The following is a 144,179-nucleotide window of genomic DNA, read 5'->3' as shown; positions in this document are numbered from 1 at the left end:
ATGAATGTGAGTTCTGAGAATTCCCTCTGTAGATGGCTGTTAAAGTTCCATTTCAGTAGAACACAAACTTTCAGGTCTAACAGCATGGCCCACTCCATTAAAGTGCTGGCTGACAGTTTTGTGTATTTTGAGATTTTTGATGTCTGTTCTATGTTTATTCATTCTTTGTTGAAGAGTGTTTGCAGTCTGTCCTATATACATGGTTGTGGGCATTGTTGGACATGATGGCATATATGATGTCAGTTGAGAAACAGGAGCATGTGCCCATGATTCTGTAATTAATACGGTTAGGTCCAGTGATGGCATCTTCAGAATAGATATGTGGGCAAATTTGGCAACGGGGCTTGTTTCAAGGAAAATTGCCAGGATTAATATTATTGTGGTATAGCCTGTGATTGCTCGTGAGAATCCTCATGAGGTTGGGAGGTTGTCTATAGGAAAGAACAGGCCTGTCACCTACCACCTTCTGGAGTGTGGCATCATGATTTAGGATAGGTTGTAGGTCTTTAATGATGGGTTACAGTGGTGTGAGTTGGGGGCTGTAGGTAATGACCGGTGGTGTTATATTATTGGCTTTTTTGGGCCTATTTTGGAGTAGTTGGTTTCTGGTTATTTTCTGGCCCTGTTGTTTTTTTGCTTTTTTGTTTTGTTTTTTTTTAAACTTCTCCCGGTGGGTAATTCAGGTTTCTGCTCAGAAGATCTCTTCAAGAAGAACTTCTTTTGAAGGATTGCTGTCACATAGACACAGCCTATGCAGGCTCTAAGCTTGATGCACCTGGTCCCCAACCACAGTTGCCAGACCAGATAGTCCCAGACTAGAGAGGTTCAACCTGAACTAAAGATTATAAATTTCATTTGATAAGTTCTAGAAGTAAGATTCCTCTTAAGAAATTAAGCATGCATGAAAATTTGCTTTCCCTCCCCTACAAAGCCATGCCTGCCTGGATTTACTGTATCCTCAGAGCCTTATTTTAAGAATTTGTGACTATACACACAAGCATGGGTAGCCATTCACACAAATGCTCAGTTAGATACTCAGCTAATCATATTTGCACACAAGTCATAGGACTTGAAGGGAATACAAGAGATCATCTAGTCCAGATCCCAGCAGGTATACATTGGGATGAAAATTTTTAAGAAGCTGAGCATATTAGGTTTTGCCCAAAATTTGGCATTAGGCTGAACACAGTTCCCACAACACAAAGGTTCTGAGAACCATTAGATTTCAACATAGGTGGGAAGAATAATTCTTCCAGCAAGAGTGAGGTTAGAGAGTAGTTGGCTCTGCCAAGAGATGAGAGACAAGATGAAATCACTAAGAGAAACTCTTCCCTTAAATGAAAAACAAACAATCTACAGTAGTGTACTTTGAAAGATGACCTGAGGTTTGCAAGGCTTGTTATAGCAGATTTTGATTTGAGTGGGACTATGGTGTTTTTCTAGCCTTGTTATGCTCGATAAATCAAAGAAGCAAAGTAAGACATGTTCCCGCTTGGAGGGAAGGGAGGGTAATGGGGGTGGATATGTTTTTCTTTTCCAGTCTCACTTTCTTTTGTGAGCATTCCAAGAGATTTCCTTCAAATTGTTCATACCCCTACAGATCAAATTCCCAACAAGTACCACAGGACATCAAGGGTTACTCCTCATTAGGAATTCTAGCATACCAGGACATATTGCACAAATATGCTATTTGCAAACCTACAAACAGCTGGAATTTGGAGGCAACCTCCTCCCACATTCCCTTACAAAACATTTCTATGATCTATGACTATACTGTGTTTCAGTAGTCTCACAGATTACAGACAGGGAACCTGGGCCATTGTTCAAAGTCAGAATGATCTATCAGTAGATAATGCAGTCATAACAACACACAAGAGGGACTCTTTCCACCAGATCCATTTTAATGATTCCCACTGGCAAGACTTTTCAGCTGAAATCTGTTATAAAAGCAAAAAAAAGTTCACATTTGTGATTCTACACCATCACCTGCCAAAAATTAACAGCATGTACAGAAATAAGTGTTTATAAAAAGAGTAACAGCAATGAAGGGTCCTGTGGCACCTTATAGATTAACAGAAAAGTTTTGAGCATGAGCTTTCGTGAGCACAGACTCACTTCATCAGATGCACCTGTGCTCACTAAAGCTCATGCTCAAAACTTTTCTGTTAGTCTATAAGGTGCCACAGTACCCTTCATTGCTGTTACAGATCCAGACTAACACAGCTACCCCTCCGATATAAAAAGAGTGGCATTTATAGAAACATGCATTTATAAAGAGTGTTAACAAAAAACCACCAGTCGACCAAAAACACAATGTTAGGATGCTGAACACAGATGTACCTGACTGTTCTAGCCGTTCTTTGCAATACAGTGGTTCTACTGACAATGCAATCCCAGTTTTTAAACAGGTTTTTAAGCAAAAATATAACACTTGAATGCTGACTGTTCAAATGCCGGTAATAATTAGTAACAGGATACATACAAGTACTGTAACAAGAGTTTGTTACACAAGAATACCGTGAACAAACCCCTGCTCTATTTCCATCCCTCAGTCACTTGACCTGAGAGAGGTTTCCAAAGTCATCACGAGACATGGACTCCTATGGTTAGTTACAACTTACCTTTACAGTTAAAAAAAAAAAAAGAATAAAACCCCTAATAGAATGTAAGACATAATACCAATAAAAAAGTGAAGATTGTGATATACTCTTTCTGACCTCTGAATGCCCATACTCTTCTGTTCAGATGAGCACTTCTTGTTCTCAGAATAATTCCTTTGACAATAAATTACTGAGCCACTCAAGTGGATCTGCCACCTGGAATCTGCACACACTTATTTCTTCTGGTGATTTCCATTCTCAGTAAGTGAAATTCTACTTCTCTCAAAGGGGCATTGACAATAGCATTCTACACATGATTTAAGAAACAGAGTCAGCATCCTTTGCATGTTCGTAGATGACTTCTGTTAGATTAATACTTAGAGCAGTAGGGTTTTGACCAGGGCTCTTGATCAATCACAGTTAACTTAAGCAAATAACTCAAAAATTAATTGGCATTAATCTCACAGTTACACAATAGAATATTAATCAAAAGTTATAAAATATTTGGATGTTTTCCTTACATATTCATATGTACTGTATTCTGTGCTGTAATTGAAATCTAAGTGCACATTACAGTATTTTAATTTTTACAAATACATGTGTTTTTCAATTTCTTAAAATATAGTGCTGAAATCTTTTTTCTGCAAGTGCAACTTACAAGAATAGATTTTTTGTTACATAATTGTGCTGAAACACAAAGGCTGGGTCTACACAAGTCCCTTCCTGGCGCATGTTAATGAGCAGGCTTGAAAGATGCTAATGAGGTGAGCCATGAATGTGCAACACCTCATTAGCATAATGCTGACCTCGGCAATTCAAAAGTGAGGCTTTTTGAATCGTACGCTGCCCGTGGAGACAGGGACCTTCCGAAAGAACCCCCCCTCCCCAGTTTTTGAAAGCCCCTTCTTCCTATCTGGTGTTAGGCAAAAGGGGCTGTCAAAAACTGGGGTTCCTTTCGGAAGGTCCCCATCTCCACGGGTGGCACGCTATTTGAAAAGCTGCACTTTCAAATTGCCACAGCTGCCATTATGCTAATCAGGTGCTGCATATTTATGAAAGCACCTCATTAGCATCTTTTGCACGTGCTCATTAACATACCCCTTCCAAAAGGAAGGGGCTCGTGTAGACACAGGGAAAATGTAAAACTTCAGAGCCTACAAATCCACTCAGTCCTACTCCTTATTCAGACAATCACGAACACAAACAAGAGTGTTTACCTTTACAGGAGGTAATGCTGCTTCTTATTTATGTGTAGTAGGCATCCTTCAGTCTGCATAGACTATGGATCTTGCCCCTTAAAGTTTCAATTGAGGACTTCATTTACAGCTTCTGTTGTGACTATGAAGACCCACATGAGAGTGACAGTCCTTGCTGCATCTCTTGCAGATGTAGTGGGTGTCTGGCAAGTCCTTATTGTGCTTTCTGTGCGCTCGCTTCTCCTCTGCTAGCTGTCTGATTTTCATCTCGCCCTTCTGAAGGCACTTGTGTAACCCCTGCCTCCATCTGCTGTAGTCGTCTGCTAGTTCTTCCCAGTTGTCCAGCTCGATGTCTACCTCTCTGAGGTCTCTCTTGCAGACATCTTTGTAGCGCAACTGGGGGCGTCCGGGAGGTCTTTTGCCAGAGGCTAGCTCACCATACAGGATGTCTTTTGGAATTCTTCCATTGTTCATCCTGTGGACGTGGCCAAGCCAGCGGAGTCGACGCTGCCTGAGGAGGGTGTGCATGGTTGGGATTCCAGCTTGCTCATTGTATAAGAACAAAGGAGACAGAAGCGACTGCAACAACTACCGTGGAATCTCCCTCCTAAGCGTCACTGGTAAACTGTTCGCTCGCGTCATCCTTGGCAGACTCCAGAAGATTGCTGAGAGGGTGTACCCCGAATTGAAGTGCGGATTCTGCGCAGAGAGGTTTACCGTTGACATGGTCTTCTCTCTAAGGCAGCTGCAGGAGAAGTGCGGGGAGCAGAGGAAGCCACTCTACATAGCGTTCATCGACCTGACCAAGGCCTTTGACTTGGTCAGCAGGGATGGTCTGTTCAAACTGCTCCACAAGATAGGCTGTCCTCCACAGTTACTCAAGATGATCCAGTCGTTCCACGAAGACATGAGAGGAACCATCCAATATGACGGCGCATTATCGGATGCTTTCAGAATCAGGAGCGGCGTCAAACAAGGATGCGTGCTTGCTCCGACATTGTTCGGGATCTTTTTTGCACTCCTCCTGAAGCATGACTTTGGATCTTCAACAGAGGGCTTCTTGCTGCACACAAGATCTGATGGGAAACTGTTTAATCTTGCAAGGCTGAAAGCTAAGTCTAAGGTGAGGGATTTGCTTATTTATGATTTCACAAAAAAATGAGGCATTTGCATGCCACTACTGTACCTGGCATTGTAAGGTACTTATGTGCAAGATTTGCTGAATGTAAGGGCTGCATCTATACTATATTCTTCTTTCAAAAGAGGAATGCAAATGAGGGAAACTGAAACTGCAAATGAAGTGCTGATTTACAAATGTTGCACTTCCTATGCACAATCTCATCCATTTGCTTTATTCGGAAGAGATGTGTTTGAGAAATAAAAAGCAGTGTAGAAGGAGTTCTTTCAAAAAAACACCTTTTTGGAAATAACCTTATTCCTCATTTTTTTCAAAAAATAAGGGTTCTTTCAAAAAGTTGGGGTTTTTTTTTTGGTTCTTTGTTTTGAAAGAACCCCATCTAGAGTGTTTTTTTTTGAGAAAATCTCTTCCAAAAGAGCAATTGGATGAGATTATGCATATGAAGCATAAGATGTGTAAATCACCACTTCAATTGCATTTTCAATTTCCCTCATTTGCATTCCTCTTTTGAAAGAGGAATGTAGTGTAGATGCAGCCCCACAGGCCTCTTTATGCTTTGGCCAAGATTCCAGAGGACATGCTTCAAGACTGATAATGTTAAAAATTAATCTGTTGATTAAATTTTGTGACTGAACTCTTTGGGGGGAGAGTTGTATATCCCCTTCTCTGTTTTTCCCACATTCTACAATATATTTCATGTTACAGAAATCTCAGATGACCTAGCATATGTTGCTCCTTTTAAGAACCCTTTCACTGAAGATTTCACAAAACACAAAAGAGGTACCAATGGGAGATTTTGAAAGATAACTACGGCATTTAACATTGGGGGTAAGAGTCTTCAGTGCCTTCCACAGTTAGAGTGGGACAAGGTCTGGAACATTCAGAAATTCTGAAAGAGCAAAATTCTGATGTGGAAACTACAGATCTCATATCACAAGAAATAAAAACTGTTGGTGGCATCTGACTATGACACTGAAAATAAATGTGTGTCAGTCCACACTGATTTGAATTGTTATTGAACAGAACCTGTCATCAGCATGGGCTCATGTCTTCTGGAATGGCAGCTAAAGCACGAAGGAACATTTATGAATCTTTTGTACATCTGGCATGTAAATATCTTGCAATGCCATGCACAATATTACCATGAGAATGTCTGTTCTCACTTTTGAGAGAGTGCGCACAAGAAGAGGGCAGCATTACGTCCTGCAAATGTAAACAGACTTTGTTTCAGTGATTAGCAGAACAAGTAGTAGTACTGAGGGGACTTACAGGCTCTAATATTTTACTCTCTTTTAGTTTAGAAAGCAGTTTTTTGTATCTAATTCTACATCTGTAATTTCAACTTTCAAAACAGAGAGTGCACTACAGTACCTGTATTAGGTGAACTGAAAAATACTAGGTCTGTTTTTTTACAGTGGAAATACTAATGAAAATACAAAGTTACAGTTGTATACTTTTTTATTGTGTTGTAATTGAAATTAATATATTTCAAGATGTATAAAATAACTACAATATTTAAATAAACGTCATTCTGTTTAACAGCAGGATTAAAAAATCATTATTTTTATTACACAATTAAAATCATTATTTTAATCTACTGACAGCCCTTATTCTAACATGCAAACACACTTGGACAAAGCAAACCAGACAGCAGTCATCAAGCAGTCTTTTTGCAGGCAAATGCATTTCTAGCCTTGAAAACTTAGGCTGTAAGCAATTCAAGGCAAAGGCCACATCTTCCTTCCTCTGTATTCACATAGCCACTAGTGCAATCAGGCACTGAGCTCTAGTGGGAACTCTGGGCACTACTGTAACATTATATAATATTCCTATGGACACAATCAGAACAAAAATCTATTACACAGACTACCATCTGCAATCATATTTCATGCTAATCTCTGCCACTGGGCTCATTTTCTAGACAAAGGGGCTAATCAATTATATATGGAATTACAAGGCAATTCAAGAGAGATCCATGCACATTAAGAAATCCAAACCTGCCATACTGGATCAGATCCACATTCCAACTAACCCAGCAGACACTCTGCAACACAGGCTAACATCAGGTGAAGGAACAAGAAGGCATAAAGTGGGCAGAGAGGAGACAAGCCTAATGGTTTGAATTCAGTTTAACCCTGAAGTATAAGCTTTTATATCTTTTCCAAATGCTTGTCATTATCATCACCACCTGTTATCCCAGTCCCTCTTTAAAGTGGGCCCCAACTCTACATGAAGCTTTACCAGTAACAGAGTAGACATCAAGTACAAGTGGCGATTCTCCATAACTTGAAGACCTTAAATCATGGATTTGAGGATATCAGTGACTCAGCCAGTAGTTATGGGCCTATTGCAGGATTGGGAGGGTATGTATCCTGCAACGTGAAGGTCAGATTAGCTGACCACGATAATCGCTCCTGACCTTACAATCTATGAGTGAGAGAGAGAAAACAGGAATTTACTTACTAATAAATTCATTATAACAGTTTATATCTTGAGTTTGAAAATACATCTGTAACCCTTCTGCTGGAAGGAGTAAGCAGCAGCCAGGATCGGTTCAGTATCTAGGGGTTCCTTTTCATCCATCTCACATCGAACCAGCTCAAGCCCCCACCCAGTAGCCTGGGAAATTCACACACACCCCTAGGCACTCAGAGGGTGCATCTACACTTGCATTCCTCTTTCGAAAGAGGCACGCAAATGAGGTAAACTGAAAATGCAAATAAGATAATTTTTCATATTCAGCACCTAATTTGCATATTCTAATTTCAAAGGAGCTTCTTTCAAAAGAAGAAAGCCAGTGTAGACGCTGCTATTTTGAAAGTAAACTCCACCTTCGAAAGAATCCTTCTTCCCATTAAATAAAGGGAAGAAGGATTCTTTTGAAGATGGGTTTACTTTCTAAAGAGCAGTGTCTACATGGGCTTTCTTCATTCCAAAGAAGCTCTTTTGAAATTGGCATTTTTGATTTACCTCATTTGCATACCTATTTTGAAAGAGGAATGCAAGTGTAGACACACCCCTAGAGTTCATAACCAACTCCCAAGTAATGGTCCCAGCTCAAATGTATTGAACAGTGTCCTTTGCCTTTCAGGCTCACCAGTCCAATACTGTAAGGATCCAATCCACGCACCCAAACTATCTCCGTACCCCACTTCAAATGTCTCACTTACAACTCTGTCCAGTCTGTAAAGGCCCTGACACATCACCCTGATGCATTCCCTCACTGAGCCTGAGGCAATGCCTCCTTTGTGTTGGTCTGGTGTTCCATTTGCTCCCGCCAGCTGCCCCACCAGCCACCAGCCAGTTGCTCCTGCCAGTCACCTTGCTGTCTGTCCAGTGCTTCTCCTACCAGCTGCCCACCAGTCACTCCTGCCAGCCACCATGCTGGCCATGCACTGCTTCTCCTACCAGCTGCCCATCAGTCACTTCTGTCAGCTGCCTGCTGCTTCTCTCATCAGCCACCCACTGCTTGCTCCTGCCATCCACCTGTCCACTGTACTCTGTCAGTCATTTGCCCACTGTCTTGTGGGTTTTGCAGTAGGCAAAACCCTGTGATTCCAGCTCTCTGTGGCTTCAGCTACCAGCGATTGCAGCTCACAGTGGCATTAAGCTCTGGGCCTAGCCACAGCATGTCAGTATCCACCAAGGTGGAGTCTCACAAAATAACTATAGACCCAGCTTTAGATCTTTGAACAGTGGGGAGAAGAACTAGTCAAACTAGTCAAAGTCTTATAGCTGTATGGCCAAAAGTCTCCCAGCCAGCTGGTTCAATCACTATCCCTCACCTCCTTCCATCTCACAATGATAAGATGGAGCTCTGTGCAATCCATATCTTACACAACAGTGATGACTGCCCTGTACCCCCACAACAACTTCAAGCATTGGTGAGACTCCACAATTCTTACACTGGGTGATAGCATAAATTGTGACTTTACAACAATAGAAGAAATCACATTGCTTCACCTGCTACCCATCAGGCTTTGTTTCCAAGGCATTACATGTGCACTCCTTAGCATTTTCATGTAAATGACATCTAAAGGACATATTCCCCAAATCCTTCAGCAGTATTGAGTTTTGCTGGCACATTCCTTACACGTCTTTTCCTAGATTAGTGTTGGTTAGCATGGCAACTGACAGTCACTGTGCAATGTAATGTTATAAAATGGAAGGCAGTCTTACAGTAACTTCCAGTAATAACAAAAATAAAATGCATTTTCCCCTATTAAAAACAACAAAATTGTTCTCTATTTACATTCCCAGCAGCGACTCACTGCAAACAAACGTAAGGAAAGAGAAAAAGGAGCTAACTACATTACAGCTGTAAGTGTAGTTAAATGAGACTGTTTAGCTGAAACTAATTTGTATTTTCCCCCATAACAAAAAACATTCTTGTGGAATATTAAGATTTCACTGCCACTCAGATAACCGCTGTCATTATCCAGATAGGAATTCCAGCTGCATAGGGCAAAAGAAAATGTGAGATCAGACTTTTTACTGTTGTCTCAGGCTGCGTCTACACTATGAGGTACAGTCAAATTTAATTCAGTTAGCTCAATTTTACCACATCACTATCTTAACTGTAAGGACCATTAGCTTGACTTTGGGTACACTAATCTCAAGATTACAAAATCTCACTTACCTGATGGGTATAGTGTCAAGATCGAATTCAGAAGTCCAATTAAAGGCCAGGTTGGAAGTGCCACATCTTAAAATCAAAAGTATTAGTCTCCAGAGATATCCCATACGGAAACCACAATGCCCCTTTCAGTGCTCCACTCTGGCCACCGCTCTCCAGTAATGGAAAGAGCCTGATTTTCCAAGCAGGAGCAGAGAGCCTTTAGCTGTGGGTTCATGTTAGTATGACAGCATGAGAAATGGTAAGTAAGAGAAATCTGAAGTAACAAAACCCATTGAAAACTTTGCCTGAAAAAGCTGTGTTAAGTTCCAGTGTGTTCAAATGTCCTTACCCACTGCATCTTTTTCTATGAACATTCACATCTCATATTCAAACCAAGAATATTTATCATAGAATTGCAATACATACACATATGCCAGTAACTTCTGCACAAGGCACTCTCAGTTTTACTATGCCAAGTGATGACAGGCTTTTCACTAGTGATCAATAGGGAGACCATATCCCCTTGCCTCAAATATGGACAGGGAGATATGAAGGGGGAGGGGTGGCTCCTCCTGGCTGCAGCAAGCCCCAGAGAGTGGCAGCCAAGGGCACTCTCCACTTGAGCCCCAGGGAAGCAGCAGCTGCGGATGCTCCCAGCCCCAGGGAAACGGCAGCCTTGGGCACCCCCCAGTGCTGGGGAAGCGACAGCTGCTGGCTCCCACCCCCAGCTCTGCACCCCAGGCACCCAATACGGGAAAAGTCATCCCTTTTAAAAAATAAGTTGGGACACCCTTTTGGCATCCCAAATACAGGACCATCCCACCCAATATGGGACGGTTGGTCACTTTGATAAATCTACATTGAAACATGGTCAATTTCCAGATTATCTTTAGTCTACATCCTGTATAATTCCTAGTGAGGTGACCCATTTTGAAACCTAACAGTGAGGAAATTATATCCAACGGATTTAGGCTTATGATAGAATTTGCTTTTCCTAAATAAATTTAATGGTGTCACATGCATGTATAACTTCATTGATGTTTAATATGCTGGCCCATATCAAGAGTTTTTGAACAAAAGTGTTACTAACATACATATTAACAATACTGGCCTGTGTTTCAATAGCAGTGGCTTGGTACGCATTGACAGGATATGGTTATGCATGAAAAAGATGTACACGTAACCTTTTTCCAGAGATGTCTGTTGATATATATTCCTTTCAGTACTGGGGATTCCACACTCCCCTTTAGTTAAGTAAGCATTTCTGTTCTTCTGCAAAGCTCCTGTATCATTTTTCCCCTCTTCTAGGCTGACCTGCCCATCCCTTCTGAGAATACTTCTGACTATCTAAATGTGGCATAACAAGGGACCTGGAGATATTTTTATACTGTGTTGAAATCCTTTGGTAACACATAATTGGTTTAACTGGCTTTAAAATAAGTCTTTCCACTCCAGCAGCTTTAACTGAATTTCCAGGCCTACTTAGACACTTGTCTCCACACCTCTCCATGTAGTTCTTCATTAAGATCCTATTTTATTCCTCTGCAAAACAGTTATTCCTTTATCATAGGCCCTATCGAAGACACAAGAGAGGACCAAATACGGTCCTTTAAAAACTGCCTAATTGTGAGGATGACTAACCTTTAGTTGTTTAACCAATGGACCAAGTTACTAAAGTGGTGGATTTGCCTTTTCTTGGTGTCTTCATAAGAAGACTGAATGCCTTTCAGGAAGGAAAGTTTTAATTAAAAATTCTAGGGGTCAATATGAAAGTAAATGGGTGAAACGTTATGACCCATAACACACAACAGGTCACACTGGATGAGTTAACGGTCCTTCATAGTGCTAAACTCTTCCCAGTACAGACTGCACCTCCCCTCCACAACCAAAGTTGTAAAGCATCTCAGTGTAGAAGCAGAAGCTTTACAAAGTATTCTTCAGGGCATATTTCTCAAGCATCTTCTACCACATTTCTAATCTCATCTTTACTCAGTAGTATCTGCAGCATGGCTGTGAACCTGCAAAGCCCCTCATGCAAGCTGTTCCATGCACCTGTACAGAGTCTCAGTGTCTTCTCCACAGAAGTCATCTCATTCTAAGGAGGCCAAGCACAGCCATCCTTACCTGTATGCAGAATATGCAGTTTGTGGAGGGCACCCAAAAATTTGGGGCACCACTTGGTCTTAGTATCCACCCACCTACCTCTTCCTATCCATGTTCTGTGGCTTTGCTTCCTCTGGATAGGATCTAGTTAACTTATAAGTCAAAAGCCTATTAGCCGAGAACAGCCTGTGAAAGAGCCATTCAATAGGTATTTGCAATGTGTTAGAATACAAGAGGGTCACAACCTTTTCAAGAATTCGGTGTTGAGAACTCTCACAAATGTTCAATTTCACGAATATCACTTCATGAATATCATTTTACCCTGGCTGGGGAGAGGATGTCAGTGGGCTCCTGGGAAGCTCTGGGCAGCAGCAGGGGGAGGCAGAGACTGGTGGCTGGGCCGTGGGAAGCTGGTCAGTAGCCGTGTCCTCTCCCTGGCTGGAGGCAGGATTGGGTGCTCCAGGCTATATAGGTCAGGCTGGGGCCAGCAGCTGCTGCTGAGGTGTAGGGCACGTGAGCGCAGCAGCTGCTGGAGCTGGGCCCCCTTCCCACCCAACTTCCAGCACGGGTACTGCAGTCCCTGGCCCAGACTCGCCCATGCCCTGTGCTGCTCCACCCACAGCCCCGGCAAAGCTGAGGCTGCCAGTGCTCCCCAACCTGGAGCCTTGGGGAAGTGGCAGCAGCTCACAAATAATGGAATTCACAGATGTTAAACTCGCTAATGTCGCGACCTTGCTGTATGTACCAGAGGTGTTCAACAGGCATTCAAAGATCGACACACTTGTGGTTGTTGTCTCTCTCTATTTGCCACATCTCCCCCCTACTCTAAATAAATGTCCTCCCCATTCCCCAGAGCCAGGCACTCCCACAAATATATGCCATCCCCTACCCGGAAGCAGACAACCCTAGATTCCCCCATTCTAATTCAATGCCAGCAACTCAGCAGAGCTACCAGGGCCACTGCCGCTGCTACCCTGTCTTTCTCCCACCAAACAGTGGGGCACGTGTGTGGAGTAAGCGGACAGCGCTCCCCACATGCAGCTCTCAGGAGGAGCTGCATGTAAAGGCTCCAAGAGCCACATGCAGCTCAAAAGCCATATTTGCCACAACATGGTGTCCTATTCACCACATGTGATGAGCGGAGAATGCATGGGACAATCCTGATACATACTGTCACTTTCTGAATGTACCGTGTTTGCCGATGAGACCTTAGTTTAAAATTTGCTTTAAAAATATTTCATTAGCATGTTGCTGAATAATATAAAATTACATATCTTAAACAAACCATAATTCCCTCTGCCCCAAGCTGCCATTGAGCATAAGAGCACTGGTTTAATAGTGTTGTGTAGGGCCTCATAAATCCTAAGGAGAGCTCTGAGGCTAAGGACACAGAAGACTGGGGCCTTGGATTGTCATATCTTTGGGGCCAGGACTAACTTTTTTACTATGCATATGTACTGTGCCTAGCAGCATATAACTTTTATATTTAACTGGTACCTCTTGAAGTATAAAATAAAATGTGGGACGCTGCCCGTTGACAATGTTGCTTCAGTAGACATTTACTCTCAGTGGATTACAATAGAAGACAATTTCTAAACAGAGCCAGTATTACTTCAGCGTGGGCAAATGTCACAGTGGGGAATTCCTCCTTTCTTCTTTAGGAAAAGCAAATAAGCGAGCTAAGAAGAATTTTCTTTTGATCTGACCCCAAGGAAAGGGAGACTTTTGACAAGCACATCTCAGTGTCACAGCTGTAAACCTAAATGTTTAGCAACTTTCACTAACCAGAGTATTCAAGGGGATTAATCCAGTTTTTATAAAATGGAACCAGCATTTGTTCATTCCCTGTAATTTTCAACTGTAAGCTTTTCTACACTTCATTGTAACTGTCACTTGGCTTTCAACATCTCCCTGACAAAGCCATAGTAAGACTATTGTTGTTTTTGTTTAACAATACCGATGATAGCTAAGGACTTGCTCAGGTAGGAAATGTTTTCTAAAGGGATAAAAATAGCATCTAAAGACAGATCCCCATGCTTCTCACACAAAAACTACTGGGGTAGCACACTATGGTTATCCATGGCAATAGCAATCAGCTAAAATCATAACCTAGTTCTGCTTTAAAACCCTTCAGAGAGGTTTTAGGCTTAAAAATGTAATCACTTGCAAACACACAGTTTGAAATAACAGTCACCTTGATAATCCCATGCTGCTGTTACTTGATCATTTTCCACTCCTACAACACAAACATTTCCAAACAGAAGGAGAGCAAAAATTGCATTTGGGTACATTAATGAATGCAGTAAAGGCAATCACGCTGAAAAACCATTATTGTCCGTGTTAATTTGGTTGGAAAGCAATGGTATGCCAGTCCTATTTCAGGACTAGACAAAGTGTATCCTGACACAGACACACGAAGAACCAAAGCCCAACTTGACTTGGGGACATCAGCAGCAGCTTTGCAGTCATATCTCCAGAGACATAGCCAGTGAGCAAAAACAACCCAACAATGTGACTCCAGCACATCAGGCAGCAAAACAGTAAGGGCTCTCGCCATCTGCTCAAAAACATCTCGTTATTTCCTGTCATGTCAACACAACTCTAATTATTGACTTTTAGTTACACCTTTAAGCGGGTATACTCCTGCCAATAGAAAGTGCTGTTTGGAGCTGCAGCGCTTCTCATCTTCAGTACTTTCAGAAATTAAATCTTCTCATCTGTCAAAAAATTTCTGCCCAGTCTAAAACTCCTCCGGCCACATAGTCACCTCAAACTTCCACCCCAAGGTGAGAGGGAGAGCTCACTGGTTTGAGCATTGGCCTGCTAAACCCAGGGTTGCAAGCTCAATTCTTGAGGAGGCCATTTAGGGATTGGGGGAAATGGATATCAAGGATGGTGGTTGGTCCTGCCAAGATGGCAGGGGAGTAAACTAGATCTCCCAAGGTCCCTCCCAGTTCTAGGAGATGTGTATCTCCAATTGTGTGTGTGTATATATATTATATTAAACCCTTCGCAGTGGTTTGCCTCTGCAAACAACAGTCACCCTCACCCACCAAGTCAGCCACTGAAAGATGCTCCCCTCACACCACCACAGCCTGATGCCTCCTTTTCCCTGGGGCCTTTCATCCCAGCACTATATCCCAGGGTGTTGCTGAAACAAGATATCCCCAGCCATGAATCCCACCACACCCAAACACCATCACTACAGCCTGCCCTTATGATATGACTTTTCACTTTGATAGCTCATTTCACTCCCACATATTCAGTGTCTCCCATTTTACATAGGCCTTGCCTTAGACTATAACAGTAGAGGTATGAGATAAGGCAATCCAATATCACTGAGCATCTTCAGCATGCACCTAGAAAGAGAGAGAGAGAGAGAGAGATGGACAAGATAAGGAAGAGGTAGAAGGGAGATCTGTGCACAGGATGAGAATCAATGACTTTAGGTTCGCGGATGACATAGTTATCATTGAAGAAGATGAAGAGAAGCTAGCGAGAATGGTGCAGGTGCTAAACGGGGAAAGGAAACAGTACAGACTGATTATAAACATTGATAAAGCAAAAACAATGGTATTTGGAGATAAGGAAATAGGGAGGAAGATCAGTGTGGAAGGGATGGAATTAGAGAATGTAGAGAAGTTCATGTATCTAGGGAGCACCGTAACTTATGATCTAGACTGTAAGAGGAAAATAGCAACTAGAATAGCAAAGGTAAGTGCAAGTTTGAACATGATGGGTAAGATCTGGAAAAGCAAAGTTATTAGCTTAGGAATGAAGCAGAGCATCCTGGAAAACATGTGTATTCAGCAGCATGGTGTACAGATGTGACGTGGGTGATAACAAAAGATTTGAAGAGAAGGATATTGGCTTTTCAGAAGAGTTGTTAAAGACAGATCTTGAGAATAAGACAGATGCAGAAGATCACCAATGAGGAATTACATAGGAAGATACAGCTGAAAGAGAACCTACTGCAGAAGGTAATACAATGCAAGTTACAGCTATTTGGGCATATCTGAAGAATGAACAATGAATGAAAAATCAAGACCCTGGTATCTGGCATAATGTTCAGTTCAAATAGGAGAGGCAGACCCCACAGGGTAGCTGATATAGTAGATTGGTGTGGAGCTAGTCTAAGCCACTCCACACTGGACACAGAAAGATGGAAGGACATAGTGAGGGAGGCATCAGACACCAATGGGCACTGAACCCATGGCTATTGATGATGATGATGAGGCATCACTGACAGGAGCACCTGTGTTCTGTTACTCTAGGGCAGGGATTTGCAATCTGCAGCTCTGGAGTCACACACAGCTCTTCCAGGACTTCTTTAGGTCTCCTGATGCCATAATTGCAAAATTTAAAACAAACAAAGGTGAACATCTAAAAGCCCAAAAATGAATGACTCATATCTAAATAGCAAATGATATGTGATCTCAAACCTTTGGATAACTCCCCCTAGTTTCCTCCAGAGAGAGAGAAGGATCAGTGTTAAAAGTCAAGACAACAGTGGTACAAGCACACACATAAAGTGTGAGGAAATAGAATATGTAAAAAGTTTGTAAACATCCTGCAGTAAACATGTATCGCATTACAAATCATTGTGTGTGAGCTGTTCTTAAAATAGGGGTTACAAAAAGTATAATTTGACATTATTTATTAAGGACCATCTCATATTCACATGCATTCCAGCTCTTGAATGATTGAGATTCTTACCAAACTGGACAAAAGGGCAATTCTCACTATTTTGGTTGCTGATCCCTGCTCTACGGATTGTGCTTTAATCCATACCAGGGCTTGTTGGGATGAGTTCCAATACCTCTAGGCTTGGCAGTTCATAGCCCTGGCACCTCTGGGCTCACTGCAGAAGTTCTTGCTTGTGCCTGGCACCAATTTCATTACAAATTAAGTCCTGCCAATGCCCCAGGGAGCACCCACGCCCTAGTATGCACCCGGCCCCTTTCAGGGACACCAAGCCCTCATCTGTCAACAAAAGGCCCGCCCGGAGCATCTACACAGCTTCTTTTGTTGAGAGAAGCTGTCAACAAAGGCATTTTTCTTGATCCTGGAGAGGCAGAATGCTGTGAGCAGAAGTACCAAATTTTGTCAACAGATTGTTGACAAAATGCATTTTATGTGTAGACACTCACCAGATTTTGTCGACAAAAGCAACGATTTCTCAACAAAGCCTCTTGTGTTGATGTAGCCCTGGTGTTACTGGATGTTCAAGCAGACAGGTGACAAAAATAACACTTCCTTCTGAAACTTACCAGAAGACCATTCCTCGTGCTATCTGAGTCAGACCTAACCATTGTGTTCCACCCACTTGTGACTTCCTACCTCAATGTTTGAAATTTGCTCTATCTAGAAATGAAGAAAAGACCAGCTGACACAGTAAACAGCAGCCTTAGAAACACAGTTCACTATGAGTATACTAATTTGGTGCTCTAGTCTCTGCACTCATTCTGCTTAGACTAAAACCCATTTCAAGTTCTCCAATCTGATGTTCAATGGCCTGCTTAGAATTGGCCCTGGCTACTTCAGAGATTCTTCTTTTGTAGCCATGTCCTCCCACCACAGCTTCATTCAACCAGAACAATGACACTGTTGATCAGTATGGGTGGATTATCCACTCAGAAAACAGTAATTTAACAGGAGTCAAAACTATAGGACTCCGTTTTAGGAGAAGGACAAATGGTCACAGACTTTAGCCTCTTCAGAACTACGTGCAAAAATCTCATTGGTACCCAGAAAAAAAGATGTTGCATTTTCAATTGAAGTGCATGAAATCTGCCTCAGGACAGACATTTTAAACACTTCCATTTGGGAAGAGCTGTGAGCCTGGGGAGCCATGAAGTCCAGGAGCCCTGATCAGACTCTAGACCCAGCTCTAGAACTCCTTAGCTGGCAAACTATCACAGAGGAGCTTGTAGCTGGAGAGTTGAGGAGCCAGGGGACGTCACACTGACAGGACAGCAACTGCCTACCTGATTTGCATTTATAATTTTAAGAGAATTGACACAAACCCAGGGAATGTTTCAATTCTATGATATCAGCATCATCCAATGAAAACACTGTTCCACTGAAAATGTTTTCACCAGTTTCACTCATTGATTTGACTTTGCTTTCCCCTCATCCACCAAAATATAAATGAATTGTGCTATGTACTGTATCCCTGAAATCTAGGAAGGAAAGGCCTCTCCAAGTACTTCATTGGGGTAGCTGCATAATGTGTGAGAAAGCCAAACCATGCTCAAGATACGAAAGGGCTCCTTGATCTAGTGAAGAAAAGACATATATGCTGAAGGCTGGAAATCAAAGCTAGAAAATTTCTAATTAGAAAAGGCCTTGCTTTTTTAATGGTGGGTGTGCTGCACCATTGGAACAAACTACTAAGGGAATTGGTAGGTTCTCTATTTCTTGATGTCTTCAGATCAAGGCTGAATGTCTTTGTGGAGATATGTTTTAGCAAAACTCAAGTTATGGGGCTCAATTCATAAGTAATTGGATGAAATTTAATGGCCATTGATACAAACGGAGTCAGAATAGATTATCTAAAGGTCCTTTCTGTGCTTTTTTTTTCCCCCTTTCTCTCTGCGAAGATCTAATTATTTCCAGCAGTGTATCCTCGGCAAAATGATTAGACCTCCTCCCTCCTACAACAACAAAAATTTTCTTACCAAGTTTCATTGGTAAGTTGTAGTTCTTTGATGAAATTCTAGAATGGATTTGTGCACCAGTTCACTGCTCTTTAAGTGCTATATAATAACAAACATGTTTTTCATAAGGCATCCATAATAAAGTCCTTAATCCAGAAAGTTTTTTGAGGCCCAAAACTATGAAGAAAGAATTTGGCTACCATTTAAAATATATATATCCTACACTGTAAAGTATGCATTAAATCGTGTCACGACATAGATTTTAATAGCTAAATTAAGTCAGTGCTATCACCATTTTTCACCAAATATGTCAATCAAGGAACATGCCACAACCACCTCTGCTTCTAGTTGAAACTTCAGTGAATCCTAAGACCCTTAGATGCTGTCCCCCAGGCTATAGTGCTTCAACGCACTGTGTAATCCACTTAGGTCGTCCATCTATGGAAATAATATTCCCTTTACGTTGAGCCCCAAAAGCTTTAAAAAGTCTTCCTTCCTCCATAGAGAAATGCTTTTGATATCTATGGTGTGGATCCTGACTTATTCTGGGTGAAGCCAAGAACACCACAGATTATGAACGGTCTGCTCCAGGTGGCAGTCCAACATGACTTTTGGCAAACCTTTGGGATGAGGAAGGATACAGAACAACAGTGCCCTTGTAGATTACACACAATGAAGGATGGCCTTGCTATTCACTCAGTCTCCTGACAGATGTGATGTCAAATACTGTGTTTAACAGCAAGTGGAGTAAAAGCCTCTCGCAAAGGCCTAAGGCCATTCAGATAGCCATAATCATAGAGCAGGAAAACTTCCTTCCCAAAAGGTTATTCTTGTTAATGCCCTTGGTTGATGGACAATTCTAGGTTCCTCAGTGGGAGATTTTCAAAGGCAAAAATGGACCACAGGCACCCAACTCCCATTGACTTTCAGGCTGTGTCTTGACTGCAGGGAACTGTCAGCAAAAGATATACAAATTGCACAGTTCTGTCAGGAGGGGCTTTTACAACATTTTGCTTTCCATTCTGAGCCAACTGTCAGAAAACCCACCTCTGCTGAGACATACCTTCTTACTCATGGAACAAGGTGTCCAGGGATGGCAACAGAATGCTCCCAACCGGCACATTTCTTCTGAGATATGTGCAGTATGGATATGTGCTCTGTCAACAAAACTCCTGTAAAGCTACAGAAGTTTTGTTGCCAGAAGCCTGCAATCTAAACATTGCTTCAGTGAGAACTGGGCACCTCATCTACCCTTACTGCTTCTAAAAAATCTCCCCTTGGAACTTTTTATCCTTTCAATGGCAGATGGTCCCATCAATAAGCAATGAGTAGAATGCTCTCCATCACCTGAATATCACACTTCGATAACTGTACATTAGCACAAAGGGCTTGCCTAGTTCACTCCTGCAATGTAATCACTTTACCAGCCGGGGACTGTGAACAGTACTAGTCAGCACAATAACATCTCAGAAAAGTTTTGGACAGGCAAAGAATATAGAAACTGCATGACTTTGTTTTAAAGTTGAAGGCAATTACTCATATTAGAACTGTTCCATGACTCTGGCTGGTTAACATCTGTACTCTTATTAAAAGAGCTGGGGGACCATAGGGCTCATAGCACAATGAGGTCCAGCTTCACAATATTGTGTCTACTGTAGTTGCTCCAAGATCGCAACCAATAATTTAATACCCAGCTGTGCAATCTAGATGCTGAGCATCATAAATCCTAAGCACTATTATCCTTATTTTCAAGTTTCATAACACTAAGCTTTGTAATGCAAACAGTTAAATTCCATAATACAATTTATTAAATAAAATATGAAAGGATTTTGTTCATTTGATAGCTAAATTCTGTTTGTACTTGGTCTTTTCAGTACATGACAGATTTTTTTTTTAAATCTCCATTTCCTTAATTACAAACTGCAAGTTTTCAGCAACACATGGAAACAGTTTCCAATTTCATTTTCCAGTTCATACATTGCGTTCTTCTGACAACCTCTATGCCTTCATTAATGATCATCTTAACAATTGCTCTATCTTATATTAGACGAACAGTGTTAGATACTGTAGCAGTAAACACTACCTTTATTACTGTGTAGCCTTGTTTTTAAATGGACATTGAATTCTCTTTTTCAGCATTTCTACACTGCATGAGGCCCATCTGTGAAACGGTGACAGTGAATCATCTTCTAGGATATGAAAAAAAAAAAAAAAAAAAAGTAAAGAAATTTCCATGTCTGAGTCCATTCATTTTTATTTTAGGAATCTGCATGAGAACTTGTCAGCTTTAACGCTGGTGTTTATCTATGATCAGTTCCTGCCGACATTGTCTCTAACTGACAGTATTTCATATAGTCATACCAGGAACCAGTATTTGGAGCTGCAGTAACTGACTGAAAATTTTCAGAAGAAATACATAGAAATGTTTTCACAATTTTTTTTGTTCATTCTAAGGCCATGAGCCAGCACTGACAACCTCAAGTTGAGTTCTTTTGTTTGATTTTAGGAGTGAGCTCTTGACCACTGTGGTGCCACCTTTACATATGTGGGGAAAAAGGCAGAGTTTCTTAAAGGGGCAGCCCACCTGACCCTCTGAGCAAGTACCTGTACAGTTAGCCCATGCTGCAATGACTTCACTACTCCAGTACCCAGGCAAGTTAGATTTGAGACAGCTCAGGTATGTCCACACAAGCTACTGTTATACTCCTTGACTGCAGTATAGACAGACCCCGAAAGCCCAGATTCTGCATATGGAGGATTCCCCTGACCCAGGCATCAAACAAGTTTGTTGTATGGCAGCCTCTGAGGACCCCATAACAAACTCTGTTTTGGGGTGAGGGGGTGAAGGGTAGAAAGCAAGTAGATACAGAATGCAGCACTGTGCACATGCCAGGTAATACTAGCTGCTGAGGTTCAATGGGCAGACCCCGTGGGCTCACTACATCATGCCAGGGCCTTCTCCAGCCCCAGGATCAAAGCAGGCTTGGAAGAGTGTACAGACTGCTCAGTGGTTTGCCCAGTGGCCTGCTAAACCCATGGTTATGAGCTCAAACCTTGAGGGGGGCATTTAGTGATCTGGGGCAAATAGATTAAAAAAAGGGATGGTGCTTGGTCCTGCCAAGCGGGCAAGGGACAGGACTTGATGACCTCCTGAGGTCTTTTCCAGCTCTCTGAGTTATATGTCTGTATTGATTAAATTCTCCCACTGTGCTGCATGCCTTAGGGTGTATTGTAATAATTGGACAAGTGAGTGTACCCTAACTCAAGTGTGCAAAGTGGGAGAAAGCTCACAAAATTTCACTAACATGTTTATGGGGAAGAGTGCAAAAGGGAGTCCCAAGGGCTGAATTAATCCGCATAAAAAGCTGACTGATATAACTCAAGGATTGGATTTAAAGAACAAAAAAAGTAACAACTCCAGCTCACCTCAAGTTTTAATCTTTCCATCCGAAAAGATCAGCTATTAGATTCTAAGAGACTGTCAAACCTGAAGATCTTTCCTTTTTTCCTTCTAAAGGCTCAACAGTCAAAATGAAAGGGAACAAAGTATGTTTTTACTTAATACATGATCATGTCAGGCAATAGTGCCTTTGTCACGTAGTTTTCAACATTCAGGGGATCTGGCTTTATTAATTCTACCTTCTATTCTAGGTAGCCTAGAGTCAGCTGTTTCAGCTTTTATTTTTCCTGTGTGACAAGGCTGCCCTCTTTTGGTATAAAGTGTTATTCTTTGAGCAAGTGTTTTGTTTTGTTTTTTCTTGTGATACAGTACAATGACCACATCTGCAAGGTTAGAAAGTGTGATTTGGAGGAGATCTACTTTATTGGATAAAAAAACACAAGCCAGGATGAAAAAAAGAAAGAAGATTAATTGAAACGCTTAAATACTACAGATATGACCGTCAGGCCTGGTTTTGTTCACGTTGCTAACTGGTAGAATGGACTTGCAGTAAGCTGCTGGAAACCACTGCTGATACAGGACTGCAGCGTGGCAGAGCAAATGCAAGGAGAGCAAAGACGACAAGCCATCAACTGGATAGGGCAGATTAATGACTTCTGCAGTTTAGTAGAGATAAATTTAAGGTGGAACAGAAGTTAAACAATTACAAACTCATCTTGCAAAATGGTTGCAGATGTTTTCAAGAACAAGAAATAAAATCTGTGGCAATATCTTTTCAATTAGGATGCCTGATTTTACTTACCTGGGGACAAAAAGTTAGGCATTTAGGTAAACGAGAAGAGAGAGCTTTACAAGGTTGAACCAAAACGTCTTGCTCAGGTGCGGGGGTTTAGTGCTGTGATAGAGATAAGCTGTGAATTTTTCTTCAGTAACTGGAGCATTTCTTCAATGTATGGCACAAAACTGTCTATCTTGCTGTACAGTCTTTTTACCAAAGCCTGTGGTTTCAGCTGCAAGGATATTTACTTAGCATTCCTTGCAGTTAATAACAAAACTTGTGAGATTCACAGTGAACTGGAGACACTGTCATAGGCCTTTTGTGTGGTGCTAATGATTGAACAATGGTCTCATTTGGGATGTTGAAATTTCCACAAGGAATGCCGAATGCCTCATTTGTTCCGCATACAAGCCCATGGTCTGCATCAGTCTGCAGTGTGAAAACTGAGTATGCAGATCATTCTGTAATGTTTTGTGGTGTAAAGTATCTTATGTAGCTAACATGCATGAGCTAGTCTGGTTGCAGAGAGTGGCTCTAGAGACATCAAACTTCTCTAGCTCTGCCAGTAAAGCTATTTTTCCCTAGGGCCACTGAACTCCTCTATATCGTGACACACACCTGGGCACAGTCTTCTCTGCTGGTCACCCTCTTCATCTCTGAACCATCGGTGCAAATGCCCATGTAGACAAACTGGAGTTACTGTTATGGAATTTTATTCAAATGGGTATCTGGCGTAACTCCACCTACTCAATGAATGGAGTGCTCCCTGGTTTAGCTGGTTGTACTAGCTACATGGCACCAGTAGCAAGCCTTCCATGATTGATTTAACTCTGAAGAACTTAACTGAAAAAGAAATATAGATTATGTTTTTTTCTTCAGGGAGACAGCTCAGTGGGCAGAGACTCTAGGGTCATGTCTACACTTGGTCAAAATTTTGAAAGGGCCATGCTAATGGCCTCAATCAGAGAATACTAATGAGGTGCTGCAATGAATATGCAGTGATTCATTAGCATGCCGCCAGATGCAGCACTTCAAAAGTGCTGGGTTTTGATCACTCATGGCTCGTCTACATGGGGCCCTTTTCAAAAGGAAACATCAAAATCAATGTTTGCGGAGTCCTTTGGAAAAGGGCCCTGTGTAGACAAGCCTCGTGCAATCAAAACACTTCAGTCCCCACCCCTTGGGTCATGCAGTAATTTTTGTTGTCAGTAGGGGTCCTGGTGCAATGAAGTTTGAGACCCACTGTGCTATGGTAATGTGCACACTAGAGAGGCAGAGACAGACATGATTGAAATACTTCACGCTTACAATGCAATCAGAACATTATTAAACTTCAATCAAAATATAAATCCTATGTATTTCCCACAGGCCAGCAGCATGCTAATTAGGCACTGAATATTCATTTCAGTGCCTCATTAGTATTCTCCGATTTTGACCAAGTGTAGACACGGCATATGTGTTGCTGGAAGCATGCCTCCCAATGCAGAGAGATACACACAAACTCTACTCAGGTTTTCACTAAAATATCAGTATAGCCAAGGGGTAGGTACCACAGATCCCAGCTCAGGATAGCCACCTGAGTACAGACCCACCCAGGGCCTCCGGGCATGTACTCAGATGTGTAGTCTGAAGTATCCTCATGCTACCCTCTGGCTACACTGTTGCTTTTATCAGAGCTAGAGCACATCTGCCTATTCATGCTGAGAGTCATGTTCCCAGTTTAGAGACTAAAGCTAAGGGTTAAGATTTTCAAAGATGCTGATGTACAATTTGACCCAGTTTTCAGAAGGAGTGAGCACACAAACCTGTCCCCTACACAATAAAAGGACCTGCTGGGTTCTTAGCCCTGCTGAAACTTCAAACAATTTATTTAGGGGACTAAATATGAATTTAGGAGCCTGACCTTAGCTTTTGTTTGAAAATTTTGGCCTATAAATTCAAGAGAGGTCTCTCAAACAAAATGAAGATGGTAACAGACTAAGGGCAGATAAAAACAAGACTAATTTCCTTTATGGGGAAAATAGAAACATTTTGAAGTCAAAAGAGAATGCTAAGCTATTATGGTAACAATACAGAAGAGAGTAAAGACACCTCCCACAAAATCACCATAGGAAGACAACTTAAAGAGGCATCTAAAATTCAGGAAAACTAAGGGACAGCAAAGGAAATTTGGGCAAACTGTAAAATAGGTTCCGTAAAAGCTGATGTTGGTTTCCAGTCAAAATGATGGAATCTAAGCAAAAATGCTTGTGAATGCATCCACAGAAGAAACGTAGCTGCTTTTCAAATCCCATGATTTTATCAAATCTGAACCAAGCTGACATAGCTTGAACAAGTCTAAACGTGACCTTTAAGAGGCAGATCTGTTAGGCTGTAGAAATGAAAGATGCAGCCAGACAACCATTTATGAGTTTCTCCTGATAACATATTGTTATCAGAAGGATAAAAGGTAGGTGGACTTTAAGGGCTTTAAACTTGCTCTAGTAAACAGTCTACTGACCTTTTCAGATCAAGTTTATAGAGAAAGGCTTCACTGCTGTGGGCACACTGATGTGAGGGAGATGTCAGCATGATTATTGTCTCATTAAAGTGGAATTTTGTAAATGCCTCAGAGGAATTTAGAATGTGTTCCCTCTCTCTTATCTTTTTAGAATATTACTTAAACTAGATCAGTCACAAAAAGTTGAATTCTGCAAGCTTAAACCAATCACACCAGGAAAGGAAAAAGATGATGTTGCACAAGGAGGACTTGAGTCCATTCACTTTCAGTAGCTCAAAAACAGCTTTTGTCAACTGCACAAACCTCTGATGCAAATTGGTAGCAGATAGCCTCATCTTTTTGCATTCATGACAGGCCAAACCTGTGGTAAATGAACAATTAGGAAATAAGCACTAAGTTGCCTGGTTGCTTTAATTAAGTCCCCTTGAAAATACATCTGCTAAGCATATTTGAAATACAAAAGCAGCCTGCCTACATGCCTAAAATAGATATAGGTTCTTCAGTGGACTTAGTCTGTTGAAAGAGGTTGGCAAGCAGCACTCATCCCACCCTGCCAAAAATAGCCTCCTTATTCCCCTTGAAATCAAGCCCTTCTTGAAGACTTGGGGTATGTCTACAATACAAAATTAGTTCAAATTTCCCCCATCCTCACCCTGCCCACTCATACATTTGACAAAGGTGGTCTTGCCCATGAAAGCTTATGTTCCAAAATATCTGTTAGTCACAATAGACTTTGTAAATGAAGTCCTCAATTGAAACTTTAAAGGGCGCGATCCATAGTCTATGCAGACTGAAGGATGCCTACTACTACTACTACAACTGTTAGTCTATAAGGTGCCACAGGACTTCTTGTTGTTTTCAAATGTATTGAGGTCGACTTTCAGCTTTAGATTTTATAGTCAAAGGTGCAGACCGCACTGACTACAATGGGTCAACCAAGTGGATCCCTGCTATCACAGCTACCATCTACTCTGACTGATGTAGTGTGGGAAGCACCTGGCTTGATGGCTTTGCTGCCAGGGGATTTCTTAACTGGAGCAGGGCAATGGACAAGACACATCCTGGCACCAGAACAACTTGCCAAAGAGTACATAAACCATAAAGTGTACTTCTTGATGGTGTTGCAAGCACAGGTGGATCACAAGGGATATTTCACTGACATCAGCATGGGATGGTGGGTGAAAGGTGCACGATGCAAGCATTTTTAAGAACTCTGGTCTCTTCAGAAAGCTGCAAGACAGAACTTTCTTCCCAGACTGGAAAATTACCATTGCTAACATTGACATGCCAAGGTACCTTGGAGGTTTAGCCTAGCCCTGGCTCATGAAGCTGCACACAGACAGCCTGGAAAACAGTAAGGAGGATTTCAGCTACAAGTTGAGAAAGTGCAGAATGATGGTACAATGGTCTTTGGTCATTTAAAAAAAGATGTTAGTTAAACCTCAGCAAAAGCGGTATTCCCACTGATGTTGCTGCTTCCTCTGTATTGTGTAATATCTGTGGCTATGTCTACACTGGAAGGTTTTGTGAACAAAACCCATAGACCATCCACATTACCAAAGCATTCTGTCAACAGCATATTGACAGAACGCAGCACTTCTGTTGACAGCATTCTGCTGCACCCCATGAGGCAGAACACTTCTCCTCAACAGATCTCTATCAACAAGAAAGCCAGTCTGGATTTTCCAAGGGGTCTTCTGTTGACAGAAAAGTTCTCCATGGCATCAGGTAGCTGTCCTGGGGTACACCCTGTCTCCAGAGCTCAGAGCTGTATGGTCCCTGCCTCTGACCATTCTTAAAGGTGCAGGGATCACCAGAAACCCAGTGGCAAGAAGCTCAGAGAATGGAAGCAGCCCAGCAACACACTGTCTGTCTCCATGGCCTTAGAGCCACTCCTGCCAACACAGCTAGGTGAGATGGCAGAGAGCCAGGTCCCTGGTGACCCCCCTGGCTCTTCCAGGGAGCAGGATGAGGGGTCCCAGGAGCCACCCTGGTGCACAAAATGTTATGCCTCCTCCTGGGCCATGCCCAAGATCCAGGACCTCCTGGACATGTGGGACAAGGAACACACCTCCTCGAGCCCTCAGCCAAGAGGAGGAATGACCCCCACCTACACCTAGCTGGACACTGCACTGGTAGCACAGGGCCATCCCACACCACCTGCACCATGGAGCAGGTGTGGGCAAAAGTTAAAGGACTGAGTCAGGGCTACACCCAGGCCCGCAACACCAGGCGGAGGTCAGGGCAGGATTGGCCATCTACCCCTACTAACAGCTCTACCACCTCCTGGGGGTGATGACACCTCCTCCTGGCCTGCCCCCATGGACACTGAGGAGTAGCCTTCTCTTGACCCCCTGCAGCTGGAGACCAAGGAGAAGGAGGAAGACCAGGAGCACCCTGGGACCCAATCCCTGCTGGAGGCAATGGTGGACACAGGGTCTGAGGCCAGTGGCAACACCTTGTTTATTGCCCTGGACTCGGGCCCCTCCAGCCAGGTCACCACCAGCCATCCCTGGAGCTCTTCAGGGATCCTTCTAATAAGTACTTCATGTGTCACACAGCCCAGGGTGTGGGGGGCAGGTGCAGATAGGCGTGCTGCAAGACTTGGCAGGCCAGCGTGGGTAAGACTTCTTGCTGTGGGTTTAGCATTTAGAACCATGTGCGAGGCAGTGTGTCCCACACAGGCAAGCACACAACCTTCCAGACATGGGTTCCAGCTGCTGCCAGCCTCATGGGAGGCTGGATGAGCTGCAGGTCCTCAGGGAGGAGGGGTCTGCCAGCCCTTGCCATGGCTGGAAGCAGGCTAGCTGCACAGGTGCTGGCCTGACCCCAGACACAGCAAGGAGTGCAGCTCCTAGCATGTGGGCATGCCCTCAGATGAGAGTCACCATCTGCTCCCGCAGACAGTGCTGTGATCCACATGTGTGTGAGCGGGCCCGGGGAGGGCCAGGCTGCACCTGATTTGCCCACTACCCATGCAGGGAACCCCTTTGCAGTCGGACAACCCACCTTGCCTGCTAGCTCTTTGACTGGGATCAGGGGGAGGGCACACAATGGTCAGCCTCGTCCCTCTGAGGCATCATGACCCACTGTACAGGCCACACATGCCTGTGATCCCTGGACATCTCCATCCCTTGGGCTGGGGCATGTTGGTGGCTGCTCACGAAGGGATGGGAGGGGGAAGACACCGCCTTAAAGGCTGTATTGTGTGAATGAGTCACTGTCTGTCCTCCTTATCTTCCTTACATCTGGACCCACACCAAGCAAGGGCCAAGCCAACCCCATCCCAACACTGGAGTGAGCCAGCCATGAGACAGCACCCCACCAGTGAGATCATGGGCTTGCAGACAGAGTGGACATCAGCAGGCAGGCGATGACCTCCAGAGGGCCCACACTGCCTCCTTCTGGAGGCTGACCAACCTCCTGGAGCAGCAGCTGTGGGATGACTGGGCTAGCAGGTCCTGCCACATGGCAGCTGTGCCTGCTGCTCCCACTCTCACCACTGCCACAACTCTCCCTGCCCCCATTGCCCTGTTCCCGCCGCCGTCCTTCCTCTGCCAAACCAGCTCCCCTGCTGCAGTTCCACTGCCTTCATACCTCCCCATGCTTTTGGTCCCAACCTGGCCCTGACAGGGACCCTCAACACATGGCAGGAGGGGATCCTGAGGCCAACAATACCCAAAGTCCTACTCCCCCATGGGGTTATGCCCCCACCCCCTCCATGGATTGATGCCCCCCATCCCAAGGCTCCTTCATTTTGTATAGTTTGTTGTTTTTGCACTGTGACAATAGATTTTTTCCTTACAAGGTTTTTTTTTCAAATTGTTTATCTTGGTTCAAGTCAATTATTTGTCGCTCACCACCTCTATCCCTCTTTATTGAAGAGGGGTCAGGGAAGGGTTTAGGGGCAATGGGAGGGGTCATGGTGAGGATGGGGTAGGGATGGGGGTCCAAAGCTCCTAGGGGGTGTGCCCTGGGGAGGGTCATTGGAGGCTACAGGTGAAGTGTTCCCTTCGGGGCTTGTGGATCTGCAGACTCTCTCTATGGGCTTGGCAGATGGGAGCTGTACCCAGCTGCTTGTAGCCTGGCTGGTGTGTCCAGCCCCCATCCAAATAGGAAGGCTTCCCCTTTCCCTCCATAAATGTTGTGGAGGGCACAACACACCACCACTACTTGGTGGATGTTGTGCTCCCCCACGTCCAGGTGGGTGAGGAGGCATCTGAAGCGTGCCTTGAGGCATCTGAAGGTGCATTCTGCCTGCCTCTGTGCCTGGTTGAGTCGGGCATTGAAGAGTTCTTGGCTCAGGTACAGCTGGCAGGTGCAGGGCTTCATAACCCAGGACACGAGAATGTTGCAACAAAGTCTGGACACTGTGTATGAAGCAAGCAGGAGGGTTTATTACACACAATACTGGTGTACTGTCACTTTGTCCATCAGGACTCGGTGGAGAACAACAAGGCTGAAGGAGTGTTTTGTACTAGCTTCTTCTGATTTTCTTTTGGAAGACAAAAGAACATTCTTCTGCCCCTTTTACATCTTTAAATATTCCTTTTACAAATATATGTGCTGATTTTGGGTAAAACAGAGGCATTGCATTGATTCCAGACTTATTTGGATTTTGTTCTGTGGTTAGGCAAGGTTTTAATGGCTTTTATCCTTTAAGCTGGTTTAAGGTGAATTAGTTATTTAACTGGTTAACTATCAAAGTTTATGAGGCGGTGTTTTTAGCTTCCTATTTTTTTTTAATTCAGCAGACCAAATTTGTAATGGTTTTTCTGCTGTGCTAATTTTTGGGCTTATTCAAAGTGACCCTGTTATCATGAGTGATGTATTTTAAACATTAATTAAAGACTTCTCTTTTATTAACAGACAATTACATACAATGCACCTTATTACAAAGTTACTCATTTTAAGTGTGTACATTTTTAACACACTTTGCACTACATTAACTAATTTTACACTGCTGTACATAGTTTACATTCCCCTTTATACATCTGCGGTACTTAAATTCCAATAGAAACCCTTTTTCTCCTCTTACCAAGCAATTATAGAGATTTAAATTTGATCATCTCTTTGCCTGCTTATTTATAGACACTCCTTATGAAAAAGGGCCCCTTCTATATAGCATTTTACAAAGTTAATTTATAAAGTTTAACTGCTTAGTTTCCTCCTAACTCTGCAATGTTAATTTATTCTTTCCTTGAATTACTTGCTTATTTCCCAAAATGACATTTTACTGGATATTACCAATTTAAATATTACTGCAGGGATTTGGATCTTTTATGCCTGGACTTTCTTTTTCTTCTATCAGTATACTCCTGCCCTGGACTTTTAACAAATAGTTAATTTTCTTTGTTTCTTGTAACCAGAATAGGACACTAGGCATAAGGTGACTACAGGAGTCATAACAGGGGTTTCTGTGTTTACTTTTCATAATTCACAGTGAGCCACCAGGACTTTTCATCCAAATTTAGAAGTGGCCAAATTTGAGCTACTGAAGGGGCTCTGGGTTTTAATTAGGACCCCTTTAGTGAATCCCCCTCTATTCCTGTCTCCACTTTGGCAAAATAGGGATAGCCAAGGTTACTTTAAGGCTGACAGCTCTTGCCACTTGGGTATTAAGCACTTCCTCGAACTTACATATTTGACTCACCAAACCACACAGATCCCTGTGGCCCTGCTGGGCATAACCCTTAGCAGGTGATTCCAAATACATTTCATCCATTTCTTTTTTTTTTTTTTTTTGGTATATTGATACTACCTCTATAATTTACTGAATTTTACAACAGAAGGGAAAACTTAACCTTGTGAGCCTATTTAGGTTTTACACAATTCCTATTCTGATACTGGAAGGTGTCCAGATTGGAAGGCATCTCCTACTTATGGATACACCAGCAAGACAAGCAAACTAACACAACAAACAAAATTACCCCAGACTGGTCAAAAAGCAAAGAAGCTCCAAACACAAAGGTATAAATTTGGAAAAGCAGAACTAAGATGTGTCTGCAAGGAGAGAGGAACTTCTATCCTGGCCCACTGGGGTGGTAAAGTAAATATACTCACCCCTTGTTGGACGTCAGTCTCTGGCTCCAATGAACATCATAAGCTTGGATCCCAGATGAGCCCTCAATTGTTAGAACAAAGTCTGGACACCGTGTATGAAGCAAGCAGGAGAGTTTATTACACACAGCACTGGTGGAGTGTCACTTCCTCCATCAGGACTCAGTGGAGCACTGCCAGACAATAGGTTACAATTGATTATATAATATGCTGATGGGTGGAGTGGGATGGGGGTGGTGGGGGGACTACAGCCTGGGTGTTATCCAAGCCTGGATAGGCTCTACAGCAAGACAAAATGATCACAGTAAGACAATAATCTAAAAAGGTTAAATTGTGTCCCCATCCATAGCTTATATAGAACATCTTATCTCTAGTACAAGTGGTTTTCCTTAACAAGTTACTTAAACAAAGCAGACATTTAATGACATCTATGTGTCTAATTGGATTAATGAGGGAGAAAAGACAGTTGAGTGTATTTGTGTTAAGCTTAGAGGTGGAAGCAATAGAGGTGATATTGCTATAGAGCACCAGATCAGGTGGTGTCTGCTAAAGAGCACCAGATCAGGGAGACAAGATAGATAAGGATTTCTTCAGACAGCTAAGAGAAGTTTCCAAATCACAGGTCCTGGTTTTCATGGGAGACCTTAATAATCCAGACTATTGTTGGGAGACCAATACAGCAGGACACAGACAATCCAGGAAGCTTTTGGAAAATGCTGGGGATAACTTCCTGGAACAAGTGCTGATGGAACTGACAAGGGGCTGTGCACAACTTGTTACTCACAAACAGGAAAGTAGTAGGAGAAATAGAAGTGGGTGGCAACCTGGACTCCAGTGACCACAAGATGGTAGATTTTAGAATCCTTACAAAAGGAAGATAGGTGAGTAGTAATATACAGCTCCTTGATCCAAAAGAGCAGACTTGGACTCCCTGAGAGAACTGATGGGCAGGATCCCCTGGGAAATGAAGATGAAGGGGAAGAGAGTTCAGGAGAACTGGCAGTATTTTAAAGAAATCTTGCTTAAGGCACAGAAACAAACAATCCGGCTGCATAGTAAGAAACACAAATATGGTAAGCAACCAGCTTGGCTTAACAGAGAAATCCTTGCTCAGTTTAAACTCAAAAATGATGCAGATAAGAAGTAGAAACTTGGACAGATGACTAAGGAGGAGTATAAATATATGACTGGAAAATGATAGGCAGTAATCAGGACAGCAAAGGCACAATGGGAACTGCAGCTGGCAAGAGATGTGAAAGGAAATAAGAAGGGTTTCTACAAGCATGTTAAAAAGAAGAGAGTTATCAGGGAAAGGGTGGGGCCGTTACTGGATGAGAAAGGTAACCTAGTGACAGACAATATAAGAAAAGCTGAAGTAGTCAATGCTTTTTTTGCCTCAGTCTTCATGGACAAGGGCAGCTCCCACACTATGGTACTAGACAATGCAGTATGGGAAGGGGGAGGGCAGCTCTCAGTGGGGAAGGAATGAGTTAAGAGCAACTTAGACAAACTAGATGTACACAAATCCAAGGGTCTGGATTAATGCACCCAAGGGTACTGAGACAATTGTCAGATGTCATTGCCAAACCTTTGGCCATTATCTTTGAAGACTCTTGGAGATCGAGAGAGATTTCAGATGACTGGAAAAAGGCAAATGTAGTGCTCATCTTTAAAAAAGGAAGGAAGGACAATCCAGGGAATTATAGACTGGTCAGCCTTACCTCAGTACATGGGAAAGTAATGGAAGGGTTCCTCAAGGAATCTGCTTTGGAGCACTTGGAAGAGGGGAAAGTGATCAAAAGTAGCCAACATGGATTCACCAAGGGCAAGTCCTGCCTGACCAACCTGTTTAGCTTCTATGATGAGGTAACAGGCTCTGTGGACATGGGGAAGTCAGGGGATGTGATATACCTTGACTTCAGCAAGGCTTTTGATACAGTCTCCCACAACATTCTTGCCCATAAATTAAGGAAATATGGATTGGATCCTTGGACTCTAAGATGGATAGAAAGCTGCCTTGATGGTAGGGCCCAACAGGTAGTGGGTCAATGGCTCAATATCTAGATGGCGGTCTGTTTCAAACGGAGTGGTGCAAGGCTCAGTTCTGGGGCCAGTGTCGCTCAACATCTTTATTAGCGACTGGGATGAGGGACTGGATTGCACCCTCAGCAAGTTTGCAGATGACACAAAGCTAGGGGGAGAGGCAGATATGTTGGAGGGTAGAGACAGAATCCAGAGTAACCTAGATAAATTGGAGGATTGGTCCAAAATAAATACAATGCAGTTCAACAAGAAGAAATGTAGAGTCCTGCACCTGGGGCAGAAGAATCCCAAGCATTGTTATAGGATGGGGACCGACTGGCTAAGCAGCAGTACAGCAGAAAGGGACCTAGGGGTTATGGTGGATGAAAGGCTGGATATGAGTAAATAGGGTGCCCTTGTAGCCAAAAAGGCTAATGGCATATTAAGATGCATGAGGAGGAGCATTCCGAGCAGATCTAGAGAAGTGGTTTTCCCCCTCTCTTTGGCACTGGTAAGGCCACATCTGGAGTACTGTGTCCAGTTCCCCTGTCACACCCAGTGTAGAAAGGATGTGGATGTGCTGAAGCAGGTTCAGTGGAGGGCAACAAAAGTTATTTAGGGGCTGGAGTACACGATCTAAGAGGAGAGGCTGAGATTTAGGCTTATTTAGTTTGTGGAAGAGAAGACTGAAGGGTGATGTGATAGCAGCGTACAACTTCTTGAAGGGGTGCTCTAAAGAAGATGGAGAGAAACAGTGCTCAGTGGTGACAGATGGCAAAACAAAGGATAATGGTCTAAAGTTACTGAAGGAGAGAAGTAGGTTAGACAGTAGGAAAAAACTACTTCATCAGGAGGGTGGTGAAGCACTGGAATGCGTTGCCTACAGATGTGGTGGAATCTCCAACCATAGAGGGTCTTAAGTCCCAGCTTGACATAGTCATGCCTGGGATGACTTAATTAGGGTTGATCCCACTTAAGGCAGGTGGCTGGACTCAATGACCTATGATTCTACGAGTCTACAGGAGTAATGACGACGCATTCACATGGGTGTATTTTCTAGAAGATTAAAGCAAAAGATACAGTAAAAGCATAGAGCAATAACACGTTTGTTTTGAGTAGCAGCCTGGGATAGCAAATAAGATGGTTCTATAACCTGGATCTCATATGCATGGAGTCTTCTTGGAATATAGTTGCTGAGGCAACTATCCCTGCCTCCAAACTCTAAGTCCCTATCTGAGTTGGGACAACTTTTCCCTGACTCTTGTGAGTGAGATTGCAGGGGTGGAGGCAAGTGCAGATAACCTTCCACTCATGCAAACTGGGTTTCTGAACTGTGGGATTATAGGCCTACTTCAGACTTTAGGATTTGAATAGAGGGTCTTTAGCAGAATACCATAACCTGCCTCAAATTTCCATCCTACCAGAGGGTAGGGAGCATCCCCTACAATTCATAGTGGCAAGTGCACATCACCAACCACTCTCTCATGGAAGGGGACAAATGTGCCTCCCTCCGTCCTCTGACACAGACCGGAGTTGTGGAACACCCACACGTTGTGTGCCCGGCCTGATCACCTAATGTACATGGCAAGGAACTGTCCACATTGGTTGACCGGGGCCTGCAGCATGATGGAGAAATATCCCTTCTGAATTGATGAACTTGTCCCCACAATGGTCTGAGGCATGGACAGGGATGTGAATCCCATCAACAGACCTGAAGCAGTTGGGGATCTTTACAGTGGCAAATCTGGCTACAGCTGTGTCCATGTCTGCCAGACAGACAAACTTTTGCAGCAGGAGCATGTTGATGGCCATCACAGCCTGCAAGGGAAGGGGACCAAGTGCATACATCAGGGACTGAGTGAGGGAGCCTCCCTCCCCTCTCCCCAAGCTTTCCAGGAGTCCTCCACGTGAGGCTGCCTCCCCTGGCAGCAGGTCTGTGCAATGGTGGGATGGAGTGATCCACTAGGGATGGGACTTCCTCTCACCCCTCACTCCCACCAAAACCCTGCTCTCTGAGGGCCCCCTTTGGGTGGGACACCTCTCCTTCCTCCATGCGGGGCCTACAGCCCAAGCGTGCCTTACCTCCATGAGGACGGTCCCAACAGTGGACTTCCCCATGCCAAACTGTTTTCTGATGAAGTGGTAGCTATCGAGGTGGCAAGCTTCCAAAGGGTGATGGTGACCCATTTCTCCAGGGATGGTAGGCTGCAGTTGGATGTTCTGTCTCTGGAGTGTGGGGGCAAGTATCTACCTGACCCCCTAGCTTAGTGTCATCCACAAATTTGCTGAAGGTGCAATCCATCCCCTCATCCTTGTCATTAATAAAGATGTTGAACAATAATGGCCCTAGAACCAATTCTTGGGGCACTCCACTTGAAACCAACCACCAGTCAGACACTGAGCCTCTGACCACTACCTGTTGGGCCCATCCATCAAGCTAGCTTTCTATCTGTCTTGCAGTCCACGTTTCCAAGCCATACTGCCTTAACTTATGGGGAAGAATGTTGTGGGAGACTGTGTCAAAAACTTTGCTAAAGTCAAGGTATATCACATCCATGGACTCACCTATGTTCACAGAGCCAGTTACTTCATCGTAGAAGTTAACTGGTCAGGCACAACTTATCCTTGGTGAATCCATGTTGACTGGTCTCGATCACTTTCCCCTCTTCCAATTGCTCCAAGATGGATTCCTTGAGGATACCCTCCATGACTTTTCTAGGGACTAAGGTAAGGCTGACTGGTCTATAGTTCCCTGGATTGTCCTTCTTTCCTTCTTTAAAGATGGACACTACATTTGCCTTTTTCCAGTCATCCAGGATCTCTCCTGATCTCCATGATTTTTCAGAATTAATGGCCAAAGGCTCTGCAATGACATCTGACATTTTCCTCAGATGCATTAGATCTGGACCCATGGATTTATGCTGCTATGCTTTGTGCTACAATGATGCCAGATCACTTATTGATGGTTTGGCATGCTAAGGTGTTCTATCGTGTAGGAAAGGATAAGACAGCCCTCCCCAGATACCGTCTGAGAAGGATTGTACATACTTTGATAAGAGCTTTAAGGAGATGTGCAGTGAGGATTCCTGCTCCAGCCACGTTCTGCCCTGGGGAAAACCCACTGTGTAGACAGACTGGTCACCATTCTATTCCAATTTTTTAGGGCAGATCAAGGATTAACTCAATTACATTTAACTGCTGTATGATTACAAATGTGCACTCACCAGGTGTGTCCTCCCAGCCATCAGGGTCTGGCAACAATAGCTCCTGGGAGGGGGCTGGCTCCAGAGTTAGGAAAATGTCCAGGCAATTGGTAAAAATGGACCCTCCACTTGCTTGCCAAGCATTCTCCTCCTCCTTGACCTCATCGACAATGTCCTCCTCATTGTTGCCTGAGGCTGCCTGAAGAGTCACTTGGGAGGTATCCACAGACAGCTTTGGGATAGTGGTTGGGTACCCCTTTAGAATCCCATGCAGTTGTTCATAAAACTGGAGTGTATGTGGCTCTGACTAACAGGGAATGTTTGCCTCCTTTGTCTTCTGGTACACTTGCCTGAGCAATTTTGTTTTCACATGGCACTGCTGCTTGTCTCTGTTGTATGTTTTTTTCTACCATGTCTTGTGCAATTTTGGCACAAATATCAGTGTTTCTTCTGCTGGTTAGGAGTCTGTCTGCACAGATTCTTCTCCGCACACAGCAATCAGAGACTTATTTCCTGCATGCTCTATGCTGGATCTTGTTTGTGACCCTCGGCATTCATAGTTATGTGTGCTGCTAGACTTGTCATGCTGTGAAATTGAATGAAATCCAAAATTTCCTGTGGCTTTTACTTTGTACTTGGGAGTGCAGCAGAGTTGAAAGTGACGGCCATTGCAGTCACATTGGGTACTGTGGGACACCTTCTGAAGTCCAAGAATGTCAAAGTTGAACAGTGCTGACTGCACTACCCCAAATTTGACTCCAGAAGGTGAAGTTTAGCACTGCTCCTTTTTATTATTTATTTCTATTTATTATTAAAATTAATTCACTCCAAGTTGCAGTACAGAAGTCAATTTTAAAAGCCTTTAAGGCCATTGGAAGGGGCTTGGTGGTATAGACACGTTCATTATAAAATTGACCTAAAATGGCTAACTTTAACCTATTCTCATAGCATAAGTCTGGCCTTCAATGGATGTGAAACGTGCTCAGAACAACTCGATCTTTACCTTCCCACATACATGGAGAAGGATCCTGGGCTGGGACGTAGAAAGAGGCCCTGATTTTGGGTAATTGACTCTGACCAGACTGATAAAGTCAGTGCCAGCCACCAACCAAGTTGAGAATTGTATTTTTCAGAAATTTAATGAAGATCTGTTTTTGGGCTCAACTGAGTTTGGTTAGATCCTTGTGTTACCAGAGATATTAGAGCAAAAACATATCTGAGATTTCCTCTTCACTCTTTCAAAAGGGTATTCTTCCACAAGGTAGCCATTTTCTTGATGAGGAGGATGAAAGAAAAGTGGCTTTTTCAGCAAACTCACAAAGGCTACGTCTACATTAAAGCGATCTATTAACAGATCTTCCATCAAAACTTCTGCCAACGGATCAAGTCCATAAACACAAGCAGATCCAGAGACCAATCCATTCTGTTGACAGAGAGTGGCCAAACTCCCTGACCGCTCTGTCAACAGTACAGCCAACCAGAAGCTTAGCAAACAGGACTGTCCAGTGAACCAGAAGCCCTGTCTGTCAAGAGTGGGCACCCCAGAGCATCTACATGGCTTTTTTGTGGACTAAAACTGTCCACAACAACTTTATTCTTCATCACAGAGAGGCAGAATGCTGTTGGTGGAAGTGCTGATTTTTGTCGACAGACTGTCAACAAAATGCATTGTGTGTGTAGAAGCGCTGCAAGTTTTGTTGACAAAACTCTCTAGTGTAGACATAACCCAAGACATTTCTCTATAGTCCTCAACTGGAGAGAGATTTGAGCCACCACTCATGAGTTTAGCAAGCACAAGCATGAGACTATGACTATTTGACTTCTTACCTATGCTGCATTGTTTTCCTTCTCTTGCTTGCAAAGCTTAATGGTTGTAGAATCCTGCTTAGATCAGTGCATACAGGACTTAAAGGGAGCATAATTGTCCTGTCTCCCACCCAAATCCTCACTCTTAGTTCATTTAAAATTATTACTCTGCACATAGCCATAGAAGTATCAGTGCCAGAGTAGTAGACACACAAGGTGGGTGCAGAAATATTTTTTATTGGGCCAATTTCTATTGTTGAGACACACTTTTGTGCCATACCAAGTTTTTCCGCAGGTCAGGAACCTATTAGGACCTCATGTCTCAGGAGGACAAGATGGCACTAATGTTTCTAACATCTGTTGGCAGCTCTCCTTGGAGCAGCTACTTAGAATGGAAATCCTATTAGGTGGAGACCATGCAGCCAGATACCTGCCAACTCCTCACAATTGGGGTGGGAGTTAAAAATCCAAGCCTAAACTGGAAATGTTCTGCAAGCTGCCACTCTAGGTGACTGTAGTGTCTCATGATTGAACAAGGGAAACAACTAATGCATGCATGTAGCTCTTCAAAGACCTCAGGGGGTTATGTTCCTGTAGAAATGCTAGACACAACTACTAATGGTTGAGGCCTTTTCTGCTCCTGGTTGCCCTATCATACTAGTACTTGACACTGATAAGTTATTCCTGTTGAATTGCATATATCCCAGGCTGTCATGCAACATGAAAGATTGCATTTAGGAAATTACCTCAAGAAAGAACAGGAGAGACTGGAACGTTTATCATCAAGTATACTGAATTCTTTATGCTAATGGTGGCAGAGTCTGGTTCCTAGTTAACTTCCAACATAACTTGATAGATTTGCCACTTGGATTTGGCTGTGTCTACATCAGGCCTTTCTCCAAAAGAACTCACACAGTGTCCACACAGAAAATACGCTCTTTCGATCCGGTATCAAAAGAACCCTCTTCTTCTGGAGGCCGTTTTCCACTCCCAGATCAGGAAGACTACCCTCTTACAAAAAAATCTTTCAAAAGAAGGCATGTATAGACACTCCGTGGGCCCCTCTTTCGAAAGAAGGCTCCTCCATGGCACCAGCCGAACAGGAGCAAGGAGATGTCCTGGCCAGTGCTAGTGCAACTCTATGCTCCCTGCATTCAGCCACCTTAAAAGGTGCAGGGAGCCCTGCAGACCCCGTGTCAGGAAGCTGAGAGTTTATTGGCACAGCGCACATGAGCTCAGCACCACACAGCACCACATACACTAACTTCTCCTCTCAAAGCGACAGGACACAGCATGACTGAGACCCAGCAAGCCATATGATCCCCTGGGAGAGCTGACTTAGGCATGGGACCCTCCAGTAAGTGTCAGGCATGTCACACACTGAGGGCGGGAGGGGCACCCACCCCTACCACGGTTGGAGTGGGCCAACCACCCCAGCAATGGCACATGGGCACACCCTAGGTGGTGGTTAGCACCAGCTCCCATGGACAGTGCAGCAAACTGCAGCTATGTGGGGGCAGGCCATGCCCAGCTCACCCACCACCCCTGTAGGGACCCCTCTGTTAGCCCATTCCCTGGTGTGGGGGACAGGGGTCCTGCAACATTGAGACCCATGCCCATGGGAGCACAGGGTCCATGTGCATCAGGGCCTCCCATGCAGGGCACACATACCACTGCTCCTGGAACAATCGCCATCCCCCTGCCCAGAAGTGGGGGTCGCTATCCACAGAGAGTGGGGAGCACAACCCTTTGGGCTGGGTCACAGGTCTGATGGTCCATCTCCCTGCCCACTTACCTCCTTACAGCTGCATTGCCTGAAGTCCAAGAGAGCACCAGCAGCTCACCAGGGCTGGCCAGCCCCATCTCTGATGTCAGGTTGGGAAGTCCAGGAGCAGCAGCTGGGGAGAGGGCTGGAGCACACACCCCCAGCACCCAGCTGGGGCTGTGGTTGATAGGCAAGCCTGGCACTGCCCCAGGAAGTTAAGGCTGACACCCTGCACAGCTGCCTTCTGCTTCCTGAACCAGCTTGCAGAGCAGTGGTTGCGACTGAACAATACCTGGGCTGGGCTGATGGGGACCCTGAGGTCCATCAACAGGGCCCTCATGGAGCAGCCTGCCCAGCCTCCTGCTTCCACATATCCCCCAGCTATCTCCCCCACTGATTTCCCTGCCCTGCTCCTGCCCAACCTTCCCTCGACTGCATTATGGGGCCTTGACCACTGGCCCAGGCCACAGTGGGCCCCTGCCATGATAGTACTGCTCTCCCCACACCCCTTCTCACCAAACCCACCAAACCTTTCCCATGCCCCTACCTTCTCATGCTCCTGGCCCCATCCGAGCCCTGTTGGAGACCCTGCACTGGGGGCAGGAGAGTCTCCTGCACCCAGCATGGGTTGTGGGCCCCCACCGCCATGGAGGCCTACGGCCTTCCACCCTCTGCCCCAGCCCGATTCAGGTTCAGATGCTCCCAACTCCATCCCAGACCCCCACAATGTATGTATTTTTCCCCTGTAAATAGTTATATTTTTTTTCTGGTTGCTGATGTTTGGGTTTGTTTGATGGCTGTTTATTTTTTTAAAAACACACCCATGTCCCATGGATGGCTGGGAAGGGTCATGGGTGGGACAGGGTGGGGCAGCAGAAGAGCCTGCAGTGTTGCAAGGAGTAATGTGCTCAGATAAGACAGCTGTTGAACAGATCCTGGGTGAGGTCCTGGTGGCCTGTGTGTGGCCACATGGGCCAGGGCTGCTGGGGTCAGGCCATGTCCCTCACTGTGTACAGTGGCATGGTGATGTCCCTAAGCATGACCACCCATTGTGGTGTCCCACTTGCCCATGACCAGCTGCTCCCACCCCGCCACCAGTGCCTCTGGAGCTATCAGACCAGCTCTATCAGGAGGAGCATGGGGACGTGGCCAGGATGTAGTGGATCAGGGGCCCTTGGCCACAGGTGCGGGAGACATCCACAACAGTGGCCAGTGGCCCAGCCAGGGCGAGCATGTGGGTTTGGGACTCCTGTGAGCCTATGGCTCTTGGCCGTGAGCTTCAGGACCATGGACATCCCCTGCGGTGCTTTGTGCAGCAAGGCAGGCCTTGGCAGCATGTGCAGGGAGGGAGTGTTTAGGAGGGGCCCTTTAAGGGAGCATGCTGCTGGCACTCCTGGAAGGGCTTCTGTCCATGTAACCCCATCCATGGCATTTCTGGACCATTTTTTTCAAAGGAGAACCCGTGGCTGTGTGGACATGCTCTTTCAAAAGAACAGATCATTCTTTTGATCAGCTTTTTCTGTGTAGACTCACTCTTTCAAAAGATAATCTTCTGGAAGATCTTCATCTGAAGGATTGCTGTCATATCATCATCATCATCATCATCTTATTTGATAATCTCTCCCGTGATGTTATCCTTTCCAGGGTGTCAGGGATTTTTCAAGTTAAACTTTATTGATATTCTAATCTATTAAAGTAGTAAATATAAATCATTATCGCCCCCGTGGGTCAGGGGAAACAAGCCTTTGGCCATTAAACATCATTACAGGTACAGGTAGAATCTAAAATCACATAGGCTGCCATTTAGCAGCCCCCTGTAACGGTCACTCTGAGTCAGTTGGTTTCCCTGGTAACCCTGAACTCATAAACACTTCATGCCCCGATTCAAAATCCAGGCCTCTGATTGGGCACCTGGGGAGAGATTCTGGAAACTTGCACAGACTGGAGGACCTGGTTGAAAACCACAGACAGAATCATGAATATTAAAATCGAATCATGAATCATGCATGAGGACACCAAATAAAAGGCGACGCAGCACAGCACTCAGTGTCAGTCTGGGGGGGGCCTAGCTGCGGAACAAGAGCTCCTGCCTTTTTTGAAGAGCTCCTGAATCATTACCAGCACTACCCAGCAGGGTCCGCCTGCTGCGGTGACAGTGTGCTGGCTTTTTACCTCAGCAGCCCTGAGGTAGATCAGGCGAGCGGCGAACTGGCCTCATCTCTAGGATGAGGTACTGCGTGCTCGCCTGCTGAAAACCCAGGGTCCGCCATCTACAGTGGCAAGCAGGCTCTCAGGTGGATCAGCTGGGTGGCGAACTGGCCTCACCATTAGGGTGAGGTACTGCGTGCCCAGCTGTTGAAGCCCAGAGCCTGCCATCAAAGCAGCACCCTCACTCCCGCCGCCAACCATTCTGCGGGGACGACAATGGGCACAACCCACCTGCCTGACAGGACTGAAGCCGTCTGGACACGTAAATTTACCACAGGCCTGAGGCCCAGCCCATGCTGCACAGACTTTCACAGCCCTAAGGCCTAACTTGGGCTACACAGACTCTTACAGGCCTGAGGCTCAGCCCAGGCAACTCTCACAGACCTGAGGGTCGGCCCAGGCGACTCCTACAGGCCTGAGGCCCAGCCCAGGCGACTAGGACTATTATAGGCCTGAGGCTCAGCCCAGGCCACACAGACTTTTCATAGGCCCGAGGCCCAGCCCGGGCCATACAAGTTATACGATCACAACACTGTGGGCATTGGGTCCCCACATCGGGGGGGTTCGGGGTCACAACCCGGACCGTGTCCTTCCAGGGCCAGGGAAGGGCCACACCCAGGGGCTCGACCCTAAGGCCAGGCCTTACTGCCCAGGCTTAAAATTATTACTGCACACTTGTATTAATAGTTTTTCTGTTAATTAGTTAATAGTGTTTACTTAGTACAATTATAGTTAATCTGTTAATCTGAAGTGTGTTATTGGTTTAAGAAATAGGCAGGGCATCTTGGTGGAGGCTTGACCTCCCAGTACCCTGCAGACCCTGCATTTTACCTTAACCCCTTACCTGTCTTTATCCTCCAAGCTCCAGCTGGGGAGGTAACACTTCCCCTCACTCAGCTGGGAGGAGGCCCTAGCAGGCAGAGCCCTAGAGTCTCCAATAGGGTGGCCTAGCAAACCACCCGGAGCACAAAGGGGGAAGGCAAATTAACCTTCCCCTGCTCGGAGCCAAAACCATTTAAAACTCCTAAGCCTCTCTCCTTAAACTTTCCTTTTAGCCTCCCAACTCAATAAAAACTGCCATACAGGTCTGCCCTATGGATTTCCTGTGTGTTACTATTGTAAGTGTTTAAGTAAAATATTATTGTTGCAACTTAGTATATTAGTAGTAGTAATCATTAGTTTATATAGTTACGTTGTAAGAAATTATCTACTGTGTTACATTTGTTGTTCCCTTTTTTCTTGTTCTGTTAATCAATAAACTTTGTAACTGTTTGCACCTGCCCAAGCCTTCCTCTTCTCGTCTCACCCTTCTCCCTTAGAGCCAGCCTCCTGCCTGCCAGGGAAAAACCTACCAGACTCTCTAACAGCGGTACAGGGCCAGTGCACAATCCCCGGGGCCTCCTGTCGGAGGTGGGTGGGGGCGGCCTGCAGAGGGGCGGGGTAACCTCTACTCGTCGCCAGGTCTCCGCCATCCCCTCCTTATCCTCGTCCCAGGCCCCTTGAGGATCCGAGCAGCATACTGGCGTGGGGTCAGTGTGGCCTTCGCCCGCAACTTTGCCCGCACCGACACAGGGCTCTTGTTCTTCAGTTGTTTCACTGCTTTTTCTACTTCCTCCTTTGAAATATCAGTCTCGCTCTCGATGCTTGGTGGAAATATCTTTCAGTTCTTCAATCAGTCTCTCTGAGACACTCGGTTCCAACTGTGCTTTGTATAGATCAGTGCAATATCTTCTCCATCACTGAACAACTTTTCTGTTCATGAGCACTTCCTTGCTCTGATCTTTGATTGCCATCTGCTTCCGTTGCCATTTCCTATTAATATTCCTAATTGTCTTATACACCTCTCTATGCAGCCAATGTGAACAGGACCTGTATAAATTTTAATTGAAAAAATGGTGTTTTACTAAAAATGTTAAACTTCTGTAAAAAAATTTGAGAAATATCTTTTTCAAGTCCCACCTCCTCAAAATTGTTCTAAATTGAAAATGTTTGGTTTCCAACTAAATAAGCAAAATTTCCAGTTAAAAATAATCAGTATTATTTTCAATGAAAACAAGTATTCCTAATACATTTTTGCAAACTAATTGTGAACACACTTGTTCCTCACTGTACTTATTCATTTACTGCTCAAGCATTTTCTCAATACAGGAAACCTCAATTCCAACTTTCTCGTAGTGGTTTTCCAGTTACACACAACACATATGGGAGATTATATTCCTTGGTACTGGAGTAAGAATCTGCAAGAATCCAGAGCCCGTATTTACCTGCCTTCCTTGTTAGGGACAAGATTGCTTCCAGACAGAGCAAGTTTAGTTAGTTAGTTTACAGTTTAACGTCAGATTTAAAATGGGCATAACCCCCATATTTGGCTATTAGGTATAAATGCTCCTTTTTCCACAAACTAGATGATCCATCTTTCACAGGAGGTATTGACATCCTGTAGGCTGTTTTCAAAATACACAGTTGGATTTGAATGTAGCCCTGAAAGAAGCTATTTATTTGGGGAGAGAAGGGTAGCAAAGGAATTCTGTATCTCCCACTAGATAAAGTTAAAACAAAAACCAGTCAAGTAGCACTTTAAAGACTAGCAAAATGGTTTATTAGGTGAGCTTTCGTGGGACAGACCCACTTCTTCAGACCATAGCCAGACCAGAACAGACTCAATATTTAAGGCACAGAGAACCAAACACAGTAAGCACGGAGGACAAATCAGAAAAAGATAATCAAGGTGAGCAAATCAGAGAGTGGAGGGGTAGGGGTGGGGTGGGGGGCTGTGCCTTAAATATTGAGTCTGTTCTGGTCTGGATATGGTCTGAAGAAGTGGGTCTGTCCCACGAAAGCTCACCTAATAAATTATTTTGCTAGTCTTTAAACTGCTACTTGACTGCTTTTTGTTTTGATAGTGTATAGACTAGCACGGCTTCCTCTCTGTTATGAGATAAAGTTAAGAGTGTTGTGTGTTCAATACCAGAGAATCCTCTTCAGTCTCCTCCTTGTCCTTAAATATTGTTTCCTTAAAACATCTATGCACAACAGGGAGGTTCTCTAGATGGCCTGTGCTTCAGCATTAGGCACACTGGAACTTTTAAAACCCCAAAAGGTTTTTCTGAATGTAGGCAAGAGGCTTTTCACTCAGACTCCAAGATCAGAAAGAAGTATCATGAGTATCTAGTCTAACCTAAAGACCACAGAACCTCTTCAATGTAAGTGTCTGCCTCTTGCTCTCACTAGCAAAAGGGCCGAGTCATTTCACAGTCTCCACTGGATATCAAATCTAGTATTATGTAGGGCTTATAATTCCAAAACTGTTGAAAGGTTGCATCGGTATTCTTCCCTATTATAGTAGTTTTTCATTGAATTATGTAATTGTTTGAGTTTAAAAGTAGCAAAGGTCTGAATATGCACATACTGAAAATGGAAATACCACAAATGAAAGCATTTCCATGTGGAAAAAAAGAAAATAAAAAAAACTTGTTTGACTAAACAAGCCACCAAAGAGTTTTTATTGCAATAAAGTCCCATTACCAACTTACATCAAAGACAATTGATTCATTTTATATTTCTACCTTTTTATTTAATGTAAAATAATTCCACATATAAACACAAAAAGAAATTGTTTCTGCGATTCCCACAAAGTTATATACTGAATAACCATGACAAATCAGTCCATCTTACTAAGTATACAACAGAGTGAAAAACCATGAAAAGTCATTCTTCCAAAGCATCCTGTATAAAGTCATCTTAAAGAAAATATGGAACTTATATTTAGTAACTTGAACTTTTGAACATATGGGTGCTGATTCTGAAAACAGAAGAAAAATTTCCCAGGCTACCTGGAAAGTATAACATCTTGAATTTCAGATTATTTAAATTCCATCTAAAACAATAGTTAAAGGATATATCAGCGGTTCCAATAGCTAAGCCATCACAATTACTCCATTAGTTTCATTTTATAGGAAAACATTTAAAAACAATCTCTTGCCAGTTTTTCCTATTGTGGAAATAACATCAGGTAAATAGAGGATTTAAAAAAAATCATGCTGTGAATTTGCTGTAGGGAAAAAAAAAAACACACACCCTGGTATAATAGGTCTTTCATCAAGTTGCCTTTTCAACATTACTAAGACATACTTTTCAAAATGGTAAATGAAGCGTGAAATGAATCATCAAAAGTCAGCGTCCAATCTGTAGCAGGACTATATATATAAAGTCTCAATGTTATCACAATGTTGACTTTTTAAATTAATATTGGAAAACAGGTTTATTGCACTAGATGTATAATATCTAGATGTGAAAATATTAACTGAAATGGTGATGATTTTATCTTATGCTTAGGTTACATGGTTGACGAATTTAATAACAAATATTAGCACAACAGTAAATATATTGCACATAAAGTCTCTAAGAGGAATGTATTCCATTAGGTCCAACAGACAGATGTGTCCAATAAAAATGTCTTTTAATATCATGCCTAGCTCTTAAACTGATTTCTCCCTTATAGCAATGCTACAATACGCTCAAAATATTAAGTGGGCAAAAAATGAACAAAGCACTCCATCAAGCTTAGAAGAAAACTGCAAGCAACTTCACCAAATGGGAGGAAGAGATGGAGGGTAAATATTCAGATGACTGGGTCCCAAACTTTAAACTGCTAATCTCAATTTCCAGAATATATAAAAGAATGGTGATTATTTATGAGCTAAAAAGAGCTGTGTTCAGAAACAAAACATAGGGCCCAGTACAATTCTGCCTTCTCAGATAAATATTTAGATGAAATACAAAATTCACTTACTAAAGTGCATTTACTGAACAAATTCTACTATTACAGCTATCCAAGTAAGAATACAAGTTAAACTTTATTGATATTCTAATCTATTAAAGTAGTAAATATAAATCATTTAATTCTAAATTACAATCTTTTTATTACCAAATATTGTGTCTATAGTGTGAATTTTAGAAAGAAAGTGGTCTTAAGACCCTAGAGAATGAAAAAATGTCCTTATTTATAAATACTGTAAGTGTAGCATGGACAGAACAAATAAGGTTGTAGTAAGCATCTTTTTTGCTTTATATTCAACATGATATTCCTTTAAGGCTCTGAGAAAAAGTGGTCACTTTTCCTCAAGATCTTTTGGCAAAAGATAAATAAATGCAAAAGTAGTAGGGCCACCTGACATTTCAGAACTTACATTTTTGCATTTCATTAAAGCCACCTCATTCAATGACTGTATACAATTATTGCACTTATGTATTTCTTGGAATACATTTATATCAACACAATAATGACTGAAACAAAGTCATGGTAAAATAAATGTATTTGTAGCGTAGAATTTCAAGATTATACGAGAAATGCCTGTGTGCATGTTTAAAATCTTATTCAGACAACTGTTATTCAAGTCAGAACGCATTTGTTCAACAGCTATTTAACACACACAAAATTTCACTTACCCTTCTATCAATACAAATCTGTTTAAGATCAAAAAAGATTTACCATGCCAAGTCTTGATTAATGCTGCACACTGCTTTGGAATATCTTTCTATCAGAGTTAAAACTGTATTCCTCAAAATGTAAAGAAAAATAGATTTTTAAAAAGGGATGCTCTACTACTGAATACAAGTCTTTGTAGCAAAGTTAAGACAGAGAAGTTACAATTTACCACTGTATTTCAGTCTTGTTGAAAGACATGATATTTGTCCATCTATTTCTTAATAAATGCTACATTTTTTCAAGAATAAAGGAACTATCAGTAGGCTTTTTTTTTTTCTCCCTCAAAACAAGTTACTTCTCTCTGTAGTATGTCAAGTATGCTTTTAAAGATTCGGGTAGCGGTAGACTCATGATTTTCTCTCGCAATAAATTTCGAGGAGGCTCTTCTGGCTTCAAGGCTTCATTGTGATCTTTATCATCATCCTCTTTGTTGTCTTCTTCCATTCTTTCATCTTCTTCACTGTCTAGAGGCTGAGGAATGAGCTGATTGCCTACAAACACATAAGTACTAATCCTGCGTCTACGGCACCTCCTGCGTTTTCGTTTTGGTGGTGGCTTCTGAGGGACACCCTTGGCTTGCATCTCATCATTTATGAAGTTTCTAAGAGTGCGTCTAATGTAGATCCGAGCTAAGTCCTGTAGATTCCGAACAGAACATGGGGCTAGGAGGAAAAAAAAAGTTATACATACCATATCAGTGAAATTGTTATTTTCTCAAAGAAAGAAACTGATACAGAAGATGAAGTATAAATACCAAACAGCAATTTGAAGACTTAATGGAACATACAGCTATGAAAAGCGAAGTTTGGCAACTTTTGAAAAACCATGCAGCAAATCAGTAATCTTCTGTGAGCTGAACTTACTTGGGGCTTTAGAGAGTGGAGTGCACATGGGACAGACTGTACAATGGCTGATGAGGTCAGACAGGTTAAGCAGAATTTTACTGGATCCCAAACACCCAAGGAAAGGAAATATAAGCCCTTTCCTCCCTGGCTGGGGTTCCACTATGTGCCCAGAGCAAGAACTCCCAATGATGAGATTAGAAGAGGAACAGAGTTTTGATCTGCTAGTTGCCTGCTATGTGCATTGGGCTAGTTGCTATTTTAGAACGTGGAAGAAATTTTTCCATTGCTGCCAGATGATTTGGATAGTTATTTTCCCCTCACTTTTCCCTTAACTCCTCAATGAGTTGAGGGTGAGTTGAGAGGTAAAGTTCATGTCGTCCCAGCATGATGCGTGCCCAGTGCAGATACCATCTGAGAGTGGTCCTGCTTCCCTGATAAAACAGAACTGAACGTGGAGTTATAGGAAGGCTTCCCCTAAAACAACAGAACAGAAAACAAACGTGGGGAAGGATCTTCTGATATCTTCCGCCTTTATCAGATAGCCTTTTTTTTTTTTTTGGTACGGCTACACAAGGAGAATAGGTTTGAATTCAATAAGGTTGACTTTTTAAGTACACAGATTTACAAAGTTGAAGGTATCTGTCCTCACTGTGCTCATGAGGTCAATGGAGTGCATCCCCAGTAGCACTGCCTTCAATGTTAATGATGCATTGTAGGTAGCCATCTCTCAGTTCCTGCCATGCCTTTCCATTCTGGATTACGTGCCTAGTGCCTCATAGGACCAGAACATTGTAGTGGGTAGTTCTGGGTACATACTGTCTGCCTTCCATAATGCTCTTACCTCCTCCCTCTCTGCTTGAAAGCAATGGCAAGGAATTTTTTGTGCCTTTCTTCCCCTGGTTATCCAGATAGGTACAACAACATGGACCTTCATTAGCAGCAAACTGCTATGGAAGGCATTGCAAACACATCACACATTACACATCACACATCATGTTGTGGTTTCTCTCGAGCCTAGCCAGGAGCTGCCAGAGTGAGGAAGAATGAAAGGAAGCATGAACGAAGACATGCAAGAACCCACTAAATGGAGCAACTGACATATGCTGGCAGTAGTTGATCATGTTGATATAGTGGAATGCCTGTTCTGGTCCCCTGAGACAAGAACAGACTGATAGGACTGCACAAGGTATGCAGATATAGAACAATGACCAGTGGCTGCAAAACTTTTGAATGCATAAAGCCACTTTCATGGAACTTTGAATTGCTTTCCCTTACAAAGCTGAACCTGGGGGGGGGGGGGGGGGGGGGGCACAGCTTTTCTGAACAATATATTCCCATTCTATTGTGCTGTACCTGTATAATGCAGCCTCCCCACTCTGTGGGCAGGAGCAAAAGGTATAATAAAGATGTGCAAAAAGCCACAACAGCTGACACTTACGCAGTCCCACTGTATCACGTTTGCTGTTGTCATTCCTATTGGGTTGTACTAGTGGAGCAAATGAAACAGCAAGAATGTTTTTACTTTCCCAAGTGTTCTGTCCAGTTCGCAGGATTTGTGTTAGCTGAATGAAAACAACAAAAATATAAGATGAAGTTCAGCAGTTCAGTAAAGGGTTTCACCCATTTTTATTTGTTACAACCACCATTCTTTACTTTGAGACAGTTTATAAGACTGACTTTAATTTGTTTCAAATGTAATTCAGAAAAAGCTGTTTCCTGCAAAAACTTAGTTTTATGTATTTTACAAAACGATATTCAGTCATTTTCCATTTTGTTGTGCTCTGAAAAAAGGAAGAGTTTTGGCATGTATTTATGCTTTATTAACAATGTCCTTCTGCTAACTTTTTTTAAAGTTCAAATGTCCAAATTATTTACATTTAATATTCCTGTAAGCTAAAGCAGAGTGACATTTAGAAATATTTCACACAGATTCATCTTCATTTGCATAATCACACTCTGAATATCTTAAACTGTCAAGACACAGCCTGTGTCTAACCACCACAGAAGTGGGCACATAACTGCACATCTCTGTGGGAGGAGGAGTAGTGTTAAAGATATTATACTGGTGTCTGAAAAATAGGAGAAATGAGCACACATCTATTAAGTTAATCGAAGAAGGCTTTCTCTGGCCCTAATCCAGACTGAAAACAGTTAAGTCCAAGGTCATGATGATAATCATTTTCTTCTGTATTCATAAATATTAGCAGAATGTGCTAACTTAAATCATTAATTGTCTATTCAATTAATTATAATTTTCATTGAAAAATCCATTTATCTATAGAGAAATAGTTACTCAGTGAAATAGCACGATACCGCTATCATGTAAGAAAGCATCCAATTATGTTACCTATATGATAGCATACTTTAACTGTACAATTTTTTAAAGAACGTTAGTGCTTTTCTGCAAAAATATGTAACAATTGTAAGATAACTTCTTCAGTAAGACTGTTAACTATGAAGTAACATGCATACTAACCAGCAGCTCAAGCATTTCAATAAAAAGTTGGGTAACGAGGGATAGGAACTTGAGAAAGTCATTTCGACTCTGTGCCCCAGTATCCTCAAACAGTAAACTGGAGATAATAATGCTTACTTCTGTCTGTAAAGCTCTTTGAGATCCACGCATTAAAATTACATTAGTGCTAAACATTTCATTGTGAATTACAGTTCTGAGCGAAAATATATTACCCTATAATGACAAGTAACACCAAAAACAACAATACCCAAACGAGATCATTAAAAATTCTAACCTGTTACTTTGAATACCTTGTGTATTTGACAGCATGTTTATGTATATAGTTAATGTAACTGTTTCCCCTACAGTCAACTAGGAATCTTTGCTGAGCTCTCTTTTGTACCATAGGAAACAGCACATTATTTATAAAGAAAATACGATAGGTAGGGTGTGTGTGTGTTCGTTCGTTCAGCAACAAAAGATGTTCTGGAGCTAGTAAAGCACATTGAGATGATTTTGGTGAAATTTTTGCCTGACTCAAGTTTTGCTATGGGCTTCAACTGGACCAGGATTTCACTCTTGTTTTAGCTTTTCTTTTGTATTATAAGTTAACTAGATTTTCAAGTTAATGGTCCCCTTGCAAATATGGCCTTTTGATAAAATGGCCAGTGAGTTTGGTGCATGTGCGCACGTGTGCACACACCCACCCACACGGTAAACTTTAAAATACTGTAAAACTTCACACTTACACTGTACCGCTGTAGTTGAGCAGATACATATTAGTCAAAAAGAAAATATATCAAATTCATAGTCTACATATGAACCAATCATTTTTGTCAAACTAAGATTCTTTTGTCAAAGCATAGCAAATAAAAATGTCACTGAATCACCTGATCTTCTATCGGCATAACCAGAATGCCTCCAACTTTCAATAAAATTTTCATGTAGTTCTCATGATCTTTCTGGACTCCAGCTCCACAATAGATCCGGTCATACTGATGACTGTCTGATGCAATCTCCAGACAATTACCAACCACAAAGGCAGGTTCACAGAACTCAAATCTAGAGTAAATGGGGAGGAGGAGGAAAATGAGGGTAAATAGTACAGAATAAAAGCCAGCTGTGTAGACATAAGTAAATGTAGCTGAAAATATAATAAAACTTCAATTTCACACTTTTTGATGATGTGTAATTTACATGTTTAAAGAACATCAGCATACTAGATACAGGAAGACAAATATATCAATGCTTGCCTATTCATATCACTTTACTTTATCAAAAGAGAATGGTGTATTATTTTCTAAATGCGATCATATATGCCTTGCTAAATTATTAATGAAAGTAAAAGAACTGAAACACAAAAGGACCTTTTAAAATTACTACATTTATTCACATTTGCAAAATATCCCTGTTAAGTTCTGGATGTTGCACAACAATTAAAAACAGTTTAATAAGACCTTGGTCTCAAGACTACTCTTCTTTCATCAACTCCTAAGACTAGCTTTCTTCCAAGCAACTCCCTTCTCAAAAGGGAAATAAAAATGGAAAAATGTTTTTCACTATGTTCCCTGAAAGTCACCAACTCTGGTTCTAACAGACCAAACAGGAGACAGTGGTTTCAACAGTCAAATATCCCTCATTAAGAATTCCATTTAATCAGCCCCTGTTCAGTAAGTTTTTAAATCATGGGACTAACTTCAAGCACATGAGGCAGACTCACTGAAGTGACAGAATAAGAGCAGCTCTGTAACAACTCAGATACTTGTATGAGACCTGGTAATTGGAATCCCCAACTGTATGAACTATTTTTCCGGGGGGGGGGAGGGGGGAGGGCGGCTTGCAAGAAAAACAAGCAGCAAGTGAAACAATGCCTCAAGATGAGTCACCCTTTAGTAAATAAAGGGCTAAAGAGACACATCCCTGTCTACCTCCTATTCCAACCATCTTGCAGAATTGAGTAACAAGCAGGGTCAATGCCCAGAACTTGCAAGACCAAAAACTACCTAGATTTTAAGGAGCTCTTCCGGGGATGCAGACTATCAAACACCTTCTATGACTGAGCTAGCTCCCTGCTTTTCTACAGGGCTGTGAGAAGTTGGGGCTCCTCAAGGTTAGGACAACATTCAAATATTTCCAGATGTTCCTACACAATAATGGGGTAGTCTGAGAAGGGGCTACAACTAGGAAGTTGTAAACATTTAAACCAAAAAGAGATGCTCCTTCTCCCTGATGGGGGTCAGGAATTCTACTGTACCAGCACATCCACAGTTGCATCATGGCTAAACCATGAAAAAAGTCCAGCATGCCCCTAGCTACATTCAAATGGAGTGACTAAGGTGCTCAGTTCTTCTCCTGTGCCCTGTCAAGAGTTACACCATAGCTATAACCTACATAATTTCTAAGACCCTTCAGCTGGGGTTCAGCTCCTATAGGACACTATAAAAGCCTTTCCTTAAAACCTGCTTTTCCTTCATTCGCTGTCATTGGTACCCCATCAACTGTTCCACCAAAAGGCAAAAGTGACAACTACTTACATGGTCACAGAATTCTTTGTGCATGTCTTGTGTACCATTTTGTACTGAATGAAATTTTTAAAAATGGTGTTCTAACCTCATGGCTTTGAAAGTTGGACAATGGTTCATGGCTGCTTACCTGAAATCCCAACATGTTTAGACCCATATAGGTAAAACTTTCTAAAGGGTTCTCACTTGGTGCTTAGATTCATGTTTACTGAAGCATGCAGATCTGTAGTGACAATAATTAAAGCTCTGCAGCACACTGCTGCTGAATTGGTATATAAAATTATACTAATTCTGATTTGAATTAATAAATTTCCAACTATTGACTTCTTACATAGAAAATATGGGATTATGAAATTTAACAAGATGTCTAGAGGGAGGTGAGATGGGAAGCACACAGTTGTTTTCTCCCCTGAAAAACCACATCAAGTGTAAAGCAAACAATCTCATCCTTACATAGGGTACAGTCACATGGTGATTTAATCTGGAAGGTCTTTAAATCCAGTCAGTCTCAACCTTCACCCAGTTGTATTAAGAAGTTCACAACCATCTGCAGCCAGGTTGTGAACTTGACAGCTGACTGCATCATAGAAGAGAAAATAGCTTGAACTGACTACAACAGAAGAAGATCCTAACAAAAAACACTAACAACATTCAATACACAGGGAGCTATCAATGTTTCCTTAAATTACAATGAGGTCTGACAGCTTTCCTTATTCACAGTGACACCAAGTTTGATAATCAAGGGCTTCCATGTTCATAGCACTGCCATTAATAAAACAATCTTCTGGTTTTGTAAACTGATAAGCTTTTGCTTAAAATTCTTCTTCTTTGTAAAGATGGAAGTTGGCTCCTAAAACAGCTTACTCCTCCCTCTTACTATTAGCTGTGTGCATGTCCCAAAATACTTGGCCCACTACCACTACTACAGCATTCTCTTCGAACTATTGTGGGTAGCTGTCAAGCCTTTGGTATGTGTTTTGATCTGAATCCACCAGGACTGAAAGCCAGGTTGCAAGCAACAGATTCACAGGAGAAAGAAAGGAAGGGTGGTGGTTGGAACTGGTTTGTCCATCTCCAGGACACAGTGTGGGGCATACTTTAGTTGAATTAATTTCACTTTCAGGGGAAGCTGCTGAGCAAAAGCTAACTACATGAAGGTCCCAGCAGGAGAAGGGGATTGGGGGAATAAAAGGATGCCAGGACAAAGAAGAAGAAATTAATTACATGACAATATGTTACATTTAATGGCATCGTAAACAAAGCCTGATTTCATGGCAACAACATTGTAGAGTCCAGAGGGCCCAGCTTGAGATGAACAGACAATTCACACCTCAAAGTTATTCAAGCTGTCAGTCACTGCACTGACTCACACTTAGCTCATTTTTATATTCTCCCTGCAAACACAAAGACGACTAAAAGCACAAAATGTAAAATAAAGTTGGGGAGAGTGCTAGTAGTCTCATGAAACCTTTCATGACCCCTGGCGGGGGCTCATCATATTAGGGAGAAGCAGAGGCAGACAGTTTATATATGCCTGACCTACCAACTACTATGACCCCTTTTTACATTCATGGCTTCTTCCTGCCCTTCCTCTGTAGGATCTGCCAACACGTTGCCAGACACTCCCAGCAGCAGCCTTCCATGTTTCCTCTGCTGGTAGGCTCAGCTGTCTCCTGAGGCTTATGGCACTGCTGGCCGCTTAATTTTTCTGAAACAAACACGAAAGGGAAGTATTTCCAAGAAAATGGAATGACATGCAGAAGGGCAACACAGACAAATCAATTTTTTTTAAAGGAGTCTCTCAGAGAAGGGACATGAGGAGCTTCCAGACACATTTTCAAAGTGTCTGCCATAGTCTGTGAAGACAATCATGGTTAGGGGCCCTTTGAAGAGTTTTAGCAGACTGTTCACCATATTCTCTCTGTATAGGCGATAAAAGGAGAGGGGAAGAGTTTCCACAATATCCATAGAAATAGCCCATATGAGTGAGGAGGCCCCTGAAAGAACAATATGAACCTTACTATTCCTATTGTATATTTTGGGGTGTGGAAAAATTCTATTTTACATTATGTCTCTGATTTATGGGCTGGGGTTGCAAATAGTTGACTTGAGGAAGAATACCAGCAGCTCTTCTTTCTTACTAGCTTTAAGGCATTCTGCAATCTTTGTCTACAGCACAGGGCTTAAGTCTTGATCCAAGATAATACAAAGCCTTTGTGAGATGCAAGGAAAGCCATTACTATAGGCAGAGATCTCTGTCTGGTCCAGGACCTGGCACTACGTGACTTGAGACAGGCTACACAAGCCACGTGATAATAGGAATTGTCAGAAAAAAAAACAGCACAGTGATCACTTCAGTAGTATAAAAGGCACTGTTGACACTCCACTTAACTATTGGACAGCTAAAGTATACATAAAATAAAAACCTATTGCCATAAAAAGATTCAGCTGCACAGAAAATAGATAAAACTACCCTGATGCAGAGCAACTCCTGAACTGATCTGCTCTTCTCCTGTAAGTAAAAACATACAGGAGCTATAAAACTAAAGGACAGAATATGAAAGAATCTGAGTCAAAGGAAACAAAAATGCTCGCTTACAATTGTGTGCCATCTCCTATTGGTATACTCATTTTCTGACTCCATAAGTAACAAGAATTTCTGAATACCAAGTTGACAGAATTAAACTGTTTTACAAGATGTATAAACTGGTCCAGGACTACTTTTAAGTCAATAAATGATATTTGAAGTGCATAAATTCAGTTGAAAAACAGTTGTCAACAAGAAGTTTGATAAAAAAGTTTTGATGTAGTATGAGACCAGTCACTGAAACAACAGGGTCACATTGAGACTTCAGCTGATATAACCTCTTTTGTACAGAGATAAACTTCTCTGTCACTCTTCATGTACTAAACTTCAAAGAGGCATTTAGAGATTTGAGGGTATTTTTCCCTTCAAAAGGCCAAAACAAACTTCAAGTTCAAATCACTATATTGTACCTCCACATCACTTTCAGCATAAGTAACTGACAATAAATGCAGTATCACTGCAGCAATATCAGGAAGAAGGAAACTTATAGCCTATTTGCAGCAGCCTCTTCTACCCCTTATCACACTGCTTGTTTTCCTCATAATTTCTGAAAAGCATGAAACAAAAATAACAGACACAAATATTCTTCTGTAATACAATAAGTTTTTTTTTTTTAAAAAACATTTATTCATTATGTCCAATCTTTCCATTACACTTTAATACCACACAAAAACACAAACTAGTTTGTTTCTATATGAAATTCAGTCTGAGGCCTTGTCTTCATTTACTTGTCCAAATATCAATCTCCTGGGGTTCTATTTAACAGATCTAGTAAGAACGTGCCAAATCAACCCCGATGGTACCCCCATCAATCCTGGCACTTCAGTCACAAGAAGAGAAGTTGATGGGAGAATTTCCTCCAGTTGACCTTCCACAACGGGGCCACTGCAGAAATTTGACCAAAGATATGTCGACTCCAGCTGCACTATTCTCATTATCTGTTTCCTGTGGTATAGATCTGACCCCAGATAAAATCCTTCAATTACTCATATTGACACTACACACAAGATGCCAACAACGATTAATTTCATTCGCAAAGTCTTTTAGCTATCAACCTAGAGTAGTCATTCAACCTCCTTTGCTCTCTAAGATTTTATTTTTTAAACACCAAGAACTTTGCAGAAAAAAAATGAATATAGTGTCAGAATGCTGGCACAAACAAATATATAAGCTACTTAAGATACAAGACTAATCATTTTCTAGTCTCATTTCAGGTTAATGACTAAAAAGAAACCAGGCAAAGATTTGGGTCTAACAAATGCCTGATGTGAATTACCTTTTGTTAACACCTAATATGATTACTACTGTGGTTTGATTTTTTAAAAGTGTTTAGAAACATCTCTCTGCATTATTTCATATAAATTACGGCAAGAAAATAATTAGATAATGGTGGTCCAATGCTCTACTAATGGGGAATATGTGCTTTGAAGTGCATCAGCTTATGCAATGGAATTAGATATTGTCATATTGAGCTTGGAAGGACCGCCAAGAACATCAGAAATTAAAATACTAGTTATATACAGCATGGCACCTGCCACAAGGACATGGCATAAAATAATGTAACACTGGAGTGGGTTTTTTTTTTTTCATATTAGGCTAACGATAGCCATTACCCTTGATTTTGTTACAGCTTATTAGCAATCACACACTTTTTCCTCTAAACTTCAATGACTACATTTTGATAGTGCTTCAAGAGTCTTGAAAAATGTGTCTTAATGTGTCCTTTCCAGTATAACTTGTTTATGAATTTAACAGAAATAGGATATGTTCTTTCAGACAATTTCACTGACAAACAAAAAAAATTAATCATGCATCCAGGAAATTTCATTTCATTTCTCACTTTCAAAATATGACTCTTCATAGGGACCAAAAATGAAATATTACTGAGATAAAAATTAAACAAACATTCACCAATTTACACCAGTGTATTTACTTTGAGGAAAGAAATTAAGAGCTTTTTTTTTTTTTTTTCATTTGTATCCATGTGTACTATGATGCTTATAACAAACCAAGGGGGTAAAGAAATATTTCTAAAATCATGGAATTAAACCCTGAGCGATATGAACCTGATCAACAACTCACTCTATAGTCACTACCCAACAGTGAGTGGACATGCAATTTCATATGCGACCAAGCCAGCAGAATCTGGAAAGATTCTATTCACTAGTTCTTTTGGAGCATAAGCTTTCGTGGGCAAAGACCCACTTCATGATGCATCTGACGGACCGGGGCTTTGCCCATGAAAGCGTATCCTCCAAAATATCTGTTAGTCTATAAGGTGCCACAGGACTTCTTGTTCTCAACGATACAGACTAACACGGATACCCCTCAGATACTTCAGTAGTTCTAGGACTCTAGAGAATGCACTTCAAGTCTCAGACTCTGTCTTGTGCCCTTCCTCAGGAGGTGACATAACCAGCAACCACTGTCTAAATCCTCTTGAATGTCCCCACGCTCCGAAGTTGCATTTCCCCACTTCCCCAGACCTTCACCTAGTCTGTGGGCAATCAGGATCTGTGTGTTTAACCCCATCAGACACAAGACAGAAAAATGAAGAATAAAGGTTTAGCAGAAGAATTTAAACTACATTTAGTCTTAAACTAATCCAGACAAAGCTCTCTGAAAAACTTAAAAGACCTAAAATGTTTTCTCCTATAGTGTGAGCTAACCCTTTTCTGTGAGCCTGTAGTATGCATTAGCACAGGGGCTCTCAACCAGGGGCATATGTACCCCAAGTGGTCTGCAGAGCTCTTCCAGAGGGTACATTAACTCAGCGAGCTCTCAGCACTGTCCAGAGCATCCTGAACATGGTGCCGCATTCCAGCAGCGACTTAAAGGTCACTGCAGCTGCTCTTTGCAGGGTGGCAAATCAAGCCCCGCAGCCCTTTGAATTGCTGGGACCCAGGGCAATTGCCCTCCTTGAACCTTATCTCCCACCCCCTCGTTAGTAGGCCTGGTCACAGTACACAGGTTAAAAATATTCACAATTTGACAGAGTTATATCCCACTAAATAGCCAAAAGAAGTGGTTGAATAATTTTGCAACAATAATAATAGAGACGTAGCCCTGTAAGTTTGTATTCTAACAAAACAGTCTTATGTGCTACATTACTGCTGTTCTAAGAAAACAAGATTTATTTGGTGATGAGATTCTGTGGGACAGACAGACAATCTGATCGGATGAGGGGGTCTTCTCCATGAAAGCTCATCACCAAATAAATCACTTGTTAGTCTTTAAAGTGCTACATTACTGCTGTTCTGTTTTGTTAGAATACTGAAACAAGATAGGCTTAGTGTATGATTCTTCTAAAAGATTCGTCTAAGATGACCTTTCAAATCAAGGCTCCAACCTCGCACTCTTAACTCATAAGTCAGTCCATTGACTCTGATAAGTCTAATATTTTTCAAACTGATGACTACAAAAGTATCTTGCTTATTTCCTCTTTTAGAGTAGGTATTTATTTTGGACTAAGTTAAAAAAATAAAACAGGATGATGTCCCACTTTAAAACACATGCACAAAGACATGGCACTTGATTCTCATTTACTTTTCATTGCCAGAGTTTAAATTGACTTTTATATTAATGAGAATAAGGTCAATGGTCTCTACCCCAAGAACTCACAAATTAAGTAAACAAGCAAAATGGTGGGGAAGAAAAAAAGAATTTTTAATTATGTACTTAAATGATCAATTACCTCCAATGTTATAAAATTGATTTCTCAAATGATGTAACAGAGATGTAGCCTTTACAATCAAAAATATGGCCTTTGTGCACTGTTCCTTCAATAGCTTCTGAACATATTCATTTCATAACAGTTATTCTGATTCTTCCTTCACCCATCCTTGGAGAAGGAAGTCTTACAGAATTGTAAACTTATACATGTAGATTTCAAAAGCTGCCCCAAACCATTTTTTAAATAAAATTTTCAATGTGTTTGAAAATAAACTTATAACCAATAAATTTTAAAGCTCTATCTTAAAATTCCAAATCTTTAAGTATAAAATTCATTTCTAAGGGGATGAGCAATGCAAGGTCTTTCACACCAATTAAGCTCAAGACAGGAGCTGTTCTGGGCACAGGTACTCAGCCATACAGAGGCTCCCATTGTGTCCACTGCATATGACACTGAGGAATGTATGTGATGGTCCCATGACAGGCTATGAGGGGCATCCACAACACATCACATATGGTCTAAAGAGGCCACTTCAGCCTGTGGTGTTTGGGGGGGCCTTGCAGCAGTCCCCATTCTTTACCCTCCATTTGAGTGGGTAAAATTGAGCTCCCAACCTCATCACACTCCACCTGCATAAAGACCAAATACAGGTTGCACCTCTCTGGTCCAGCACCCTTGGCACATCAGTGGTCCCGAAAGAGGGATTTTGCTGGACCAGGGCTACGTCTACACATGCCCCAAACTTCGAAATGACCATGCAAATGGCCATTTTGAAGTTTACTAATGAAGCGCTGAAATGTATATTCAGCGCTTCATTAGCATGCGGGCGGCAGTGGCGCTTCGAAATTGACGCGCCTTGCCGCCACGTCCAGACGGGGCTCCTGGGAATAAGGGGACTTCGACATAGGCGACGTCCTTTCGAAAAGAAGCCCCGTCTGGACGCGCCGCGCAGCGGCATTTGTGTGGCCATTTCGAAGTTTGGGGCACTTGTAGACACAGCCCAGGTGAGGTTAACATCCATTAGTCCCTGGTCACCCCCCGCTGGCCCTTCAGAACCAGCTCCCCAGCTCTAGCTACCGGGGTGGATGCTGAGCTATGCTACCACTTGCCCAACTACCCTTTGTGAGGCTGTCAGGAGGCCAGCTCCACTTGTCCTCCTGTCCTGGTTCTCTGGTCCAAGAACGAGGGATGTTGCTGGACCAAAGAATGCTGATTTTAGGAGGTACAACCTGTACTCTAGCCAAAATAAAAAGTGTGATCCAAAGAAAACATATGCAAGCAGACCTCAAAAAAACCATTCAAATGCATTCTAAATATAATTTCTAAAAATTTTCTCTTGCAGGAAACTGCCTTATATCAGGGTTTTGCGATTCACACTCTGAAGATGCCATCTTGAATACAAACAATCCAGGGAGCCACGTAATGCGTACTGCTTGAGATGTTCTTTACATCATCAAGTTTAGCGGGGGACATCAAAAGCTATGAACTGAGGTCTCAATAAAAAGCCTTTCAGTAAATCTTCCAGATTTATTTATGGTATATAAAATATAGACAAGCTAATGGCTTGGGAACAAACAGTTATAAAAGTAGTTCATTGTGTCTGGACATGGATAGCATTATTCCATTTTGTTTTAACTTGCCATATGGGCCATTGCTGAGGCTAGATTCCAATGAGGCTCTTATCTAAGAAAGAAATCCTATAAAAGTTTTATAACAATTTGGTATTTCAAAATGCTTATTTGTTTTTAAAAGCATTGTAGATTTTATTGTCCTTTGTGCATCCAGCTGTCCCATTACTTTCTCCTTCTTATGTCTGGACTAAGCCAGGCCAGTTTCTTGGGGCCTAAGAAAAGGAAATTAAGCTTTGGTATACAGGACAGAAAATTATTAATCTAATATTGATAGTTCATGGAGCTTTAGCTTTAACAATTTTGTTGAATACAAATATTGTTTAAGTATTTAAAAAAATCAATAAGAAATTAAAATCCATCTCAAAAGCATTTGGCCATTGCCTACAATATAACATTTAGGGAGGATAATATTTCATATACAAGCATTGATTAAATTTACTCATTTCCAGAACTGTATGATGTAAGAATATGCAAATTCTGGAATTAATCATCAGACTATTTTCAAAACTTCCTTTTGGATATTATAGATGTTGATACAATTTCCAAAAGATAGTCCTCGTTAGAGTATCTATTTTTTCTTCCAGTATTCATTTTCTTTTTCATCAACTGCTTGTATCTTATCCATAAACTTTACATGCTGACATTCAAGATTATGGAGGATCTTTCACAGGAGGACTGCAAAGTCAAACTTATGTGGAGAAGACTGAATATAGAAAATAACCTGCTTTGCAAGAATCATAGAACCATAGGGCTGGATGGGACCTCAGGAGGTCTGCGAGTCCAGCCCCCTAAGAGTCTCTTGGTAAGTAATAAAGGAGTCTAATCTTTTGGGTCCAAAAGAGAATTCTCTTTTTGATCATCTGACAGATGCAATATTACAACGGATTTCTTCTTGATCTTTTAGGAGGCCAGAAGACAACTAGGAGAAACACGTACTAAAAATTTTGGATAGCTGTGAAGATCCACAGCAAATGCTCCCAGAGTCAATTCTGTCAAGAAATAAAGAGTACTATTGTTCTGAATTAGTCTGTTTTCAGTATCTCTGAAAGTTTGCACTTGTGCGCCACACCTTCAATGAAAACTTGATTCTTTCCGAAGAGCCATCTGTTGATTTATCCAATTAATGTTCATGTTGTACATATATATTTGCATTGCCAAGATGTTAGAGGCCAACGTTCATAAATTCCTGTCGCCTTTTGTAGGACAAGCCAATCTCTTGGTTTTTGTTACTAATATGTACCTTATTCTCATTGTTAACCTCTGACATTATCCATGCAATTATTCTTACTCATTCCAAGCTGCTGATGGGCTTTTGAGTTGTTAAGAGACTACCATCTTAAAGAGGTGCTTTTTCATATATTCCCTAATCCAGGAAGTGGGTTTCTTTGTTAATGCTGTTCTCAAAAAGGGTTTGGAAAGAAATTACTGTTTGTATCTGTGAACACCAATCAAAGACTAGATGACTGCGTAAGGAATTGCAAAAGCAAGTGACAACCCTTAAAATCTGATGTGACGTCACGCTATGCATCCACTGCAACAATGAATGAAATAGGGTTTAGCATTACAAATGCAGCTGATAATGTTGCAGATAATATTTCTCTCTGACATTTCTACATTTATTCAACTTAAAACCAATGCAATAACGCCTTAAACGCTCTAATCACATAACCAAAGAAAGCTCAGAAACAACTCTGGAATACAAGACTAAATGGATAAACCTGAGGTAATTAGTGTCTTTTATGGCCCTTCGATATCATTTCTAAAAAGTTAATTGATTGATATTTTCATCCATTTCACTGAGATGAACAGAAAACACATTTCTCCCTATGTGATTTTCTCTGGAGGACAAATACTTGTGATTCAAGAACTTGTTTCTTGCAATTACTCCTTATATTCATTGTTAATAACCTGACATACCCATACAATTATTCTCACTCAGTTCCAAGCTGCTGATGTGCTTCTGAATTAAGAGAATTGTTTCTTGCAAATACTTGTCTAGATTTGTCTGCCCTCCCCGCCCCCACATCAGAGTCTGTTCCAGCATTTAAAATCCTTCATATTGCGTATCTACATCTTGAAAACAAAATGATTTGAAGAAACAAATGTTCTGAAACAATGATCTAAACTGATTCCACTGCGGCCACTCAGATTTTAAATAAAGGGAATGTTTCCCCCTTCTTCATTTCTTCTGCCACAATGCTATTTAGTGCCTCAAATTTTCCCATCAGCAAATTCTATGAAGGAATTTGGAATGCAGATAATCTTTCCATTGAAGTAGTGCATGTTGTTTTATACAGTGAAATTTCAAGGTATACGTTAACATAAATATCCATTATAAAATATGAAGCTAGTGGTATTTGTTGTCAATTTAACAGTTAGATCATGTTACTCAACTTCCTTTGGGTCAGTTCATAATTCTGCTGCTATCAAAATTTGTGGCAGCAAAAGAACTGGTGTCCCTTTTTCTACTTTTGTCTAGGAGATTTTTTTATACAACGCTTCTGTGTAGGGGATTTCTTCAACTCTTACAAAATGGTTACTCAGCAATATTCAGCTGCTGCATCTACTTTTGCTAAGGCTGGTTGTGATATCCACTTTTAAAATCCACATTTTATAATGCACGTTAATAAATATTCCTCCTTTGTAACATCTCCAGATGATTGTTGATGAGGAATATAAACAAATTTTTGCCACACACTTATATCATCATAGAATTCTAACGTATAATCTGTTTTTCTTGATCCTTGTTGGACTAGTAAAGCTCAATGACAATTCATCCCTCTGGAACAGCACAAGATCCCACAGCTTGGAATGGGTTTAGGGGTTACTTTTCTCTTTTCACTTAAATGCAGGGCTCATTTCCATTTTTCTTTTTGACTGCTTTTACCTTTTGTTTTTATAGAAGGATAATAATTTGACTGAAGCTGAATGAAGATGGTTTTCTTCTTTGATGACTCCTTGTGCATGCCTATTTGAACTTTCTTTACAAAAGGAGAAATTAGCCTTCACACTGTCCTTATTAAAATGAACCCAATTTTACTGGAGACTATGTAATGCTCTTGGGAGACTGAAACAGACTTACTGAAAGACTTCAGGAGAAAGTCTTACCCATAGTATTTATCCCAGAAGTAGTACTAGAATCCTAGTCACTTACCATTGCAGTTGTTTCTTTAGAAGAGTAGCGATAATTTCTTTTGATCCTGAGAAGAGTGTTGATATTTCTTTCACGGCACGTACTTCGGCAGCTTACACACGTTTGGTTTTTGATAGGGTGCTAGGAGATGGGCAACCTAGCCCTGCCCTGTGGCTCTCCCTCCGAGATGGATATTCTAGGTCTAGAAGCCGACTGGGAGCAGAAAAGACAACATATTCCCCTTCAATAAACAGGTGAAGTGGGGCCTAGCACTTTGCACATGTGCTTTAGATAGAGCCTTTTTAAGGAACGAGCTTTTTCCTTAGTGACATGCATTCTTGCTCAAATTTTAAATGTGGAAGTAATTCTTACCACATGTCAAACTCAGACCAAGAGCATCCTTCAAATACCACCTAAGGTAAGCACTCTTTCACAACATGTTTTCGAAGAGTAAATCAGCGATCACCATCTAATTTACTTCTAGAGGTAAAACTAATATTGTGATATGGAATCAAGATAGCACTTTACTTTTCTTAGGTTATCCAATGATTACTCCATCGCTATATCCATTAATAGGAGAATGAAACCTTTACAGGTTGGAGATATATGGCTATAAATGCAAATGATTAACAGAATGATTTTCCTTTTTAAAGCAGGAATCTGAGCAGCTTTAGAAGCGCCAAGTGATGGCAGCTGAACTTCCAAGAGTCAATCTCACTAAGCATAGGGAAAAAAACAAAAACAAAACAAACAAACAAAAAAAAAAAACGGTGAGCTTCTCCCTCCCACCTCAAATCCCTTTAGGGATGAATATGATACTTCAATAGCACTCCCAGGCTCTGATCTAAACCTATTCCACCTGCTAAGAAATTAATCTTTTTGTTTATGAATTTCCTCATCAAGAATTGGGAGAAAATGGTATGTTATGTTATAAAACACAGGATTTCTGCACGTTTCATCTTTTATTTTTCTTATAAAAGTGTGCACAGTACACACTTCAAATAACCCTATTTGTTTATATTGTAAGAACTCTGTATTAAGAAACAGGTCTTAGCTGCATGAGCCCCAAACAATATCATCATATTCTGCACTGGAAATATACAAATCATTGAAGAAACTGTCCAAAAGGTATCTATATTTTTTGTTTGGTGACAGGTTGCCAAAAATTTAAGCAGAAAGAACCAAGCCAAACAAGAAGGCTATTGAGTGCCCTTTTAGAAGATGCACATATGAACTTCATTGAGGGGTTTTTATATTTTTATCCAAGGCATGACCACAAAGATGAACACAGAAATGCCAAAGCTTTTGCCACTTGAAAATGTAGTCTGCTTCCATCTGGTTTGCATGCAGAAAACGCACAACACAGAAAGATTATGTCTTAAAACTACAACTGACCTAGAACAGACTAAATAAGCATTATTTAGTATATTACAGAATCTTTGCTAAAATATGCATTTAAAATTTAGTTTGAAGCTCCTTAAATACGGGAAATAAGCTAAATCAATTTTAAAAGATATTTTACTTTCCTGGAATTAGTATACAGGTTCAAAGGCTCCTAGTCATCCACTGAATAGGTACAGAACAGGAAATAGCAATTCAAACTTCTACACATTGTCCTGTCAGTGCATCTCAAATATAACCTCAAACACAGTTTCGATTATAACACCAAACAAGCAGGTGAAAACAATATTTAGTCAATATAGGCCCCTGCTGAGTTCAAGTCAGTGATCTAGGTGAAAGACTCTGCACACCTTTCATGAACACTTTTCCCAGAAGGCCTCTCATCCAAGCACTGAGCAGATCCAACCCGAATCAGCTGAAATCAGAAATCACAGACCATAATATCCATAGGCTAGGTATCTTATTTATCAACTGAAGCCCCAGAGACCTAAGTAACCAAGCATCAGGAACCCAAAACCAGGCCTCTTGCACAAGCGTGTTCAGAGTAGGTCTTCAGGACAGATTTCTGTATGTAGTATAAACAAATCAGGAGGAGCAGAAGAACAATTCACTTAGAATACCATGTACTAGATCTTTAAGATATCATCACCCTTCCAAATACTGGAATAATTGGTACAAATCAGCTTTATTTTCAAAGAAAATAGCCAAAATCAGGATCGTCAAGAAAGGAAAAGTCATCATTTAGGCAGCGATTCCTTATTCCTTAATTTGTGATAAAAATGCGTTTGGTAACTCAGTTACCAGGAAACAGCCATACACTTAACAGAATTTTGTTTGTTGCCTTAAGCTTACTCCCCATAACAACTGCTCGGCTGCGTACTGAAGCAAGAATGATAGTTGAACAACAAAATGTAATATAAAAGATCCAAACTTGTCAGTTGGCATAAAAACTTCCTGTATGATACTTACATTAATCCCAAGTGCTAGTTACAAAGTGGCATACAGTCAGTTACTTGCAGCTAGAAGAACAAATTACCTATCACCTTAATAAACAGTAACATTCAGAGCATACCTAAGTAAACCTTAAGCCTTTGATACTTCAATTCATTGTAAGATTTCCATAACACATCTCAAAACCACATTCCTTCAAACCAGGCACAATCATGCTCACGCAAGAATAAGAACATGCCAAGCTCACAGTTTGTAACTAAGTTTTTAATAAAGAAACTGAAAAAAAAAAAGTCAGTACAACCCACTCATTTTGATATTTATTTCTAAAGTTGCCACATTTTCATTATGTTGTGATTTGGATCCTTCCTTCTCTTTTCCTGTTTCCCAATCCTCCCCCATCTCTCCCAAGCGCAAAAGATAATTTTTGAATAACTCAACAATGACTGAAAACTGGGTGTTTTAACAATAAACAGCATCTAAATTTCAAGTACAAGATCACTAATGTGAAGTTAAGATGAGAGAAAATCGTAACAGTTTCTTTACAGATATGCCATGAATTAATTGTTCCATAATACTTAACACACAAAATTCTGCTGGCTATAGTCCTTTTTTAATTCATGCCAGCTTAATGTAGGGTACACCAACCTTCTAATTATAAGAACAAGTACCTAAAACTAAAATGAAGATAGTAATGAAACACATCCATCTTTTTTAAATACAGTCTCATTTATTCTATTAGGTAAGCAACGAAAATTAAACATACAAAAATCCCTGTCAAAATAACATTAAAGATCAAATTTAAAAATCAACAAAAGCAAGTAAGCTAATTCAGAGGTAAAACTAACCACACCATTTACAGAACTTACCTTGTTCTTTTTACCTACCCTAGTAAGAATGACCCTCTCTGTTTCAGTAGGAATGTAGGAATGTTTGGTCATACCAGCAGAGGGATGGTTAATACCTGGAAATCCAGGGAAAGGGAGAAGATGGGAAGGCACATACCCAGACCTGCCAGGGCCTACTTATTCCTCAACCTGTAAGAATCTTCTTGGGGATGGTATGGGGCTGTTCTGCTTCCCATTGGTTGGGTACAGGAGTATATTGCTTTTGGGGGAATTCTGAATCACTACATGTGTACAGAATGCAGGGCTCCTGCAGATTTCTTTTCTTTCCTGCAGAGAAATTACTTGCGATGGGGAAGCAAAGAGAAGCTGCAAGAACAGTCATGTGCCCCTCCCCGCCAAGGCACGCAGGTCAAATGGGCACCGAGAGTAGTCAACAGAGATATACACCATCTGGGACTGGGTAATGTACTGTGGCATGCTCAGCATAAAGAGGAAGGTCTACGAGGTGCTTCTGAAGAAGCAGGTATGAACAGGCTCTGTGTTGCCAGACAGAACAGAGCATTGCTAATGTGGTATAAGAGCAGTATGGCCTTAAAATGTTTATGGTGCTTTAGAGATTAAAACTGGTCTATATTTTTGAACTGGAAAAAAAAGTCTCCAGTCAAAATGAGCTCTATTAACTGTAACCACTACCTTTCTGGAGATGATCAGTAGCCAGTATAAATTATGAGTTTGAATCTCCAGCCCTTACTTGCTCCTTAATTGACTATGATGTATCTCAGAACTTATGGCTGCATATATTTGTTGACTAATAAATAGAATTAAAGGGTCACAACTAGCTACATTACTATTAGAGGCTGGTTGTGAATTTCTCCAAAGTTCCTCATTCCCATTCTCCATCCACTGTACTGTAGTGTAAATGAATTATCAAAATATTTGAAACTAGTGTGATTTGATCACATTATTTTAAGAAATACAAAATGCAAAAACTTTTAAAGTATTGTGCAGAGAATTTTTAAATTTCTTTGGGACAGAATTCCCCAATGTAGCTAACTGGCTTTTGTGCCTCCTTCCCCTACAATGTAAAGCCTTCCTGGACACTGGAGGACCTTCTGCCTATAAGGGGAGAGGACATACCAAGGTCCTTCCCCTCTTGGTACCCTCTTAGAGGGAAGCAAGAGAGCATGCGAGAGTGAGGTACAGCCAAGGGGTAGATCAGAATAGTGTCAACCTTGAGTTAGTGGTTATATGGCAGGAGCCCAGCAGTTCCACAGTGGACCCAATTAAATACCTCGTACATAAGAAAGGGGAGGTGCATAATGCCACTTTCCATTGTTAATAACTTTGAAGGTTGCTACTTAAACCCATCCCCCGAGTTTTTTGTTCATAGGTGTACCCTGACCAACCCTGTCAAGTTACATGCTTTATGTTGACATTGTTTAATATCTATACAACTGGCATTTCAGACTGTGAATATTAATCTGAGTAAGTTATGCTTATAAATTTATTCCATATCTTCACGCAGAAGAAGCTGCATAAGAACACAGCATAATAAAGTGAGTGAGTTTATGGCAAGAAGGCTGGACAGATTTTGCCAAATACTCTCAAAGAATGTTCCCTTTAAAAATAAACCTTATTTTTTAATCTTTCACTTACCTCACTTTAAACATGTCCCACAAACTTTAAGTTTGATTTCCAATAATGAACATTAGCAAGATGTTATTTTTTCCTTTTTAATTTAGTTAAAAAGTGGAAAGATATCTGGTTGCAAAAGGAACCGGGGAAGCGAAATACTTACTTATCAAAGATATCACTATTTTTTATGAAGCTCTCCAATTTCTCCTTGGCATATTCTACCACATCTGAATGAAGCTCGATTCCATGATTTATTCCAAAAGGGCCTGCAATTAAAGAAGCGGTTTTAAAAGTATACTACTGTTTGATTCACTTGTATAATGCCATTCATCTAATAGTATTAGTGTTTTTACTAACAGTTAATTAAGCTTCCCAACAAAAAGAGAGATTTTATACTCATTATAGATAGGCAAATTAAGACATATAGGCTGTCTCTACACTAACCCCTTTCTTCAGAGGGGACACGGTAATCAGCTTGAGCAGGGAATAACAACAAGGTGCTGCAATGAATATGCACCACTTCATTAGGCTAATCCTCCCCGCAGCAACTTCAAAAGTTGCAAACTTCACCGTCCACTTGCCACGTAACTGCGGGCACTTCCAAGTACCCGTGCGATTATGAAGTGCCCTTACTCCTATTTTGAAGTTGTGCTGGTACGTCAAAGTGCCAGCGGCTACATGGTGTGCCAGCACTTTGAAATTTCCGAACTTCATCACAGCAACTCATTATTATTCCCCACTCAGGCTGATTACCATGTCCCCACTGAAGAAAGGGGATAGTGTACACACAGCCATAACGATTTAACAAGCCAGTGGAAAAATATAGGAGGAGAACTTAGTAATGCTCGTGCCCCATTTCCTGTTATAATCTGCCCACGTAACACAAAAAAGAGCAAGTACGGTTTTCCTATTAGCCTTTGTGAGAGAAATGTGCTTAAACCAGTAAGTCAGCTTTTTTAAATCTTTTTATTAGACGTTACTATGGCACAATTTTAGTCAGAAGCTTGAATAGATTTCATTCGTTGATTGTTATAATGTATCTGTTAGTAGGAGGATTAAAATTTGGTAAATTTAAAATATATTATATTGAAGTGGAATTAACTCAAGTGATGATAGCTCAGAGATTCAGCATATTATGCTCACATCTACACTTGTGACTATAAATTTTTCTCAATTATGCAGCTTCCTGAATCCTTATGGGTAACAGCATTCAGCCAATTGGAGCACAGAAGTGCTACACAAATATTAATCTATAATAGTACAGTAGGGTCTCAGGATTCACAAACAATGTTTGCAAATTCAATTATTTCAGAGTGCTGGCAGCTGCCGCTTGCCCTGAGGCCCCAGGCCCCCTCCTCCCTGCCGCCCTAGGCACCCTCCTCCCCGCCATATTCGCAAAAAATCAAGATTGGCGAGGGTTCCAAGCATGGAACCCTTGTGAATGTTGAGACCCTACTGTAGCATGCAGATCTTTAGCATACTGATCCTATGGATATGTCCACGACATTCACTTCTAACCCAAATCCTTACCCTCTGAACTCTACAGTAATCATATGCTTTTAAAGAGGTTAAAAATGATGTTTAAGCTTGGTAAAAGAGCCAAGTCTACTCTCTAGAGGCAGCGAGGTGCAAGGAGACCCATTATAACTAGGTAACGAGGGACTGCCAAGGAAAAGAAGTGGCTGTTTCTTCTGGACATAACGCGACAGGAATTCTATACATAGACAGTGCACAGAATGGAGATGTTAGTAGCTGAGCAGAGAAGAGGAAAAAAGCAGATATCAACCAAATAGCAGCTACAGGGTGTGTTCTATTAATTCAGTAGTCAGTATGTCCTGAGCCTTTACTTTTTCAATTATTTAGCCCAACACTTTTATCAAAGACAAGAAGCATTTCTGTAACACAAATGATTTATCTGGGGAAATTCATCAGAATTTTCTTCTGCACAGCAGAGCTATTTGAGGAATTACAGAAAGAAAAATACAGAAGTATTTCTGATGTACCCTAAATAAAAATAGATAGCTTGACAGTACTGCTTGCTTTTTATTGAAGAATTTGTAAAAAACACCATTAGGTAAATGTAACCTACTGGTGGAAATGCCACCATAATATACTAAACCACAAGGCTGGAAAACATTTGTAATTCTGAGCATGGAATTAGAACATCTTGTATATTATGCAACGAAGGGGATCTGAAAGAGGTTATTGTTAAGTGCACTGCTGATAAAGCCCTCCTGCTGGCAGGTTTACAGGACACAGAGGGAGAACCTGCTTCCACAGCACCGAAAAGTGTATTTACTGTTGGTACACATACAACCTTTATTAACTTAGTTCATTACTTCCCAGTGCACTATGAATGTAAGAAGTCCTTTTCTGTCTCTTGCACTACAGGTTGAACCTCTCTCATGCAAAACCCTCAGGACCCGACCAGTGCAGGAAGAGAGAATTTGCTGGACGACAAGAGGTCAATATTTCTGAGCGCATTACAAACACACCGGTTACTGGGCTCTTAGAAGACATTAAAGGGTAAATTACAGCACAGAACACTGAGAGCCAAGTCTAGTGGCCATAAACAAATTTTTGGGACGATAGGAAACTTAGTCGTCTGGTAAGCTAAAACCATGGACTACAGACTATGGAATTTACCAGATGAGAGAGTGCCAAATTAAAAAGGTTCAACCTGTATTAGTAAAGCTGGCTATAAAATGGGAAAACCATATCTGTGAAAATGTTCAATATTTAAAAAAAAAAAATTTCACCTGACAAAATGTCAAAATATGTTGTTTTTTTTTAAATGAAGAGATTTCAAGATACAGTCCATTTCAGGACCAAAAAAAAAAAAAAAAAAAAATCAGCTTTCTTGTAAGAAACTGCCCTACAGCCCCATTCCTGGCAGACAGAGGCAGACCAGCCTCTCTACCCCTTCCTTCACCCCCAAATCTGGCTCCTGCTCATCACTTCCAGAAGAAAAAAACTGGACCATAAAAAATTGAAACTAACAAAACCTTTCAGACTAGCCACTAGTATTCTGATTTTCCCAATGAAAAACTGAAAATTCTTCTGCTAAACTAAAATTTTCACATAGGACAACAACATCTGAATATCATTCTGACAAAAGAAAAAAAATGTTTCTTAATTTTTACTTGCTAGCCAATAAGCATTTTTACAAAAATAAGCTGTTATCAGTATTTTAAAAGAGAAAACTTTTACAAAATCTTTCCTGAGAATTAGCAACAGGTTTTCAAACAATTTACTTTTAAATGACTTCTCACTCCCCTAGTACCATCTCCTAAATTATTTCCCTGTGTCTAGTATTTTAGTTGCACTTTGAGCTGTTTTAAATTATAATTACTGCTGTCTTCCAAAATTCATGCAAATCTCCAAACAGAGTAATATTTACCAGTTTTATAGACAATGATAAAGAATATCAAACAATTTTTTGGAATTCTGTAACCGTGAGTGTGACGAGGAATGTGTGTGTAAATATTATGAATTTCATGATCAACATGCAACAAAATAGAAATCAGTCTCTACCGCTACACAACAATGCAAAATACTGAGGTGTCATGATACATACACTTCAGTATTGCTTTTTCATAAATTGAACAAAAACAGGGTTGGCAACGCTATTCTCATTAGCTTTTCCACTTTGAGGATCTGACTGTGTATGTGATTTGAAAATGGTCTAACAAATTCATAAAAAACTGACACTACTTTAACTTTTGTGTTACTTCCTAGAGTAACATTTCCTTCACAATCTGATCATACTATCCTCATCATCTACCACCATTATCAAGTATTTATAGTTCTAATATCTTCCAATACTCAATTACAGAAGTCAAAGGATTTGTCTGCACTGATCATTAAAATAATGTAAGCTATTCTTTCTATATATATTATAATTCCTATGTTTATATGTTAAACTTAATCTAACGTAGAAAATTATAAAAGACCATTTTATATTTCAAAAATTCTTCTTTTTCAAGTCTCCTGCAAATTAATTTAGTGTCACCTTAACATTTGTATCATCATAAATATGGTTTAATCTACTAACCCCACTACTGAACTGCCTTCTACTTTATCAGATACCCAACCACTGATGAACAAGCTTTTACTTCCTAACACTGATACAGGGCAAATTGAAATATGTTAGGGTCTGTTTTGAGGAGAAAAAAAAGGTTCCACTTCATTAAAATTAGTAAAAAAATCTTCATTTTGAAAGATTATTTTGTCCAAGTATTGCTACAAATCTGACAAACCAGGATGAGTTAAGAACTGCAGAGCAGGTTTTAGCTGCTGATTCACACACTTAAGCCAGGGCTACACTAGGCTGAAAGTCAATTTCAGATATGCAGTGCTAGCTACGGCAATTACATAGCTAGAATCGACATATTGGAAATGTGACTGCCTTCACTAAGGAAGATCAATGGGAGAATTTCTGCTGTTGACCTCCCTTACTCCTCACAATAGCAAAGAGCACAGTGGTGGACTAGCGACCCCACACAGATCGACTTCACACCTCTTTACCAGATGCATGAAATCAAACTTGGAAGATTGATCCTGACCAGGTTGATCTTCCCGGAATTGTAGACAAGCCCTAGGTCTGCCCTTGAATGTCTCACCCCCTTTGTGAAAGAGTGGGAGCAGAGGAGAAAATATCAGTCACTTTCACTTCTTAGATCTCCTCTTTCCCTTACTAGAAACCTGTACAGATTATTCTTCAGGGCCAGAACTGTGCTGGGCCAGGCAGCACACATCATATACACTTGCCCTCACAGAGATTAGTTACATAAAGTAGAAAAAAAAATTGAGTAGAGAAATCAAATATAAGGAAAATAAATATCAGGACAAAGGACTTGATTTCACCACCTTCACTCTTGGTATTTGCTGGAGAAACAGTGCCCAGAGCTACTAGCAAACTAAAGGGGAAGAAGTCTCTCTTTATACCATATGTATAAGTATACTGTAACAGCTACTAAGGAACAACTCATATATACGCAAGTTTGTACAATCTCCCATACAGATACAACAAACCATCACGACAAATACTAAGCTAGCAAAACAAAAAGCAGTCAAGCAGCACTTTAAAGACTAGCAAAATAGTTTATTAGGTGAGGTTTTGTGGGACAGACCCACCTCTTCAGACCATAGCCAGACCAGAACAGACTCAATATTTAAGGCACAGAGAACCAAAAACAGTAAGCAAGGAGGACAAATCAGAAAAAGATAATCAAGGTGAGCAAATCGGAGAGTGGAGGGGAGGAGGTCAAGAATTAGATTAAGCCAAGTATGCGGACGAGCCCCTATAGTGACTCAAAGTTCCCGTCCCGGTTTAAACCATGTGTTAATGTGCCGAATTTGAATATAAAAACCAGCTCAGCTGTTTCTCTTTGAAGAACGGTGCGAAAGTTCTTTTTCAGTAACGCACATACCTTTAGGTCATTAATAGAATTCCCCATTCCATTAAAATGTTGACTAACTGGTTTGTGGATCTGGAGTGTTTTGATGTCTGTTTTGTGCCCACTGACCCTTTATCTAAGGAAGTTAGAAGTCTGTCCAATATACAAACCATCTGGGCATTGTTGGCACATGATGGCATATATGATGTTAGTAGAGGAGCATGAGAAAGTGCCCATGATTCTGTGAGTAACCTGGTTAGGTCCAGTGATGGTATTTCCAGAGAAGATATGTGGACAAAGCTGGCAGCGGGCTTTGTTGCAAGGAAAGGTTCCAGGACTGGTATTCCTGGGGTATAGACTGCGGCTGTTAGTGAGGATCCTCATAAGGTTGGGAGGTTGTCTGTAGGAGAGAACAGGCATGTCATCCAGGGCCTTCTGGAGTGTGGCATCCTGATTAAGAATAGGCTGTAGGTCTTTAATAATTCGTTGAAGTGGTCTGAGTTGGGGGCTGTAGGTGATGACCACTGGTGTTCTGTTCTTGGTTTTTTTGGGCCGATCTTGGAGTAGCTGGTCTCTGGGTATTTGTCTGGCCCTGTCGATTTGTTTTTTTACTTCTCCTGGTGGGTAATTCAGGTTTATGAATATTTGGTAAAGATCTTCTAGATTTTTGTCTCTGTCAGTTGGATCAGAGCAAATGCGATTGTACCTAAGAGCTCGACTGTAAACAATGGATCTAGTCAGGTGTGCAGGATGGAAACTAGAAGGGTGTAGATAAGTATAGCGATCAGTAGGTTTTCGGTACAGGGTGGTACTGATCAGGCCATCCTTGATTAGTACTGTAGTGTCCAGGAAATGTATCTCTTGCATGTTGTAATCGAGGCATAAGTTGATGGTGGGATGCAGATTGTTAAAGTCTCTGTGGAATTCTTCTAGAGTCTCTGTGCCATGGGTCCTAATCAAAGATGGTCATCAATGTATCTTAAGTAGAGGAGGGCTAATAGGGGATGAGAGCTGAGGAATCATTGTTCCAGGTCAGCCATAAATATATTAACATATTGTGGGGCCATGCGGTTGCCCATTGCAGTTCCACTAATCTGGAGGTATAAATTGTCCCCAAATCAGAAATGACTGTGTGTGAGAACAAAGTTACAGAAGTCAGACACCAGACTGGCTGTAGTGGCATCAGGGATGGTATTCCTGATTGCTTGTAATCCGTCTTCATGTAGAATATTAGTGTACAGAGCCCTCTACATCCATTGTGGCAAGGATGGCATTATCAGGAGCCTTAAATATTGAATCTGTTCTGGTCTGGCTATGGTCTGAAGAAGTGGTTCTGTCCCATGAAAGCTCACCTAATAAACTATTTTGCTAGTCTTTAAAGTGCTACTTGACTGCTTTTTGTTTTGATAGCGTATAGACTAGCACGGCTTACTCTGCTACTATTCAACAAGCTAGCCTAAGAGTATGGTACCTAACATGAATAAAGTGAAATCATTACTTTTTCAGTATGTACCAGCATTTTGAATGTATACCTATGAATGAATATTTCACCAAAAGCATTACTGCATACTGTATTTTACTAGCAACAAGACCACATGTGGTACCTAGTAGACTAACAGATATTTTAGAGCATAGATTTTACTAGGTAAGGAAACAAATTTCAGTTTCCACAAGAGGGAGCACCAAATCAGCTCTCTGACTTTGTTACACCTCTTGGAAGTGAACTGACAGATTAATCCTGTTAAACGTTCTCCTTCTACTTAGAATAGTGCATGCTTCCCTTTCTGCTCTCAATTTGCAATAACTAGTAATCCCAGACTTCAAGAATTCCATATCCTGGAAGAAATGTACATTCTTTAAAAAAAATTGTAGCAGTGAAATTAATGCTCCCGTAACTGGGAACAAAACTGAGATACACAAATATTTAATTAGTTGAAGAAAAATTTCTTTCAGTCCATTGCTCAGTTTTATGAATTTCCATTGGGCAATGCAAAATTATTGTAAGAGGTACAAAACAACTGAGGATACTTACCAAATAAAAATAAATAAATAAATAAATAAATAAATAAATAAATAGAAATCAGCAGTAGGGCTTATTTTCTTTTAATATAAAAAGAATGAATTTTAATGTAATTTTTCTACTCTGTAAGATAATAAAATAAATTCAGTTACCAAAGCCATACCACATTCTATTTTCAGTTGTCAGCTTAGCCTTATTTAAATACAGTTGAGAGGATAAGTAGTAATTTTAAAAATCCCTAATCTTAAGTAGAAAATATCTGCCAGAAAATAAAATCCTGTTTTTCAATATAGGTGACTTTGTGAAAAAACAGCCTACTCTGTGTTCTACTCGTATAAATCTCTTGCCTTTTGTGTCATATATCAATTTTAGATCTAACTGTCCCCTGTTGAAAATCATAATCTATATAACCCAACAATATTTGGTTTGTGTGGGACTTACAGTATCAAAACCATTCACAGCTTCAGGTGACTATAGAAGGTTAATCTCTTTAAGAAGCAAAAATACTGTTTTTTGTTAAAAAGCACTTCTTAAAAAGTTTTCTTGAATAACATTTTCTAAGAATTAGCTAGCTACTCAAACTTTTTTTACAATATTCTGAAAGTGCATTGCAAATTCCTATTTGTGTGATTTTATTACATTACTTAAAATTACAGCACACTATATCACAAAATACTGGCAAAAATTATGACTCGTTAATCTAAGAATCTGTATTCAGTAACCAACATTTCATATTTGTTTAATTTTTTTAAAAAAATTACCTAATATTAATCCCACCATTGTACTCAAATATCCGGTTCCGCTACCCAGATTCAGAAAAGATAATCCTGGTTGAAGTTTCAATGCCTCCATGACTTCAGAATAAATGCAAGGTGCTGATAAGTGTATATTTCCATGCTTCCAAGCCAAGTCTTTATAAGCATTCTCCCGATATCCTTCTAGAAAATAATCACCACGGTCAATTGCTCTGAAGGCTTGCTCCACTCTCTCAGTACGAATATACTGAGCTTCTTTCAAGTTATCAATTAAATCATCATTGTCTTCCCCAGCACTCACAGCTCCTCCCATGATGATTTTCTATAATTCAATGAGTCTGAAAATACATTAGCAGGAGAGTTTTGAAGTGCCAGTGTGTAAAAGACTGTTCTTTTCCTTTCATCAGAACATCATAAATGAATCCTGGGAGGAAAAAAAAAAGTTTACTTGTTTTGACTTTCACAGGCAAAAAAGGCAGCATCAACTCATTAACAAAATCAATTGTTAGAGATCATTTAAAAAAAAAAAAAAGAGGTACAGAGGGGAAGACCATTAAAGCTACCGGTTTGAAATGTGGTTCAAATTCATTGGAAAAGTAACATATTAAAAACATGGCAGTAATATTCAAACATATGCTTAAATCTTGTAATAATAATAATAATAATAATATGCCTAAACCTTTTCCTTCAGATTCAATTTACTTAGTCAAGGTGTACAAAGATTTCCCCTTCTCTGAATATTCACCATGTTCTACTCATTTTAGGCTATTGCACTGAAACCTATCTCCATGGTTTATATACACCTACAATAAAAACATTAACAGAGGGTCAGACTTTTTCTATAGCATCTACATGACTTTCAGTGGAAATCATGTTCCTGAATGACCCAGGTCCCACGTAGTGTGCCTAGAATTGGACAAATAAGTGGTCCTTTCTTAAAAAAAGGAAAGGTTATGCCTTTTCTTGTTTGTTTTCTATTTTCAACCTATATAACCCAAAATCAATAGTTAGGTTTCTTTTTCTTCTTCTTTCTGGTGTGCATCACAAATGGTTACATGATGAGGCATGAGCTAGGGTAAATTCAGCTCAGACTCAACTGCTGGTAACATTCTATGAAGTTTGTCAGATATAGGGAAATGTGGCATTTTTGGAAACATACCTTTCAAACATTCTTAGTGCACCAAGCGGTAAGGGAAAGGAGTGTTCGTGGGAAAGAGGAGAATCATTTTCTGCTAATCACAGGAGCAGCTGTTACCTTATAATGTGGGCCAGCCACTGAAAGATAACTGGTCATGATCTGCAAGTGAGTTACACCTGTAAAAGACTGGATGAGAGGAATCCAAGGTCCTACCCAGAGGACTGCATGATAGCGATTAGAAATAGCCATCGAAAACCCACAGTATTGTATAAATTGCAAAAGCAAAATTGCTGAGCAGATAAGTTGAGATCTGCTTTCTGAAAGACCCGAGTCTTATTCCCCAAAGCAGCCTTTTAAAAACGCAATACTTAACTGCCTCCTAGGGTTTAGGATGAGGTCTTGATCAATAAAGGCTATGTAGTGCACAGAACTATAAAATGAGAGTTAGTCAACAGAGGGTAAGAACAGAAATCACAATTTGTGACTCAAAGGTTAATGGACAGTGTTAAAGCTTCACAGTAACTGCACCTGTACTCCCCTCTCCACCACTCACTCCACTGCCTGCTTTCAGATTTCCGACTGTGACCCTTGTCACACTCTTTTCTAAAGAGGAGCGTAAAAGCTGCACAGCCTTTACCATCAACTGATATCCCCATTAAGCCAGTATGCCTAAGAAGCCATCATGCGTACTATGCAGTCTCTTCAAGAGCTATGACTAGTCTATGACTAGGAGGTACAAGCTACCATGCCACTCTTTCCCTGTGTCTACATAAGCCCCTTCCTGTCAGAAGCGGCATGTTAACGAGCAGGTTCGAAAGATGCTAATGAGGCGCTGCAAGGAATATGCAGTGACTGATAAGCATAATGGCAGCCGTGGCAATTTGAAAGTGCAGCTTTTCTAATCGTGCACCACCCATGGAAATGGGACCTTCCGAAAGGACCCCCCCCCGCCCCAGTTTTCGAAAGCCCCTTTTTCCTATCTGGTGTTAGGAAGAATTATGGGGCAGTTGCAAGGTACTGCCACCTTTACTTCTACTCTGCTGCTAGTCACAGTGTTGCCTTCAGAGCTGGGCAGCTACAGAGCTGTGGCTACTGGCTGTGAGCCTAGCTTTGAATTTAATGCCACCGCCGCCACCACCACCAGCAATGCAGAAGCAAAAAAGCAGTCCCATATTACTTTAAAAGACTAACAAAATAATTTATTAGGTGATGAGCTTTCGTGGATCAGACTCACTTCTTCAGATCATAGCCATACCAGAACAGACTCAATATTTAAGGCACAGAGAACCAAAAATAGTAATCAAGCTTGACAAATCAGGAAAATTACGATCAAGGTAAGCAAGCCAGAGAACAGAGGGGAAGAAGGAGGTGGGGAAAGTCAGGAATTAGATAAAGTTGAGTATGTAAAAGAGCCCCTATAATGAGCCAGAAAATTGTCATCCCTATTCAAACCATATGTTAATGTGTCGAACTTGAATATAAAAGAGTTCTTCAGCCTCTTTCCAAATGACTGTGAAAATTTCTTTTCAGTAAAACACAAACACCACTGGTATAAAAAGAAACAGTATGATTCCCCCTGGATTTGAAAGTGAGGAGAAAAAACAGTCAATGTGGACATTTTGGTTCTTCCATCATCTGTCGCTTTGCTGCTCTGTCATCAGATGGGGCAGATGTGTCCAAAAATAAAGTAACAAATAGAACAACATACAATACGAAAAGTTTACAAATGAATATTGTTTTTAGCGGAGAATGAGAAGAGCAATCCGTATATTTTATAAATGCACCTCAGTTTACAGGTTCGACATTAAAGAAAGCTGATAAGAGTACACAACAATGGGGAAAAAAAAAAACGACAAAGATGATGTTACTCCAGAAAGAATACCAAGGGTCCTTAAAGGGACAATGGGGAAAGCTATTAATTGGGAAACAGACATCTACCAGGCTCCAGATTAAATACCCTAACCCAAAGAAGAGGGGAAAGGAAGCAAACATGTAGCTGCAACTGGAAGGGTGTCTCAGAGCAAGAGCTGCATAGGTGTCTCTCTCCCCCAGTTCAAAAGTAAGGATGTCTATACTCTTTCCTCAGTTAAAACTTGCAAGTAAGGAGTAAATTCAGGTAAAACCAAGGTGTTGGGTTTACCCCTTTTTTCTACTTGCTACATACCTTTGGATGAATAAATATTACTTTGTTTTGAAGAAGCTGGATTTGAGTAATTTTAATTAGCCACTGGTAATAGATTCCTGGAGGAAAAGGGCTTACAGGTGTCAAGTATATGTGGACCGGTCACATTACAACAATTGGTAAAAGGGGAAGGAAGGAATAGTGAGGGGAGTGCATAGCAGGGGTAGGACTTCATGGTGCCACCTGAGATTGGGGAGAACAGTGCAGCCTGTCAGAAGGGTGCACTGAAAAGAAACTAAAGTAGTCTAAAGCACACCTTGTTCTCTAACAGCGATATGTATCTATAATATACACGTGCACGCGCACACACACACACACACACACACTTACTTTAAGAACTGCACAATTGTCAAAGAAGAATCTATAAGACAGTGACATGTTCAGGAATGAATGTTCCAAATGGCTGAATATACTGGGGGGAAATGCATTCATTATTGGAGAACTGCAAACGGCACACACAATTTAAACACCCATTTGAGATAATTTACCTTGCAAATTCAATGAGTAAAACTACTGGAGTTCTCCTAATATAGTCTTCAGCACCCAGTAGAATTGTTATATACACAGTATTTTCATAAACCTTCCAGAATGTTAAGCTAATTGGACTGTATAACTCACAGCAATTTATTCATGGCCTTTCAGTTTTGACTGTGTGTCTTTCTTACCCATGTAGTCTTTTCCCTCTATGTGGTTAAAATCCCTTTTAAATTATATGCCTTTAAAGCCACCAATATAACCGTATTCATTTTACTACTTTCCATTTATTTTCCGTTGTGCCTCTAGATACTGCTACTTTAGCTCATATTCATGGAACTTTAGTGATAGGCTTCTGGGTTGGTTTTTTTTTTTTTAAGTTATGCGTCTTTATACTGGTTCGTTTATTCTCTGTTCTTAGTACTATGATTTTCTGTGATCAGTATTATCAATATGTCCAGGTTCTCAAACTTCAGCATAGCAGAACTAAAACACCTTTCATTAAATTAGTCCCAGTAATCTCCAGAACAAACTGTTGGATAACATTATCAAAAGCGCCCGAGGCATTTAGGAACATAAGTCTCATTGAAAGTCAATGGGCCTTAGGTTCCTTGCTTATGTCATGCAGTGAGAAAGAAGCAGAGACAAAAGTACCAGAAAGTGAAGAACTCTCGCTCTAGAATCAAACAAGATATTAGTGCCTTTTTGTAATAAACTGGATTCTACTTTCAGAAGGGCACCTACCACCTTTCCACTTAGTCACTGAGAACACTTCATATTTTGGAGAGGAGGAAAAGGCAGCCTCTATTCAGCCTCTGCAACAGTAAATGAGGTGGCAGCATTATGTATCAGGCAGGAAGCTGGCAAGAAGCCAGCACACAGCAAGTTGACTGAAAACCAGAAGCCATTCAGTATCCAGCTGCACCCCTGAAGAGAGCTTAAATTGCTTGGGCTGACATATTTCATTCCTGGGAGAGAAAGACTCAGATACAAGTGACCATTAAGGAACCATACTGTAAGCAGATACACCTCCATATCTGGCAAGTGCATACTGCTGTCCTCCAGCTTTATGAAAACTGGCTTATGAATATGCATTACTCAAATATACTTTATGCAAAACAGGGGATGGAACGTGTCACTATGGAAGTTGTAAGCCACTGAATCTGTATAACCTATTTATGTGCGTGTACCCATGTGAGGTTAGAAATATTAAGTGGAAACCAGTTTTTTTAGTCCATGTAGTCCAGTAAAAGCCATTAATGATACTTTAGGAACTTAAACGGCTGGGTGATCAAGTCAATGACCTGCAAATAGTTTTGCTTTTCTCGTAAATCCAAACTGGGACTGGTCCTTCAAAGACACGTGACCATACTATCTGATGCTGGAACCCATTTTGGATCTGGTACTTTTCACTCAATGTGAGAAAAATTTGAACGGAACAGAAAGAATTCCTTCCTTACAGCGGGGGTGGTGGTGGTGCTGGGGGGAGATGAGAGAGATAAAGGGAAGAAACACCAACGGGGGAGTGTGGCTAGATACCAGGATACACCCACTTTCCACTCAAGATGCCTACTGGAAACACACAACAATGAACAGGGGAAGGACTGGGCCTACACTCAGACTGCTTAGTTTGCAAAAGATATGAATCATGAAATCAAGAGTCAGTCCTCAGGCTAGTTTTGTTCAACATCTTAATTAATGACCTAGACGAGGGGATGGACTGCACCCTCAGCAAGTTTGTAGCGGACACTAAACTCAGGGAAGAGGTAGATATGCTGAAGGATAGGGATAAAGGTCCAGAGAGACAGACAAATTGGAAGATAGGTTTCTTTTGGTCCTGATGAGGTTAACAAGGATAAGTGTAGCATTTTGCACTTAGGACATAAAGACCCCAAACACCGCTACAGGATGGGGACTGACTGGCTATGAAGCAGTTATGCAGAAGAGGACCTAGGCATTACAGTGGATGAGAAGCTGGACGTGAGTCAACATTGTGCCTTTGTAGCCGATTAGCCTAATGGCACATTGGGCTGCATTTGTAGGAGCACTGCCAGAAAATCTAGGGAAGTGATTATTCCACTTTGACACCCATGAGGCCACATCTGGACTAGAGTGTCCGGTTCTGAGCCACCCCAAGTACAAAAAGGATGTGGATGCATTGGGGAGAGTCCAGTGGAGGGCAACAAAATGATTAGGGGATTGGAGTACATGACTTACAAGGAGAGGCTGAGCAATTTAGGCTTAGTCAGTCTACATAGGAGAACAGTGGGGTGAGGTGGGGCAGAAATGGGTAGCCGCCTTCAACTACCTGAAGGGGGATTACAAAGAGGATGGAGTGAGACAGTTTTCACTGGTGACAGATGACAGGGTGAAGAGGAATGGTCTCAAGTTGCAGTGGGAGAGGTTTAGGTTGGATATTATGAAAAATACTATTTCACCAGGAGTGGTGAAGCACTGCAATAGGTTACCTAGAGAGATGGTAGAATTGCCATCCCTAGAGATTTTTAAGTCCCAGCTTGACAAAGCCCTGGCTGGGATGATTTAATTGGGATCAGTCCTGCTTTGAGCAGGAGGTTGGACTTAATGGGCTCCAGAGGTCTCTTCCAACACTATGATTCTATGTTAGGGTAAGAATTTGCATGTAACAAGTTTTGAAGCATATTAGCTAGCTTGAGGTGTTTACTTTGAGTTAGTAACTTCTTGTAATCTGTCTCTTTTCACTTGCAACCTCCTACATTTTATCTTTTATATTTAATAAACAGCTTTGTTTATTAACAAGTCCAGTGTAAATAACTGTTACCAGTGAGGGGAGAGGGCAACAACCACTGTTCAGATCTCTTTTGTGATAAAGAGGGCAAACTTATAAGCTTTGTCTTCGTAAAAATTTACATAGAGGAAGACTGACTTCTGCCCTAGTCACTTCCACAGAGAGTCAGCTGTGGTGCCTTCTTGAGTGCCATGCTCATTCATCTGTATAGGCACCACCGATCCCACAACCACTCAATTCCTTCTTGCTGGCAACTCCAACAGAGATGTACAAAAATCAGGTAATGGAATGGATATCAGCAACACATCTCAAAAAATAATATTTATTAAAGGTAAGCTGTCACTTTTTCTTCGAGTGTTTCCTTGCTGAGTCCATTCCAGGTGACTCATAAGTAGCTTCAATGGAAGTTTGGCTGAGAGTTCACTATTTAAAGGTTTACAGTACTTCTCTACCAAAGCCAGCATTGTCCTGGGTCTTCTGGGTAAACGTGATGTTAAAATATGGACAGATGACTGCCTTACAGATGTCCTGGATAGCAACTTGGTCTAGGAAAGCTGACAAAGAGGCTTGCACCCTGGTTGAGTGAGTGATGACAAATTACAGTAAGTGGCACTTGTACTAAATCACTGCAGCAATGAATGCAGGCAGTGAGCCAAAAAGAAATGTGTTGAGCTGCCATTAGCACCACAATTGTGTTGAACTGGGAAATGGCTTGGTTCTTTCAATGTAGAAGACTAGTGTTCTCCTGAAATCTAGGGGACGCAACCTATACCCCTCCTCCAACTTACGTAGCTTTTGAAGAAAAAAAGGTAAGTACATTTTCTGATCCGTATGAAACTGAGAGACCAACTTGGTCAGAAAAGTCATGAGTCTGCAGCTGGACCTATCCTCGTAAAAGAGAGCATAAGGTGACTCCTCCGTAAATCACTTAATCTCAGTAACCTGGTGGGGAGATGCAATTGCAAGCAAAAATGTGACCTTCCAGGAAAGGGAGAAGGAGAGAACATTAAGAGAGGCTCAGAGGAAGGGATCCATGAAGCATGTCAGCATCTGATTCAGGTCTTACGGTGGGACAAATTTCCTGACATGGGGGTAGAGGTGCTTCTATTCCTAATACATTTCTGCTTGTTTATTTAGTATCACTATATAAAACCTGTTCTCACAGGTCCAATGTAGCTAATTTGATCAATTAGGATAATGCAGAAGGTTCCCAGTTTACATTTCAACCCTTAATTGTTATGCAACAGTTGTACTCATGTATGACTAATAAGCATTATATTCTACAACCACTTAAAAAAAAAAAACACACCACTTACCATAGCTATTCAGTCAGCTATACATCAACTGGCAGAACAGAGAGGTTACGTCTACACAGCACTGCAACCTCAAAATAAGCTACGCAATTTGTGCTACTCAAATTATGTAACTTATTTCAAGTAAACACCAAAATAGCCTATTTTGGCATGTGGTCCTGTCTAAATGGTGCCATCTGCTAAAATAAAGCTGTTTCGAGGCATCCCTGTACTCCTCATGCAATGAATTGTACAGGGATGCCACAATTAGTGCCTGTTATCTTGAAAACTGTTTCAAGACAACAGGCATACTGCATAGTATTCTGAAATATCTCCTGTAGTCAGTGCATGCACTAGTTGCTTTCCTATTGTATTCTTAATAAATGTGGTGTATCATCTTTTCCCTTAAAAAGATTGTGTGTGTTTCTTATAAACAGAACAAACATGGTTTGACAATCCCAGATTAAGAAGTTCTATACATTGGAGACTAAGCATTAATGTTTAGTCTTAACAGGTTGATGAACGCTATGGCTGTTGTATGTATGTTGTGAGGATGTAAAGAGGAACCTGAGGAACAGTAACCTCCATTCCATCCTTTGTGTCCTTATGCTTCTGAACAAGTACACAGGGGGCATACATACAGCTATTTAAAAAAATACACCACAACACACACCCACAACCCCCCCCCCCCCCCCCAAGCGCTTGTATTATTCACGAGGCACATGTCCCAAAACTCACAACGACACATACTCACCAGGAAGGTGGGTTTTTTTTGTTTCGTTTTTTAAACTTGGTTTACGAAAGTGTTAAGACTATTAGCTGATATAATCTGAATCTGTACAAAGCGAACATATCACCATTACCCAAGGCATGAAAAAAAATTAATAGGATTTTCATAGAAATTCTGAAAGTTAAGGTTACTTTTTTCTCCATATTCCACTTAGCCTCATTTTTACAATTCTACCAATTTAGATTTTGAAGACAGAAAGAGCATCTCTCAAAAATATTTCAACTTATTAAGCTTTAACTGTCCTGATGATGGAACAAGTTTTACAGGAAATTTATAAGATACCATAAACTGCACTAAGTAAACTTAACACTTTAAGCAATGATGGAACTATAAACTATATATTTTAGCATATTTTTAAAAACTGATTAACAAGCAGTTAATTTTCACAACAAATGCTTCATAGAACACAAATTCACCAATGAACAGAGGACTAGCACAAGGTTTATACACCACTTATGTTCCTATTAAACCCTCTCTTGAACTGGCTCTCCTCAAAAGACATCATTTTCATCACAGGAATATCCTATTTACACTTGCAGCACTATGCTGTAGAACAGATTCAGAAACCACAGATCATCTCTAGATCACTTGCCTATTTGCAGTGAGCAGGACAGTTATATGATGCTGGTTTCTCTTCACTGCCATGTATGAGAAATATCAGATAAGTAGGTGAAGAAATGAGGACCAAAACTAAACAATACAAATTTCCAAAAAAAGATACAACTCACTTGTCGCATTAAACAGTTAAAAATGCAATCTTGCAATAATGTGAGCAGTTTGTGTAGTTATAGCATAGCAAACTGACAAAGAGATTACCTATTTCTAATCACATGGAACCAGACATGGTGGTGAACAATTCCATTAATTGGTCCATGCTTGGAAAACTTTGAGATTAGTTTTAAGTGCATGCTTTCATAGAACTGGAACATTAGTATATCAAATAAGTTTCCTGTCCAGCCCAAACACATGCAGAACTGCCTGGATATTACTGACAGAATGACCCAGAGTAAACTCATTTTATTTCAGTACTCTTACTGAGACTTTATAATTTACTCAGTAACTAATTTCATCCTATTATTTCAGTATGTTTTAAGTCTAAGAAATGTCAGCTATGCATTGGTTTACTAAAGGTCAACCTCCCTTCCATTTTTGAAAATACAAATTGCACCTAATCTTTACCGTACAAGATTTATATTTTTATTATTGAAACCAATATGAAGTAGTATTACAGTCCATCATTTTACCCCTTACATTTTTTAAGGCTCACAGAGCCCAGATTCAAGACACCTGCATATAATCCAACTATTATCCAAATAAAAGAAAAAAGTCTGAAAGAGTATTTAAACACGCTTTGAGAAATATTATACAAACATGATATCGAGTTGGCATAAACCCAAAGTATTGTGGAGATGTGTTAAGAATCATGCCTTACCCAAGATTACTTGCTCTTTAACAGCTGCAACAATACTGGGAACTCAAGATCCTGCAGAGACAGCAAATCAACCGGCAAAGTGACACCAATGCTGCTCAGTCATCTGATTCTATTACTGTTGAGTGGCAGTTTCTTTCGTTACCAAAGAAAAGACTGTTTCCAAGCCATTGGTAATTATAAAACAATAGCAACAAACAGTTTCCTTCACAAGAGTCAAAAAAAAAAAAAAAAAAAGCCTTTTTTTTTTTTTTTAAACACACACAGCTCATGCAGTTAAACACAAGTGTTTTTATTTTATACAAAACATTTTGTGAATGACAGGAATCATCGAGACATACAGACGTGGAAATTTGTCCAAATTGGCACAACTGCATGAATTACACAAACAGGATTATTTCTCAGGGCTGTCTTGTCGGAGACTGGTGACTACAGGTATCCATTTGGATCTGCCACACCTTTAATCCTCAAACCATATTTCCAGTGTTCAACCCACCTACAGGTTAAACATCTCTAATCTGGAATCTCTCTCATCTGGCAACATCCATAATCTGGCATGATTTTAGTCAACTGGATGACCACTTATGGATGTGGCCAAGTTTCCCATGGCCCCATAAAGTTTGACTATAGGTATCAGTCCTGGCTCTCAGTACTCTGTGCCATTATTTAGCTGTAATATACCCCTAAATGTCTCAGGGACAACTAAGCAGAAGAAGTGCTGGTAATGCTGCTGGATAATACTGACCTCTCAGTCTGGCAAATTCTCTCTTTCAGCACCAGTCAGGCCCTGAGGGTGTCAATCTAGACAGATTCAACCTATCAGCATTAACCTGCATTATTTCCAAAGCCTATTACAAACACAAAACTAGCTAGTGCTTGGGAAACTACCAAGTCGCATTAAGATGGTGCAAATCCAACACCCTTTTCTAAGAAAGGTGCTTGATGTCTACTTCTGTATAAAAAGGGCCTTACCCCAAGCCTCCTCTCAATTCTCAAACATGGGCTCAAAAAAAAAATCTATGCTTTCATAAATGTATTTCTTAACCTAGTTTGCTTTGCAACATAAAACACATAGCCCAAAAATAACAGCCAGTTACAAAGTAACACATTTAAATAGCATGTTTAACTACAGTGAGAAATTAAAGATGGGCTCCACTGCCAGCCAACATATACAAAAAATGTAACATATCTTATTATGAATATATGCAAAAAAATCAACTGAGTTGCATCTCATTTTGCTAGAGCACAGGAAATAGAAGCACCTATTTCTTCTCTCCACACTTGGGCTATGGCAACACTGGTTGCTATTTTGGGATACATTTGCATAGCAGCATTATTTTGAGCATGATAATCCCCTTCTGCTACCCCTTGTTGTGAAAAGGGGAGTGGAAACTTCAAAATAGATGCTTATTTCTCATTTTGGTGCCATTTAGAAAGCACCAAGTTCAAATTAAGTTAACTCAAAATAATTTACACAATTTGTATGCTAGCGGGAAAGGGGAAGGTTTAGAGGATTAAAATATATAAAGAACAAGTTAAAAATTACTTAGAAAAATTAGGTCTCTTGAAGTCACCAGGGCCTAATGAAAAGCATCCTAGAATACTTAAGGAGCTGACAGAGGAGGATTGGATGTCAGGAGAGATTCCAGAAGACTGGAAAAGGGTAAATATAGTGCCCCTCTATAAAAAGGGAGAAAAGAAGAACAATCCAGGAAACTACAGACCAGCCAGTTTAAATCCTGTGCTGTGAAAGATAATGGAACAAATAATTAAGGAATTTATTTGCAAACATCTGGAAGAAAATAAGATGACAGGTAACAGCCAGCATGGATTTGAAAAAACAAAATCATGACAGACCACTCTGATAGCTGTTTTGGACAGTATAACAAGTCTTGGGGATAAGGGAGAGGCGGTGGATGTGGTATACCTAGACTTTAGTAATGCATTTCACATGGTCTCGCATTATCTTCTTAACAATAAACTTAGCAAATACAACTTAGATGAAGCCACTATAAGGTGGGTGCATAACTGGCTGGATAACCGTTCTCAGACAGTAGTTATTAATGGTTCACAGTCCTGCTGGAAGGGTATAAAAAGTGAAGTTCCGCAGGGAACTGTTTTGGGACTGGATCTATTGAATATCTTCATCAATGACTAAGATATTGGCACATAGAGTACGCTCATTAAGTTTGTAGATGATACCAACCTGGGAGGGGTTGCAACTGCTTTGAAGGTTAGGCTCAGAATTCAGAATGATCTGGACAAACTGGAGAAGTGATCTGAGGTAAACAGGAAGAAGTTTAATAAGGACAAAAACAAAGTACTCCACAGGGGAAGGAACAATCAGCTTCATACATATAGAATAAGAAGCGACTGTCTAGGAAGTAGTACAGTGGAAAGGGATTTAGGGGTCACAGTGGACCACAAACTAAATATAAGTCAACAGCGTAATGCTGTTGCAAAAAACCAAATATGATTCTGGGATGCATTAACAGGAGCATTGAGAGCAAGACATGAGACGTCACTCTTCCACTCTACCCAGCACTCATTAGGCCTCAATTCGAATATTGTGTCCAGTTCGGGGCACCAAATTTCAAGAAAGATGTGGAGAGACTGGAGAAAGGTCAGAGAAGAGCAACGAGAATGATTAAAGTTCTAGAGAACATGACCTATGAGTAAAGACTGAAAGAACTGGGCTTGTTTAGTTTAGAAAAGAGAAGACACAGGGCACATATTAGGGGTTTTCCAGTACCTCAAAGAGAATTACAAAGAGGAGGGAGAAAAATTGTTCTCCTTGGCCTCTGAGGATAGCACAAGGAGCACTGGACTTAAACTGCAGCAAGGGATGTTTAGATTAGACATTAGGAAAAATTTTCTAACTTTCAGAGTAGTTAAACACTGGAATAAGTTACCTTGGGAGGTTGTGGAATCTCCATCCCTGGAGATATTTAAAAACAGGTTAGACAGACACTTATCGGAGATGGTCTAGATGGTGTCTGGTCCTGCCAAGAGGGCAGGGAAGTAGACTCGACCTCTTGAGGTCCATTCCAGTTCTAGTGTTCTATGATTCTATGCACTGGGAAAATTACATAAATTATTTAAAGTTACAGCTACAGTGTAGCCCTAGCCTTAAAAAAAGACTGGAAAAGGTCAAAGCCTTTATGAAGAAACTACAGAAACAACTGGTAAACTAATTAGAGACATTTAGAAGTGACACATCAGCTGTAGTAAAGTCAAATTCCAATAAGTGTTTCAAGTTACAATACCCGCTCCTCTGCTTCCACTTTTAAAATTATTTTCTCTCCCTTCCTGTAGTGCATAAGCCCCACACAAACATAAGGGGGGGTGGTATGGAATCACCAAAGGAGCAAAAGTAACTACAGAAAATGCTGTCAAATGGACAAAAGACTAACTGCTATTAGCAAGTAAAACCCAAGTTTACAAGAAATGTGTGCTGTTCTATGACTGTGTCACTTTACATCACTTTTTGAAGACAACTAGAGACTTCTACCAAGTACAGGTTGCAGATTTTAGGAATAAAAGAGTTAGGACCGAAACTTCAAAAAAGCAGTTTAATTGTGAACTGTCTGCTGTGGCACAAATGATCAAATATGTACATGCAAACTATTTAAGCACACATGACTTTCTGCATGTCCGCACGAATTACATGTCCAAATATGGACACTAAGGAAGCACTCAAACTTGGCCCTCAGACAGATTTAATTCTGAAATGGATTATGATTTCATAACTGATAGGTCTATACAAGTCCAGGGAGCAGTACAGTCTCCCTTGTTTAACAACATACATCACAAAACCGGGGGTAAAAAACTGCTCTGATGTCCAAATTGCAACTCATAACTGCAGCATCTAATACACTTATCATGTGTGGCGAACTGAACACTGTGGTGTGGCAAAACGCGGCTCCTTGAAGCTACACACATGGAGTGCCTTCTGCTCGTTCCCTGTGCTCACCTCACCACTTGTTGGGACAAGTACGTGGTGGCAATGGTTTCTCCTGTGGCTCCATCCTGGAGCCACAGGGCTGCTGAGGGCTCAGCCCAGGGGCCTGGCACAGTTCCAGCAGCGGTCGCAGCTCTAGTGAGTCACAGGGAGTTTGGGGGGGGTGACATTTAATTTGAGCGGTAGGAGGGTGTGTGGTGATCCTTTAATTTCTATTGTAATTAATTATATGACAGTAGGGTCCAATCTAGTTCAGTTTCTCCACGCAGTTTCAGAATTCTCTCCTCTTCAACTCCACTACCCACACTTTTGATGCACACTTTCTTGGGGGTCCATAATGTACAGATCATTCTTGAGGCCCCAGCTCTGCAAGAATAAACAAACCCCTGCACACTCAAACATAAGATAAAGCCTAAGGTGCCACAGAGATTTCCATTAGCTTCCAGTTATGAAAAGAGAAGTTAGTTTAAATGAGCCTACCCACAATTATACGCTGTCAAGAGGAGCGTTAACTGTCCTAAACTTAAATGTCATTCTTCAGGTTTATCTTTTGACTTCACCCTCTTCCAAACCATTGTTATATTTGCCAGTTTTTAATCTTAAAATATCTTTTCCTCCCCCCGACAAAAGTAATGAGATTTTAAAAACAGTCTAACTTCTACCAGTTTCCTTGATCGCAATACTGCAGGTTTTCAATCTTTGTGATTATAATTTCTGTATCTTACACCAAGCTTTTATAAACATACTGAAGACTTAAAATGTAAAATCATAAAGGTTAATGCAACTACATGAAGCTACTTTGAATTTTGGGGGGGGGGGGGGAAATCAGCTAGACTTCATGTTGATTTTTTTTTAAATCAACTATAACAAAATGATTAAAGTACTATTGGAGCAGTGACCAAATTCCCTAAAAAGATCAGAGCCCGCTATGTGATGGCAGAAATATGAGAACATTCCTGACTTGATAATCTAAAACAACTTAAATTTTTAAAGAAATGTTTTAGCCCTATCTATATCCTGGTTTCTAAGTCAATTAAGTTTAAGGAAAAATATCCACCACAGTTTTTCACTGAATCAGAGATGGAAGTGACCTCAGCAGCTCATTGATTTCAGCCTCCTGCCCAAAGAAGGGTCAACCTTAACTAAATCATCCCAGCCAGAACTTCGTCAGTCTGGGACTTAAAAACCTCTAGGGATGGAGATTCCACCACCTCTCCAGGTAATACATTCCAGTGCTTCACCACCCTCCTGGTGAAATAGTTTTTCCTACTATCCAGTTTATATCTCTGTAACTTGAGACCATTGCTCCTTATTCTGCCCTCACTCACTACTGCCTCTCTCCATTTTCTTTAGGACCACCTCCTTCAGAAAGTTGAAGGCTGCTATAAATTCACCCATCAGTCTTCTCTTCTGCAAACTAAACAAGCCCAAATCCCTCAGCCTCTCCTCATAGGTCATGTGCTCCAACCCCCTAATCATTTCTGTAGCTCTCTGCTGGACCCTCTGCAACACACCCACATCCACATCCTGTTCACACCTGGGTGGGGAAGGGGTGTCCAGAATAGGATGCAATACTCCAGATGTCGCCTCACCAGTGCCAAACAGAGGGGAATAAAAACTTCTCTAGATTTGCTATGGATGATAGCAATATAGACAACAAGTATTACCTAGCCAAACAGGACCAGAAATCAGAACATTGTGGTTCAGTCTTCCACTTAATGTTTGTTAACAATTTGTCTCTGGTGAAACACGCCCAGGATTCACCACTGAATTTGGTCTCTTGGCTGAATCACTAACCTCCCTGCTTTGGACCATGGTCTGCCAGAGACAGCAATGTGAATGTTGTGCATGTCAGTACTGACCACTACTACTAATTCACCAAATAACCTTCGGGAAGTCCCTTAACCTTTTCGCATCTCAGCTTCTGCATCTGTAAGACAAGAAACATTCTATTTGTCTAGAATGAAGAGGTGCTGCACAGATTTATTTGTTTGCAAATTAGCCCATGATTTTTACACAGAAGGTACTAGAGAGAAAGACAAAAGCATATGGGGAGTTCTTCACATCAGTTAGAAAAAATAAAAGGACAACACTTAACAACTAACACCATCTCAGTAAAAAATAAATAATAATAATAATTAATAATGGTGATGGTACTTCTGGGATATCTGTAAATTGACTAAGAAAAGCAGGTGATGAAGTAGTTGCACTGTGTAGGCCAATATGACATTTCCAGGTTTAGACGATGAAGCAACCATAGACAGGCAAATTTCTCAGCAAGGAATTAAAAATTAGACAAGTGGGAAAAATGTTTTACAGATGTTCCAATTCTGAGGCTGAGACAAGAACATCTATGAAAAAGTTTGGGTCCTCCCAAAGTGTATTATGAAAACTTTGGTCATACCCTGTTTGTATAATCTGTCAAAGGTTGTTTGAAATGAGGAACAGACAACAAAACAGCATCCTGGAATAAATGTAACACAGAGCATTTTTAGGAAGACGCTTTCTATAGCACAAAGGATCATGTGGTTGCAGAATACCTCTGGTGCTACTGAAGGGCAGAAATGAAAAACAATCAGTGATTCAAATTCTCTATTCTGAAAGATTAGGGTCATGAATAGTATTCTACAGAAAGATCTCAAAAACTGTGCAAAGGACAAGATAACTTGTGCCAATGATTCAGTGGAGCATTAGAATGTACTTAATATGAAAGCTGTAGGTCAGCAAAGAACAATACAGTAAACCCTCAATTTACATGGAGGTTGCATCCTGGGCAACCTCTGTGTAAATCAAATGTCATGTTTTTTTTTTTTTTGGGGGGGGGGGGGCGGGAGGGGGAGGAGATCCTCAGAATTCCCCTGGCTGGGAAAAGCAGGCAGCTAGAGCCTCTGCTCCAACCAGCGGCTTCAGCTCCCCCTGTGGGCGGATGGATGGAGACCCAGTTAGGGGTAGGGTGCCTCTTGCTCCAGCCGCTGGCTATGTGGAGCAGCCATAGTGCCTCTGCTGCCCCCCAGCTGCAGCACTACTTGGCCCTGAGGCTGCTTGGATGGCGGCAGCTCCAGCCATGGTGCTGGAGCCCTGAGCAGCTCCAGCTGTGGCATGGCTTGGCTCCACGCGTCTCCAGCCGTGCCCGCCTCCTCCACCCCAGCATTGCTGAAAGGCAGGAGCTGTCTCCTCAGGAGCCCCTGAGCCAGCTGGCAGTGCAGAGGTTAGTGTGGAGGTGGGGTACGATAAAGTAGGGTCCCCTTGGACTCAACTTGTGTAACTATGAAAACGTGTAAGTTGCGTCCATGCAAAGCAAGGGTTAATGTATTCTTCTGGGCAACTTCCTGCATCAAAAAATTCCAGAGTAATTTGCAGACTGGAAAGAATACCAACTTCACATTTTCCAAACATAACAGATTTCTACTTAGAAGATTCAGATTGCTGGTATACACTTTTTAAAAAAAAAAACAAAAAAAAACCAACCTTCTGTAGAAAACTGAAGAAAGAGAAGTTACTCACCGTAGTAACGGTGGTTCTTCGAGATGTGTTCCCGTGGGCGCTCCACAATAGGTGACGGGCTTGCCCGGCGCCGCAGATCGGATCTTCCAAGCAGTTTCTGCCGGACCGCGCATGCGCCAGCGCGCGCTGCTCCCTTGCGCGCTCCTGGCCATGTGCGCGATCCGGTCCCCGCCAGTTCCTCGACCAACCGCCTCGGGTGCCCCTGCAAAACACTAACAGAGATCCGAAGCGGGGAGGATGGGTGGGTAGTGGAGCACCCACGGGGACACATCTCGAAGAACCACCGTTACTACGGTGAGTAACTTCTCTTTCTTCTTCGAGTGTCCCCGTGGGTGCTCCACAATAGGTGACTACCCAGCAGTAACCCAAGATAGGAGGTGGGTAATCGGATTATGTGCAGCTTGTCCCCGAGAGGACCGCTGCAGAGAGACGGGTATCCTCTTGGAATACCCTGTGAAGGGCGTAATGTTTGGCAAAGGTGTCGTAGGATGACCAGGTCGCCGCTCTGCAAATGTCTTTTAACGCAACGCCCTTGAAAAAGGCTGTTGATGCCGCCACCGCCCTGGTGGAATGAGCCCTGGGAGTGGCCGATAAAGGAGTCTTTCTGAGCTCGTAGCACATTTTTATGCAGGATACAATGTGCTTTGAGATTCTCTGCGAGGAGAGACCCTCTCCTTTCGATTTGGGAGCGAGGGAGACTAGGAGTCTATCCGTTTTCCGGAAGGACTTGGTCCTGTCTACATAGAAGGCTAGCGCCCTCCTCACGTCCAGGAGGTGTAGGCGCGCCTCTTCGTTGGAGTTATGAGGTTTTGGATAAAACGAGGGTAGAACAATAGGTTCGTTGATGTGAAACTCGGAAGAAACTTTGGGGACAAAGGCTGGATGCAGCCGTATGGTTACCGCCTCCTTGGAAAAAACAGTGCAGGCTGGCGTTGCCATGACTGCCGCGAGCTCGCTCACCCTACGAGCTGACGTAATTGCGAGAAGAAAGGTCGTCTTAATTGTAAGGAGGCGGAGAGGAACCGTAGCCAAGGGCTCGAATGGTGGTCCCATCAGTGTGGTAAGCACCAGGTCCAAGTTCCACGAAGGTGGAATCGGTTTCCGAGGGGCGTAGAGGTTTATCAACCCTTTGAGGAACCTGGTAACCATAGGGTGGGCGAACACCGTGTGCCCTTCCTCCTCATGTCTGAACGCCGAGATGGCGGCAAGGTGGACCTTTAACGAGGATAGCGAGAGTCCTCCTCTCTTGAGGTCCAGTAAATACTCTAGAATTGTAGGTATAGGCACCGAAAGGGGGGCCAGCTGCTTGGTAGAACACCAAGCCGTGAAGCGAGTCCATTTTTGTTTGTAGGTCTTCCTAGTGGAAGTCCTCCTGCCACTTTCTAGGACATGTTGTACTGCCACTGTGCATGTGCTCTCTAGGGAGCTGAGCCATGGATTAACCACGCTTGCAGTCGCAGGCTGTGGGGGTGCGGATGCACTATGGACCCCTGGGCTTGCGTGAGCAGATCCGGCGCCACCGGAAGAGGCATCGGTGGATGGTCCGACATGCGCAGGAGTAGGGGGAACCATTGTTGGCGATCCCAAGTTGGGACTATGAGGATCATCCGGGCCCTTTCCCTCCTGGCTTTTTGCAAAACTTTGTGGATCAGCACTGTGGGAGGAAACGCATAAAGCAGGGGGCCCCCCCACGGGATCGCGAACGCGTCCCCCAGGGACCCCCATCCCAGTCCTGCCCTGGAGCAGAATCGTGGGCACTGCTTGTTGTGCTGAGTGGCAAACAGATCTATGTGGGGAAAACCCCATGCGTGGAAAATCGACCGTAGCAGATCGGGACGGATCTGCCACTCGTGTGTGAGCGCAAAATGCCTGCTCAGCTGGTCTGCCTTCACGTTGTGTGCACCCGGCAAGTATGAGGCTTTCAAGATTACATCGTGGGCGATGCACCAGTTCCATAAGCGGATTGCTTCCGCGCATAAGGCATGGGATCGAGCTCCTCCTTGCCTGTTTATATAAAACATAGTGGAGGTATTGTCTGTACTGATCCCGACGACTTTGCCTTGTATGTGGTCTCGAAAGTGTTTGCAGGCGTTGAACACTGCTCTGAGCTCCAGTACGTTGATGTGTAGTGACTGTTCCGTGGGTGACCACAGTCCTTGAGTCACCTCTTCGCCCATGTGCGCTCCCCACCCTATGAGGGAGGCATCTGTAGTGAGAAAAACCGATATTTGCGGCTGGTGGAAGGGTACCCCTGTTAGCAAGTTCCTGGGGTTTACCCACCATTGCAGGGATTTGCGCACCCCGGCTGTGGGCGACACCACCCTGTGAATGGTGTGTACTGCCGGTTTGTATACACTCGCCAGCCAGTGCTGCATGCTGCGCATGTGTAACCTGGCGTTCTGCACTACAAACGTCGCCGCTGCCATGTGGCCCAGCAGCTGCAAGCACGTCAAGACCGGCACCGTAGGGCTGAAGGTGATGACTTGCACGAGGGAACCGATGGCTCGAAAGCGAGCCTCTGGTAGGTATACTCTCGCTGCAACCGAGTTTATGCGAGCCCCTATGAACTCTATGTCCTGTGTGGGGTCTATTTGTGATTTTGCCAGATTGATAACCAGGCCAAGTGAGGAGAACGTGTTTGCTGTGACGCGTATCATGCGCAGAACCTCCCCTTTCGAGGCCCCTTTGAGCAGGCAGTCGTCCAGATACGGGAAAATAAATACCCCCTGTCTGTGCAGGTAGGCTGACACCACTGCCAAGGTCTTGGTGAAGACTCTGGGGGCCGAGGAGAGGCCAAACGGTAGGACCTTGTATTGAAGTGTTCGTTGCCTACCATGAACTGGAGGAATCGCCGGTGAGCCGGATGGATGGTTATGTGGAAGTACGCGTCTTGTAAATGGAGGGCTGCGAACCAGTCTCCGTCGTCCAGAGCTGTAAGGATGGAGGCGATCGTGGTCATCTGAAAACGTTGCTTGCGCAGGTACCTGTTGAGGCCGCGAAGGTCTAAGATGGGCCTCCAGCCTCCTGTCTTTTTCTCCGTGAGGAAATACCTGGAGTAGAACCCTTTCCCATGCAGTTGCTCCGGCACTCTTTCCACCGCCCCTATGAGCATGAGATGGTCCACCTCCTGCCTGAGCCTCGCTACCTGGGAGGCCTCCTGGAGGTGGGGCTTGGGTGGAGGTCGTGACGGGGGGAGCGACTGGAAGGGGATGGCGTACCCCGTGGCTATGATCTCCAGCACCCATTTGTCTGTGGTGATCCTTTGCCACTGGTCGTAGAATGGACGGAGGCGATAGTGAAACAGCTGCTTCGGATGACCTTGTGCGATGGTAGTGATGGCGCAGCCCTGGATCTGTATGTCAAACTTGTGGCCTTTGGCCCCGCCCCAAGGACGCACGGCTCTGTTGTGAGCGTCGCCTGGGAGTTCTGTACTGCTGGTGCTGTTGATGTCGCCCTTGCTCGTAACCCCTGTGATACTGGGGGCGCTGTTGCTGGTACTGGTACCGCCTTTGCTGAGGGTAGTACCTTTTCTTTGTGTATGGAGGGGTGTAAATCCCCAGGGTCCTGAGTGTGGCTCTTGAATCTTTACTGGAATGAAGGACCGAGTCAGTTGATTCAGCAAACAGCTTCTGCGAGTCGAAGGGAAGGTCAACTATCTTCGCCTGCAGATCCCTCGGTATACCCGAGGTCTGGAGCCAGGACTCCCTTCGCATCACCACTGCGGTTGCTGTGGAACGTGCTGCCGTGTCCGCAACGTCCAAAGCAATCTGAACTCCCATCCTCGCAGCCGCGTAGCCTTCTTGCACTATGGCCTTGAGGACCGGCTTTTTGTCCTCTGGAAGTGAGTCCATGAGGGAAGTTAACCTGGAATAGTTGTCAAAATTATGGTTCGCTAAGTGCGCTGCGTAATTTGCCATTCGCAACGTTAAAGTGGAGGAGGAGTAGACCTTTCTGCCGAACAGCTCTAGCTTCTTGGCATCTTTGTCCGTTCCCCCTGTTTTAAATTGATATGTTTTTGATCTTTGTTGCGAGGACTCCACCACCAGGGAGTTTGGCTGTGGGTGGCTAAACAGGAACTCCATGCCCTTCGCCGGCACGAAGTATTTCTTATCCGCTCTCTTTTGGACAGGCGGAATAGTTGCAGGGGTCTGCCATATCGTAGTGGCGGACTCTAAGATCGCTTCATCAAGCGGTATTGCTACTCTGGAAGAGGCCGGAGATCTCAAATTTTTGAGGAGCTTATGGTGTTTCTCTTGCACCTCTGCTGTCTGGATGCCTTGCGTGAAGGCCACCCTCTTAAACAGCTCCTGAAACTGTTTGAGATCGTCCGTAGGATGGACGTCCCCCAGGGCCGTAGCCTCGTCTGGGGAAGAGAGTGAGGAACCGCTGGGGTACATCTCTCTGGACCCTTCCGGTTCCTGCTGGTGATGGTACACCCTCTCGCTAGAGGTTTGCGAGGGAAAATCTCGGGGTTCCATGACCAGTCCCCCTTGAGATGCTTGAGTCTCTGTCCCCGGTTGCGATTGCCCTCGGGGGTACGAGATAGGTTGTGGGGATCTTTCCCTAGTAGATTGCCGATGGTGTGTATGCCCCGCGTGGTAGGGGCGACCATGGCAGTATAGGCACTGTTCTTGGGAGGGTGACCTAGACCACTCCCTTGGTGTGTACCCTCTGCGTCTGGGGGAGGGAGATCGTCGAGACACTGGAGAGAGCGACTTCGCATAATAGTCCAGTGGTTCAAACCCCAGGAAGGGTGAAGGTGGTCCCAGCCAGGGTGAGGCTGGTTGTAAAAATGGAGAAGGGGGCTCCGGGTAGGCTAGGGGGGACCCCTGCCTTCTGGTTGGAGTCTGCAACGTAAGCGGAGGGCTGTGAGAAAGCAGCTCCACAGCCCTGTCCGGAGAGGGGCTGCAATGCCTCCTCTTGTGTGCAGCCTTCCCCCTCCCTGGAGGAGATGACTCCTCCCCCTGACGCGCGGGGGATCCCGGCCCCGTCGGCACCGTGCTAGGCACGCTCGAAGGCGGTGCCGCACGTGCGGTGTCCTTCTGCACCTGCAGGCTACGTGCCTGCGCGCTCTGCACCGCCGGTTCCGTCGGGGTCGGTGCCGCTGCCTGCGGTGCCGCCGGTACCGGCGCTTGTTTAGCCGCCGCCCTGCCTGCGGTGCGGGGTGGCTGGCTGATCATCGGAGGCTGAGCCGTTTCCACGTGGCTCTCCGTGCCGCCGCCGATCAGCTGTTGCTGCGGCTGGGGGCTGCATGCTCCTCCCGTCCCGCTCACTGTTGCTGCCGGCAGGGATCGGGCTGGAGAGACTTTCCTCCGTTTCTGCACTGATGGAGTGAGGGAGGCAGCTTTCCTTTTAAGGGCCCCGGAGGGTCCCTCCTGCTGCGGCTGCTCCGGCACGTCTGGCTGGAGGGCCTTATCAAGAAGCAGCATTTTAATGCGCATCTCCCTGTCTCTCCGTGCTCTGGTTGTTAATTTAGCACAGAAGGCGCATTTCTGTGCCACATGGGACTCCCCCAGGCACCTTATGCATAGACTGTGCCCATCGGACACTGGCATCGCCTCTCGGCAGGACTCACATTTTTTAAAGCCTGAAGAGGACATTGTTGGTGAGTCTTTGAGTTTTTTTAAGTGGGTACTTAGCACCTTCTTTGTGCTGTTTTCCCCGTCCGATGGCCTGCCTCAGCAGGAGGGCTGATGGCCATAGCTCCTGGCCTCCAGCGCTTGTTACTGGGACTGGCTGAAGCTGTCCCGCTCGTAGTTTGTTTGTTGTTGTTTGTTCTTTTTTTTTTTTTGCAAAATAACAACCGGCTAACTCGTAGTAGCCTAAGTATCTGAAAAACTTTGAAAGAAAAACAGATAAAGTCGTTGAATACGCTATTTGGCCTTAGCCTAGTCGGATTCCGTCTGCAGCCGACGGCGGTTAAGAGGAACTGGCGGGGACCGGATCGCGCGCATGGCCAGGAGCGCGCAAGGGAGCGGCGCGCGCCGGCGCATGCGCGGTCCGGCAGAAACTGCTTGGAAGATCCGATCTGCGGCGCCGGGCAAGCCCGTCACCTATTGTGGAGCACCCACGGGGACACTCGAAGAAGAACAATCTCACAACTGTCAATGGCATCAGTTTTGCATGGCTCCATGTCAAGAATATTGTTTCAAAGTCAGAAAGAGTACGTGTCCTCTTCTCCCCGTCCTTTTCTGTTTCAGATAGCACAGAGGACTCAGTTGGCTCTAATGTGGAGTTTTTGTTTCTTGTTTTTTTAAGAAATAGTGTTGTTTAAATATTTTAACTGTTTGTTTTTAAAATTCCCTAGTTTCTAACGGCTGGTTTTGAGGACCGCAATGTGAGATTTCTTTTTAACCTTAATGTGCTCTGAGCCATAAACTCAACATTAATGCAGGTTTCTTGCCTGGGAATAAAATCTTGAGCTCTGAGTCAACAGATCACAGGAAAGAGCAGGCAAAGCTTGTATTGCAGTAAAACTTTACAGCTGGAAATGAGCTCTTTCAAAATTAAACTAGTAACTGGAAAAGCAATCTATCAAATTCATGACATTATGATTTTACTTGAATTAGCAGTTCACTGAAACTACTGTCCCATATGTGCCACTCCTGGGACATTAGCAATGTTAGTTTGCAGAGTTAGCTCATCTTCTCTAAAACTGTGTTGTTATTCTGGAGATATAGTTACCAGATCACAACTCCAAATTGTCTATTCTCTATGACCTAGGATATATATCTGTTTTCACATGACAGTAGATGTGTGATAATAGGTCAAATAAAGTCACTTAATTTTTAAAAAAAAAAAAAAACTAAATCAAGAGACTGTCACCTTTGTAACATTTAAATTTCTCCTGTCAGTGTTTCTTGTGGATACGCATCCAGGATAATCTTTATCATGCTGATATCCTCAGCTGCATTATTTTAATAGGAAGTTATAACCTTCTTCCAGTAGTATAATTTACTGGAGTCCCATTCAAGAAAAGAAAGTCTGTCACATGTATTAATAAGACCATATCCATGCCATTTACTGGATGGAACTCAGTTTATTACAACAATTAGTTCCTTTTGTGGGAAAGTAACTAAGTGTACAAAGCGACCTCTCTCCCTATACCACAATTTTCCTAAAAATATGAACATGTAACTAAACTCCCTGCATAACAGATGAGTTTGCCCTTTCACTGATGAGAAAGGGCATGTGAATGTTACAGGGCATTCCATAGGCTTTATGAAAATATGCTTATGAATATAAATAGGACATAACTGCAATATGCTTCACGCAAAACATCTCATGTAAGACATGAAAATTAGACAAGTTTTATCTACTGAATATGATTTTCCCACTTGTATGCATGCAGTCACCTTTGTAAATCAAGTTAGAATAGCTGTGTAAGCCTTTGTTACTAATGCAGTCATGCTAACTTAGGGCTTTTACTGGTACTTCACAAGTACAACAGCCCCTTAGCAAAGAAATATGCTTAACCTTCCAGACAACATGTGAGTCAGACAGTAAAGTATGGAGACACTGCTACTGCAGAGACATGCAACCATGTCACCTGATACTCCAATCCATCTTAAACCAGGTATTATTCCAGGAGTAGCCAAGAGGGCATCACACTGAAACAATGGATCCCTGCCTTAGGCAAATCTTAAACACAAGGAATGAGGTAATCCAGGTCATTAGCTCTCCTTGGCAACACCACTGAAGATGACTGCTGGAAATGTCCGAGACTGAATGCGGGGGCTGTGGGGGGGGGGGGGGTTAGACCCAGCATGGAAGTCTTTCCAGTCTCCAAAAGAAGTTTATTAGAACAACTTCAAGGGTGAGATATTACACATAACTACTTACTTCAATGTATTAAGCTTAGCTTGTGTGTTTTATTTTGTAAAGTAACCTACATTGTTCTGTCCTCTCTCTCTTATAACCACTTAAATCCTACCATTTGTATTTAATGAACCCAGTGTAAAAATGGTTAACTGCACGAAGCAGTAGTGCATCTCTCTTTCTTAGGATAAAGAGGACAAACAAAATGAACTTATCCCCCATAAAATATTGTGCAGAATAAAAATATACTTACTGAGGGTTCAGATGCCATAGAGGCTATGAATTTGGGTGCTGATAAGGCAAGTCCATTTAGGGAGGCTGTCCCAGAGCTGAGCTGATCTGTGTCCGCATTATACTGCAGAGAGGGCTGTGCCCCTATCTCTGTGTCACTACTGCAGAAGGCCTGAGAGTCTGCCTGAGCAGGAAACAGTTCAGCAGTGCCTAAGAGAGCAGGAAGGTGGGCTTGAGGGTATTTAAGAAAATTAGACAGCCCCAAAGGGATCCCAGCAACCTAACCCATCACAGATAACAGTACAAAGTAAAGTCAATGTAATGCAGCTTACATTGACTAACTATGGAGGTATAGGCACTGCAATACTCCTCCCTTTGCTTGAGCCTTCCTGCCACACTGATAAAACCACCTCAACAAGAGGCATAGACCTTTTTTGTGATGCAGTTAAAGTGATGCCGTGCCAGTGTAGACACTGTGTTGCTTTCATTACATTTAGCAGCCTTCCAAGAAGTGGCTGACAATACTTTCCATGACTGCTCTGATCATTGTTTTGAACTCCACTGCCATGCAAACAGATATAGTGATGAATGACCCTCTTCCTTTAAAGGCCTGATAAATTGCTCTGTTTCCTTAGTGTAGAGAACAACTGCCAGGCTGATCATGCCACGTTCATGTAGCATGAACATTCCTACTTCCAGTATGTGGGGAGTGGTGCAACACCTGAATGTGTAAAGAGAAGAAGTTGTGCAAATACTATTTAATTCCAGCCACAGGATCTTTGATAGCTACAGCAAAATCATTTGGGACAGTGCCACATTAAAAAGTCTAAAATCAAGGAGCTCGGACAAGCATACCATAGGGCAAAATAATTTAATACTCCTCTGGTGTGGAGCCACAAGCATGCCACTTCTACCAGGAGCTAAACCCCATCCTCAGGGGGTCACCCCACCTCCACAGCCAAGAGCCCCATGGATACTTCAGGAGGGTTGCAGCCACTGGCCACCCACAGGAAAACATACTCAAAAAAGAAGTGAACGTTGAGAAGGATGAGAGACAGACAAGAGAGGGCAGAGAGATCTAGTGGCAGGTCAGTCAGAACCTCTTCTTTGACTCCTGAGGAGTCTAGCCAGTCTCTGCAGTTGAGCTCTGCAGAGACTGATGAAGGGGAGGAACCTCTGGTTAAGTACTCATTCTGTTGCAGTACTACAGGAATGCATCTGGTGGTGTACTGCTTTTTAAAATCCAGCTACAAGAAGTAGTGAAATGATCAGTTTAAGAACTATTTCTAGCTACTTTTCATTGCCCTGTACAGCTGGACTGAGAGGCGTACTATGGACAAATTTGTTCATACACACAGATGTCCCATCAATCGTCAGCAGAGATCACTAAAACGTTTCAGACGGCAGTCAGCAATCTTCTGCTGAAGGTTTCTCGGGAAAGCTAGTTTGTTTCTTTCCTCATGTTAAGAAACTTTGCAATGCCAGTCAAAAATTAGGTCAGCAGGCATCATAGCCACACCTGCTCCTGGTCTGCAGCCACACGCATGCAGAATCTGGATCCTTGCAGACTTGATTAAACTCAGAAGGTATCAGCTGTAGTCACTTCTCTCTATGGAGAACAGTGCCAGTATGCAGTACAGTACTCCTATGGATGTGTACTAATAACCCCATGGCTACCCACCTTGTCTTGTCCCTTTCCTCCCATGACTGGGACTAACACAACACTATGAGTGCAAAGGGAAAGTGAGAAAGATGTTAGTTGGTTGGATCAACATACTGAAAGTAACACCTTTGTCTATTGTTTCTTTAGTCATTGCAGAATTTCTCTTGAACACAGGAAGAGCCTGTCACTCAGATAAGGAAACGAATCTGGAGGAGTAAGACAGACATGTTGAAGGAGGTTCTGCAGTTGGCAGGTGCTTCAGATCGTGAGCACAGAGCATGGAGAGATGCAATCAGTGAGAAATTATGGAGGGATAGTCAGGATAGGAAATGGGGCAGAACAAATGATGCTTAGGTAGTAAACAGACAGGTTGCAACCCCAGGATGAACTCATCCCCCCCAGCACACTCTTTGTTTCCTCAGATCTGCGAAGTACCCAGGCATTCTACCCAGTGGTACAACTTGCAGAATGACAGCTGAATGCACTCTCAACTCTGAGCTACTCATTGGCAAGTGTACTTGTGAATTTCCTGTTCCCTTCTCTTTAAAGGTCCTTTTCCCTGTCCATATGAAGTTCAGGTTTACCAATATGTAGTTATGATTGGATGGGTGTGGAATAAAATTGAACTTATGGACAGTGAATGAATCTAATATTTTCAACATGATGACGACTACAGTTAACATTCAGAAATGGTATCAATAGGTGTAATTTTCAGTGTTAATCAGTGTAAACACAGTAATCATTGTAAGGTTCCTACCATGGAGCAAAAATCCAAAACAGCAGCCCGGCTAAACACATCACAGCACCTAAAATTACCACGGCCCATTGTTAAAGTGCTCTTCAAAGTCTTTCTGATTCAAATAGTTCACATTGGCTCTTGGACCCCTCTTACAGCCCTACTATCTGGTCACTCAAAAGCAGAAGACAGTTGCTCCTCCTCTGATTCACGCATACTATGAAGGGCACAGCTATAACCTATAACTATAGAAACATTTTCCTCACTAGGGTCTAACTTTGTGAGGAAATAACATTAGCACCCCTTTAAGTGACCAAAAGCACATTCAGCAGCTAAGCCTGTTTAAGCGCACCTGGCTGCTCTGCAAGTGGCCAGTGTGAGACTTCATGAACCACAGGAACAACGACAGAGAGGATCTCTCAGGATCCAGAAACTGGAATTTCCATGACCCCAAAGGTAATTCCTTTGGTCTTGCAACCTTCTGTACAGACCCACATTCCTCAAGATGCATGTGTCATGCACTTTCCCTGACAAGCTTACACTGATGTCAGTGAAACAATCTTGGCGATCAAAATAGCTTTCAATACTTTAGAAAAGTAGACATTCTGTTAACATATTCCACTGCAAGGTGGTCTGGGGCAAAAATGGAGCTGTGTGCACCATCTATAGCCTCACTTAAGTCAGGGAATCCCATTGCTGCAAAACCATCCACTATTTCATGCACATTGCCCAGAGTCACAATTGTTCATACCAGGAGGTGATTAATGGTCCTGGACACTTACAGCAAAGCAACCCTCAGGGTGGATTTCTGATTTGCAAACTGATTCACAACTCATTTGTAGCAGCCTGACATTTTCAGCTTTCACACTATGATCACCACTTGCTTCTCCACAATTACAGCTGCTCCCATTTTGCTGTCCCAGTGCCTGAGGGTTGACGTGAGCTCTGCACACAGTTTTAGGAAGGTGACTTTGTGCATTCAGAAGTTCTGCAGTCAGTGCTTATTATTCCATACCTGTATAATGATGCAATCACACTACTCAGTGCTATGAGCCCAGAGCCAATGGTCCATTGCGTGTAGCTGCTTCACGAATACCAGCAGCAATCTTGAATTGTTTCTATACATGTCATATAGCAAAGCAGACAGGGCATCATCAAAGTGGCAGGATTTGAGCAACGTTGCAGGATCAGGTATGTTGCGGCTTTTGAGGAGTGTTATGAATGAACACATCTACACTAGCCCGCTCAAAGTAGCGGGCACAACTCTGAAGTAGGGCTCATTGCCTCTACACATGCTACTCTGAAGTTCAACTCGACGGTAGGTGCGGAGACATCGAAAACTGACAAGTGTAGACACTCCATATGCTGCTACGTTGAAATAGCAGCGTCTGCCATGGTGGCAATCAGCTGGGACATGAAGACGTACTGTCCAGCCCCTGCAGGGCTCTGTGGTCTGTACGTACAGTGGCTCTTAAAGCCCCACAGACCCAGAAACCCCATTGTAGGAAGCTGAGAGCGTGCAGGCAGCAGTCATCACACTTGCTGTCCCTGCATGCTCCAGCCAGACCCCCTTCAACCGACAGCAAGGGATTGTGACCAGCCAGCCACCCAAGTGTCCCCAGGGCTCCCCCTCCAAGCCACCACAGGGCTGCCAAGCCTCCATCCAGGGGGCATGAAATGAAGCCCCTCCTGGACCAAGGCTGAGCCTGGGACCTGCTGGGGCTCTGGGGCAAGGAAGAGATGCTCCACGTAATGGGGAGGAAGCAGCAGAACACAGCTGCCTTTGCCCCACTGGCCAAGGGCCTGACCACCCAGGGTCATCCTGCCCGCACTCCAGACCACGTCCACAGCAAAGTCAAAGAGCTGCAGCAAGGCTACAGCCAGGCTTGGGACTCAGCCAGCCACTTGGGGGCCACCCCCACTGCTTGCCCTTATTACCTGGAGTCCAGGGCCATCCTGGGCCCCCGGGACACCTCCCACCCCACCCAGTCGTCCTCGACACCGCAGCTGAGAAGCCCTGGCCGGTTGCAGAGCAGGAACCAGGTCTGGAGGCCAGCCCTGCCACACCAGGGCCACAGCCAGCGCTGGACACCAAGGCAGAGTCGTCCAGTAAGGAGGAGGAGCTAGTGATGGACCTCCCCTCCCGCACCTGAAGCTGGGCATCTGCCCAACGGGCTTCCCCCAGTGGTAGCAATAGGCCCTCAGGTATGTACCCCACAGGGCACACCCCCCCGAGGCAAGGGGTGAGGGCACCATGCATGGGGAAAGCCCCCCCACAAACCCCAACAGACCATGGCCCTGGGACAGCAGCACAGCCATCAGTGCCCATCAGTGCCCTGCACCTGGGGGGGGGGGGGTGCAGACCACACAAAGGGGCCACCCATAGGTGCCACCATACCCACAAATGGGGGGACAGCGACCCAATGCCCATGGGGAGGATGGGGGGTATGGGCCACGGGGCAGGGCTCGGTACTCATGGCCATCTCTCTTCCCTCATTTCCGCAGCCACACCATCTGAGGGCCAAGAGAACATGGCACCGTCCGTGGTCCTGGACAACCCCCAGAGGCATCGGACAGCAGCCACCAGGAGGAACCACTTGTGCTAGGATGGACCCACTTTATCTGGAGCCAGAGGCAAACGGCTGGGGACCCGCTTGTGGCCGCCTCCCTCTGACGCCAGGTCACATTCATGGAGTGGCACCTCTGCTTTGAGGAGGGGGAGACCACCTAATGCCGGAAGGCCTGGAGGGTGTTCATAAGCACCTTTGACAACCTGTTGGCCTCATACCAGGTGCTGGTGGCCCGGCTACCCGACCCCGCTGCCCCCTCACTGTGGGTCCCACCTGACAGCCTTCCCCCCACTCCCCCCGCAAGGCGGCTGCTGGGCCTGCACACCGGCCCGAGGCCAAGACCCCGGTTTACTTGCTCGCACTCCCTGCCCCCACCCAGCCTTGCTGGGGAGCCCAGACAACAGGGTGGCATGGGAGCCGGAGCTGGCAGGGGGTGCACCCCTCTATTCCCGCCCCAGAGCGATGGGCCAATGGCCAGGCTATACAAGTGCCCCGCCCCAAGATAAAAATTGACACCTCCCCAATAAATAGCTGAACCCCAGGTAAATAGTTTTCTTCAACATTGTTCATTAAACATAAGTTTTATTCAAAGGTGCTCATGTTTTCAATATATATATAGTTTCAGCTTCCCAAAACTCTGTGTGCTCACTGGGGGTGGAGTATGCGGGAGGCCCACAAGTGGTGGACGAGGCGGCGCTCACTGGGGCCCCGTTCAAAGTACAGCTGCAGGGCCTCCTGGATGCAGATCCCATCCTGGTGGGCTTGGAGGCCAGGGGCAGTGGCTGGGTGGAGGTAGCCTGTGCTGGCCTCAACCACCCACCCCAAGGCCTCCCCCTTACTCTCCACAATGTTGTGGAGCGTGCAGCAGGCACTCACGACCTGGGGGATGTTGAGGACACCAAGCTCCAAGCGCACAAGGAGGCGGCAGCACCACCACCCCGTCACGCAGCCAAAAGTGCACTCAACCACCTGACAGACGTGGCTGAGCTGTCCACTGAACTGCTCCTGGCTGGCGGTAAGGTGGCTCATGTATGGCTGCATGAGCCAGGGCTACAGTGGATAGACGGTGTTGGCCACTAGGCAGAGGGGCACTGTGGTGTCCCCCAGCAGGATCTCCTGCTGGGGGATGTAAGTCCCCACCTCCAGCAGGAGGCACAGGCCTGAGTTGTGGAAGACCCATGCTTCGTGGGTGCAGCCAGGCCAGCCCACATTTGTGTCCTGGAACCAGCCCCAGCTGTCCACCATGGCCTGCAGGACCACCAAATGGCATTCCTTTCAGGTTATGTACTGTTTCCTGCTGTGCTCTGGGGCAGGGACGGGGATGTGGGTCCCATCGAGGGCCCCGAAGCAATTCGGAAACCCCTGTCTGGCAAAGCCTGCGATGGCCACGTCCAGCTCCCTGGTGTGGACAACCCTCTGCAGAAGCAGAGCATTCAGAGAGTGAACCACCTGGGGGAAGGGGACATAGGCACCCATGAGGGTGTGTGGGGTGTGCCTGGCCACCTACCCCCTGGTGCATGCCCAGGCCTCTTTACCTCCATGATGACAGCCACAACTGTGGCCTTGCCCATGCTGAATTGGTGTCCCACGGAGCAGTAGCTGTCTGGAGTGTCCAGCTTCCATATAGCAATCACAACCCTCTTCTTAACAGGGAAGGCGTGCCACATCCAGGAGTCCTGCTGTCTCAGGACGGGGGGTCAGCCACTGGCAGACCTCCGAGAATGTCTGCCGCCTCATCCAGAAGTTCCAGAGCCACCAGTTGTCATCCCACTCCCCCATGATGAGTTGCTCCTACCACTCAGAGCTGGTGAGGTAGCTCCAGAGCCAGCAAGGCAACCGGGGGTTGGGGGGGAACAGAAGGTCCTCATGGTCTGGGTCATCCCCTTCTGTCCCTAGGGAGGACTCTCCTGCCAACAGCTGCTGGGCAGCCACCCATGCTGTGGCTAGCAGGGCGCCCACTCCATTGGTGGCGGCCAGCAGGACATCAAGCTGCTGCTGCTCTTTGTCCATTCTTGAGGGCACTTTGTCTGTGGGGCTTGTGACAACTCCACAGGCCTCGTGCTGTGCAAGCTGAGTATGTTTGAGAGGGGTCATTTAAAGGAGCAGCTTGTTGCAGCCCCAGGAGAGCTTGTCCGCCCTGCAACCCCATCCACAGCCTTTCCTGGCCCCTTATTTTGAAATGGGACACATGTGTGGATACTCACTTTCCGCATCTGGGGCAGCCCCTTTCGACATGCTGCATCGCTCTTTCGACACTGCACATCAACAGCACCAGCACATGTGTAGATGCTATGCATTGAAGTAGCATCTTTTGAAGTCTCTATTTCGAAAGATGCTACTTTGAAGTAGCGCTCTAATGTAGACATAGACAAAATAATGGAAAGCAGTGTAGGATCCACATTTTTTGACAGAGATGGCAGACAGGCAGTTTACGTAGGCTAGCGAAAAGAAGCACAGTGTACTAGGAAGCCCATGGAATGAAAAAACAAAGCTGTGTGACGGGCAGTGTACTTGCCCTCACAAAGCATTGACAACCCTTTCAAGAATATCCTTCAACAGATGGTGGTCAGTTCCACGTGGGATTGTCACTGCTCTCCATGTCTGTGCAAGAGCTGCTAATGTGGGTGTACTCTGCCCACACAGAAGCACAGTGTGGACATGTACCAGCTGTTTGACTAGAGTGGTCAATGTAAGCCACTATAATTCACATCCACTTAATTTTGTAGGGTAGCCTAAAGAAGACAAACGTACTCGGTCAGGATGTTGCTGAATCCCCATCAATCAGCACGGACAACTATACGTAAGAGATCGTCCACGAGTTCGTTTACCTCGGGTCCACCATCACTGACACCTTGTCGTTGGACACTGAGCTAAATAGGAGGATTGGAAAAGCAGCCACAACTCTGTCCAGACTCAGCGAGAGAGTGTGGAACAACAACAAGCTGTACACTCACACCAAAATGCAAGTCTACAGAGCCTGCATCCTCAGCACCCTCCTTTATGGCAGCGAGACTTGGACCCTGTATGCCCGCCAGGAAAAGAGGCTGAACGTCTTCCACTTGTGCTGCCTCAGGCGCATCCTTGGAATATCATGGAAGGACAGAGTGACCAACACCGCCGTCCTCGAGCAAGCTGGAATCCCAACCATGCACACCCTCCTCAGGCAGCGTCGACTCCGCTGGCTTGGCCACGTCCACAGGATGAATGATGGAAGGATTCCAAAAGACATCCTGTACGGTGAGCTAGCCTCTGGCAAAAGACCTCCCGGACGCCCCCAGTTGCGTTACAAAGATGTCTGCAAGTGAGACCTCAGAGAGGTAGACATCGAGCTGGACAACTGGGAAGAACTAGCAGATGACCGCAGCAGATGGAGGCAGGGGTTACACAAGGGCCTTCAGAAGGGCGAGATGAAGATCAGACAGCTAGCAGAGGAGAAGCGAGCGCACAGAAAGCACAATAAGGACCTGCCAGACACCCACTACATCTGCAAGAGATGCAGCAAGGACTGTCACTCTCGTGTGAGTCTTCATAGTCATAATAGACACTGTAAATGAAGTCCTCAATTGAAACTTTAAAGGGCGCGATCCATAGTCTATGCAGACTGAAGGATGCCTACTACTAGTATGCTCCAAGAACGGATGGTAAGTGGTCCCTTTAGAACACTCTTAAGGACTATACTACTAAAGATTTTTGCAGTTATGATAGCACATTGTTTACCAAATGTTGTATTACATACTGTCCTTAAAGTTTCATAATGACTATGCTCACATCTGGACCAATCATTAATTCAGATTCACACATTATAAAGAGAAATTACCATTTAAGTCATCTTAACCATTCTCTTACGTATGTCAGATTTTGTGTACTACATGTGCTCCAGGGTGCTGCTTATTACCAACTTCCTGGCTATTCACCCTCGCAAGATTTTTTAAGATGGCTTTATAAGCCATTAGATTAATGAGGTCTGACCATTGCTGATGCCAACTACAGCTATTCATTAAAAGTAGCATTAGGAAATAGGCATTCTTTCACTGAACATCGTATTTATATAAATTGTTTATTCATGAGTTTAATGAAAATAGGTGTTTTAAAATTATGCAAAGTGTAACAGTTATAGACAGAATAAATGAAATCAAAGCATCTTTAAGATTAAGATGGTATTTGAAAAGACAAAGTCATGCAGAAAAATCTTTTTGACACGAAGCCAGCTGCTCTCTTGGGACATTTGATCAAAGTCAAAAATGTTGCAACTAGGGAGGTAGATGAATGTTCTTACACTGTTATTTCCAGATATTTGGTTCCTGTATATTTTTACAAATGGCATCTAAAATACGAAAACCAAAGATTTATTGCCCAAAACTGTAAATCAACTTGCTCAGAAAATTTGCCAGCTCAACACAGGTTGTGAGCATCTGGACAATCCAAATAGATCAACTCTTTTCCTATACTATTCAACAGCAGATTTCTCTGCTGCCGTCTGTTGTCACTCATCTAACATGAGCCTCATCTCACACAAAGCTACGCATATAGTTACTAGGACTTTACATGCAAACTCCACTTCCATGACTGCTAATACTTAGTATCTTAGCACCACCCCATATTTGCTATGAAGGAGGCTCTAACATGCTCGTGACCGTGACCTGTGAGAATAGTCACTTGCTTGTATACATAGACCTCTTTGACCAGCCTCCAGCTTGCCTGTCTTTTAAACACACTTTTTGGTCACTTATGCAACCACAGGACATGACGGTGGAATCTGCTTGGTTCAACAAGTTGTCAACAATGGTCAATCACACTCTCTGCACCACTGAACTATCTGCTTACTAGGTTTTGACACAGAGCTGAACAGTGCATAGACTAACAAATAACACAAAAGGACCCTTTCAGATCAACAGGACTACTTGTGTGCTTAAAGTTAAGAATGTGCTTAAGTGCTTTTGTTGAGTGGAGACTTATTTACTGAGGATGGGACAAACATTTACAAGTGAGGACTCAATCTACTGAACCAGCAGATAAAAAAAGAACCCCTTGGGTGGGAGAAATTATTTTCACTGTATGTTTGCGACACCCAGTTGAACCTGTAGTACAACTGTGACATTTTCTGAAGTTAGTGTGCGTCTACACTTGCATTCCTCTTTCGAAAAAGGTATGCAAATGAGGTAAATCAAAAATGCCAATGATGTATGAATTTGCATATTTGGCACCTCATTGGCATATTCTTACTTCAAAAGAGCTTCTTTCAAAAGAAGAAAGCCAGTGTAGATGCTGCTCTTTTGAAAGTGAACCCCATCTTCGAAAAAATCCTTCTTGCCACTAAATAAAGGGAAGAAGGATTCTTTCAAAGATGGTTTTACCTTCGAAAGAGCAGCGCCTACACTGGCTTTCTTCTTTTGAATAAGAATATGCAAATGTGATGTCAAATATGCAAATGCATACCTCATTTGCATGTCTTTCGAAAGAGGAATGCAAGTGTAGACACACCCTTACCCTACGTATACACGTGCACCTTCCTTTCAAAAGGGGTATGTTAATGAGCAGGTTCAAAAGATGCTAATGATGCTCTGCAAGGAATATGCAGTGCCTCTTAGCATAATGGCGGCCACGGCAATTAGAAAGCGCGGCTTTTCAAATCGCACACCACCCGTGGAAACGGGACCTTCCGAAAGGACCCCCCCCAGTTTTTGAAAGCCCTCCTTCCTATCTGGTGATTGGAAGAAGGGCTTTTGAAAACTGGGGGGTCCTTTCGGAAGATCCCATCTCCATGGGTGGCGCGCAATTCGAAAAGCTGGACTTTTGAATCACCGCGACTGTCATTATGCTTATGAGGTTCTGCATATTCATTGTAGTGCCTCATTAGCATCTTTGAAACCCACTCATTAACATGCCCCTTTCAAAAGGAAGGGGCACATGTAGACCCAGCCTCAGTGTTTGGAGATATTTCAACATTGTCAGATGTAGGTAACTACCAGCATCTCAGGATTAAAGTGAGGAGTTAAAATTTAAGCAATTTTATGATAAAAATGGTTTATAAAAGTACACTTTTTTCAGTTAGCCCTATTAGTTTTTAGTTTCTTGTGTACATCAGTGAAAATTTGGAACTCTTCACTGAGGAAACATCTTTGGTTATTTTTTGGTTTTTGTTTTATTTTTATTTGCAGGCCAAGGTCTTATAGTCAAAAGAAAAAAAAACTGAGTTCAGTATCTGCCACTTGTACAGAAAGTTTACAAAGTATATATGATTTAATGACAGATTTTCTAAAGGGCATGAAATGCTTTTAATGAGATTTGGGCATCTAACTCTGTTAGGTCTCTGGAAATTGCCCCTGAAGTTACCAATGCAAGTATTAATTTTAACTGAATATAACTGATTAAGCATATTTTTCCCTAGATACTGTTACATGCAGTAATAGTTCACTATTAGAAAGTCTCCAACAAGTTCTAGCTCTGTAATTAAGGCTTCATCTACACTAGCCCCGTACTTCAAAGGGGGCATGGTAAATCAGCCTGATCAGAGAATACTAATGAAGTCTTGTGGTGAATATGCAGCACTTCATTAGGCTAGTTCTCCCCATGGCAAAGTTGAAGGCGCAAACTTTGAAGTGCCAGCATGCCGTTTAGTCGCAGGCACTTTGAAGTACCTGTGCAACTTCAAAGTGCCCTTACTCCACAAAATTTTGGGAACTAAGGCACTTCAAAGTTGCATGTGTATCTCAAAGTGCCCATGACTATACAGCATGCTGGCATTTTGAAGTTTGACACTTTGAAGTTGCTGTGGGGGAGAATTAGCCTAATAAAGTGTTGCTTATGCACTGCAGCACTTCATTGGTAATCTTCCAGCAGCCTGATTGCCATGCCCCCTTTGAAGAATGGAGTAAGCGAAGACATATCCTAAAAGTGACTAATACAAGAACTTGTCAAGATGTGTTTCACAGCCACACTCTTCTCCCTTGTGAACTAAAAGGCAAAGCAAATGAACTAGAAGACTAACTCTATTCATAAGCAACAACCCCTCACAGGAATAAAATAATAAGTAGATTTTTCAAGAACACTAATAGATACAAAGACAGAAAGAATGTTTGAGCTTTAATCTCATAATCCATTTAAACATGTAGGCTGTGCCTACACTAGAGAGTTTTGCTGACTAACTCAGGGAGCATCTACATACAAAGCATTCTGTCCACAGAGTTTTGAAAGAACTCTGCATTTGTCTCGACAGTGTTATGCCTCAAAATTTGAGGCATAACACTTCTGTCGACAGACAAGGCTTCCAGTTCACCAGGCAGCCGTTTGCAGAGCTTCCGGTCAGTCATTCTGTTGACAGAGGGCAGGGGAGTCTGGCTGCTGTCTGTCAACAGAGTGGACTGCTCTCTCTGTCTGCTTCTGTGTGTAGATGCACTCTGTTGACAGAGTTTCTGTCAACACAACTCTGACGACAGATGTTACTGTCAACAGATGCTTCTAGTGTAGACGTAGCCTGAGATTTAGAAGAACCACAGAGACTACCCTAACATGACATTTTGGTTCTCTTAAACATGCAAACAGATATTTGTGGTTTTAGTATCAAATCAGGTCTTCTACCCTGAGCTCTTTTACCTTTCTTGTGCAATACAGTACTTGAAATAGGATACAGATAACTTCAATTTCCTTCTTGAAGAGATTCTCTGAGATGAAAACTACATCCAGTATTTTGTGATATAGGCCAACTGGAGCAACAAATTTCTTCCTATCAAAAGGTCACCTCCTTATTCTAGAACTCCACCCAGTTGTACACAGAAATGAAGCCTGAGTTTCCATGGTGAAATGTGATGTCACCTCTAGACTATTTTAGGGCTGTAGAGACTTGTTTTTATTAAAAGCTGCTTTGGAAAAGGAAAAAAAAACTTCAAAGGCTACTGTCTGAACACACAATTTTGCATAATGTGTAGTCTGTGTTAATCTTCAAAGGTTTGACATAATTCCTTGGTCTGTAATTTGCATACACATTGCAGTCACAATGTATAAATGATACACATTTTCTCGAGACTGCTTCCAAATTTATCTCTTGGAAGCATGAAAACCCCAAAATAAAATTTCTCTCTATTTTTAAAGTCTGTTTGATCTACACTTTAGCAACTTAATAATCAAGCTCTCTTTTTAACAACCCCATCCATGGCCCTGAGATTTTTATATAATTAAAAGATCTTTTTACCCTAGGAGCAGGGGTCAGCAACCAAAATAGCAAGAAGAGCCATTTTTAACAATTTGGTTAAAAACTCCATAATGCAAGAGCCAAAATGCATGCGAATACAAGATGGTCCTTAGCAAATAACATCAAATCGTACTTTTTGTACCCTATTTTAAGAACAGCACGCACACAATGATTTGTAATGTTTACTGAAGGATGTTCACAAACTTTTTATATATTCTATTTCCTCACTTTCCAAGGCTGTTAAGTACCACTGTCTTCCTGACTTTCACTTCCGAACCTTCGTTCTCTCTGGAGGATGCTAGGGGAAATTAACCAATATTCTGAGATCACATATTGTTTAATATTTAATTATGAGTTGTTCATTGCTCGGCTTTTAGACATTCACTGTTTACCAAAAATAACGAGGAGAGTTTTTTTTTTGTTTTGTTTTTTTTTTTAATAAAAACTTTGCAATTATAGCATTGGGAACCACAAAGAAGTCCTTAAAGAGATGCACGTGGCTCCAGAGCCACAGGTTGCAGATCCCTGCTCTAAAATGATCTTGGGTGAGTGAAGGGAGGCAAATATTCATTGGATTGTCAGAACAAAGAAATAGTAACTTCATTACAAACATAGCCTGTGAAGACTGTCAAGGAATACCAGGCCAAGAAAAGAGCTCCCCTTGAGCTTATTGAGCCTACAATGGCAACATGTCTGTCTGGCAGAAGGAATTTGGCACTGTGCACTAATTCTGTCCTCCCAGTATGCTTAATGCTACATTTTAAATTGGTTACCAAGTGAGAACCTCCCTCTTGACCCACGTCCTTGGGAACTACAACCATCAATGCTAAGCCTACAGAGAAATCTAGGCCTTCAGGACAAACTTTTACTGTATGATGGAGCAAGTACATGGTGTTTCTTTAACCTTATCAGGTAATCTGAGTTCCACTGACACAGTACAGTGGCTAGGATACAGTATGAACACAAGCCTTGAAGAAAGAGTCTCTCTCCAACCATTCATCATCCGCTCATCATTGTAATATCCGAGCACCTAATTTAACTACCATATATAAGGTACGTTTACAGGAGAAGAGGGGAACAACTCCTGCCTCCTTAAAAGAAAAAGCACCATGAAGAGATTACAAAAAGGGAGGACAAAAGAAAAAAAGAGTCAGATGAAGATTACAGGATATATCAGAAAATATTTCCCTTCCATACCCACACATTTATTGTCCCATCTTAGGGAACCTAATAAGTCCCAAGAGGCACTGAGAGGAAGGTGGACAAGAGGCACTGCAGGAGGGCTTGAGAAATTGAGGTTCAATTTCTAAAGTTTCCATAAGACTTCCTGTGTGGTTTTGTGTAATGCATGTTAGTCTCTGTGCCTCAAAGGAGGTTGATACTTCTCCTCTCCTATCCTGTTCAGGGTGTAAGCTCCTCAGAGTAAGGGCTGTCTCTTACTGCAACAGACTGAAACTTCAAAAATGGAAGTTGTTCTAACTCTGAAATGTTCCATAACTCTGAAAATTCATTACAAATTTCAGCCATAAGGATAGGGGTTCATGGCTCTGGGAGGGAGCAGCTAGAGGCTTCTTACCCTGGGAGTACCAAGGGTCCTGACTAAGATGAAGAAAGGGCCTCAGAGCTTCAGCCCTGCAGTTACACTCCCAACTTCAGATTCATGACAGGGGCCAGCGCTTCAGCCCCACAGCTCTGCTTTTAACTTCTGGTCTGTGAGAGAGTCAGGGCTCAGGATTCCTCACTACTTTGTTCTTAGTTACAACAGGACTCCAGGTTTTAGCCACAAGGGGAGTACAAGCACTTACCTTATAGCTAAAGCCTCAAGAGCTGGCACTTCATAAGGCTGAAATAGGGAATGAAGCTGTGGGGCTGAAGACAAGAATGGAACTAATGGGCTGAAGCTACAAGCCCCAGCATTCCCTTGCAGGCTAGAGTCCAGTGAAGTATGCCAAGCTCCAAGTATTATACTAACCAGACTGCACATGCACAGTGTCCCCAGCCAGATGAACAATACTCCAACCCAGGACTACAGGATGAAGAGGAACTTTCCCATACTGGCTACTCAGAGTTGTTACTATTTTTTATACCTCCTAGATTAAAGTTTAAGCATAAGTTTGCCTACCTATGGTACCATCTCACTCTCATTTCTCAGCAGGAACACCTAACCAGTGAAAACAGTAACTGTAAGGTACTAGCAAAGAGACACACTCAGCAGAAACAGAGAGCAGTGATTCCATCTCTCCTCTCACTTGAGCTCTAAATACATGTTTTCTCCTTTGCTTTCCTCCTTGGTAGCTAGACTATATCAGAACTACAGATCACATCCTCTGCCACGCTGATAGGAAGAGGGGGCTACAGAGCCTAGGCCTAAGCTGCTGGTTGCGTATCAAATAAATGCCAAGTGAATCCTCCCACCAGCAGCCGCTTCCTCATCTCCAACTTCACCCTCAGCTACTGACAGCTCCAGCGAGGGGGAAAAAATAAAACAACCGCCCCCCAAAAAACAAGTACCCCCACAGGAGAGAGCAGGAGCTACAGGCAGAACCTGAACCACGGCGAAATCCCCCTCCCACCTGAAAAGGCGACCAAGGAAACACGCAAGGTGGCTGTTTGGAAGTCAGTTCCTGCTCCTCCCCCTACGCTACTGTGAACCAAAGCAGAGCCACAGCAGCGTAAACAGACGCAAGGCGGTTTGTCGCGAAGTCGGGCCGAGATCGGGAGCACATACCTATAAACTGCCGCCGCCGCCGCCGCCGCCGCCAGCCCCTGCACTAATTACAAGCGCGGGGCAGGGGTCCCGTCCACGCTCAGTTCCTCTCTCTGGCGGCGGGTTGGGGAGGGGGGCAAGCGGCAACAGAGACCAACCTTTCACCCCTCACTCGGGGCTGGCCGGCCGGGCTGCGGGCTTCACGCCCCCTCGCCTCTCCTCGGCGCCGAACGGACGCGCGGGGCGGGGGGGCGGCGAGCCCGCAGTACGAGACAGCCAGCGCGGCCGCAGCGCGGCAGAGGCCGGAAGGGGCCGTGGCTCGGGGCCGAGCTCGCAGCGGGGGGCGCCGGCGCTGCTGTTGGGGTCAGGGACCATCCCGCGGCGTCCGGCCCTCTCAGGTCCAATCCATTACCCCCACCCCGGGGCATGCGACGCCTCGCAGCCCGGCGGCTGCACCCGGCCCGCGGGCACTCACCACGCGTCATGCAGGGCCCCAGCCGGGTAGGGTGGCAGGGGCCAGGCCTAGGGGGGAGGGGCAGCTCCGCAGCAGGACCTGCGCTGCCTCCACACGCTTTCGCTCTCCGCGGCTTGTGCTGCTGTGAGAGAGGCTGCAGGGGGAGGACTTCGGCCAGCTGAGAGCATGTAAACACTAGGGTCACGTGGCCCGTGCGCAGGTCTCAGCACCACGTGATGCGGCGGTGGGCTCCGCCCTTGGACCCACTGAACCAATCAAGAGCTGGAGTGTTGTTGTCGTCACCCGTTGCCTAGGGGCGTGTAGACGCCTGCCATTCGCCAGCTGCCCATACAACCCCAGCTCCCGTGTCTCTTCAAGGTACGGGAAGTGGCTGGGTCAGCTCGCAAAGTCCCAGAGCCCTAGGGGGTCCCGCCGGGGGCTGGTCACGCGGGGGCTCTTGTCCGGTGGGCAGGAGGAAGCAGGTGGAGTACGTGGCCGAGCAGAGGGCGTGTGTGGGAGCCGAGAGGCGAGTGTCCCGGCGGAGGGGACGGAAATAGGTCTCGCCTTAGCCTGGGCGGTCCTCAGTGCTGTGTTTCCACTTGTATTCCTCCTTTGAAAGAGGTATGCAAATGAGGGAAATTGAAAATACAAATGAGGTGTAGATTTGCATGTCTGACACCTCATTTGCATCTTCTTATTTCAAAATAGCTTCTTTTGAAAGAAGAAAACCAGTGGGCCATTTCTACACTGGCCACTTCCTTCGCAAGTGGCATTCTAACACACGGAGGCTACGTCTACGGCTACGTCTACACGTGCACCCAACTTCGAAATAGCTTATTTCGATGAATAACGTCTACACGTCCTCCAGGGCTGGCAACGTCGATGTTCAACTTCGATGTTGCTCAGCCCAACATCGAAATAGGCACAGCGAGGGAACGTCTACACGGCAAAGTAGCACACATCGAAATAAGGGAGCCAGGCACAGCTGCAGACAGGGTCACGGGGCGGACTCAACAGCAAGTCGCTCCCTTAAAGGGCCCCTCCCAGACACACTTTCATTAAACAGTGCAAGATACACAGAGCCAACAACTAGTTGCAGACCCTGTATATGCAGCACGGACTCCCAGCTGCAGCAGCAGCAGCCAGAAGCCCTGGGCTAAGGGCTGCTGCCCACGGTGACCACAGAGCCCCGCAAGGGCTGGAGAGAGAGTATCTCTCAACCCCCCAGCTGATGGCCGCCATGGAGGACCCCGCTATTTCGATGTTGCGGGACGCGGATCGTCTACACGTCCCTACTTCGATGTTGAACGTCGAAGTAGGGCGCTATTCCCATCCCCTCATGGGGTTAGCGACTTCGACGTCTCGCCGCCTAACGTCGATTTCAACTTCGAAATAGCGCCCAACACGTGTAGACGTGACGGGCGCTATTTCGAAGTTACTGCCGCTACTTCGAAGTAGCGTGCACGTGTAGACGCAGCCCTCCAGGGCTGGCAACGTCGATGTTCAACTTCGACGTTGCGCAGCCCGACATCGAAATAGGCGCAGCGAGGGAACGTCTACACGTCAAAGTAGCACACATCGAAATAAGGGAGCCAGGCACAGCTGCAGACAGGGTCACGGGGCGGACTCAACAGCAAGTCGCTCCCTTAAAGGGCCCCTCCCAGACACAGTTGCACTAAACAACACAAGATACACACAGCTGACAACTGGTTGCAGACCCTGTGCCTGCAGCATAGATCCCCAGCTGCCGCAGAAGCAGCCAGAAGCCCTGGGCTAAGGGCTGCTGCCCACGGTGACCATAGAGCCCCTCAGGGGCTGGAGAGAGAGCATCTCTCAACCCCCCAGCTGATGGCCGCCATGGAGGACCCAACAATTTCGACGTTGCGGGACACGGATCGTCTACACGGTCCCTACTTCGACGTTCAACGTCGAAGTAGGGCGCTATTCCTATCTCCTCATGAGGTTAGCGACTTCGACGTCTCACCGCCTAACGTCGAAGTTAACTTCGAAATAGCGCCCGATGCGTGTAGACGCGACGGGCGCTATTTCGAAGTTGGTGCCGCTACTTCGAAGTAGCGTGCACGTGTAGACGCAGCTGGAGTGAAAGACGCTCATGAGGTGCAGATGCAAATTTCCCATGCCTCATTAGCGTAACATCACGTGATTTGGAGTCAGGAAGACCGTTTTTCCAGACTCCAAAACACCGTGTAGAAGTGCAGCCCGTGGCGGGGGGGGCTTCCGGAAGGACGTGCTTCTTCCAGAGGCCCCTTCTTCCCAAAAATTTTTGGGAAGATGGGGCCTCTGGAAGAAGAACTTCTTTCTGGAAGCGCCTCCCGGTGGCTGCGCTTCTACATGGCATTTTGGAGTTTGGAAGAATGGTCTTCCGGACTCCAAATCACGTGGTGTTATTCTAATGCGGTGTGGGGAATTTGCATCCATGCCTCATTAGCATCTTTCACTCTGTGTATTAGCATGCCACTTCCCAAGGAAGTGACCTGTGTAGAAACGGCCATTTAGACATTACTCTTTGAAATTACACCCATCTTCCAAAGAATCCTTCTTCCCTTTTTTTATGGGAAGAAGGATTCTTTCGAAGATGGGGTTTACTTTCAAAAGAGCAGTGTGTACACTGGTTATCTTCTTTCTAAAGAAGCTATTTCAAAATAAGAATATATAAACGAGGTGCAAGATATGCAACTGTGCACCTTATTTGCATTTTTGATTTCCCTCATTTGCATACCTCTTTTGAAAGAGAAATGCAAGTGTAGACACAGCCCAGAACTTAGCCCCTGTGCAAAGGAGCCCCAAGGTCCTGGTGAAGCATTTCCTGTGCCCGGGGAGGAAGCCCCCCAGAGGGGAGATGCAGCTGCTTTAGAGCCTTTGCGAGAAAAGAAGGATGGTGGCCTCCCTCCCCTCCACCTCCATCCCCCTTCCCAGGCCAGGACAAAGACCATGGCTTCCCCTTGCTAGCCTGCTGCAGGAGGATACTGGAATAGGTCAAGGGAGAACTCTTGGAAACTAACCACCCCCTACACCACTTCAAGGAGGTGCGGGAGGCAGGAGCTATCAAGGGACTAGAGCTGGAGAGACTCTTGTGGGAGATCTGGGGGAAGGGGCAATAGCAGCAGACTGGAGAAGCCAAGGGCAGGTGGACGGTAGGGTTGGTGCTGGAGCTTCAGTAAGTTGTGATGGAGGATGGGAGCTCAGTTCTCAGTAGCTTCTGGTGAATAGTGGGAGAGGAGGTTGAGAGAGCTTGAAGAGATGGTTGGAGCAGCTGTTGTGTGATGTGTTGGAACTTAAAGAAGTGGCACCATGGCTTAGTGCAAGGGACTGGAGGAGCAGAAAGCGTTTGTGGTTGGGAAGCAATGGGAGAAAGGAGTACAGGTTGTTTGGGTTGGAGATGGGAAACACTGGGGCTATGTTTACAAAAGAGTGTGTCCCCACCAAAAAAGCGATCAAAAGAGTGATCTGCTCTTCCAACAGAGAGCGTCCACACAGCTCCTCTTCTTTCGAAAGAATGGGCCAGAGATTGGAAAATCAGGCCCCATGAGGACTGCTCTTTCATGAAAAATAGGGCCTTCAGAGTGTGTGCATGTCTTCTTTTGAAAGGGGGTGCTCTTCCTGAATGGGAAAGGAAGAACAATTTCGAAAGGAGCACTGCCTTCTTTTGACTTACGTTTGAAAGAACACTTTCTGTGTGCAAATGCTCCACAGGACCATTTGAAAGAATGTGCTAGTGTAGATGCAGCCTGGAGGTGCAAGGAATGAGAAGGCTTGGGCCCACTGGTTGGGCGGAGGCAGTTGATGTAGCAGAATGTGAGGACGAAAAAACAAATGTTAAGAAGCCTGGCAGTAGGAGTCGAGGTTTTTGGCTAGTGGAGGTGGGAAAGGTGAGCTTTGCAGGCCTTGTTCCAGGTGCAGATTACTGTAAGTAGAGTAGGTGGTGCTGCTGCAAATAAAGGAAGTTGGTGGTGGGCAAGCTGATAACCAAGGTTTAAGAGTTTTGGAAGATGAGACATTTGAGATTGGGACCAGCGGGACATTTGTGCTTGGGGCTGGCGTAATTTGGAGGAGCTGAAGCACTGCTGAAATAGAGAGCATATTCAGAGGTTAGAGCAAAGGGGATCACAAGAAAGCACAGATGCTGGAGGTGCTGCTGCCTGCAGAAAGAAGCAGGCATTCTCTCACCCTCCTAATCTCCCTGCAGGAAGCTACACACAGCTGTTGCTCACACCATGGGTAGAGACATCTGGTGCCATAAATGACAGTGTATTTCCCAGGCCAAGATTCAGAAACAAATTTTTAGTTTTTGGTAGCCTGAGTGAGACTGGGACAGACATCAAAAACCTATAGATAGGGAGATATAATTGCTACATCTCTACATGACAGAAATGAAGATGGGAAGACAGGAAATTCTTTGTCAAGGTTGAGGCTCAACAACCAATGAAGAGGAAGTCACTGCCACAGCCTGTGATTGATGGAATAACTTTGCAAAGATGTTATTCGAGAAGGTTTGCAGGCTCTTGCTTGGGTCCTTAACTCTGTTGTTTTGTTTTGTTTTGTTTTGTTTTAATAAACTGAAAACTTAGAGGTTTCATTTAAGTATCAGAGAGATAGCTGTGTTAGTCTGTAGCTTCAAGAACAACAAGAAGTCTTGTGGCACCTTATAGGCTAACAGATATTATAGATAAATATAGGTATATATTTAGATAGATATAGATGTAATACATAAAATAGCTGTTAGTCTAGAAGGTGCCACAAGACTTCTTGTTGTTCATGTTTTATTTAAATCATTGTTCTGGGGTAGGGTTGGGGATGAGGGGTTCAGCATGCAGGCTGCCCTGGGGAGATATGATGACCTGAACCCTTTCTCACTGCAGCAGCTTGTGTGGGGAGAGGGATGCAGGTGGAAAGTGCCTCTCCACGGCTGCTGCTGCAGCAGCTCCAGCAGGCACATCTGAGGGAGGGGTGTATGTCCCCTGGCTGGGGCATATCGAGGTTTGTTTGTGCCCTGGGCTTCAGAGGCAACATGAGTAGTGCAGCAAACTGCACTTTCACTAGGCTCCCTGATGAAAGGGAGCAAGCAGCAATGTTCCTATATGAATTGGTGGGTGGTGGGCGGGGGTCAGCGCCTCCTTCCCTACACCATGCCTTGAGGGTGGGAGGATTGGGGCTAGGATAGTCCCAGATGGGAGAGAGGTTATATCTCCCACCAGTCCCTTTCACCTGCCTGGTAAGTCTATGTCTTTTGTGTATGGTTTTATGAGAAACAATCCCATTCCAGGCACATTCCATTATCCTGGCAGAACCAAACTCTTACCATGCTTTAAGTTCTGATAGGAGCAAGCTGCATACTGAATTTTGGTGGTCCTAACTATTACCATTTTAGGAGTTCTTGAGCTAACAGACAAAGTCCAATATAAGGTAGATGGGAATGGGAATGTTTTTGGACAAATCAGTAAAACACAGGTTTCCCATTACATTCATGATGGAGCACAGAACACAGACTGTCCCTTCATTGGTAAATTTCTACAATAGTTTTATAATAGTAGCTATCTTTAAGGTCAGCATTTATTAGGAAACTTCAAAAACCCTGTTTTCAGAAACTGGAAAAAAAAATCGCAGCACAGGGAAAAATGTAATATAGTTGTTCGATCACAACAAGCAGACCCCAACAGACAATTTTCCTAGTTCAGGACTGCATTGCTCCAGAGAAGATAGGGTTCTCAATGGATTAAGCAGTGGCCTATGAGCTCCAAACTCAAATTCTAGCTCTGGTGCTAATTAATGATGTGGCCTCAGACAAGTCACATTAACATCTCTAGATTTGTCTGTGCTGGGGAACTATCATTGCAACTTGCAGTTGGTATGGCTGAAGCTGTGAAAATTACAACAGAGCAATGCTAATCCATATTAGATACACTATTGCATCTTACAAGGCCTTAGGTCTTGTAAGGTCTCCTCCTGTGACCCAAGTCCAGCAGAGCCGGAATTTTTGCCTTGCTCCAGGAGGGGGCCCACCTCTTGGACCCCCAGGGTTGGTCCTGGAAGCCCTGATGCTGCTCCCTCAAAGGGCTAGTGGGGTCTTGGGCTCCCTGTTGCCCACATCCCTATAATGCATTCCATGCAAGTATTTCAGGAGCACTGCAGTGGGACCTATCCAACAGGTCTAAACATAACCACTTATGGTAGGTACATGCCTGATAACAGTGAATCTAATAGATTTCTACAGTAAAATTGTGCACATTCTGCATTATACAATTTGTTTGTTCCATAATACTACATATAATTTGGTGTTTGGTTACTAGTATTAGCAGACTAGTCAAGTGGTAGTTTCAGTTGTGTTTACGTGTGAGGATCTGTACATAAATCCCTAAGGCTATGTGTAGACTGCAGGGTTTTGTCTACAAAAAGGCCATTTTGTCAACAAAACCTGCGGAGCATCCAGATTGTAATGTTCATACTGTCTACAATAAATCAACAGAATGGAGCCCATACCCCACATGCCACAAGGAAGAACACCTCTGTTGAGAGAGATCTGTTGACAAAATGCGGGTCTGGATGTTCTGAGGGGCCTTCTGTCTGCAGAAACGGCCTCCTGGATGCTGCACAGGTGCCTGGTGGACACCCTATCTACAGCAATCAGCGGTTTATTGTTCCTGCCTCCAGCCCTTCTTAAAGCCGCAGGGAAGCCTGTGGCAGGAAGCTGAGTGCAAAAGCAGCAGGTTACAGGATGCAGTCCCTCACGGCTGCACCCTGTCTGAAAATCACTGGCATGGCCGAGCAACAGGGAGCCCAAGACCCCACTAGCCCTTTGAGGGAGCAGCATCAGGGCTTCCAGGACCGAGCCTGGGGGTCCAAGAGGTGGGCCCCCCTCCTGGAGCAAGGCGAAAATTCAGGCTCTGCTGGACTTGGGTCACAGGAGGAGACCTTACAAGACCTAAGGCCCATGGCAGAAATGTGGATATTAACAGCCGGATGGCTGATGCCCTCACTCAACAGGACCACCCCAGCTGCACCTTGGAGCAAGGGGAGATCAAAGTAAAAAGGGGAGGGATAGCTCAGTGGTTTGAGCATTGACCTGCTAAATCTGGGGTTGCAGGTTCAATCCTTGAAGCAGCTGTTTAGGGATCAGGGCAAAATGATGCTAGGAATGGTACTTGGTCCTGTCAAGAGGGCAGGGAACTGGGCTAGATGATCTCGTAACAGCCCTTCCAGTTCTAGGAAGTGTGTATCTCCAATTATTTACAAACTCTCTGTGGCCAGGAGGGGATAGCTCAGGGGTTTGAGCATTGGCCTGCTAGACCTAGGGTTGTGAGCTCAATCCTTGAGGAGGCTATTCAGGGATTGGGGCAAACAGATATCAGGGATGGTCCCTGGTCCTGCCAAGAGGGCAAGGGAGTGGACTAGATGATCCCCTGACATCCCTTCCAGCTCTAAGAGGTGTGTGTAAAAAAGAACACTGGCAGGGGCATGTCAGGGCCCAGGATGCAGTGGGAAGCTCCAGGGCAGAACCACCATACCCCTACTACTGGGAGTTCCACCAGATCCTGGGGTTGAGGAGCACCTCACTGCCTGGCCTGAGCCTTGACCCAGGACCCAAGGCCACCCTGCTAAAATAGGAGCCCCTGAAGGAGGAGGAACAGCTGCCAGAGGGCCAACCCCCACAGGAGTCAGATTCTGAGACCAGCAGCCTGATGATTGCCTTGGCCCCCAGCATCCAGGCCATCTCCAAGCTTGGAGAAGGTCCCTCCAGTAAATGCCCCGTGTTTCACACACCACAAGGTGTGAGAGGCTGGTGCAGATGGAGCAGAGTGAGAGTGTCACTTGGGTGGGACCTCAGACTGCAGTCCCAACATGTGGAACCATGTGCAGAGGGAATGTGTGCTATCTGGACCCAGCAGACAGCCCCAGGGCATGGGTGGCATCCTGCTGCCAGCCTCATGAGAGCCTGGATTAGCATCAGGCCCCGGGGATGGGGGGAGTGTCCTTCCCAGCACCTGCCACAGCTAGAAGTAGGCTACCCATAAGGGTGCCAACCTGACTCCAGACACACCAAGGAGTGCAGCACCTTCCACAGGTGCATGCCCACAGGCACGAGGCAGTACCGTGAGGGCAGGTGTGTGAGTGGATCCCAGGAAGGGGTAGGCTGCTTGTAGTTCACCTGTTCCCAGCTCACCTGCCACCCCTCTGTGGCCAGACACCCCACCATCCCTTGGCCACTAACCCATTGGGTGGGAGACAGCAGTCAGCCCTGTCCAGGAGGTACCGTAGAGCCCCCATGCATAATGGCCTGCTGCACAGGCCACACGTGGCTTTGCTCCCAGCATCGCCACATCCCTTGCTCAGAGGGTGTTGGTTGCTGATCACAGGAGAGGACATGGCCTCATAGGATGCATTGCATGAATGACTCACGGTCTCTTTCTCCTTGTCTTCCTACAGCTGGACCTGAACTGACTAAAGGCTGGGCCACCACCCAGAATACCACCAGGCTGCTCCTGGAGCCAGAGTTGTCGCTGGAGGGGCGTGAGGAGCTGATGCACCAACACACAGCAGTGCTCCAGGACATCCCCCACACCCTGGAATACCACATCAAGGTGGATGTGGAGTAGCAGTCCAGGCATGGGAACAGTTAATGTCCTGCCATGACACTGTCACCAGTGTCTGGCAGGACATGCTGGCCCAGCCATCCTTGCCACCCTGCACCCACCTGCCCTCCCATAAGGCTTCCTGGACCCCCATCTGATCACTGGGTGATAGCCTTGGCCCCTTTCCTGGTCCCCTGACCCTACCACAGCCCCTCCTTGTCTGTACTTCTCCCTGGTCCCAGCCCAGCCATGATGGGGTCCCAAACCTGTGACAAGAGGGGATCCCAAGGCAGACACCTCTCAGGGTCCCACTTCCCCTTGGGTTCACAGCTCCCCATCCTCCATGTTGTGAGGGCCCCACTCCCTGTCCCAAGCCCCCGCATGTCCAAGTTCTGAGATTTCCCACCCCATGTCCCATACCCCCCCACTGTGAATAGTTCACACATGATCATGTTTAATGTTTCACATCGCTTTGTTGTAAATAGTTTTGTATTGCATCATTTTTTCTTTTGTAAACCTCACTTTTTTGTTCACTGAAACCCAGTTAATTGTTTACCACATGTGTAGCTGTCTTTATTGTGCAGGGGTTAGGGAAGGGTGGGGGGGGCACAAGGAGGAGTCATGGTGGGAACAGGCTGCCCTGGGGAGGGTTACTGGTGTTCTTGGAAGATGCTCTCACTCACGGCCTCCTGGATCTGCAGCCCATCCCAAAGGGCCTCAGAGATGGTGGCTGTACTCAGCTGTTCATCGGCACATCCTTCATAGCTAGTGGCCACCCCTCACCCTGGAAGGAAGGCTTTCCCCTTGTCCTCCACGATGTTGTGCATGACACAGCAAGCCCCCACAACCTGGTGGATGTTGTACTCCACCACATGGAGACAGGTGAGCAGGCACCCCATGCCTTGAAGTAGCCAAAGGCACACGGCCTGAATCTTGGCATGGTTCAGGCACTTGTTGAATTGTTCCCTGCTGGAGTCCAGCTGTCTGGTATATGGCTTCATCAGCCAAGGCATGATGGGGTAAGCCATATCCCCCATGATGCAGATTGGCATCTGCATGTCCCCAGCTGCCATTTCACAGCAGGGAACGAATGTGCCTACCTCCAGCTTTTGGCGCAGGCTGGAACTGCAGGACACATGGGCATCGTGCGCCCTGCCTGACCACCAATGTAAATATCAATGAACTGTCCACAGTGGTCAACCAGGGCCTGCAGCAACATGAAGAAATAGCTCTTTTGGTTGATGAACTTGGCCAAGTGATGCTCTGGGGCACGGATCAGGATGTGGGTCTTACCAATGGCCCCAACGCAGTTCACGAACCCTCGGGCAGCAAATTCGGCCACAACCTGGTCAGTGTCCCCCAGACAGATGACCCTCCACAGCAGGATCACATTGATGGCCCTGACAACCTGCAGAGGGAGGTGACTGAACACACATGACAGGGACTGAGGGAGGGAGTACCGGGGCCCTTGATGGGTCCCTGCCCCCCTCCCATCTGCTCCTCCTGGAGCTTTCCTGGAGGACCCCCCCTCCAGGAGGCTGCCCCTTCCAGCAGCAGTGTAGGGTGATGATGGGACAGCATGATCCCCCGGGGATGGGTCTTCATCCCCCTCCACCCCTCACACCCTCCAAGCCTGTTTCCCAAGAATACCCTTTTAGTGGGATGCCCTCCCTCTGTGCAGGGACCACAGCCTGAGAGTTCATGACCTTCATGAGGAGGGCCCTGATGGTGGACTTCGCCACACCAAACTGATTGTTCACTGACCGGTAACTGTTGGGGTTGACAAGCTTACAGAGGGCGACTGCATCCAGCTTTTCCACGGGGATGGCAGGCTGCAGCTGAGTGTCCTGTCTCCAGTGGTCCAGGGTGATCCAGGTCCAGAGGTCCAAGAAGGTGGCCTTCTGGATGTGGAAATTTTGAACCACTGCTGGTCATTCCACTGCTCCATGACCAGATGGTCCCACCAGTCTGAGCTGGTGCAGTGCCTCCAAAGTTGCCTGTGCAGGTGCGAAAGTCCTGTGGCCAGGGCACCAGCCCTGAAGGTGATCTTGGGGTCAAGCTCAGTGAGGAACAGGAGGGCAGTTGCCATAAAGTTCAGCCCCAGCTGCAGCATGTCCATGTGGGGCCATCGCAAATCCAGGGGCAGCTCCAGTGGCATAGTACCCAAGGACCGGTTGTGTTGCCCACAAATGCAGGGCAAACACAGTGGGTACAGCGACAACTCTGCTGTCCTTTGCAGGGGTAGGCGAGGCTGCAGCGGGGGCAGGTCATGGCTGTCCGGAGGGGTCCCTTTAAGCACCTGTCTCTGCAGGACTCCAGCACAGGCTCCGGAAAGGAACTGGTGACCTGCAATTTTGGTGGACATGGTTCTGATTGGCAGTTTTGTTGAGAGAGTGGACGGGCTGTCTAACCATTCTCTGTCAACAGAGCAGGTTGCTCTTTTGATGAATCTTAGTGTCTGGATGCACTCTGTTGCCAAGAGTTTTGTCACAAGATGTCTTCTGACACAAACTTCTGCCGACAAAATGCTGTAGTCTAGACATTGCCTTAGAGTTATGCTACAATATAACTGCTTGAAGCAAGCAGTCTAAGGAGACTCTGCAATTCCTCCCCTCCTACCCCTCCTATCCAGTTAACTGGTGCGCAGTAGCAGAAATGTAGCACATTAAAGACTAACAAAATGATTTACTCAGTGATAAGCTTTTGTGGGACAGACCCACTTCATCAGATCAATTTCAGGAAATGAAACTGATCTGTTGAAGTGGGTCTGTCCCACAAAAGTTCATCACCAAATAAATCATTTTGGCTATGTCTACACTTAGGAAAAACTTCAAAATGGCCATGTTAATGGTCAAATCAGAGAATACTAATGAGGCGCTGAAATGAATATTCAGTGCCTCATTAGCATGCTGCCAGATGCAGCACTTCAGCTGATAGGAATAAGGGGATTTTGATGTTTGCGGGGTCCTTTCAAAAAGGGCCCCCGTGTAGATGAGCCGCACACAAGCGACATGCAACACTGTTGAAGAGCCATGGCCAGCAGTATGCTAATAAGGCTCTGAATATTAATTTCAGCGCTTCATTAGTATTCTCTGATTTGGCCATTAGCATGGCCATTTGGAAGTTTTTCTCAAGTGCAGATACGGCCTTTGTTAAAGTGCTACATTTCTGCTGCTTTGTTTTGGTTGGAGTACAGACTAATATGGCTACCTCTCTGTTAGCATGTAGTAGTATATTTTGATATCCACCTTTAATGTGTGACTGACAGTTACTGAAAGGTTTTCTTAAATAAAAATCTCAAATTGTGTATCTCGTTTGCTATTGAGGATCCAGAGAGAAGTGTTGAGGCCCATGACATGACTAGAGTAGCTGTTTTTAGGAGACTCCAGCTTATGAATTCCCTTTCTGTCAGTGTTCTCTTCAAGTACTATTCCATAGAGCTGGGAATAAAATTTTGCAGATGTAGAGAGGATTAGTTAATAAGACTAGTGATTTCAGTATATCATTAGATAATGAATTTCACTCTATCATTGACTGCTAACATCTCCTTGCTAGAGTTGAGTTGTCTTTGTATCCCATAAAAACATTTCTGCCTTTGGAGTAGTCCAACAGGTACCAAATAAATCACAAGGCAGACAGAGTAGGGATCTTTTTGAAAAGTTTCTCCTTGGTGTTTACACTAATTCTATCCTTTGCTTTATTTATTATACTGCATACAGTTTCATCTACCCCTGTAATTATTTTGCTTATTTCTGACCTCTGTTGACCTGCCAGCATCTGTCCAGTATTTGAATCATTTGAAAATGAAAGCACTTTCAACACAGTAATCAAAGGCCAGAGCTCATTTGCTAATTTATGTTGGGTAACTCCAGTACAATCACAGTTTTGTGAACTGAAAATGACTAGGTATATGATCCATTTTGCTCCTGCCAGGAAAAGGAAGCAGAAGTGATATTGATGAAGATGACATCTCTTCACTTTCTGGTGCCTTGAGTGAGTTGAGAATAGCATTGTAGTTGTTTGAAGGATTAGAACAAAGTTATGCAGTGCACCGTACTGCAACTGTTGTATCATGCCTATGGTAATTCTGAGATACTCAGTCTTAAGAACACACATTTTATGAGTTCCTCAGTCTCTTACTAGTTTATAAATTAGGGATTTTTCTGTAGGCACAAGTCCAAGATCTCATAGCATTTTCTCTAGAATACAGGCGTACCTCCAGTGTTCTAAATGTTGCTCTATCTCAAGCAGTTTCTAGTGCCTGAGCTTGTTCCTAGTGAAGCTAATGGCAAACTCTTTCCCTATCTATGAAGAAAAGAAGTATGAGACCCCTGTATCAAACCTCTGAGAATAGCTTCTAATTGATATGATTTCTGTATTAATTTTAAAAAGCCAGAATTGCAATCATAATTTTTTGTTTTTGTTTTACCTTTTTCAATGTTGTGAGCATGAAAAACAGTGTAGAATTACTTTTGAGTCTTAATATACTGAGAGATGGGCTGAACAGTTTGTGTACTTAACCTAATATGGAAAACTAAAGGAATGGTTTCGGTTTCGGAACTGAGGTGTGAAACTAAATAATTCCTAACCTATAATAAAACTGAAAGACCCATTTTTTATATATATATATATATATATTTAAAAGCATCTTGTTTTCAAATCTTATGTGTAGTCTTAAATTAGAAACTTGTAAAATCTGAAAAGGCAGCAGCCATGCTTTTGAGGGGAATAATACTATTCTTAAACATAGGGAGAGAAATTATCATGTCTGGTTATCATTTTTCCCGCTCTAATTATATGTCTGTCACAGTCTTTTTATATGGTCTAACTCCAGGTCTCTTACAGTGGTTAGAGAAAAACAATTGAAGGTTTTCTTCGTGGTTCATTGTGACAGGCCTTTCAAGATAACTATCCTGGACCTTTTATACCAACCACAATAGACCTTTTCTATTGGGTTGATTGACTCTTAAAATCGCTCTCAAAAATTACTTGCCTAGAAAGGGAGGAGGATTTATGTAGTTAATAACAATGGAAAATAATCTGGAAGATAATAATGTAAGCCAACAGACACACTGATTATCTTTAGAATAAAAAGTACTGGAGCACTCTAATATTCAACATAGTGGCCAGAAACCTTTAAAGAAAACCCTGCAAGTGTTCAGGTTTTATCCCTGTATTTTACTAATTTAATTTTGATGTAGGGGTTCTGATCATCTCTACTTTTTGTGAAATTTTGTGGAAAGTCAAAAGTTTTGTGAAAATTTTGAGGAGTAAAGGAACTTCGAAGTTGTCCTGGCACTTCAAAGTACCAGTGGATGTGCCACGGCTAGACACATGCTGGTACTTCGAAATTTAAAACTTCAAAGTTGCTGCAGGGCGGGGGGGGGGGGGGGGGGGTGTGGATTTGCTTAATGAAGTGCTGTGTATGCAGCACAGCACTTCATTGGTAAACTCCAGACACCCTACTTGCTATCCTTCCTTTGAAGGAGCGTGGTAGTGTAGACAAGCCTGTGATGTTATTTAACACTTGTTCTGCCAGATTTGCCCATTACTTTGAAGTATGCTCATTCATCAGGGCTTCTCTTACTGGGGGCGGGGAGGTGATAATTCTATCAGTATGCTGCTTGTTTTACTTGTGTTCCCATATGGAGCTTTATTTCTCCCTTCTTCAGTTCCCCCACAATAGAGCTATTTTGCACAATCTAGATTCCACAGGACTGGGTTCTTCCCAGTCTAGAATCAGATGAACACAACTTTTATAATGCTGTTATTCATTTGAATGGAAGTTAGCATCCTCAGAAAACCTATGCATCTAACAAAGTGAGTCTTTGCCCATGAAAGCTTATGCTCCAATATATCTTTTAGTCTGTAAGGTGCCACAGGACTTCTTGTTGTTTTTGGGATACAGACTAACACATCTGCCCCTTTGTTACTTGTCAGAAAATTTTATTTCACATCAATGACAGGCCTACCAGAACAGGAGTTGGTCATGTAAGGTGTTCTGCAGCTACTGAGCTCAAGATCAGAATAAGTGCCCTTTGCAATAAAAGTGCAAGGAATATCATTTAACACCGAAACTAAGACATATGGTGTATTTCAGCTGAGGTCTTGCAAGATAATTGAAAAAGCTGGCTTCTTCAGCTATCAGCTGGTGGAAAAGAATACAGCTTGGCATGCCTCTATGCACCAGTTTCGTTCCCCTCTCTCTAAACCATAACCACAGTTAACAAGAAGTCCTGTAGTACTTTCAAGACTAACAAATTGATTAGGTCCTGAGCTTTTGTGTGTAAGTGGGTCTTACCCAATAAATTTGTTAGTCATTACGGTGCTACAGGGCTGCTAATTATTTATCAAAAAAAAAGCAGTCTTGTAGTCGTCTATTATAATTATTAGCTTTTAAAGTCATCACTTAATAAAACAGACAAACACAGCTACAGACTGCAAGTTATTTGTGCAGCTACAGACTAACAAGATTACCCCTTTGAGATCATAACCACAGTGTTATATACTACACCTCTCAGGGAATCAGCACGCTGCTGACAATGATTCTATGTAATCTTGCACCAGAGAACAGAAGCAGATGTCTTTCTGGGAAGCAGCTGTCTCCTTGCCTTCCAAAAGTGCTTTGGAAATTTAAATAATTTGGGTTTAGTGCTTAAATACTGTGGGCCTAATTCTCCACTGCCTTTCACCTAGGGATAGTAATGATCATAAATGGAAAGTATCTATAGTGAAACATTATCAAAACAAAAGCATTTTACACTGGTTTTGCACAGCTGTACACAACTGCAGAACTCAAATCCATAATGCTGAACTATCTATTTAAGGAAGAGTTTCTATTCTTTTTAAAAATATAAAGCTTTATTAAGCTACTTTTATTGAAATGAACGTCAGTCCTGAACTATGAATAATGAAATGAAAAACAGCAAATAAGTGCATAGTAGGTAACTGTCAGAATTTAATCTCATCTGCTCCAAATTTAGTATTGTAGCATAACTGGCGGCCACATTTCTTATTTTACTTTTAGATAGGTGGCAAATAAAAAAAAAAAGAAAAAAAGAAAGACAGTAAAAGAAAAAAGCAACCTAACTAAATACAAGCAACACCAACTTAAAGTGAAGATGCTGTAATCAGCCTTCCTTAGTCTAGGAGAAGAACACCTTATTAAGAAACAGATTTTTTAATTCATGCATTTATTCTTGCACATATTTCTATTTAGATAATGAAAAATGATTGAGTCAGTTGCATTTTTCTTTGAAGTTTACTTTCAAGTTAAATACTTCAGTGAATATTTACATTTTAAAACAAATGTTTTCTTTTAAACTTTGTTTCTAAAAATCATACAGCATTTCTATTGTAAAAATATAAATTTTGGACTAAGCCGAGAGTGTCTTTTTAAATACTTCTGAAGTTCTTCTACTGAAGGTGTCTTACTTTTAAGTTTTTGAATGACAATGTATATATGTCTACTATCATTCATACTTCATTAGGAATGTGTGTATTCTGTTCACGATATCCAGGGCTTTAAGTACTGGTGTAGCTGTGTTGGTCCCATGATATTAGAGAGACAAGATGAGTGAGTGTTATTTATAGGATCAGTTTCTTTTGGTGAAAGAGACAAGCTTTCAAGATACACAGAACTCTTCACCTCTGTAAGCAGCAAGCAGTTAACTAACACAGTCAGAGGAACAATTCATATAATGAGGTATATATATATATATATATATATATATATATACACACACACACACACATCCTTTTCTTATTTATTTCACTTTGTGGATGTGCATTTTATCACTGACAAAACTTCTGAGAAAGCTGCAAAAAGATAAAATAGGCCATTTTAGAATAGGTGCATCTTCCCTCTATTTGATATATGCAATGGCTTATTCAAACTCTGTGCTACTATCTTTTTGATTCTTTCTTACCATTTTGCAAGACTAGATGTGCTAAGTGTATTAACATTTTCACAGAAGGGTGTCTGAACAAATGCTAAAATAACTGTTCAATCAATTAAAGTGACAAAATTTGAAAGAAATGCATATAGTGGATTAAATTGCCATTTGTTCTTAACACCTCTTAAACATTCATAGGCAGGTGTTCTGACCACATGGGCAGTCTATAATCTCTGTAACAACATTTGGGGTGGAAGATTCTGTCAATTTAAGGAAAAAAATAGGAGGAAAGGAGTGGTAAGTGCTAGATCTAAAGCCAAATTGCTCCATTGTTTTGTGGTAAGTTATTTGTGGTTATCTATAGTTTTGGAGAGTGGTGGTTTTCAGGACATAATATAACATCAAACACCAAAGTTTTTCATGCAGAGCTTATTAAGGGCACAAGAGCAAACTATTCCACTAAATAGAAAAGATAGGCAGTATGGCAGGAGACCAAGCCCGCTTAACCAGAAGATCTAGAATGATCTAAAAATCAATCGAGTCCTACAAAAAGTGGAAATTAGTTCAAATCATAAAGGATGAATATAAACAAAAAACAAATGTAGGTAGGGGAAAATTAGAAAGGCAAAGGCACAAAACAAAGTCAAACTAGATAGGCACATAAAAGCTACGTCTACACGGGGATGCTACATCGAAATAGCTTATTTCGATGTCGTGAAATTGAAATAAGCTATTTCGATGAATAGCGTCTACACGTCCTCCCGGGCTGGTGCCGTCGACGTTGGGCAGCACTACATCGAAGTAGGCACTGCAGGGGAGCGTCTACACACCAAAGCGGCCCACATCGAAATAAGGGTGCCAGGAACAGCTGCAGACAGGGTCACAGGGTGGACTAGCACTTCCGGGGCAACAGCAAGCCGCTCCCTTAAAGGGCCCCTCCCAGACACACTTGCACTAAATAGCACAATATCCACAGGGCCGACAACTGGTTGCAGACCCTGTGCATGCAGCATGGATCCCCAGCTGCAGCAGCAGCAGCCAGAAGCCCTGGGCTAAGGACTGCTGCACACGGTGACCATAGAGCCCTGCAGGGGCTGGAGAGAGTGTCTCTCAACCCCTCAGCTGATGGCCGCCATGGCGGACCCCACTATTTCAATGTTGTGGGACGCGGATCATCTACACGTGCCCTACTTCGACGTTCAACGTCGAAGTAGGACGCTATTCCCATCTCCTTACGTCGATTTCAACTTCGAAATAGCGCTCGCCACGTGTAGACGTGGCGGGCACTATTTCGAAGTTGGCATGGCTACTTCGAAGTAGCCGGCTTGTGTAGACATGGCTAAAGAGTAATAAAAAAAAAGTCTACAAATATGTTAGAAGCAAGAGAAAGACCAAGGACTGCATAGGCCCATTACTCAATGAAGAGGGAAATCAATAACAGACAATGTGGAAATGCCAGAGGTTATGACTTCTTTCTATCAGTTTTCACCCTAAGAAGGTTGGTGGTGATCAGATGGCTAGCATAGTGAATGATGGAGAAAATGAAGTTTAACAGAAGTTAAAATAGGAAAAGAGCATGTTAAAATTATTTTGAAAAGTTAGATGTCTTCTAACCACCAGCACCTGATCAAATGCATTCTAAAATACTTGGAGCTGATAGGGGAGATATGTGAGTTATTAGCTGTCATCTTTGAAAAGTCATGGAAGATAAAAGAGATTCCAGAAGACTGGAAAAGGCCAAATGTAATGCCCACCTGTTTAAATGAAAATAAGGACAACTCCGGAAACTACAAACCAGTCATCTTAAGTTCTATGCCAGGAAAGATAATGGAGCAAATAATTAAGGAATCCATTTGCAAACATCTGGAAGATAGTAAGGTGATAAGTATCAATATGGATTTGTAACGAACAAATCATATCAAACCAATTACAACAGCTTTCTTTGATAAGATAACAAGCCATTTGGGTAAGGGAGAAAGATACCTATACTTTGTTAAAGTATTTGATACAGTTATGCTGTAACCTTACCAATAAACTAGCAAAATACAACCTAGATGGACCTTCTATAAAGTGAGTGCATAAACGGTTTGATAAGAGTTCCCAGAGAGTAGTTGCCAATGGTTCGCAGTCATGTTGAAAGGGCATAACAAGGGAGGTTCCAGAGGGATAAATTTTTGGACCAGTTCTGTTCAATATCTTCATCAACAATTGAGATAATGGCATTGAAAGTACATGTATACAATTTGTGGCTGATATGTTGGGAGGAGTGGATAGGATTATAATTCAAAATTATATGGATAAATAGTCTGAGGATAAACAGGATGAAATTCAATAAGGACAAATGCAAAGTACTTTATTTAGGAAGGAACAATCAGCCACACACATGTACAAAATGAGAAATGACTCTTGGAAGGAGTACTGCAAAAAGGGATGTAGGGGTCGTCATGGACCACAAACTAAATATGAATCAACAATGTGACACTGTTGCAAAGAAACAAGCATTATTCTGGGACGTTCTAACAAGAGTGTTTTAAGCAAGACACAAGGAGTAATTCTTCCACTCTGCTCCACTTTTTGGCCTCAGCTGAAGTATTGTGTCCAGTTCTGAGCGCCACATTTCAGGAAGGAGGGATCAAACTGGAGAAGGTCCAGATAAGAAAAACAAAAATGATTAAAGATCTAAAAAAATAAAACCTATGAAGGAAGATTGGAGGAATTGGGCTTGTTTAACCTAGAAAAGACTGAGAAGGGATATGTTATCAGCTTTCAAGTACCTAATAGTATCTTGTTACAAGGAGGGAGAAAAATATTTTCCTTAATCTCTGATGATAGGACAATAAGTAATAGACTTAAACCGCATCAAAGGAGGTTTAAGTTGGACATTAGGAAACACTTCCTAACTGTCAGGGTGGTTACATACTGCAATAAATTGCCTAGGGAGATTGTGGACTCTATATCATTGGAGATTTTTGAGAGAAGTTTAGACAAACACCCATGAGCGATAGTGCTTGGTCCCACCATGAGGGCAGGGGCCTGGTTTTGATTACCTCTTTAGGTTCTTTCCAGTTCTACTGTTGCACTATTCTGTGAACATTAAGATAGTAAGTTTCATGGTAAAGATTAAAGAAATCCTAATATTAGTCTTATATAGCATACTAAAGCCTCAGTCTTAAATGTACTTATGGTAAGAGCTAATATGCAAGGATTAAAAATATCAAGCGAAATTTGCCTAGGAAAGCATGCAAATTAGCATGAGGTCTAAAATAAGAACCTAAATAAAAATAGCAACACTAACCTATTAAACACATTAGAAATATAACCTCTCTTCCTAGAATGGACTCTCCTGGCCTTCAGATACATTTGCATGCCTGTTTAGTTGAATTGACTTTCATGAGACAGTCACATCCTCTAATTTTAACCTGTGTGTGCTCCAGCCCCAGAGCACCCACAGAGTCAGCACCTATGTACATAACAACTGTTCCGCTCATTCAGCAAATGCACTCTTGCTTGGAGTACATGAGAGGTGACGGATTTCCTGGGTCCATCAGGAGGGGAGGCTGTACATGCACAGCTGTGATTCAGCATTAGGAACTTTGACATCTACAGTCAGCTTGCTTGGAATATAGAGGATAAGAGCTGCAACAAGGACATGCAGCAGTGCTGCGTAAAAATCAAGGAGTGGAGGCAGGTACACTAGCCAGGTGAGAAAGCCACATAGCCACTCTGGTGCAGAGTTGCAGGCATGCACTTCTACAAGAAGTTTCCATCCTCAGCAGCAACACCATTTGTAAAGTTAAGCCCCACAAGATACTTCGGGGGCCTGGAGTCACAGGTCACCGGAGCAAACCCTAAGGACAAGGTGCTGGACAAGGAAGAGGATGGGAAATAGACCAGATGGGGTCTGCTTCTCAGAAGGGGATTTTTCTGACTCCTGAGCAGTTGAGCCACTTCCAGTAGTCTAACATTGATGAGCCTGATGCTAGGGAGGGAACCGCTGCTAAATACTCAATTTGTCCCAGTGTTGCAGAAGAGATGGTGAAATAATCAACAGAGGTCCAGTTTTTATCTCTTTCTCATTTCCTTCTTCAGCCAGGCCAGGTGTCAGCAACCAAAATAGCAAGAAGAGCCATTTTTTCCAATTTGGTAAAAAACTCATCAAGTCAAGAGCTGCAACACATGTGATTATGAGATGCTTCTTGATAAATAACCTCAATACTTTTTGTAACCCCTGTTTTAAGAACAGAGCACACACTATGATTGGTAATGCGAGACACATTTACTGCAGGACATTCACAAACTTTTTACCTTTTCTATTTCCTCACACATTTTATTTGTGTTTGTGCCACTGTCTTTCTGATTTTCACTTCTGAACCTTCTCTCTCTCTGGAAGACGCTAGTAGAGGTTACTCAACGTTTTGAGTTCACATGTCATTTGCTATTTATACATGAGTCGTTCATTTTTTGGGCTTATAGATGTTCACTGTTTATTGAAAATAATTAGGGGGTTTATTTACTTTGCAATTATTGCTTCAGGAGCCACAAAGAAGCCCTTAAAGAGCTACATGCATCTCCAGAGTCGCAGGTTGCAGACCCCTGAGCTAGGCAGAGGGGGCCTCTGGAGATGTTTATGTTCACTGGGATGTCCTCTGGTCCTCCCCAGAGATTTCTAGGAAATTTTCTTGGAGGCAATCTGCCATCCTTCGCTGAAGGTTACTTGGGAAGGCTGCCTTAGTTTTTCACCTGTGGTAGGATACTTTGACATGCTACTTCGCAATTACTTGTGCTCTCACCATTGCAGCACATGGACTCAGCTGGATGCATACAGGAGCTTCTCTGTTGCAGCCTCAGGAGTGAGAGATCAGCTACAATCACCACCACCCATGGAAAATGGTGTCAGTATTCAGTACAACATTGTGTTCAATATCAATTATACTGATATTTCCTCGAACCCCCAAACTCTTACTGGTCCAACTTGTGCACGCCCCCAGGCCCTCAGGCCACACTCCTCATGAGAGGGGCTTCCACCGTGCTCTATGAGTCATAAGGGGATGTGGGAGTGTAGTGCTTGTCACTTGTATGAACCAAGGGGAATAAAACTCTGAGAATAATACCTTTGTCTATTGTTTCCTTAGCAGCAGCAAATGTGGCCATGAGTGTTTCTTCTGGTAGAGTTGCTCGGCCAGAGGAGGAGGAAGAAAAGGACAAGGGAAGACATGGTCCAGGAGGCCTTGCAAGCCTCTAGTCCTTCAGATTATAGAGAGAGAGAATGAAGATACGAAAAACAAGCAGCAAGAGATGATAGTGCTGCTGAGGGAACAAAAATATGCTGCAGCTTGATTGAACTTCAGGCTGAATATATCCACACTTGCTTCCACCTACAGGTCAGAAAGAACTGCTTCCCAGGCTCTCACTCCCCTCCCCTCTCACCACATTCCATGTATTTTTCAGGGCCACAGTGGTATCCCAGGTCCCAGACACCCTAGCCTCCAGGGGACTGCACATCGCAGCTGCACATACACCAGCACAGCTCTGACAACTGGGTGCATGTATCTGTGAATTCCCTGTTCCTTCTCCTTTAAAGATATTTATTCTGTGAGTATGAAATTTACCACAGCATTGCATAGGTATGTTTGCATGGGTGTGGACTAAAAATTCACTTATGGAGGCAATTTTTCTTTATATTCTCCAACAAATAGTGCCTGTGGCTAACATTCAGAGAAAATGGCAAAAGGAACATTTGCATTTTTTTAGTAGTGCAGCAATCATTACAAGAAAACAATGTCAGGCTCAGCATATTATAGCAGCATGAATTGCTGTGGCTCATTGTTAAAATATTTCTTCTAAGTCACCTTGAGCCCCCAAAAGCTCCCCAGCTTTTCTTAAAGCCTGCTATCTGGCTGCTTCTAAGCAGCAGACAACAAATCCGCCTCTGTGCATCATCCTGAGGGAAAATGTCTCTCACTTTGCCTCACAGATATTACAAACCACACAGCAGGCAACTATGACCATGGAGATGCTGTCATCACAGACATATAACCCCCTGAGCAGGTAATGCCAGAAACTCGTCAAAGGGCCACAGGCATATTCAATAGTAATTCTGCACCTGATGAGCCTGGTGTTGAAGCACTTCTTGCTGCTGTCAGGATGGCTGGCGTACTGCTTCATGAGCCACAGGAGCAAGGGATAGACGGTTTTCTTAGGATCACCATTGGCATTTCCACATCCCCAGTTGTAATCCTTTGATCTGGAAAGAATGTCCCTGCTTGCTGCTTGCTTGGTATAGTTAGGTGCATGAACGCCATCCATGTTGTGTCCTACCTCAGTAGCCTCATCGCTGAATCTAAATATTTTGATATCCTTGCTCTTATCTTTAGGATCTTTTTCATTAGTTTCCTCATTTGTTTCCTTTAAATGCTCCATTTCTAAAGTTCAGCTCAGTCAATTTGCTATGATTGCTCAGCTGACAAGACTGAAGCCAATTACGCTGTAGTAATTGTTACTTTGCAGGACTTTGGTTCTTGTTTTACTAACTCATATGCTGCTCAGGGCTAAACTTAGAATAGCATCTCCTTTTTTTGGGCTGTGGAACTACATGATCAGGAAGCAACCTTAAGGTATCATTTACCACTTTAAACCTTGTCCTGATATATTATTTGACTAATGGACAGGAGGGCAGTTGAAAATCACCCATCTGTTTTACTGGACTCAGTTACCTGTGATCTTCCTCCAATGCTGGGCGCTCCCTAATCCTTGTCTGATCAGAAGACTGATAATATAGCTGATGCTATGTTTCTGTTTTTATGACTTGGGGTTTTCATCCCCATTGAGCCATATCACTCTTAAATGTAGTGTCATTTAGGTCTAGTTTAAAAGTTGAACTCATGCTCTGTAGTTCTCATCCTGTGCCCATATATACTTCAGAGAATCAGTCCCTGTGTCCATTCTAGAGCGTATGCCAAGCAAGCCAGGGCTGCAAACAATGGAGGCAGGAGGCTCTCACCTTCCCTTTTAGAGAGAATGGGGCAGTGCCATACAGTTCCATTCTTGGCCCAAGAATGACAGTTGAGTAATCAGGGCTGGTAAAAACATTTCGGTATCCAGGGTGCGGCTGATCAGAGGAATGGGCCAGGACTGCTGCACTCTTCTCCTCCTGTCCAAGAGTCCAGTGCTGGAGGTTGTTGGGGGACCTCCCAATGTAGTGTGACTTGGAGTTAATATTCCATTGAGATGAATGGGCCACTGCATACTTCTCAGTTATTAATTCAGGTTGGTAAGCTAAAGTCACATTTTCCAAAACTTTTCCTCAAAATAACAACAGAAACAATACTATTAAATATATGCTTAATGTCTGATGAAATCCCTGGTCACCAGGTGCTAGGATCCTAGGTATAGGTTAACAGAGCCTATGTCTTCCTTAAGCTCAGATTAATGTCTCCAAGCACATTTCCACCCACAAATCTCCCCTTCACTATTGCTCTCTATGCATTACTGCTATCTCATCAGTTTCTCCTACATGCAAATGCTTGTCTAAAACTAACTCATTGCAGGGATGTTGTAATCTTAAATTTAGCACCACAAATAATGTTTGTAAAACATATGTTCTGAGATCAAAACAAACGTTAACCACTCTTTAAAAATGTTAGCAAATCCAGTAGTTTTTTTTAAATAAAACATGAGTAACAGGAGCCCTTGTGAGCTCTACTTCTCCCTTGTGTGTGTCTCTCCAAAGGGGTTGCCTGTCTGGCACCAATCATATAAAGAAAATGCCTTGTTTCCCTATTATTCCTTTAAAAATGAAGTTTTGTGTTTCTTAACTGAGCAGATTAACGAACTGTAGAACTGTGGGGTTAACAGTTATGACAGTCTGTGTAGTGGGCTTTTTATTTCAGAACAATCCTGTATTAATCATCCATTCACCTACCATATGAATAATGATGTTATATGGTTTTATTAATACAGGGTTTTTTAAGTAGTCTTTCCCAATGACCATGAATTCTTACCTCTGTAGTGCCTTCTATTTTCTCTGACTCACTGAATAAAAGCGGTAAGTCTCTTCTCCTCTACTTTGCTTCTAAATAATTGATTCAACTCAATCATTTGTTGTTATGTAGCTCAGATATGCATTAGTAAAACAGAATTAAGAAAGCAATGAAATAAGTTTTGTAAAGATAGGCTATTATCTCATGGAGCTGATCATTAACTGCATCTTACAGGCATAATGCATTCTTTCAAGGTAAAATAAATTATGACTTCCCATTTGTTTACATCCTTCCTGGATCAAAACAATATGTTTGTACTAAATTGTATGACATTTATGTCCATTAGAAATGGTATAACCCACAGAACTGAGAAAAAATATACTGTCACAATAATTATTGCTCTGAGATTAAGCAGTT

General features: G+C 43.2%; 1 protein-coding gene across 5 annotated transcripts; it reads right to left on the bottom strand.

Annotated features, from left to right (window-relative positions):
- Nucleotides 1-45,608: 45,608 nt before the first annotated feature.
- On the bottom strand, nt 45,609-119,488 carry PCMTD1 (protein-L-isoaspartate (D-aspartate) O-methyltransferase domain containing 1). 5 transcript variants are annotated; one of them, XM_074987185.1, is made up of 7 exons: nt 119,322-119,488; nt 77,698-77,820; nt 77,403-77,579; nt 69,386-69,488; nt 51,735-51,906; nt 49,828-49,951; nt 45,609-48,206 (listed from the first exon to the last, which is right to left on the bottom strand). In XM_074987185.1, the coding sequence occupies exons 3-7, from the start codon at nt 77,491-77,493 to the stop codon at nt 47,836-47,838; spliced, it is 861 nt and encodes a 286-aa protein (XP_074843286.1). In that variant the 5' UTR covers nt 77,494-77,579; nt 77,698-77,820; nt 119,322-119,488; the 3' UTR covers nt 45,609-47,835. The 5 variants fall into 5 exon arrangements, with proteins under 5 accessions (XP_074843286.1, XP_074843284.1, XP_074843289.1 ...); XM_074987183.1 differs by having other exon boundaries at nt 77,403-77,820; XM_074987188.1 differs by lacking the exons at nt 69,386-69,488; nt 77,403-77,579; nt 77,698-77,820; nt 119,322-119,488 and adding exons at nt 64,412-64,603; nt 66,142-66,206; nt 66,761-67,697.
- Between the last annotated feature and the right edge of the window lie 24,691 nt (nt 119,489-144,179).

This window comes from Carettochelys insculpta, chromosome 2 (genome assembly GCF_033958435.1).
Source record: "Carettochelys insculpta isolate YL-2023 chromosome 2, ASM3395843v1, whole genome shotgun sequence".
Taxonomy (NCBI): domain Eukaryota; kingdom Metazoa; phylum Chordata; order Testudines; family Carettochelyidae; genus Carettochelys; species Carettochelys insculpta.
This window is presented reverse-complemented; position numbering and strand designations above follow the sequence as displayed.

What these genes read in the sequence shown, in the direction of transcription:
- PCMTD1 (XM_074987183.1), bottom strand. Translation starts at nt 77,709, where the DNA reads ATGGGAGGAGCTGTGAGTGCTGGGGAAGACAATGATGATTTAATTGAT. An exon ending in AATGGTGGGATTAATATTAG is followed by an intron (nt 69,489 to 77,402) that starts GTAATTTTTTTA and finishes CTTTAATTGCAG; the next exon opens with GCCCTTTTGGAATAAATCAT. An exon ending in ACGTGATACAGTGGGACTGC is followed by an intron (nt 48,207 to 49,827) that starts GTAAGTGTCAGC and finishes TTTTCCTCCTAG; the next exon opens with CCCCATGTTCTGTTCGGAAT.